Source organism: Triturus cristatus, chromosome 12 (assembly GCF_964204655.1).
Source record: "Triturus cristatus chromosome 12, aTriCri1.1, whole genome shotgun sequence".
Classification (NCBI taxonomy): Eukaryota; Metazoa; Chordata; class Amphibia; order Caudata; family Salamandridae; genus Triturus; species Triturus cristatus.
The window spans coordinates 789,282,065-789,426,243 of record NC_140595.1 but is presented as its reverse complement, the minus strand read 5'-3'; the positions used below and the strand labels follow the sequence as shown (position 1 = coordinate 789,426,243).

At 45.6% G+C, this 144,179-nt stretch overlaps 1 protein-coding gene and 1 long non-coding RNA gene across 3 annotated transcripts; both read left to right on the top strand.

The window, feature by feature from the left end:
* The first annotated feature begins 41,159 nt into the window (after positions 1 to 41,159).
* On the top strand, positions 41,160 to 111,150 carry LOC146782852 (uncharacterized). 2 transcript variants are annotated; one of them, XM_085639195.1, is made up of 10 exons: positions 41,176 to 41,298; positions 45,583 to 45,798; positions 46,438 to 46,613; positions 71,120 to 71,239; positions 71,516 to 72,841; positions 95,640 to 95,730; positions 96,469 to 96,638; positions 103,799 to 103,977; positions 108,617 to 108,737; positions 109,039 to 111,150. In XM_085639195.1, the coding sequence occupies exons 1-10, from the start codon at positions 41,199 to 41,201 to the stop codon at positions 109,168 to 109,170; spliced, it is 2,631 nt and encodes an 876-aa protein (XP_085495321.1). In that variant the 5' UTR covers positions 41,176 to 41,198; the 3' UTR covers positions 109,171 to 111,150. The 2 variants fall into 2 exon arrangements, with proteins under 2 accessions (XP_085495322.1, XP_085495321.1); XM_085639196.1 differs by lacking the exon at positions 45,583 to 45,798 and having other exon boundaries at positions 41,160 to 41,298.
* A 22,232-nt stretch (positions 111,151 to 133,382) lies between these two features.
* Positions 133,383 to 136,489, top strand: LOC146782851 (uncharacterized). The gene is made up of 3 exons (XR_014972323.1): positions 133,383 to 133,475; positions 134,925 to 135,041; positions 136,032 to 136,489. It is a non-coding gene; the product is annotated as an uncharacterized LOC146782851 (long non-coding RNA).
* Positions 136,490 to 144,179: the final 7,690 nt, after the last annotated feature.

The window sequence follows — 144,179 nt, the reverse complement described above, 5'->3', positions numbered from 1 at the left end:
CGCCCCCAATAAAATCAAAGGTGGTGGAGTCATCTGAACCCTCGCTTTCTTTAATTTTGGAGGAAATTCAGGCTCTTCGTGCTAGTACAGAAACTATTGCGACTGAAATAAAAAATGTACGAAAGGAAATGGCGAGTTTGTCGATGAAAATCTCAGACAACTCAATTAAAATACAAGACAATAAAGTTAAAGTCGATGCTTTTACTCCACTTGTGGCGAAAAAAATATCACCTCTGTGCTCACAACTTCTGGACTTGGAAAATCGCAATAGACAATACAATCTTCGCATGTTTAATTTACCAGAAGATCTTGAGGGATCTAACTGTCGACTATACTTAGAGAACTTACTTCCTGGTCTTTTAAATGTCAAATTTCCAGAAAAATTTGAAATCGATAAGGCTCATAGAATTCCTTCACGTCGCAATCCTCAACATAGCAAGCCTAGACAAATGATATTTAAAGTTCTCCGTCACCATCATTTGGTTCTGATCAGAAAAGCAGCTAGAGAAATTCCTTCATTGTTGGTCAATGGTCACAAAATCTTTATTCATCAAGATTTTGCCAAGGAAACTGTTGCAATACGTAAGGGTTTTACTGATCTTCGCCCAAGATTGAGAAGCCTTGGATACCAATATGGCCTTTTTGACCCTTCAACTATGCGCATTTGGAAAGATAATTTTTCAAAATCCTTTCAGCGTCCTGAAGATCTACGACAATTTCTGGATCAGCAAGTACAGCAAACTATGGACACTCAGGGTCCTATCACTTGATTCTTTCATGTATGATCTTCTTTGACAGATTTATATAACTCCTAATAGTTTGGGCTCCAGCGGTTTCTGGCCATGCTTGTAGAGCGTGTGTGCGTCCCAATCTTCATATTTATGTGTTTTGTTTGTCTTTTTTGCTATGTTTTATTTCTTCCATTCCCTTTTGTGTGTTTTGGAGCTACTTTCTTCTTAACATTTGTGTCTTTTTCTGACCTTCTTCTTTCTAACCCTTTTCTCTTTTTATTTTGTCATGGCTAATATTAAAGTAGTGTCACTGAATGTTAAAGGTTTACGCCATCCTGTGAAACGTACAAAAATTTTGGATTATTTAGGTAGTTGCAAAGCTGATTTTTGTTTTTTGCAAGAAACTCATATAGATGATAAAATTTTAAACTATATGAAGAAAAAATGGGTTGATAATATTGTTTCTTCTCCTGCTATTGGCAAGAAATATGGTGTAGCTATATTTTGTGCGAAAAAAGCTCATTGCCAAGTTTTGAGCAAAATTACAGATACGGATGGGAGATATTTAATTGTTAAGGTTAAAGTTCATGATTCTATCTTATTTTTATTAAATGTTTATGGCCCTACTGCAGATGACCCTGTTTTTTGGGCTACTCTTTCAACGGAGGTGGTTAAAATTGGTAATGTACCTTTAATTGTTGCAGGTGACTTTAATGTCATATCTGATCCGTTATTAGATAGAATATCTCGTACTAAATTCCACCCCCCTAGGGTTTATTTTGCTTTTAAATTATTTCTTCAAACCACTAAGTTAGTTGATATTTGGCGGTTACACTTTCCTACAGAAAAATGTTTTACTTTTTTTTCTAACCCACATAACTCTCATTCTAGGATCGATTATATATTAGTTTCGAAACAGCTGATCAACTGTGTTAGTAACCCCAAGATTGGCAACATTGATGTATCTGACCACGCAATGGTTTCTTGTATTCTAAATTTAAATCCAACCTTTACTAACCAGCCTAGATGGAGAATGAATTCTGGTATAGCTCTCAATGAACTTAATAAACCAAAGCTCCTCTCTGCCATTCATGATTTTTTTCAATTTAACCCTGAAGGTACTACTTCTTTGGTTAATAGATGGGATACTTTTAAAGCTTATATTAGAGGGGTGACTATTTCTATTATGGCTCACGAAAATAAGACCTTTAATGCAAATATTAAAAAACTAGAAAAGCAAATAGCGGAATATGAACGACTTTTTATTTCGTCTAATGACCCTCAATATAGAAGTAAGTTGCAAAAGCTTCGATATGAATTCAATACAATTCTTAGTAATAGAGCTGGTGTTCAGATTTCTAAGGCCAAAGCTAAATTTAGTTTTAATGCAAACAGATCTGGAAGATTGTTAGCGAATTACTTACGTATCAAAAAGGATAAAACTCAAATTACTTCTATTCATGGATCCAATGGTAAAATTGCTTTATCTCATAAAGATATTGTGAATGAATTTTTGGATTTTTACTCTAAGTTATATGATAAACCTGAATTTCATAATGAATCCTTAGTTGATTCTTTTTTATCCTCATGTGGTTTACCTAAAATTTCTCCATCAGATAAAATGGGGCTTGACTCTCCAATTACTAAGGAGGAAATTTTGACCGCTATAAAATCTCTTAAAAAGAATAAATCTCCGGGTCCTGATGGTATCCCAGCGGAGTTTTATAAAGAGTTTCAATCCCTTCTTTTACCCTTATTATTTCAACTATTCACAATGTTTGGCTCTACGGGAATTACTTCAGGATCCTTTACTGAAGCTTTAATTATCGTTCTTCCCAAACCTGATAAAGACCCCACCCTTGTATCTAATTATCGCCCTATTTCTTTAATTAATCAAGACTGTAAATTATATGCCAAAATATTAGCCACACGATTATCCCCTGTACTAGATTCTATTATACATTCGGATCAATCTGGTTTTATGAAGAATAGACACTCTGCAAATAATACAAGAACGTTATTACATGTCATTGAACAAGGTCTTACGTTAACTACTCCTTCAGGAATTATGGCTTTGGATGCTGAAAAAGCCTTTGATAAATTGCATTGGCAATTTTTATTCCATGCTTTATCATCTTTTAACTTTGGAGATAATTTTATTCGTATGATTTCAGCTCTATATTGTGCTCCTACTGCTCGTCTATTTATTAATGGCCAAATTTCAAATCAATTTTCCCTTTTTAGAGGTACTAGACAAGGATGTCCCCTTTCCCCGCTACTGTTTTTATTTGGCATTGAACCTTTTCTTACATCTATAAGAAAATGTGATAACATTAAAGGAATTATTATTAATGAGATTATTATTAAAACGTTAGCGTATGCTGATGATGTACTTTTATGTATTAGTGACCCCTTATCCTCATTTCCTTCGTTATTAGAGATTATAACTAAATATTCTATGGTGTCTGGCTATAAATTAAACACTAATAAAACTAAATTTTTCCCTTTAAACATTTATTGTACTCCTGACATGATACCTATGAATGAAATTGTTTGGCAAAAGACTAAATTAAAATATCTTGGTATTTTATTTTCCTCATCTATAAAATCTACAATGACTTTAAACTGTAAGTTTGTCTTAGATTATATTAAAGATAAAACGTCTAAATAGGCTTTGCTACATCTTTCATGGTGGGGTAGACTTGAATCTATTAAAATGAATATTGCTCCAAAAATATTTGATACTCTTTCCATGATTCCCTCTCAGTTCCCATTAAAATTTTATAAAGATATTGATAAACTTCTCTCCAAATTTCTTTGGAATAACAAATCACCTCGCATTAGTTATAAAAAATTAAAAATGTCTAAATGTAATGCTGGATTTGGTATCCCAGATTTTTTTCTGTATCATAAAGCTTTTATTTTAAAACAAAGTGCCATTTGGTTTAGTCATTTCCCTTTACATAATCCACCCTCTTGGCTCCTAATTGAAAAATCTATGGTGAGGCCGTTCCCATTACCAACGCTGTTAACTATGTCCAACACCTCCTCAGTTTTTCATAAATCTATCGTTCTCAAATCCACTAAATTGGTTTTTAATGATTTAGATTCTATTTTTCTATACCCCATGTATAACACTGTTGAATTGTCATTATGGTATAGCAATATCATTAAACTAAATAGGAACATTAGATTTTGGTCTTCATGGATCAAAGCGGGTATTTTTTATCTTAAAGACATTTATTCCAACAATACCTTTATACCGTTTGAGGATCTACAAACAAGGTTTGGTTTAACCCAATCTGATCGTATTAAATATGAATATTTAATTAATTCAATTTTAGATTCCTTTCCACAAGCTATTCCGACTAGTGTTACAGCTGATCTATCCGTGTATATCCAAACTATATCGCTGAAAGCTAATGGTGTTTCCATTTTATATAAAAAATTATCTAATACGTTAGGAAGTAACATAACGATGATTGCATCCTTCTGGAATAATGAACTTTCACTTACATTGTCTAATGATTCATGGGAAATTATATGGATTAGAAGTATTTCTGGTTGGTTACCTGTCTCACTTTATCAAACCAATTCCTATATATTATTTAATTCTTTATGGACTCCACAACGGTTATTCCAAGCTAAACTCCTTCAATCTGACACTTGTTGGCATTGTAATTTGCATCCTGGTTCGTTACGACATATGCTTTTTGATTGCCCTTTAATTGCAAAATTCTGGACAGAAGTTTGGGATTTTATTAAGAAATTGTTGCATATACATGAAGACTTATCATATAAAATGTTAATTTGCAAATCAGTTACATTATCCCAATCTCTAAGTTCTTTTGAATGTATGCTTTTTGATTTTTTGATTTCTGCTGCGTTAAAATCTATTACCTTTTGTTGGAAAGATGTTTCTAAGTTATCAGTTCATGCTTGGTGGTCTTGGGTTATCTTTACAAGACGAGGTGCTCAATTATCTTTGTCTGGGGTTAATCATAATCCTATTTCCTATCACTCTTTTTGGAGTCCTGTTGATCTCTATTTTGCATCTTAGGGGTATGTTTATGTATTGTAATGCTTTTTACGATTTTTATACTAATTAATATGTCATAGTAGCTCTATTTATTGCTTACTCAATAATTTGTTATTAGATGTTTCCCTCCCCCCCCCCTCTTTTTAAGTTTATAAGAATATGACCAATTTCTTTTCTATTGGAATGAATTTGATAATTTTTGTATGTCTATGTTGTTGATGTTCATTATAAAATTTCAATAAAATATTTTGAACACAAAAAAGACAACCTTTATTGAAAGCTATCCTAGTGGTAGCTATGGAGAGCAGCCTTCAGGCTAAGTCTTGAAGGAATGTAAAGCAGCTTGTTTTACCAGTCTATAATCTCTTGAGTGGCTAAATGAAAGGTGACCACACCAGGTATATATATAAAATATATGTATTTATTCCTAAACACACCCTACTAGTCTCTTTATGAGGCTAGAGGTAAAAGCACATATGTTACACTTCAAATATTACAGTAAATTAGCACAATACACGTTAGGCCCCAGGGGCGGACAAAACGATATACTAAGAAAGTAGTATAAGAACCACGACTTGACTAGACACAAGGCCTAGAGCCTGTAGAATCACTGGGACCCCAAGGAACCACCCAAGGTAGTGACACAGGGGACCCACAGGGGACGTGTGAAGTGCGAGAACACAGCCGCGAGCTCCCGTTAGCCTCTATGGGGAAAGTCGCGGTTAGAATTTTAAAGTTTAAGGACCCTTAGGAGTGGACTAGGAACAAACCCTTTTAGACTTAGATGGTTCTAGGGCCAACACCCACGGGAGCACTGGAGTACTCGTGTTACCTCACCCAGGGAAGCCGGGTGCATAGGTGTCAAATGGTGTTGGGTCGCGTCGTCGTTTTCAATGGCAGCTTGCTGAAAAGTGCTGCTGCCAGGAAGATGATAAGTGTCCAAAGAGATCCAAGCCTGGATCGAAGATATGAAGAACCTGAATGCAGAGGGGACAGAGTCTGGGTCACTTGCCAGTGACCAGGGGCACGATAGACGAATGCCCACCGATGTCGGGTGCTTCAGGTGCGAGAAGGGGAAGCTTGACTCTTCAGCCACGAGGACCAGGAGGCGTCGAGGATGACCAGGAACTGGATTCGTGCTGTCCCACAAAGGATGTTGAGTGCTGCAGCGTCGGTGCCCGGATTGGACAAAACAATCCTTGGCAACAGCAACCTACGCAGGAAGAGGAAAGATGCTTCAGTGCGGACCAGCAAGGTCCTGGGGACTTCCGAAGCGATGGAGAGTCACTGCACGTCTGGAGCAACCAGGGAAGCCCAATTAAAGTTAAAGTTGCCTTCACAGGGACCCACCAGTCAACAGACCAGGGATCGCGAAGGAGCCTCGAGCAAAAACACAGAGAGCGAGCACACGGAACACTCGTGGAGTGTAGGCCAGCAATATTCAGTGTAAAAGTTGATCGGGGTCTGGGCTACAAGTAACCCAATGCACAGCCTCAAAGGACGTCAAGAAGCTGATGCACTTGCAAATGTGCACGGTGTCCAGGGGTTCCGGTTCCATGGTACCCACGAGGGCTATGGGTCTCAGCTTTGCTGGGGTCTCGGGTCAGCCTCGGAGAAGTCGGGAAACCCACCTCCTATGTTGCAAATTCTTCTGCGTCCGGCGGGAGCTTCGGAGATGCAGACCGGACAGATGCGTCTTTGGTGCCTGCCGAGCAGGGGAGTAACTCCTTTACTCCAAAGGACATCCTTCAGTCATCTAGTCGTGTAGATCATCGAAGTTCTGGGATTTCTGTATGAGAGTTTCGTCCAGGTGTAATCTAAAATCCTGTAGTCAGGGGTTCCTTCTTTATACCCAAGGAAGTGGTTGGACTTACTCTGGGGACCCACCTATGGGAGGGTTTGGAAAGGGGGGTGGCTACACCCATTTCCTTTGTCCAGTTTCGCACCAGAGCAGGGGCTGGTAGCCCCTGCAACCGGTTTGAGCTGGACTATGCACAGGGACACCAAATGGGCCCCCAGTGCAGACTTCAAAACACTCCTGGAGTGCTCCCACCCAGCCCTAATCCACTTAGGCCTGTATGGGAGGTGGTAACACCTCCCTGTGACAGGAAACCTATTGTCCAGACCTCCCGTGCCGGAGTTTCGGTCAGCAGCAGGAGGCCTGACCCGTGTCTGTGGCTGGCAGCATCCATTTTGTGATGCCAGGGCTCTGTTAGCTGGTACCGGGTATACCGGTGCTGTCATGTCTCTCCCTCTAGAAGGGTGGGATCATACCCCCACACCAGTTACTGGTGTGGGGGTATGATTCCAAGGTGTTTGACACAAAACACGACATGTTTCCGTTCAGCCAGTCAAAAGTTAGCATTTACCATTTAGTTATAATGCACTTAAGAGTATATGGTCAGGCTGCATCACAGACAACCCCGGAGAAGAGATTCCGAAGGTTGCAGAGGGGCTCTGCTCATGCATGGGCACACTCTCACACAAAACCAAGCACCCTGCCTTCAGAATTGATAGGGCCTGCCATAAGGGTGACTGATAGGTTTATATGTGCAGTGATAGGGTGAGATATAGTGAACCTCTATCTCCGTAAGGGGTGCATGCACCACCTTACCCAGGCTGCAGTAGCAGACCTGTGGTGTCATTTTGGAGGGCTTTCCAGGGGTGGCATAATATATGCTGCAGCACCTGGTAGGCCTCTGGGGTACCTATGTCCTGGGTACATAGTATACCATATACAAGGGACTTATAAGGGCACCCCAGAATCCAATCTGTGGTGTACCTAAGGTACATGGAATAATTTTTACAAGAGAAAACAGATAGTCTGGGGACCTGAATAGCAGGTTCCCAGCCAAACTAAGTCAAAAACCATCGAAACACCAGGAAAAAAGTGGGGGCAACCATGCAGTCAGATTCCACCTTCCTACCCTGATGATTTTGAAGTGCATTTCCAAAGGCCAGGACCCTGAGTTTGCGCATTTTTTCACCATTGGAAACTACAGCCCTGTGGAGCAAACCTGCTTCAAAAGGACTAAAGAGTGGACTTCCTGCAAGCTACAGGTTAACAGAGCTCACCTGAACATCTCCACAAGGAATTCCCAGCCTGGAGTACCAGTGGATTTGTAAGGGTTTTGTTCAAGTGGATTGCGGAATTGAAGTTTCACACTTTCAAGGACCCTCTTGGAGATTCCAGAACCTTGGATTGTGTGTTGGATACTTTGGGCCCCGCAAGCAGAACTTCAGGAAGGAGTTCTAAATGGACCCCACCGGCTGGAGAAGGCGGCACAACACAGTGGTGAGAAATTCTCCAGAACATTTTCTAAAGGTGTGTCCCTGTCACAGAAAACAAAATGACTAAAAGGGGCACTGTTGGTTTCTAAGCACTAGAAAGTGACTAATCTTTAAAAATTCATATCTCTGGTTCCCTACTGTGGATTTTTTTTGTTTTGGTGTCATTTAAAAGATAAAAATATTACCTAGTTTTATAAATTGGCGTTGGATTTTTATTTTGTGTTGTGTCTTAAATATGTATTGAATTGGTGTTTTTAGATGCTTTACATACCTGTCTTTGAAGTTAAGCCTGCCTGCTCGCAGCCATGTTACCAAGTATCGAGCATGGGAATAATTTTCTAAGACCTATGCTGGATCCTACCATGTGTTAGTGTCTTATTGCCAGTGGCAGACCTACATTTGCCCCTACCAATAACCCACTTTCCAACAACGACATACATCCACTCCAGTCCAAAACACATAAGTAAAAACATTTATATTTAAAACCCCATTTGCTGTAAATCTCGCAAATGCGAGACCTAGTTCATTGAAAATTCTTGGTTATTTTGCACATTCAGGACCGGGGACTAAGTCCTGTAATGGCTGTCAGCATCATTTTTCTCATGTGGCTGGCAGCCAATAACACCGCTCACACTAGCAGGAGTCTGGCTCCCATGAGAGTGAGATGGCCTAAAGGGAAAAAAGCTCCCAAAGCCAATCAGAATACTCTATTTTTAAATTTACACTCTCGTGAGACTCTCGATGACCCAACTGTCCAGATATACAAATACTTTTGAATCTTACTGAATGGATTTACAAAAAGCAGAATTTGCAGACCAAGATCTGGCTTGTTGCCAAAGTTGGCATAATTCCTTTCAGTAGTGTTTGCGGTAGTGCTTCTTTATGACGTCTATGGAAAATCATGGGAATTTTGCGATTTGAGGCCCTCCCTTTATCTTGGTCCCTGCCTGATGGATCACCCCGAAACTTTCCATGCACAAGCTTTTGGAAAGTCTCGTCAAATGGGGAAAAAGTTATTAGCAAAGTAAAAAAGCCATTTTCTATGGAAATGCTGACCTAACTATAACTACCCAGTGGCGACTACCACTATGGAATATATATATATATATATATATCCTCAAAGAAAAGCCCCTTCCGGACAGCTGGCACCCATGGAAAGTGGCACACACGCCAGCGGAGCGTGCTGGCAATCCTCTATGCAAAAGTCCAAAATAAGTGCGCTCTCAGTCCAAAAACCACGCTCTCTCAATAGTGATATGACTAGAATTTATTACACGACGCGTTTCGACTGTATCCACAGCCTTGCTCACGTGAATGTATATATATATACTCTAAAAAAAATGTGTGGTAAAGGTCCATGTTGTAATGTTGTGCGTTGTAAAGATCAACGCGTGGTATTACAAGGGTGGTAAAGGCATGCATTGTAATGGCATGCGTGGTAACATCATACATCCGTCATGGAAGTGATGCATGTCGGGGCAAAGGTTGGTAGAGTGATGTGAGGAAGATTGAAACTAAAAATCATCTTGAGAACCAAGCATGAAGGACACTGCTGGCAAGAGAGCTGGAAGGATCCCCTAATGTAGGCGTGGTTCAGGTTTGGCAATCTGGGACACCTTTCTCCACAGAAGGCAAGGTGTGCTGTTTACAGGGTGTGTGTAAAATGGATGTCTGGTATTACATTCTCACTCTGCAGCGTACTTTACGCGCATGGAGAGACTTTGCAAGTGTAGAGCCATCAGAAAATGTTTATTTGGGGAAAGGAGACAAACAGGTGAGTACTGACAAAGACACCATCTTAAAAGGTAAGCTTGTATTGGGTGCTTAAAGCTGCAACCAACAGAGGTGTGGCTTCACAGGGGTGTTCGGGGTGTCAATGCATTGTCCAGTTACTAGTTGGGTCCAGGGAATCTGGGGTAGGTTTGGTTGCATCTATGTTGGGTTTCCCAAAAAGTCTCATAAACATAAACACTCATAACACAGGCATCTTTCCTTCGTACCTGTGAAGACTCTGTTTAGATCAGTCCCTCGTCCTCCCACATATCATATGGCAAGGATGAGGAAGAACTATTATTAGGCTGCATTGAAAACAAGCATTTGCAATGCAATAGGTCTCACATTAATTAACTTTGAGCCATTGGCATTGCTAAATATTGCAACACCAATTGCAACAAAAGTCTATAAATTGTAGGCCAAACAAATGTGTATTTATTTTTGTAGCAATGGTGGCATGCTGCGCTTTAGATGAATATGTTTAAAAGTAAAGTGCGCCATACTGCGATTGCTACAATAGTTAATTGTGGATGCGTTAACAATTGATGTATGCACTGATGGCTGGTGGTGTGTGTGCCTGTAGAAATTGTGCACTAATGGCTGGCGGTGTGTGTGCCTGGTGGAAGTATGCACTGCCGGCTGGTGGTGTGTGTGCCTGGTGGAAGCGTGCACTGACGGCTGGTGGTCTGTGTGCCTGGTGAAAGCATGCACTGACGGCTGGTGGTGTTTGTGCCTGGTGAAAGCATGCACTGACGGCTAGTGGTGTGTGTGTGCCTGATGAAAGCGTGCACTGACGGTGTGGTTGTGTGTGTGCTTGTATGTGTGGTTGTATGTGTGGTTGGGTGTGTGTGGTTGTGGTTATGTGTGTGGTTGTTGTGTGTGTGTGGTTGTTGTATGTGGTTGTGTGTGTGTGCGGTTGTGTGTGTGTGGTTGTGTGTGTGGTTGTGTGTGTTGTGGTTGTGTGTGTTGTGGTTGTGTGTGTGGTTGTGGTTGTTTTTGTGTGGTTGCGTGTGGGAGTGGGTGTGGTTGTGGTTGTGTGTGTGGTTGTGTGTTTGTGTGTGTGGCTGTTTCACGGGGCAGCGAAGGGGACAGAAGGAGAAAAAGGCACAGAATCACGGGGGCAGCGAATCGGACAGGAGAAATAAGGCACAGAATCACGGGGGCAGCGAGGGGGGAAGAAGGAGAAATAAGGCACAGAATCACGGGGGCAGCGAGGGGGACAGAAGGAGAAATAAGGCACAGAATCACGGGGGCAGCGAGGGGGGCAGAAGGAGAAATAAGGCACAGAATCACGGGGGCAGCGAGGGGGACAGAAGGAGAAATAAGGCACAGAATCACGGGGGCAGCGAGGGGGGCAGAAGGAGAAATAAGGCACAGAATCACGGGGGCAGCGAGGGGGACAGAAGGAGAAATAAGGCACAGAATCACGGGGGCAGCGAGGGGGGCAGAAGGAGAAATAAGGCACAGAATCACGGGGGCAGCGAGGGGGACAGAAGGAGAAATAAGGCACAGAATCACGGGGGCAGCGAGGGGGACAGAAGGAGAAATAAGGCACAGAATCACGGGGGCAGCGAGGGGGGCAGAAGGAGAAATAAGGCACAGAATCACGGGGGCAGCGAGGGGGACAGAAGGAGAAATAAGGCACAGAATCACGGGGGCAGCGAGGGGGACAGAAGGAGAAATAAGGCACAGAATCACGGGGGCAGCGAGGGGGACAGAAGGAGAAATAAGGCACAGAATCACGGGGGCAGCGAGGGGGGCAGAAGGAGAAATAAGGCACAGAATCACGGGGGCAGCGAGGGGGGCAGAAGGAGAAATAAGGCACAGAATCACGGGGGCAGCGAGGGGGACAGAAGGAGAAATAAGGCACAGAATCACGGGGGCAGCGAGGGGGACAGAAGGAGAAATAAGGCACAGAATCACGGGGGCAGCGAGGGGGACAGAAGGAGAAATAAGGCACAGAATCACGGGGGCAGCGAGGGGGACAGAAGGAGAAATAAGGCACAGAATCACGGGGGCAGCGAGGGGGGCAGAAGGAGAAATAAGGCACAGAATCACGGGGGCAGCGAGGGGGACAGAAGGAGAAATAAGGCACAGAATCACGGGGGCAGCGAGGGGGGCAGAAGGAGAAATAAGGCACAGAATCACGGGGGCAGCGAGGGGGGCAGAAGGAGAAATAAGGCACAGAATCACGGGGGCAGCGAGGGGGACAGAAGGAGAAATAAGGCACAGAATCACGGGGGCAGCGAGGGGGGCAGAAGGAGAAATAAGGCACAGAATCACGGGGGCAGCGAGGGGGACAGAAGGAGAAATAAGGCACAGAATCACGGGGGCAGCGAGGGGGGCAGAAGGAGAAATAAGGCACAGAATCACGGGGGCAGCGAGGGGGACAGAAGGAGAAATAAGGCACAGAATCACGGGGGCAGCGAGGGGGACAGAAGGAGAAACTAGACGTGTTGAGGCACTGACAAGTGCATATTAGAAAGATGTTTTTTTAGGACTTTTGGAAGCTCTGTCTGCGGCAGCTTTGGACGTCCATACCTGTGGTGCTATAACAGGGTTTGGGGTTCAGTGGAGGATGGGGAGGTGTTGTCAGCTCTTGGGGTGAGTCTGGGCCCTTAGAGCCAGGTGTGTCCGCGACGAGGCTCGGGTAGAGATTATTGGAACTGAGGGGGCGGGGTCTGTTTCAATATGTACAGGTCATGCATACAGAAGCCACTGTGCATCCTGCCCTCTCAGGATAGCGCCCAGTAAGATAACTTGGTGAGTCAGTGCACCTGCGAGTGGTAGTTCCAAACCCAGTTGGGCCGACCCAGACTTTCATCTCCCAAAGGTAATAAGAAGCTGTAACGCTGCGGTTGGAGTTCTTTTTATGAGTTACTAAAGTCGGAAAAGTCGAGCAAAAACGTCCTCCATTGCGAAGTGCCTAGAAACACATTCCTTGAAGATACTCCCTTCAGGGCTCATCAGGGCAGTGTGGGTTCCTACATCCGCCGAGCACGAAAATACCAAGGTCATCGCCAGCGAGGTTAATGCCCTTCAAAACAGCCCAAGTGCGTCCCACGGACAACGCCAGAAGTGGGCGAAACGTGTCAGTGATTGTTAAGCACCTTTGAAAGATACCCACCTTGGCAGTGAGTTTGTTCCTGCTGAAGGATGCTTGGACGGCGAAAAGGCCCCTGCCTTAAGAAGTTAGTCTGATCTCGGGGGAGCCAGTTACAGTGTCCCTTGTCCTCAGAGAGAGGGGGTGAACGGGTAGGTAGCTTGAACCTCCCCTTGCAGACTTCCGACCTTGAGACAGGCCTTCTTAAATGTCATTTGGCGTTGCCCAGAGGAGACCTTTTTGCCTGAGAGATGTAGTCTTGTGTGCGATGGCTGTGGAATTATAAACAATTACAGCTTAATATCAGTGCATACATAGTTGCATTTATGTATCGAAATATGTGTTTATTCGGGTTTAAAAACATACTGCTTTGCCTTATCTATTCAAAATATAATCAACTATTCATAAACGGATGTGAATTATACTTTCGTTTGAAGTATTTACGAGTGGAAATCACCTTTAAGGGGTTTTTATTCCCCCTCATATTGTGGCAGTTTTGAATGAACTGTACAGCAGGAAACGAAAATTGTTTTGCAGATGATGGCACATGGCACGGTCAGGGGTATTTTTAACAAAACAGCTATTTATTTTATTGATAGCGTTAGGCCCTGCAGCGAACGGGACAATCTCTTATTTTGGTACAACTGCCTCGCAAATGTGTGCCATAGTTACCGTCAGTTTTTAATTTATTGTCGAATGGCTTCGCTGCAGTCCAAAAAACCTTTGTTAAAAAAAACATATAAGAATATTAAATGTTAATACTTGAACTACAATTAGAGTCTAGATTGGTAATGTTGAATTTGTGTAAACTAACTCGTCTAAGAGTGTTTTGGGCGTGTGTCTCGGCGGAAACCGAAAGACCCTTCCTTATGCCTCCTCCTAGAGGAGAGGGGTCATTGGTGGGCTGCTGGCTCGTGGGGGTGGTGCAAGGGTGGGGTTTAGGGCAGGCGCACTTCAGGATTTCATCTTTCCTGAACAGGCCATACATTCTTAACAGAAAACACAGTTCACTTTTTCACCACTGCGCAGGCGCCGGTCTTTCATCCCCATGAGCGCCGGTCTTTCATCCCCATGAGCACCGGCCTTTCATCCCTATGGGTACCAGGCAGGCTTCCTGTGTCACGAGACTGTGAACATTGCACCCACTTCAATCTACGGTCAACAGAGGAGGTGGTTGTAATAAGCTCATTGAAACCGTAGCGCCTTCAACAGAAATTCAAGGCGGCAACACCGTGCGAGCATGAACCGTGATTTATGCTGGCACTCCAGGGCAGGTAAATCCGCAGAGAGCTAGATTGGGGTTCCCTCGGAAAAGTTTTTCCAGGCGCTACGTGATCTCGGGTATATCGCTTTAATTCGATGAGCGATTGTTGGGATTCTCGCATCCCCTGAAACATCATAGAAGTCAAAGAGAATGAGGCGTGTTGTCAGTTTAATGATTCGCTTCCTGTGCCTGGGAAGCCGTCTCAAGTCGGGTTGACAGGCTCTAGCGCCTACAAACGCCCCAGCAGTGTGGAGCTCTTTCGAAGAGTGTGTACTAACCTGCTTCATAAGGGGATGGGCTGGTGACAGACCACTATCGGGTCCGGCAGCATTAACCCCTGAAAGGTGCAGGTGTTAGGTGGTTCACACCTGGTGCGCCCCGTGCCCCACTAAAACCCCGCTCAGGGCGCACCTCGTCCATGAAACCTTAAGGGGAGCTTCACCTTCAGTCGGACTGAAAAGTCGGCAGAGACCCACTTGTACAGACGTAGATGTATCTTGCACACCATAGAGACGAAGGTCAGTAGGGCCTACTCAGACTTTCATCATTCCTGGTCCATGTGAGAAGAGTGGAGTCGCAGTCACACACTAATCTTAAGCTCTGAGAGGTTTGTGCTGTACATCACAGTATATATCTGGCGTCTGTATTCTGCATGTTCTGTCGCACCATAGCGCCCGTCAGAATGAATGATTGAATCCACACTGCCGACTTCTCTGCAGCGGGGGCAGAACTTACTGAGCTGCCCCCTCCCCTATGATTTTTTGCCCCGTATACGTGGCGTGCGCCAAAAGCGCCTCATAACTGGGGACATATTCATTGCCCATTACAAGAAGTGTTTCTTGGCGCTTGTGCAGTGAAAGCTCGGACTGCACAAGTGTATTATTTTAAGACAAGCCAAGGCCCTCAGCTGTGTAAACTGTGATGGCTCGGTGGGCTCAGTGCAGAGGGGGAAAGGAGCCACCCCACACCGGAAGTGGCACGTGCCAGGGACAGGCGCTGCCTAGAGGTCTGTCATGTGTGCACCGACCGATCTGTGCTGCTGGGGCACCTGGCCTGTCTGTGGGGAGGTGTGCCCGCTGTGAGGCTACCTGGCCTGTGGTTGTGCCACTTGCACTTAGTGGTGGGGAGCTTGCCATCCTATGGGGCAACCTGGCATCTATAGACTGCATCTCTCCCCTCATCACCGCTCCAGCGCTAGACGGACTCACTACAAATCGCGGAATCCCCCGAGGGGTGTATTTGGATAGAACCCCCACTTACCTTTCAGATCCGACGGCATGGTCGCCCGCGCTGCTGCATGCTCTGCAGTTCCTGCGATTGTCTCGGCAAGATCTCGACTTGTGCTTTCTGCCTCCCCCACCCCCTGTCTCCATCGCACACAGAGTGGAGTCTCAACCATGGGAGGGGAGAGACACAGGACACACAACTTAAACAAGCGCACACCAATGACGTATTCGCTGGGCTTTTTCTGCCGTTCCACTTGGACGGCCCCGCCTGCGAAAAGGTTTCTTGTCTTTATGGGGCCATGTGTTTTGACCAACGCAAGCAAGCGAGTCCGTCCAAATAGGACGGCTCGAAAAGCCAAGCAAATACGTCACCAACACCTCTTTTCCAATGGCTGGCCACCGTTTAGCATAAACGGTGACGACAGCCAATGGAAAAGAGGGGCGGGGCTTAATGCCCCTCACATAAAATACCTGTTAACACTAAATCTCGCCAGCGAGATGGCGCATGTCTGCGCAGTCTTACGCCAGGCGAGACCTAACCAGTGACTCTAAAAGGGCATGATCACTTCGACAGGTAAATCTGTTATTCTCACCCTCTTGGCCCTAATAAAAAAAGCTTTCAGGTGTTTATGGGAGGACCTGGCTTGGCAGTTCGGGCTGGACTGTTCCCATGAGGCACTGGGTCAAGACTGATTTGCATATGGCTGGGTTCAAACTGGAATGGCATGGTGAGCAAAAAGACGATGGATTTAGGCCCAGATCTCTGTACTGGGTGAAGGTAGGACATCGTTCTGCATTCTGTCCATCAATTGTTCCTTTTGCATTAATCAGACACCTGCTACTTATGGTCCTGCACAGTAGATGCCCATCCCCCATCTTCATAAAAACCTTTATGTGCCAAAGCTGGTGCTTTAATTCAGTATGTGGAATGCAGGGGATAAAACAAAAACAAACCCTTGACATCTGCTCTTCAGCCATATCCCAGCAAAAATATTCCTCGTGCTTTTACAGACAAGCTGTGAGGGGTGAGGAGCAACACAGTCCAGTGAAAGGCACTGGTGGTATTAGAGGGGTGAATCAACACACAAAGCAGTGCTTAATTTGTAAAATATTAAGTGCAAGGGCTCTGACCAGGAGGCCACTGCAGCTTGCACCACCCATCGCCCCTGTCATCTCTGCCAAAACACCTACTAACCATCTCTCTCGCATGTAAATGCGACAGTTCAGATTATTCCAGGTCCCCAAAGCTAAAAGGAATGTCTGGGGAGGAAGGTATTAGTAATTTTTTTATGTATTTTGTTTCCCTAAACAGCTCTTATACTTCTCCCCTCTAAATTACATCAGCAGCACCACCTTGTAGCAGACTGCCCTAAGTGTGGTGTTGACAATTAGGTGCCGGTGCCGAGCACCGGAAACCAATTAAGTGCCGGTGCCGAGCACAGGAAAGCTCCGGCTCAAATTAAGCACTGACACAGAGAGGTAGAAAACACACTCTTGTGGTATGCTAAATGAAAAAGAAAAAGTAGCTTCCTCAATAGGAGCGGTGTATGAATGAAAGAAAGCCAACTAAAAAAGTTTGTAAAGAGGTAATGAGAAAAGCAAGCCATCACAAAAGAAGCAAGCAAATGAGGGGTATATTCACAAGAACGTGTGATAACTACCGCAAGAGTAGCGTAACGCAGCTTTCAATATCGCAGCCTATCGCGTGAAAATAACCCCATGACAATGTGGGATTCACAACAAGGAGGTACCATGCGATAGTCACCAGATAACGCGCCAAATGTCCGCGTCAAAATCAACAACACACTGCAGAAATGTGATACGCGAATGCAAAAAAAATGCGATGATGCCAACCGCAGTACAAAAAGTTGTGAAAAACAGCCACAGGCCTGCAATTCCCACGCTTCTGGCGGAACAATGCACCATAAAAACCACAGAACAAATACACCGAAAACAATCCAAAATGCGTAGCAACATGGATGCACCCTGACACAGCGCAGAGGCCAACCCGAACCCCACAACCCCCACAGACTACCAGCTAGGAATAACGGGGTCGGGGAAGGCCAAGGAGAAGAGGGAGAGGAAGACGGGGTGCAGACAGCAGGAAAACGAGACCAGCGTCACCGAGGTGACAGAACACTACCAGCAACTGACCCACTAGCAGACCACCTGGATTGCAGTCTGAGTGGCCAGGAGTCCAATCCAGGAGGCAAATAGGCACCGGCATGACGTGACTACCTAAACCAGGCACAAACCCGCTGCGAACAGGAAGGCAGCAACGGCGAGAGGAGGTGGCAGTCCAGCGCCAGCGGAGGAGCTGAGGGAAACCCAGGCCACAGTCATCAGTGTGGAGACGGTGCAAGGAGTAGGGAGTACGGACACAGCTCGAGAGGACGTGATACAACATCAACAGGGAGTGCAACGAACAGGGACTGGGGGGACGGGGGTAGTGGGCACAATGGCATATGTGCACAACGAGGTGTAAATGTAAATGTAAATGTACAGGAATTTATATAGCGCAAATCACCAAGCGGTCTCTAAGCGCTTGCTTAGGGAACCCGTCCTGGTATTCCCCTGTGAGATAACCCGGCAGGGCATCCGCAAGGTGAAAGCCAGGCATCCCGCCGCGAGGGGCCCATGTGGAGATTAAGCAAGCTATTGCCCAGAGTCGCAGAGTGTGAACCCATGAGTCGAGTAGGCACTGGAGCGAGAATTATCGAGTCCATGGACATTTATGGACTCAAGACCCAGCCAAGCCGGGAATTGAACCCTGGTCCCGGGCTGACCTCTGCTTCCAGGTCTGCCTCCTCTAACCAGTGAGCCACACTGTGCTACACTGGGTGTAGCACACTGCACACCCACAATCACCCAGGTCCATGGCCCCGATCCCCTTGGCACACTGCAGCACACACGCATAGCACGAACAGCACACCCACATTGATGACAACGAGGAACAACGCGCATAGGCGACACTGCAGAACAGAGGACACAACTGGCTCCGCACATGCACAGAAACATGCCTACTATATCTGACAGAGCCGGAAACTATGAAATGGAAATGTAAGCGTACGACATCACATCCGTCATGTAGACCAAATGTACACTGGCCCGCAGAAGAATCCTGCACCCCCCAAACAGTCACAATGTACATTGCAATACAGTCTGCATTCAAACCTGCACAATGCGCCAACATATATGTCAACGCAAAGTCAATACGCACCTCTCCTTCACATCGCAGAGGGGCACACAACACCTTCAGCAGAGCACAGAATACAACCCATAAGTGATGCCGAAGAGGACCACCACACCGTCGACACCGACGCCCTACAACAGCACATGGCTATCACACGCAACCCCCCACCAGGACCCGGACAGCCAAGCTACTCAGAGGAGAACACCCAGCCTGAAACAGACCACACAGCAGGAAGCACCCGCAAGCACAGCTGGCTCACGACACGTCACCCACCCACACATCGCACCCCAATGCCATGTTCCAGCACGCCAAAAGGAGGTGGCCCAACAGGTGAGGTGGGGGCCGAACCCATGGAATGCGAACCAGGACACATACGTAGGTGTCCATCACCCTTCAGGGGCCACCAACACCCCACTAAGGAGACCCACACTGCCATAGAGACACATGCAGTTGCACATTCACAGTACAGAACCACGGACAGAGGCGCTCAAATTGTAGTCACACACTCATGTTGGCTCTGCGTACGATGGCCCTGGCCACTCCCCTTACGAATTGAGTGGGTGACGACAAAGCTACAAGTCCAAGCTCCAACCCGCTGCCTGCGGTGACATGTCTGCATCCGATGTACAGAGCACAATGTAATGGTGTAGGGCCCATGGCCCTCATGCATACAACAAGACCACAGGGACACATGCAGATATCATGTTGCACTGGCTACCGGAACGTGCGCCCGGCCCCTTTATTTGCAGGGCCACATGTACAGTGACGCCTGTGCTGGATGTGTGTGGGGTGAGTGTAAGCCATTTCACACGGAATGTCTGGTGCTGGTAACCACTTGAACATTAAACACCAGTGCAACGGAAACAGTAAACACATGCATAAAAGAGTCAACTGCTGAGCAACATGGAGGGATCCAACATGCAATCAGAAGTGTCCCTGAGTTACAGTGCACTGAGGATGGGACACTAGAGATGAGCGCGCCCATGTGAAGAAAAAGTCTCGGATTGTGTCCCTCCGACAGACACCAGATGCAGATGCAGTGGGGTGTGTCATACCTGCATCATTTTCACCATTAATGTCCCAGGGCCCCCACACTGTTTGAGGTGACATAGCAGTGCAACCTCTCCACACTTCGAAACTCAATCAGTAACGGACAATGGCTTGCGGTGCACTGAGTCACTGGCACCTGGAGTGCTGAGCAGGGTATCAAGCTGATGATGGCATCCACGACAGGTCTGAGCAACTCCGTAAGTCTGTCAGGACCACCGTGTCGACTGTGGCAGATGGCTGTTGGAGGTGGTCCTTGCGGTGGTGGCGTGTGCCTCCTGTTGTGATGCCACATCCGGGCTGGTTAGGACTCGATTTGGTGTGTGAGCCCTGCTGGAACACTCTTGGACCCAGAGGCTGCGTACAGTGCAGGGCCACAGAGAAATGGAGTTGATGACCCCAAGGCCAACGCTTCAGGGGCCATACAATATCTCAGAAGAAGGGGTCCCGGACCTGACCAGCACAGAGTTCGTGGCCCCGGATGCACAGTGGCCACGGGACGGATGAATTGCAGTGCAGTCAGATGGGCCATGCGACCTGAGCGGGTCACCATCAATGTCTGAGGTGTATGTTGGGGAGGGCATATGGGACAATGGAAGGTGTCCTCCAGGGCATGACGCCGAAAGGTTTGATTTTATCTGGAAGCAGCAAATGGAGGAGTGGAATTCAACAGCCTCGTTGCCACCACAAATTAGGTATAAGCTTCATGAGGAGGAAAACTGCCCCCTAGTCCATAGACACAGACACCACCAAAGTTCGACCAGAGAGTGTCCATGATTGTCGGGGAACAGATGATGCCGGTACGCTGATATGAACTTAGCCATTGCAAAATGAAGATTCTGTCACCTACTGGTGTAATCAAGACTCAGTTCCAAATGTGTGACCTACCTGACCATGGTGTCGGCCTGAGGCAGCGGTCAGCATGGCCCATTCACCTAGTGTCACCGGCATAGGTTGGATGGCCCCACCGGCCTGCGTAGTTCAGGTTCAGTGGCACCACGTGTTCAGACACCTCTGTGTATGTGACCCGGGTTTCGTACGGACTGAGCCGCATCTTCCTCTTACACCTCTCCGTGCGACCACTGGTGTGGACTCTGCCATTCGTGATTTGCGCCTAGGTGCTGGATGTGGGACCTACTGGCCCGCATCCATGTATCGCCGGCTGGTGTTGAACAGGGTCAGTGGCACCACGTGTCGCAGGCGGGAGTTGAACAGGGTTAGTTGCACCACGTGTCGCAGGCTGGCGCTGAACAGAGTTAGTGGCACCACGTGTCGCAGGCTGGTGTTGAACATGGTTAGTGGCACCACGTGTCACAAGAAGCCCATATGGAACTATGCCTCACTGATCGAAGGGAATCTGGTGCTGTTGCCGGTGGCCCGGATTTGGGGTCACTGCCATTCATGACTCAGGACACAGTTTCACACCTGGGACCTACTGGGCCGAGGAGTAGGCCTGAGGTGGCAGTAGAGTACGTCAACGAAAAAGGAATAAAGCGGGCCCGCGTCGTGGAGGCCGTGATGGACTGAGGAGGCTGTCAAGGTCGCGGCCCTCGGGCTTGGAGCTTGATCCGGAACGTGGTTGTCCCACCTTGACACACGCCGATGTCGGCAGATGATAAGTGTAGCGTGGCTGCGCAGGAGAGGGCCTGACGGGTTCGAGGTCCGGCAGGCACACGGCATCGCAGGCAACTCCGCTCACAAGGACGTTGTCAGCCTCGTGGCGGGGTGAGAGGCGTCGCCCTGGCAGAGACATTGTGCTTTCCGGAAGAGGACCTCACCCAGGGCTATGTGCTTTTTATTCACACCCCTACGCTGGCGTTGCATACGCCGGGCCATCTCACTCCGGTCACGCCTGGGGGGGGATGCATTACAGGCAACATTTCCGCAAGGTCTCCCACTGGCTGGGGTGAAATGGTTGCATCCACTGTTCACTAGACTACATACACCAGAGGTGCATGTCGCCATGGATGTGGGTGTGTTCTGCATACTGCGGTCTGTCCAGCACATCTATGCCACTCTTGGCATTGTGTACTTCTCCTGCATCCTTCACACATGCCTGGTTGCCACCTCTCCCCACATTCGGCTGTTGTGTGGCTGAGGTGCCATGTCATTGATGGCTCATGTTCACGGCTTGGCCAGGTAACCATTGTGAGTTGTTCTGTAGTGTCTGGTGGGTGGTCATGTTGTTGTGCATGTTGCTAGTGATTTTGTGATGTGTGCATTGCCAGAGTTGTGAGTTGCATGGTTGTTGAGTTGAGGTGAGTAGGGTGTCCATTTGAAACGTGCCATGTGACTGTGCATTTCCATTGTTGTCATCCTGGGTATGCTGGTTGATGATGGACTGTCGGAGGGTGAAGGAATCATGCACACTGGCTGTGTTATTGGAGGCGACATTGTTGGAGATTCCACGGTGTTCTGATGTTGCCTGCATATTGATGTGGGACGTGTGCTTCCTGTTACAGTGATTGTGTGCTGCGTCACCAGGGGGCACAGGTATGACATGTGTGCTGTGGATTGCCCCCAACACGTGCGTGTATCCTGCTATGGCGTATGGTCCTATCTTGGTCTCCAGCGGATCCTGCGCATTGTGTTGGATGTATGGGGACTGGGGTACCAGGGTGATGGTGATGTCCAGGACAGGTGTGGTGGACTTGGATGTGGCTAGCTGTGAGACTCCTCCGACTCTGGTGGGTGTTGTTTGGGGGGTGCCAGGGGCCAACAGGTGCAGCCAATCCAGCAGCTTGGTGTGGAGTGGGATGTTGGTTGTCCGCTATGTTGGTGCCGTAGGCCTGTTAGGCGATGATGGTCAGGATGCGTAGGATGGTTGTCCCTTTCTGCGTGGCCCACCAGATTGTGCTAGCATTGGAGGAGCGGGTGAACTTGCACCCACTCCTGCGCCACGTTCACAATTGTCAACAGTGAACAGATGTGGGTGGTAGCTAATTCAGTACTCTGTGCTGCACAGAAGCTGGTGGCACATCAACTGCCCTTTTTAGGTCGAGCCTGGTGCAGCGTGCCTGCGCTGCCCTAGGAGTGGGCCTCTTGGAATCACTCTGGACTTTTCACAAGCTTGTGCGTGTGGCTTTTTTTACAGCATTATTCAGCATTATTTCTATTGGGCTTTGCGTGCGTCTTTCTAAAAAGACAGCACGCAATTGGGTAAAGGCGGGTGCATGTCCCACCTTTCCCAGTAAATGTATCCGCCCACAGCCTACGGCTTGCGGGAGCGAGCAGCGGCGCCATCTGTTTCGGATTATGTTTCCAATTAGCGCGTTTGCAGTCGCACACGCTACCTCGCTTGTTTGGTATGTTTTACTCCCCCTTCCTCAGCATTTACCTCTCTCTTGGTTACACAGATGGTGATGTAAACCAGTAGATAAATGCCCCTGCAGGATATTTTGGTGTGCAGTTTGCAAGCCACCACTTCGAAATCTGCTCAAGGTGAGGGTAGCATGCCATTTAAGGTGCCCACAAATACCAAGGGGAGTACTAAAGCAACGGAGGTGCAGTTTTTATTATTTTCCACTCTTATTGTAGAGTGTCTGCAGCATGCTTTTTATCTCCCTTATCAATTCCTGTCCGTCTTACCCAGCCTAAAGATACTTCCGAAAGATCAGGAAAAGTGTCAAGAACTAAAAAAAACAGAAATTACATATAAAGAAAAAATTCTACCAAGCATTATCCTCAAAACCATCTATTTTTGACGAGACCCGCGCTGTGGCATGCGACATAAAGCTGAAATACCAATCCCATGAGCAGGCGCTGGCTCCCGACCAGCGAAGATTACACAACGCTGAGGGAAAATTTCTAGCCTCTGGGGAACTAATTATTGCGTGGGCAGTGATACAAAAAAAGGCAGAGCCTGCTCCTGGCTGATTTTTAAAGTTGTACTGTGGTGACAGGTTGAAGTCTGCTAATTACCCGTTTTAGAGGCTGAGGAAAGATGGCGTTCGAGGCCCAGCAGGAGCACTGACATGCAGCCCTGCCTGTGGAGAGTGTCTGAGGCCTTGTGCATAAACACCTACCGGCTGCCGAGGCCTTCCCGGACTCTACATACATACTCTACATACATTCTATTTCAGAAGATGATAGACGGGAAACATTTGCATTGAAAGGGACAGGCAGCAATGGCGATAAAAGAAAGAAGATGGGATTCGCGGACTTTGAGTGGGTGATCCTCGAAGGCTGCAAGATGTCTCAGGGAGTTCAGTCCCGAGCTTCAATACCTGAAAGGCTGATCCAGTTTACCTCCTTTTAGGTACCTTTAAGCTTGGCAATTCTAACACCTGTTATTCAACACACTTAAAAAAGCAACGCCTTTTATTTTCAGTGTTCAGAAGTGGCAGCATTCAAGTATAAAACACAATACCCACCGTGAGGCAAGGTAGATGCTCGGGGTCTGTGCACTTCATGCGGGGACAGCACCTTCTGATGCCCTTCCAAACCATGAAATTGATGTAGGTAGATACTGTGGGGGCCTGTGGTCTTCAGGCGGGGCAGGGGACAGCACCTTCTGAGGCCCTTCCAAACCAGGAAATTGATGTACGTAAATGCTTTGGGGGCCTGTGCTCTTCCGGTGGGGGCAAGAGACGGCACCTTCTGACGTCCTTCCAAGCCAGGAATTTACGTTGCTTGAAGATATGGCCCTGCAGTTCGGTCCAGAAGTGAACTGTGAACTGAATTTGCTAGACCCGGATTGGGATGGAGTTCTAATTCATCAGGTAGTAGCACAAGGCCTGTTGTCTTTTCTTTACTCATACATTATTCCCCCTTTATTTTTTCTTTGCTATGCCTCACTTCCTACTTAATTCATATAAGATATGAACATTAATGTTATTTAGGCATATTATCCCATGTTACAAAACACAGTAGGAATTCTGCTAGACCTAATGTGTAAATATCAATAAACTGAAAAGTCTATCCATTAGAAAAAAAGTACTGTATGCCAGGTAGACAATCACTAGGAATAAACTGACTGCAAGTTGTTGGCATATCCCGTTGTAGCAGAAAACAATACTAAACTATTGGAATCTACCCACAACTTACAATCATTTCTGAGCTGGCCTTAAAACATGTAAGGCCACCATTCGTCTTCTAAGCTTAGGCACACAATATGTGTTTTTTAGGTCGAGCCTGAGCCAGTGCGCATGCGCTGCTCTGCGAGGCTTCTTGTAAGCACTCTAAACTACTCTGTGTGGGTCTGACTCCCCCCACGAATTTGGGTTGGTTTTTGGTTGGTTTTTGCCTGTGTCATTTTGTCATCATAGCCTGCAGATGGTTTAAGGTGGGTGCATGTCCCACCTCTTTTGCAAAGGTTCACTCCCACAGCGTTTTGTTTGCGGGAGCGAGTAGTGGCACGCAGGGTGGCAGCTGCAGTGCCTCCTTGTTTCCCCTGCACCACTCCCCCTTGTCTCTTTGTGCCCACCCCCACTACCCCTATTGAGCTGCTTTTTTATTTATTTATCTTGTGCTCCGCAGCCCCGGAAGGACTCTGACGTGCAGGGCGGCAGCTGCAGTGCACGGCTGGTAGGGTCACCAAACAGGTGCGTGAGATTTTTAATTTTTTTATTAAATTTTATTGTAAACAACAGATATCTGCATGTACAATTTATCATCTGAACATCACTGCATTACAGTTACTCAATCAATCAATCAATTAATCTTTATTCGGATATAAGAATATCCATAAAAAAGCATGACATAAAAAAACAAATAACACATTGCATGTTTAAATCAGTATACACAAAATTAAAAGCAATAAAAACTTCGCGACTACTGAAATTAGGCAAAACAGTGTCACTGAACCGTCCTGGACGTGAGAGTTAGGTAGGACCACTAGGGAAGTGGGGCTCAACGGCATATTATGATAAAATGCAAGGATTTGACAAATTGATGCGGGATGATATATTCTGGCCCGGGCCAATGTAAACAACGTAAGACTCCCTAATAACCTTAGACCCGCCATTAAACAATATTAAACAGATCCTTGGCTGGTGCAATATTGAAAAGGAGGCAGAAAGTATGCATTAAAACTGCTACCTGGACTAATTAAAGAATAAAAAACATTCATCATAAAATTAGCTAATAAAAACAAGAAACCCAGGCTATATAGGCGCATCATACACATCTATACCCCATAAAAACAAGGGTGGCTACTCCTCACTTCTAGTATGCCTTAATTTTACAGCTGATCTTAAAATATTCACAGTGCTGAACAGCGTAAATGGATCTGAGGAAACTTTCAAAAACAAAAATGCCACCTTGACCTGGCTAAATTTGGTGCGTCTTAAAATAGTTTTTAAAAACAATGACCTTGGGTACGCATAAAAGGGACAAAGTAAAACAAAATGGAGAGTATCTTGCGGAGATCTCTGATCGCAGCCGCAAGGTCCCTTACTCAATACATTTATATACTTAAGAATTCACACATGCCTTCACCGCCACTAGACGGCATCGTCTGAATCACTCCCTTCTTCCGGGGGGTGCAGATGTCTCCCCTATATGTGTTCCATTTTCCCCATACTCTTCCCCATTAATTTTTAGGGCATTTCCTATTAATAAATGTGGCCTTCTCTGCTACCATGACTACATCTATATCATTACCCCATTGCATCACAGATGGTACATTCTCAATCCCCCACTTTTGCGCAATATTGCGCTTGGCTATCATCATGCCTGTCGTTGCCCATTGTCGTTCGGCGTGAGTAAGATCCGTAGGCCCCCACACATTGAGAAGACAGCATTTAGGCTCCAGCGGGACATGCTTCCCTGTTACCTCTGTAATGGTTCTTACCACTGTCTCCCAGTATGGTATAATTTTAATGCAACCCCACAAGGTGTGGTAAAAAGTACCTATGTCACCACACTGTCGAAAACAATCTGGGTCCGGGGACCTTCCCATCTTGTGTAAAACAACCCTGGTGTAGTAGGTCCTATGTAGTATTTTGAACTGCACCAGTCGTAGTCTAGAGGAGATTGGCACCTCCTTGGGCGACGCTATGGCGTCTCGCCAATCAGGGTCATCCATGTCTCCAACCTTTACCTGTCAGGCCTCCCTGAGTCGGGCAAGTGGATCTGCTCGGTTATTGATGATTTTTTTATTTGTCAGTGAAGTCGCTCATTTATATAAGTAATCCGTGAGCAGTCGGTCCTCTAGGGGTGACGGCTCTGGGAGAATCTCGGCAGGAGGGAGGGCCGCCTGTATGGCATGTTTAATTTGAATATACCTGAACTGTTCTCTCTGGGCCATTTTGTACTGTTCTTGCAGATAGGAGAAACTGACTACCTCTCCCTTACGCCAAAGGTCCCCCAGCCTAAAGATACCGATCAGGTCCCAGTTTCGAAACCCTTTACTGTTGCCTACTGTTCCTAGTCGATCTGTGTCCCATAAGGGCGTGTGTTGTGTAAATCTGCCCGTCCATCCCAGGTGTCTGTTAACCGTATGCGATATGCGAATAGTATGCACCGCTGGGCCCATGAAGTCACGGGCACTTCGTTGGCCGTAAAGTGCTCTATTAGCCCCTCCACTCCCCAGGGTCATTCTGTCTAGGTGGTATGTGGGGTCTGTGTCTGGTACATGCAGCCATTGGTTGACTACCGTGAGTTGCGAAGCCCAGTAGTACGCCTTTATATCCGGCAGGGCTATCCCTCCGTTGTACCAACTCCGCATCAGTTTATGTGCAGCCACTCTGGCCGGTTTGCTGTCCCAAAGAAGGGCTGCAACCTATGAGTTAACTACTTTAAAATATGAGTCGGGACTGGATACGGTGTATTATGCAGGGCATACAGGAATCTGGGCAGGGCCATCATTTTAAAGAGTGCCGCTCAACCTAGCAGTGTGAGCGGGAGTGCCTTCCAATGTTTAATGTCCCGTTTCAGTTTCTGCAAAGGAGGCTGTAGGTTAAGGGCAAAAAAACAGTCTTGATCCAAGGTGACATGTATGCCCAGGTACTTAAAGCTATTTGTGAATACCTTAACCTTGCAGTCTCTCGGCAACCGCGGGGGTGCTCCATGTAGGACGTATAGTACCGATTTGTCCCAGTTAATGGCATATCCTGATACTGAACCGAACACAGCACAGATATTAAGTATTGCATGAAGGGATCGCGTGGGTGAGGAGATATATAGTAATACATCATTGGCATAAAGGGAGATACAATCTCCTCCCTCCACTTTAGACCTTGTATCATGGGGTCCCATCGTATCCAGGTCGCCAATGGTTCTAGGACTAGCGCAAATAGTAGGGGCGATAATGGACAGCCCTGTCTTGTCCCCCTACCCAGGGAGATTTCCCTCGATATGTGACCGTTAGCAACTACATGCGCTATGGGGTTGGTGTAGAGTAAGTGTATCCAAGAGCAAAATTTCAGTTCGAATCCTAAATGTTGGAGTACCCCGAATAGGAAGGCCCATTCCACCGAATTGAAGGCCATCTTTGCGTCCAGTGAAAGGACTGCGGCATCTTCCCCTATAGTGTGTTGTCTGCCCAACACGCTGTGTAGGCGTCTTAGATTTAGTGCAGTGTTTCTACCGGGCATAAAACAGGACTGGTCCAGGTGAATCAGTTTGGCGAGATAGGGTGGAAGTCGGAGCGCCAATGTTTTGGCTAAAATTTTCCCCCCCACATTAATTAATGAGATCGGACGATACGATGTGCATTCCTCCACTGGTTTGCCCGATTTATGTATGGCTACAATGAGGCGCGCAACACCCATTGGACTCAAAGGGCTTCAGCCCCCCCCCCCCGTCGTGTGTGACAGCCCGGGAGGAGACAGCTTCCCGGGCACACACACAGCCGCACCTGAGCACTTCACAGGTCTTTAAAAGACCATTTGCGTGTTAATGAGGCCTTGCTGTTGTTTCACCCCTTCTAAGAGCCCCTGCAGCTCCACTCTGCCTATTGCTAAAAGATTCAGCACCCCCCCTGAAATCAGCTCCACTCTGCCTATTGCTTAAAGATTCAGCCCCCCCCCAAATTCTTTCATAGCCCCCCCCCCGAAATTTGGCTCTAGTTGCGCCTCTGGCTACAATAGTAGCCAGCCGTTGGTCTCTAGGGAGTGTCCCTATTTCCCGGCTTGTTTCATACATGCTTAACAGGTATGGGGCTATCTTGTCTGCTGTGTATTTATATAATTCTATTGGAATACCATTTGGACCGGTGGCCTTTCCAGATTGGATTTTAGTAATGGCTGTCTTGAGTTCGTCCACCATAATGTTAGCCTCTAGCCTGTCAGCTTCTTGGGGCGGCGGTGCGTGAGATTTGATCTGGTGACCTTAAGGGCGACTGGTAGTCCGTGTGTGTGCGTAATGCTCATGAGCCTTCGAAGTGAGTGATTATTTAGGAACATTACTATGTTTATGCAGTCCCCTGGAAACTGGGGCTATTAATCATACATTTATTGGCTACTGTGCACACAAGTTATCGAGCCTTTGCCACCGGATCAGCTCCTTTCTATGTGCCTTTTCTGATCCCTCACATTGTTGGGGTTGGGTGGGTAAGGGACTTGGTTGTGCCAGTTGTGCCTGATGTGCTGCCCGCCTGGCTTCATGTCCACCCATTGAGCGGTGTCTCATCCTTACACTTGATCTGCCAGCTCTATCCTCTATCGCAGGGCAAGTACGGGCATGTGCTATAGGGAGGTAAAGGGAGGGGCCAGCTGCTCGTGCTGCTACAGATATTAGGTTGGTTTCAAAATAGTTTGCAGACTAATCAATCTATTGCATAATGTTATGTGCATTTAAAGGTAATCTAATGAAACTTAGTTTAAGGACAGGTGTGTTGGCTCGGCGCGAGTCCTTCATTTTACGGCAGCCTGAACGGAGGCAATGAGTTTCACAGCCGAGCACTTCTGGGTCATGTTCGTGTTATATAAATTCATGAATTTAAATAAATATATGCTTGGGAACCCTCCATTACCCTCCCACTTCCCCCCTCCCACCCATGTTGCCCCTTCCTATTTCGCACCGAACATCTGACGCTCGCCCATCCTCTGTCCGTTCCTGCCTCTGTCTCACGCGCCAGTCTCTGCCTCTCCCTTTATCTTTCATATATGGCTTTGGCACAGCTCGCCAGAACCAAAAACAAACTGCAGAAATATATCCGAGCAGTTGAACAGCACTCCCATGCAACAACTTCACGTCGCACAAACGAAAACACGCTGGAGTTAGTACCACCAAACGAGAAGAATATCCTCTTCTCAAAATATGGGGCTATTTATATTTCTTGGTTCATAGATTTGGCACTTTATTTTGAAAAAAAAATAGGAAAGCAGAGACTCAGAGCAAATACAATAAAAGCATGGGGTGCAAGGTCAGATTTGCTTGTCTGAAAATGTTTAATGCCCTAAATGCCTGTGTTTAAACTTTTTCTGTTGAGCAAACGGAAAATGAAATGTGATGGATTTTTTTGTTTCTTTTTTTATTCTATTCTGTACAGCTTTGTCAAAGCCTATTTGTCCAAACAGCAAGACCTATTGGCTTTGCCAATGCTTGTTTGTTTAATACCGAACCTAACCTTGGGTCGAGGCAAGGTGGGTATGTGGCACACACTACCCCAACCCCAGGTAAGGAAGAGGAGGTTACACCCCCATCATTGGGCAAGGCAAAGAGGATTGAGGCCTCCAATTTCAATGGTAACATTGTTTTTAAAACACTTGCACACAGAAATAGCCTGTAGGAGGAAAGGGCAGGGGCAAAAGGGGAATTTGCAGGGGAGAGAGGTGCACACAGAAGGGCTGCTGGGGACACAAAGAGGTTTGCAAAGTGGTGGTGGGACACTAAGAAGGCTAGCAGGGACAGGGCAGAATGCCATAAAGAGGAGCTGTAGGGGAGATGGGAGTCACGCAGAAGGTCTTCAGGGTTGTGAGGGCCTGGGTATAAAGAGGGGCTGCAGTGGCAGGGCAAAGGGATACACAGGCTGTAACGGGGAAGGGGCACACAAAGGCAATGGTGATGACTGGGTGCACATAGAGGGGCGGCACGGGTCAAATACAGCAGCTTCAAGTGGGTGGCACAGAGGGGACTGCAGTTGGGAAGTAGTCTGGAACACAGAGTGGTTGTTGAAAAGAAAGAACACTCAGAAGGACTTCAGGGGGAAGAAGAGGACACAGAGCCCTAGTGGGTGGGGCACGGCAGCACACAGCAAGGAAGTAGGGGATACACGGATATGCCCCAGGGTAGACAGAGAGACACCCACTGGAGGCAAAGGTTGGCACAAGAAGGGTATGCAAGGAAAGTGGGAGGTACCCGGTGGAGCTGGCAGGTGGCAGGTTGCTATTTAACCATAATCAGAGGACAAGGGAGTAATTGTGTTTTAAGCGAGTCTGTGAGGCACTAAGCAGTGTTTTCACAATTCATCTGTACTGCTGTGACAACAGGGAATCTGACTCTTGCACTATACTAATAAATGAGTGAACCTTCAGTCCTCCTGCAGCCCCTCTGTCTGTCTCTGCCCCTTGCACCCCCACTGTGCCCCCTACCTGCCACTGCAGTTCTTTCTAGTGCCCCTCCACCCCACTGCAGTCCTTTTGCGTGAACCCCACCACACCTCTTAACGAAAGAAGTGGGAAAACGAATCAGGTTAAGCAGTATGCAAGTGACGTCATGGAATGTGACATCATAGCTCGTAACATCATGGTGCATGACAGCACACGTGGCATCATAGGAAGTGACATCACAACTCGTGATCTCACAGGAAGTGACATCACTAGAAGTGGCATCAGATCGTAAGACCTCACATATGTTTTGCAGGTCTTAATGGGCACGTTTATGCGTATTATGAGATTTAAAAAATGAGATTTTGCATCAGGGTTGTGCCAAGTAGGAGACGCAACCATGAGGCAAAATCTGGGCCTGAACATATACATTAACTTTTTTTAAACTCTGCCTTAAAGTAATTGGAAACGAGGAGAAACCTGACAGTAAATCTGTTCTGCTTAATTGGTTGCAAATTCTGCATTTGAAAATATCTTATGGGGTTAAGGCGCCTGTTGTAGATATCTTTATGTGCCCAGTAAATCTGGGGAAATAATAATAATGGGAAAATAACTCTAGAGGTTAGCACATTTGCTGGAGAGATCTTTGTTTTGTCTAGTTCCAGTTTTGAATCAAAGTAGCATAGAGGGTTAATGTGTCTCTTGCTAAGCACATCATGCAACATGCAGATGACGGATTTTTAATTTATATAGATAGCTTGGTGGCCTACTGCTTTTAAAACAGAGATCCTTTTGTTACTTGCAGTTCATAAATTGAATTGAATTTACATTTATTCAATGCTTACTACCCCTAACAAGGTGTTGAATTGCTTTACGATGAGTAGCATGCTACCCATGAGCCTGATGTTAGTAGTCAGTGCACTGGTGATTGCGGTTAGTCTTGCATACTAAAGGAAACCATTCTATGTATTTACTTAATTTTTTACGTCTCGCTGAGCCAACGCGCATGCGCTACACGGAGAGCATTTAGTATATGGGTTTTTAAAGTGCTACCCACATGATTTTGCAGGCCTGAAGCTTGAGTGCACGATGGCGTGCATGTGCACAGCTGCTGCTCGCACTCCCTCCTCCCTTCTCCCCCTCCCTTTTCGCCAGCTTTGATCAGGCTCCTCTGCTGCTCGCATTCCCCCCTCCCTTCCCGCCCAGCCCTTATTGTCACCTCGGCTTGCACTCACCCCTCCTTTCTCCCCTTTCGGCCGCTTTGATGTTCTCAGTGAGCCGCGCGGCCAATGCGTGTTAAATGCGTTTCTTTGTTAGCTTTCTCTGGTGTTCGTTGTCTTAGCGCTTGTGTGACCATGGCTTCCTGTTCCAGCCTGTGTGAATTGCCCATACACTCCCTGTGTTATATTGTGATGCTCAGATCTGTTCAGCGCACGTTCTGTTGCTCTGCAGCGTCCATCCATCGTCAAACCTTCGCATTTATACAACTGTAAACTGCGCAGCGTGTTCCACGCTGACAGGTCTCCTGGTCCTACCAAACAACTTAAATTATATTAATGATATTGCAGTGTGTATTGTGTATCATGTACAGTACTTCATTAAAACTCTCTTCATTGAGCAGTTAGTAATTCCGAAGACGTTAATTATTTTTGTTCAGTGCATCCCTTCATGTTGCATGTTATCACAAATAAGTCTATTTGTTATGTTCTGTTAGGGAGTGGCTGGTGGGCCTCTGACGGAAGTTAATTGCATTTACTTCTAATGATCGTGCAGTGCAGCAAAATAAGGTGGGGAGCAAGCCACAGTGAGGATGCAATCAGACATGATGCGCAATGTTCACAGTGCTTTATTCGCAGAATGTAAAGGCGCTACAGGGAACAGCGGGGGTTATGGTCTGTTAGCCTAGCTGGTCTTCAGACATGCAGTTTGACAAAGTGTGTTCTAAGAATTAGATCAAGAGTGTTTCTCTTGACTGTTGCCTCTCCCTCCCCGTCTCTTCCTACGTCTCTATATCTGACTCTGTCTGCCTCTCCCTCCCTGGTTCTACTCCATCCCATGCTCCTCCCCCATGCCAAGCTCTTCCCCGTGCCAAGCTCTTCCCCATGCCAAGCTCCTCAATCATCCCAAGCTCCTCCCCCATGCCGAGCTCCTCCCCATGCCATGCTTCTCCCCCATGCCGTGCTTCTCTCATGCCATGCTCCTTCCCATGCTTCTCCCCATCCCATGCCCCTCCCCCATACCATGCTTCTCTCCATGCCATGCTCCTCCTTGGTAACTCTCACTTTTTGCCTAAGGACTACATGCAATCTTAAATTATAGAACTCCCCTAATTACAATCTGCACTTTGCGTGAGGTGGCGCTGTCTCCGAATCCCTAGCTGTACAATTTCTATCCACAGTCTCTGGGGCATAATTTGTGTTCATTTGTGTGACTCCCCCATATTTTGTACGCCGGGTCATCAAACTTTAGTTGACATTTGCAAAAACGCATATTTTGACATAATTCAACTGTTGTGGCTGCTTTGTAAATTGCATGTGGACCGAAGCACATGTTATAAAATCCACCCAATTATTTCATCTTTAGACACGTCATTTAAAGGATAGCTTCAGGCAAAGCTAACGCCTGAGTTTTCTATGATTAATATTGCAGGCGTTGGTTGGCATCGGAGCCGTTAAATGCACTGCTTTAATGCAGTCCCATCCCTGGAAAAAGCGTGGGATCACTATTAAGAGTGGGCCTTAGAAGGGCCTGGCTCTTTCCGTGACTTTAGAACACACTCCAATATATGAAACTAGTGCCCGTTTATATAACCATCCAGCGACTTTTATGAGGGTTGTAGAAAAATCTGTGTTTACTTCTTGTTACCGTACTAGTCAATGTATGACTATAGCTATCATTAGAAGCAATGATAAATTAAGCGTTCCTTGCACTGACAGGCCTACGACTGACTATTTTTGTATCGAAACTTTATCATTCATTATTTAATAGTTTATCAGCAGTTTAGCGGGCCAAGGTATGGTCAACATAAATTACTTGCTAGGCTTTACCTAGCTGACATATGGTTGTGATTGCAAGATAGACATGCAGATCTTGCGTTATGTGGTTTGTGGCTCGTCCACATACATGGCCACTGGAATTATGCAATTGTGTGGCGATTTTTACATAACTAGAGATTTGCCACATAATCCATCATCTGCCGCATAATCTGCAGATTTTAACAAAACAAAAAATTTAATCCTAGCTCAAACGGTTCAAAAGTTAGGAAAAACGCAGCAAAACATGGTGCTGCGCAGCGGAAGGACCTCTGGAAAGGTTGACTAGTCAACTCTCTGTAGTTTATTGCTATATTTCGATGTAAAACTGGTGCTAGTGAGGTGCAACTAATGCCCAGATAGTGCTAACAAGTGCAACAATGACAAAATAGAGAAAAAATACAATCACAAAATATTCCACATAATGTCTTTTATTGTTGCATAATGTCCTCAACGCTGCTGTATAATTTGTCTGTCCCCTGCCTCATAATTTCAGTGGCCCTGCTCATATAGCCACTTAAGTGTGAAGAGTGCTCATGATACACATTACTCTGGCTAATAGAGGATTTAACAGAGGTCCAAGCTACATGCAATAAAAATATTCGTAGTTGCAATAAATCAACCATGTTCGATTAGATTAGACCAAAATTAAAGATAAATGCAATGTAGACATGTATACATTTGCAGCATTTTTATTGAGTGTTCAGTACAGTGGAGTTAGTGGGGCAAAAAGTCACAAGTGGAAATTATGTTGGAAAAGTGGGCGTTTCAGCTCTCGCCTTTAGGACTCTGTCCTGGTGGCTGCTGGAACAGAGTTCATACCTGTGAATGTGAAAAATAATTACAATTTTGAAGATTTTTTAGATTGGTAAACCTCCCCTTTGCAGGAATCTATAGGTGAAGCTCAGACTGGGCACTCCCGCATTAGCATCCTACTCTAGATCTGGATGGTGCCCTATCTGAAATATTTCTGATGAAACTGAAGAGCATGTGCTGTTTTTAGGTCGAGCCTGGGCAGCGCATGCGCAGCTCTGCGAGGCATGCTGTATTAGAGTATGAACTTGAAGCTCCGCCCAGTCTCTGGCCATATTTGTCATTGGTTTGTGTCATTGTCCTTCGTAAAAAGCAGGCTTCTGATTCGTTAATAGGCTTGTTAGTCCCTCCTTAGTGCTGCCTTTTTAGGTCTTGCCTGAGCCAGCGTGCATGTGCTGCCCTGCAAGGCATTTTGTAAGGGCTTTTAAACTCTAAACACACGCTCGTGCGTGTGCTTTTTTTTATCACACGCAATTGGTCTTTGCGTGCATCTTTCTAAGAAAGGCCTTCTCTGTACCCTGGCCTAGGGTGCCCGGTAGCGAGAAGCAGCACGGCCGGGTGCCAGCTGCATACCTCGTATTCCTGCAGTGCGCGCGCACCGCGCTTGTTTTTAAATTCCTTTTAGTATGCACGCGCGAGCACCACTCCCGGGCTTGTTCTCCGTTTCCTCTGACTCTGTTCTTCTCTGCCCCGCATTCCTCTCTCGCCAGTTGTCTGTGTTGTTCCTCCATCCCTCTAAAGCTGTCTTTGTTTTCTTCATCTCCCGGAAGCTGTCTCTTTATTATTCTGTCACCATGCGCATGAAACCTTAAACAATTGATCCAGTACAGTACAATACCCTCTCCGTGGTCCACCGTGTTTGCCTTTTATGTCTCACTCGGTCCCTCTCTTCAGCCCTGCGGCAGAGTGGAAGGAAATCTCCCGTTATATGCAGTGCCTCGTGGCTTAAAGCGTGCCTCACTACGCGCTACATTAGTAGTATTTGTTCACAATGGAAATGAGCGCCTGCCCACCGGAGTCACCTGGTGAAGTTAGGAGTGTTGTCATATGCTGATATTCATCGAAGCCTCAGCCTGAGAGGACCTCAGGCCAGTTTTAGCTCTCCACGTTGGTTGTGGCAGCTCACTCCGAGAGGGCCTTCTCATTTGTCGAGATATGCACACTTACTCCTACCTGTTTCGACAGCGATGAATTGTGAACATTATTACAGAGGGTGTGAATAGAGAGCAAAAAACATGAGGTAACTATACAAAACGGTAGAAGGGAAGAGAAAGGAAGGGGGTTTACTTATTTATTTATTTTTGGGTGTTTTGTAAAGTGCTGCAATGTGACCTCGTGCTCAGGCCGCTAAGTCGTTTCATGGATAGTGTTCTACTGAAGAGGTGACTAGTTTTCTTGTTAGTGGGCCAAACTAAGTATGAAGTGAGGCAGCCTTCTTCTACCCCAGTCCTCATTCCTTTATTACTCTGCAAAGGTCTGTTTGGGCTCACATCCCTTAGCACCTTGAGTTATTGACCAAGGTTTCTGACGAGCCTTTTTGGGTGATCTAACAGGTGAAAAAACAAATTTGCATGAAGGTCGAAGTAAGGGTGAACTAACAAGGTACCACTGATATCTGTGCCCATTTCCATAGTCTGGTACTTGTTAAACAGCTTTATGTGTTTACGTTTATATTTGGAACTCTTTGAAGCTAATTCTGTCACCTGTGCTTCTGGTGAGGTGGGACATGGAATATGTTTCCATCAACAATCGTTAGTGGCCCTTGCACTCATCTGCTGTTCTCCACCGCCGGGCTGCTGGTTTTGTACTGGCGGTCGCCAGGATAGGCTCCGGGGTGCATTATTTCTGCTTATCGTGCTGCCAAGGATGAAGGGCCACATGCGATTACCCTTAACCAGCAGGCCCTGTCGATGGCCCTGATTATCAAGCGTGCAAATGTGGAAGCGTCTGGACTGTACCACTGCGCTGTGGGGGACACAGTGACTGTCACCAACAGGAAGCCAGCACACCAATTATCAGGCAGCTTCTAGCCGCTTCCCTGCTGGGCTCAGAGCCGGTCTCTGGCGCCACCTCGTGGCTCACTTCATGTCACTGCCTGCGTGAGTGGATTTTAATAGGGTGACTTCATTTTCATGCCAGTGCAAGGCAGTTCCTTTCTGCGTGCCATTGTTTACTGTATTTATTTTTTGCAGCTTCAAGAGCGCACACTCAGCGTAGTGGCATTAAAGGAGCTTTACGTGGGCAGCAGATTAGGGTATACAAGGTCACATGGGGAGAGAATGTTGCTAGAGCCGCCGACTATGGAGCTGGAGGAGCAGGTTCGAGTCTCGGTGTCTGCTCTGCATCTTGTGATTCTGGGCAAATCACTTAATCTCGCGGTGCCTACAAAAAAAAAAGCATTGGCATAGCCAATAGGTCTTGCCTTTGGGACCTTATAAGTGTTTAGATATGCAACAGTTAATGTTGTTGCACCAAGGATATTGTACTGCATAACTAAATACTTATAAGATTCCAAAGGCAAGACCTATTGGCTATGCCAATGCTTGTTGTGTATAATTAGTGGCTTAGGTGTCATTACAGTGGGCTATGTGAAAAACTTTTGCTTGTTGGAATAGATGTTTTTATAGGTTCCGAAAAAGAAGCATAAGACAGGCATGACATCTAGAGTAGTTTATATACAGAAGAGGCATGCAGAAGGTAGAAGGGAAGCAGAGGTGCATTTACCATTAATATGGGGGAGGTAAGTAAATGTTTCATTCAAGGTCAACTTTTCATACTGGATTTTAAGGAATATAGCAGGTGGAGGTTTTTTTGCATGCAATCTGTGGATGTAAACCTGTTGAAAGGAACAGTTATAAACTCTGTTTTAAAGGAGTGTTGCTTTTAGCAGTCTTTCTAGATGTACTTATAAAAGAGGTGGTACAGATACTTACCACGCTGCAAAAAGGAAGTACAGTGCTTGGTGAGTCCTGTTTACAAACAACATTCAAGCAGTGCAACATTTAAGCACTTCCTGTTACTTGTAATCACAATTATTACTATTTTATAGCTACTACAGTAGTATATGCAGTACTATAAAGTGTTCTTACAGTTAATGCAAATTAATTTATACCATACATAAACTACACATATAATATAAAACATGTTATATAAACACCCACCAACTGCTTGATAAACACATTGCAGCATCATCATGTGTGACCCATTCACTACTTGGTTCGGAAGGTGCTGTCTCCTGCGTCCATGTGAAGAGCACTAGGCCTCACGGAACAGACACCATGTCCTGCAGAATGGATGTGTCTCAGGTCGCCCTGACCTGCCTCCATTTACCTTGCCTCATATACATGTACCAATCCACAGAGGGCACCCATATATATCTTTGTGCCCATGCCTAGGCCCCATCATTAGTCTATGACTAAATCCTGTCAAACCATAGAGGGCACATATCCTGTGTATGTAATCCTTCTGATATAGCACAGTGAGCTATGAAGGACACGTGACTCCTACACCATGTAAACCTCACTGTCTTATGTAATGCATCCTGTACATTGATCTACACAGTTATATAATTTGTCAATGTATAATGTGTATGTGTGATGTAAAGTGCTCTGGCACCCTGCATTGGGATGAGTAGAGCTATAATAGTGGTATAGAAATTGTTATTTATGTAAATATTGGGACAAACCATTACATCTGACATTCTTACAGTGCATGCATATGTTATATACAAGGACTCAACAATGTCAAAATGTTGTCTCTCTTAAGTACATGTGAAGAAATAGCAAGCTGTGTGCCTTTATTTCTCCTCCATTGCATTTGCATCTAGGTGTGAGGCTCCAGATAGCGCCAAGCCAGGATAATCAAACAAAGAGAGGCCTGGTGGCCCCTTAATTTCAGCCTTTGTTTTGGGGTCAAATTGAATTTAAAGTAACAAAGCCCACTCACCGCCTACGTGTTGCTGCTAGGAACAAAAGCAGACAATGTGCAGGTACTGCTGAATTTATCCAGACCCCTGCTTTAGTCACTATTCATTTGATCTGATCAAGTACACTGCTTTTTGAGGATGGAAGCATTTCTTTTTCTTTTGTCTTGGGTGCAATAGGCCACAGACCCATTATTTAAGCCTCTTTATCTTCTGCTTTCACAGTGACATGTTAGGCTCCTGTAATTCCAGTATCTACCAGGAAAAGCAGAGACAAAACGCACCATCTATGTAGGTGTGAGTTCAGCATATTTCAGTGGGGTCCAACTTCTTGGCAGGGTGGACAGCATCCACCCTTTGAAAATAGTGGGCGGACACCATCTACATGCGTGTACTCACAACTTGTGCCCTGTTCTTACCCCTTTGCACCTCCTCTTCTTTCACATCAATATTTGAGAACATTGTCAGTACAAGCCTTGTGAGTGTCCTGTGTGCATGCATGGAGGGTTGTTCATGCTCACTGTAGTCCTATGGACCATGCCTGCACAGTCTGGCACTAATTAACTTTTTGAAAAATGTACACTGACCGACGCACTGGACACGTATGTTGTGCCTTATGTATCCAAAGCGGTCCAATATATTTCGACTTACCCTAAAAAAAAAAGCATGAGTGACAGATTGAATCAGAGGTTTTGTAGTTAGAGTTCGAGCAAACTCTGCTTGGGGAAAACACATTGTATAGAATGTGAAAAATAATTGTTGGCACTCCTTATGCAGCTTTTTAACCACTTGATAAATGTGTACTAATTACATTTGTAACACTCATAGATATGCTACCACCAGACTTTAGTTTTCCAAAGTTTGGTGAACACTGGCAAACCTGTCAACTGTGAAAATAAATTTCACAACGTTGAGGTCCTGTGTTCTGGAGAGTGTTCAGGCTTACAGGGGTTTACAGCCTGAGCAGCCACAGATTAATATTACAGTGGCCACGCATTGGAAACAGATGGTGTTTATTTTTGATGAGATACCACTACCCTGGCCAAAAACCTTAACAAAAAACTTCAGAAGCTCCCTTCCCTGTCCAACAGGGGTGGCTCCTCCGTAATGGCGGAGGAGCATTGTCCCACAGCTCACGCCAGCAGATTAACACAGCTAATGTCATTTTATTTATGCTGTGTCTGTGCCCCGCAATAACTGTGGGGCGGGGCTGGGCATTTCAGGGAGGAGGAGTAGAGTGCACTCTTAAGTGCGCATGTGTGCTTGGCTGGCTGTCCTAGGCCGGCCAAACACAAATGCCCACTTATGTTTCTCCAACACAGCTGTGTTACATACCGTAATTGGAGAAACAGCACAGGCTCCAATGCACCGTCTGAGCCGCAAACGAGTCCGCTCACACCAATCCTGGCGCTGCTCTCATATGAGAGCAGCATCTGATTTGGTTGTGGAGCCTGTGCCCTGAGGGCCCATCCCCTTCCGGCCTATCCAGAGGAGCAGCGAGGTGGCGGTCAGCGGGAGTGCAGCGACAGGAACATTTGATTTTTTTTCTTATATATTATTACACTTTACCCTCCCCCCAAACTCTTGCCCTCCCCCTGCAGCCGCCCTACCTTGTAAGATAGGCGGCAGCTGCCACTGCTGCACAAGTAAGAATGGATAATCGATAATAGAAATGTACTGTGCTGAGTCCCAACATATGAACTGGAAATCTACTCTTTAGGGGTTTACCTCACCTTGAGGTCAATAAGTGAGGTCAGTTTTTCCCAGAGTGACTGTGTGAACAACGCTATAATCATGTGACACACCGTGGCAAGTGTGAGTTGATAAATCTGCACTGGTCAAGGTGTAGGAGTTATGAAAAATACAAAAAAGAAAATGCCTTAAGAGGGCGTGGCACAGGAGAACTGGGGTTTTGGAGAAACACAGTGCCTGCTGGCGAGCTGAGCATCCAGTTATATCCTATTTCAGGATTTTGTGATTGTCCTGTGTATTGTTTTCACTGGCAAGCGCAGACTCTCTTTTTCTGACGCGATTATTTGGAAGCTTTTGGCACGTAATCTTAGGCTGTTTTCTCTTTGATTCTTTAGTGGCTTCATCTTTGAAACTAATGGGAGTTGGGCACACCCTCAGTCGAAGACGCCCTCCAGCGATGACACACCAGTTCAAGTGTGGACTGCTGCTTCCCCGAACTCTGCTTCCGAAAAGAGCTCTCTTGCTACTTCCAAGATGGCCGCCTTAGAGCCACATCTGAAGTCGTTACTTCCGGTCTACCTGGCTCGCGGGACCGGAAGTGTAGGCGTGGTTTCAGGGTCACTTGACGCCCTGGGCCGGAATGCGGGACGTCACTGGGCGGGCCAAGGCCGGGGCAAGTTTTACCGCAGGAGAGAAAGTTCATAACGGAAGGAAAAGAGGAGAAAACCGGATACCCAAGGGTGAGTCCGAGTAGGGACAGAAGGGTTGGTGTAGCGAGGCTAACACAGGAGTTTAATAGCGGGGAGGTGGGGTTTTAAGGCGAGGAAATCAGGGATATTTTCAGTTTTCTTACCTGTTTAATGTCTTCTCAGCAGAAACGAAAAATAAGGTGTGGGTACATTACTCCGAGGGTTTTTATAGACTCGTTAGTCCACCCAGTGTTCGTCTCCACCACGCCCGTCTTTGGCTCAGTTCAAGGCACACTGTGTGGGGCCAGGTGCCTCTTGAACAGATGGTTGTGAAGTCTCAAATCCTAAAGCCTGTTATGCTAACAGAAGGCTGCTCATCGGCAAACCGTTTCCCGATGCAAACTGTTGTATATTTCTGATGTTATATTTGTCATGCTTTATCTCCTCTGTTCCCCCTCCTATTTGTGAGTCTTACACTATTGATACACTCCTTTAACACCCCCACCCCTTGTTCTCTTTCTTCTCCCCATGGAGTATTCATCAGGTGTGAGCTCCTGACATTAAAGCTCTGGCATTTTTTTTTGCTGACGGTGAAGAATAAACTTACCTGTTACGTGAGTCGAGTCTTCGTTTTCATTACAAACGTGGGACACGCCCTATAAAGACCTCAGTATCTGAAGTATTTCACTGTTGACCTAGATACAATTCCATCACTCTAAAGTTGAACTATTTACGTTTCTTAGAAGTCTGTAATCTAAGAGTCCGAAACGCTGCCACACGGATGCTCTTGAATATTCACCATTGTCTCTGCTCTTTTCAAGCTCCATTGGCTTCCAATCAAGGAAAATGTTTGTTTTAAGGCACTCTGCTTTTGCCATAAAATCTTGAATCAGAAAGGTCTCCATTTCCTCTTTTCCTTGATTCAATTCTACCATCCTAACCGATGTCTCAAGTCCTCAGGGACAGCATTGACTGTGGTCCCCAAGATAAATAGATCACGTCTGGGTGGTTGCTCTTTCAGCTACCTGACCGCTAAGCTTTGAAATTCCCTACCTCTCAATCTGACACTGGAATGCTCAGAAGTCACGTTTCTGGAAAAAAAATTAAAACCTGTCTCTTTAGACAATTATAAGTGAGTACTGAAGAGTGTTGGGTTGGACACTTGTGGTCTGTGTCATCCTAGCGCGGGGACACTCAGAATGGAGTAACAATGGGCTTTATAAAACTAATCTTCATGAAAGGAGGTGCCTACGTGACTTTTACTGCGCAGGTACCAATGATTCGCCACCAGAGTATTGAACGTTAGTGACCACTCAGAAAACCTTCTGGACATTGCATCAAGACTCCAGTGCTACTGCCACTTGTGAGCACAGGATCTCCGTTGTTTTATTTATTGGACAGGCAGCTTCTCAAGCCCTGACTTTCCCTTCTAGTCCTTTACGATCATGTCAGTGTTGGTCTAAGTGCTTTCAGATAGATGCAACATATACATAAAATCCATAAGCTCCTAACTTTATAGTTTCTCCCTGCTATGCCCAGTGCTTAATTTGAACCACTGGATGCCACCAGCACTTTTGTTTTCTCATTTGACTTTCACCAAGAGCAAGAGCACACAAAACACAGAAGGAAAAACGGTGAGATCGGGAGCAAGTGTGAGATATCGAGCAGGGAGTGTCTGGTGGTAAATTTATGAGGCTGAATCAAGACTACGCAGCTTTGGTATTCTGCACCCCCAGTATTTGTAGTTTGGAATTGGGCCCCAGGACGTTTTTGTTTTACAAATGAAGTATTCACTGTGCCCTTAAACTCGGAGATACACCCTCTGTTAATGTAAGGTTTTATGGAATTGCGTCCCGATAATTTTCCTCTTCGTGACTACGTCCCAAAATCCCGGGTTTCAGTGGATGTCGGGCTCTGAATTTAGAACCTTGTGGCAGAAAGTGCTTACATTTTTCAGAACCAGCCAGCACTTGAAGAACCCATACATTTTTTTTTATAGTGTCCAGGCAGTGGCAGGAATTTCAGTGAAGCTTTGCTATCCTGCCTGGGGGTCCCCGAGGTCCCTGCGTCTTGTGTGCAAGGCCAAGTTGTTAAACACATCCTTATACGTTTGAAGTTATGTTTATGTTTGACGCCATAGCCCATTTGAAATAGACTGCCAGAATACAAAATTATTTGTCTCCAAGTCATGTTCACTTCTCCAACGAGTAGCTTGTTGGCTGCTGGTAGCTCTACAGCTACCTGTAAGTAACTCGTCTCTCTGCAGGTCAGCCTGCTAAAGAAGAAACCTTTGCGTGACTGAATTAATATATGTAATCCAAAATTGAAAAGCATGTATTTGAGACAACAATGTGTGCATTTTCAGAACTCATACGCTTAGCTGGTTTAGAGACAAGTGTCTGGATTTCCAACATTTAAAGCTGATATTTGAGTGATGAATCATGAGGCGTCGGGGAGACGTTAGTAAATGTGTTGCTTTGGTGCCAGGGGAATTGCAGCTGTGGCTGCAGTGCATTATTACCTTTGTAGATTCATTCAAAATTCTTAAAGCCATTTTCATTTTACTTATCGCAGCCTTGCCTTATGCTCTGAGGTAATCACTGCAGGTAATCTTACATGGCATTGGCACTGATGTAATCGTGCATTAATAGTAGCTCAGTGTGACTTTTATTGAACATAAGTACCACTTATTACAAAAAAAGGTGGAGACCCCTGCTCTGGTTACTGTTCATTTGATCTGATCGACAACACTGCTTTTTGAGGATGAAGACATTTGGTTTACTTTTGTCTTTGACGCCATAGGCAACAGAACCAGTATTTAAACCTCTTTATCTTCTGCTGTCATAGTGACATGTTAGGCTCCTGTAATTCCAGTATCTAGCTGGAAAAGCAGAGACAGACCGCACCTTCTGTGTAGGTGTGTATTAGCACAAGTATTGTCACGGCATTGGGGCAGATTTCAGAAGCCTATAATAAATCTTCTTTTTTGCTCCGAATTGGCATACTTGAAAGAGGCTACAGTGGCGACAGAGCTTTCGGCAGTTTCTTACTTGTGATCCAAGGGACATTAAAAAAAGCTCTTTGGGATATCTGCCAATCTTCTTCCAAAAAAGGAAACAAAAAATGCTTTCAGGCCTTGAACACTGTGAACGGAACTGCTCCAGGCACTGTGAACAAAATGGAAATTGAGATGAAGAGAATGTCTTGTCAGTGTTTGATTTGATTCACATGTAAGGTAAGGTTTTGAGGCACTTCCAACTTTAACCGGTAGCTGCCCATCGAACATTCCTTTAAACGTGCCAGGAGCATTCTCCACCATTGTTGACATACCGCACGCTTCTTTACAGCGAGGAATGTTTTCATTATCAACAACTGCAATGAAGGAGTGTGACTGATATAGGTAATGTTTATTTTCTACAGTATAGTTTAGAATGGATGGCTGGTTACAGTGATTGCAAAAAAAAAAGGGTAACGTTTTCATTTGAGATTGGGAAACTGGCATGACTGTCGAGCCTCAGGAAGGGAAGTTGAGCAACAACTGTTATCTATTTCTTCAGCAGCTCCGTCAGCGTTGAGACATCTTGTAGGCAAGTCTGAAGCTGCTAAACCAAAGCCCCCAGGTGCTGGCAGAGGAGGGCGAGGTACCTGGCCTCATTCACCTTGGCAGAGTGAGAGCACGACGGCTGGACCCATTCCATCAGCACAACCACTTGTGGAATGGGCAGGTGGTTAAGCATATGTGCCAGTAGGGAAAAGGTTTTGTTTCCCTGGCCGCAAGAAGCCGTGGAGACATAGGACTGTCCACCACTGTCTGTTACAAACAGGGACACGCTTTGCTGCTCTTAGTTCCAGTTCTTCTTGTCAGTTCTGCTGGTAACTTAATCACAACGGGCTTTGTTTCTGGAATGCCCGGGTGTGGCATGTCACGTGACTTGGGTATCGTTCATTGAGGAGTTTTGCACTTTCATTGCATGTGCTCTTTATTCATTGGTTATCTAGAAATGTTAAAGAGGTGTATTCCCATTGGTCTTTGATTATAGTGCTTCTGGTTTTCCCTTTTCATTGTCATTACCTTGAAAAGAGAAGATAGGCAGCAGCTGTCTCATCCCCTGTATTTGTACGAATTGGTTTTTGCTGCAGTGTTTCCGCTCCTCCACACGCCTCTTTAACGGTGTGGTATGCCCCAAGGTACTGAAGTTGTTTGGAAGAACAACTTGTGCTTTCTCAGTTGACTTGCAGGTGCGTGAAGCAGGACGTGTCTCCCAGTCCTGTAAAGAGGACTGTAAAACTTTGCAGAACTCTGAACATTTTCTCTGGCTCTCTCCTGTGCCCCAGGTCCCCCAGAGATGTCGGGGCCGACCTGGCTGCCCCCTAAACATCTCAGCCAAGGAGAGCAGGCAGGTGCCTGTATCTCTGTCTCCACTCCGCCGGTCTTCAAACCCCAGAAGAAGTTTGCTACAATCCCAGTGCCCAAGTCGCATACTAGTTCCTGTGAGCAGAACGGGGACTCAGGCCTCGGACAGCCACCACCTTACCAGAGATCACCTGCGGGTAAGTACATTATACCACAGCAATTCATTCAATGCTATTGGTGCTGTATAGGAGTAATATGAAAGATTCCTACAGTGACAAATGGTGTGAGAGAGACACCTAATCGGCATTCAGAGCGAACAGCGAGAAAAGAAGGATGCAGACTTTAGATAGATAGTTCAAGAGGTAAATGTTGAGTGACATAAACAGGGATCCATAGTTGCGCCACTTCTACACGACAAATAATGCATGGTGGCGTTAATAAGATGGAGTGCAGATTATCGGGTGTTAGGTTGTGGGTTAATAAGCAGTTTGCAATGGTGTGGGTGAAGGTGGGTGGTTTGAAGCTTCGATACCTATTTCCTGGGCCCTTTCAGAGACTTTCTGAACTTTGGCTTCCATCATCTACTAATGCCTTCTTGTTGTTGTGATTTGCTCTTCCTTCAAACTCAAAACCTCAATGTTACGTTGGATGTCTACATCCTTCTTTCCCCAATTCCTAGACCACCATTACAACCCTTATTTCATGGTTTCTTGTCCTCACTGTTTCCCTCTTCCTGCTTTCTCCTTCTTATTTCATTCAGTGACCACTTTTTGTCTTCTTGCTGTTACTGAATCTTAAGTCCCAACACATGGCTAATAGTCTCTTCCCTCTTACAGGAGGATTTACTATACCCTCACATCCCGACAGTTCTGGGTGCCAGTCGACCAGCTCCGAGGCTTTCAGCCCACACTCCCACGAAACCACAGAACGCTATTATCCAGCAGTCGCAGCTGCATCTGAAGGGCAGGATATAGCTGTCAGGGGTCCAGGCCATCCTTCCTGGCAGATGCAGGTGAGTACCACGGTCCTTGTATTCTCCCTCCCGCGCCCACATGTTCTTTGGGACCTCGTATTAAGGTTTACTATGTTTTTAAAACAAACCTTTTAATTTGCCTGTACAATATAGATGTGCGATTGAAATAAGTTGCTACAAAAGAAAAGCAATTTAATGAGTGTATTTTCTCTTGTCGAAGCACACGCAAATTAACAATCAACGTCTCCTGTCACAGTAACAAAACTAGATACACATTAATGTGCGCTTCTCTTCTTCCTTTTATTTTCAATTGAATCTTCAAACTTCTTTATTCATAAACATTCTTCCAATCCCAACGCGTTTCGTCGATAAGGGAATTAACCCATGCGACTTCCTCAGGGCTGGAAGTAATAAATAATATACATTGGAGTATAGAAACTCTCTTGTTTCATACCCAATAGCCCACATTGCTTCAATGTGCAAAGGAAAAAACATGCTGTGTGACTACACACTATTATCATATTATCATAATTGCATATACTTGATTTATTAAACAAATTAGCCCATTGATTAGATATCCACTCCAAATAGTCCTCCACCATTGTAACAGTGAACACTTAGCACTTTCGTGATGGCACCATTCTCCCAACAGTGAACCATGCCATAGATTCATGCCTCTAAATAAATCTAGTCAGTTCCTTAATCTTGTGTAACTGTCTCCTATATTTCAAAAAATTACAAAAAGACACCTTGTAAAAACACTGCGGAGCACAAGAGGCAAGAGTGGCGAGGATACACAAAGCCTCCTAATAACACACACAAACCTTCATATACTTTCACAACGTCATCAGCCGCGAGTCCTTCTTAATATTTTCTTTCAATTATATGCGATTACCTGAAATGTAAATTATGCTCTAAATAAACTGCACTAAAAAATTCCTGTATAAACCAGGCAAAATACCCACAAAAAACGACTAATGTGTAGTCTCACCTGCTTAATATTGACCTCTGTTCGTAACCACTAACGGATTTAGTTTTCGAATTATCCAAGCAATAATCACTTTGTCCAAATCAAGTCTCTGAAGTACGGAGACCTAAAAAATGATAATGAATCTCTTAGTGATATTCCTAATTGTTAACATTACCAAATGCCACTTTCAGAAAACATATTAATGAGCTCTAATGTTACTTACTATCCGAAGTAACAAGGTCCCCGGATACAGGAACACACCTCGCGTCTGCTATCGTCGCGTTTACTACTCCCTGTTTAACCACGCCATCAAAACAAATGAGGTGACTCCTCTCCCCGTATTTTCACCAGCGCCATTTTGCATAGGTTTCAAACCAAAATACGTGAAACCAGACAAACGATGAGGAGTACTGATTTTCGAAACGAGATCAGGTTTGCGGATTTTGATTCAGGTATTATCGTCTGAGACCTAACCAAAATGGCGTTGTTGAAAATATGGTGATAGTAGTCAGTTCTTTATTTTTTTATTATATTTTTTTATTTATTTTTGTACGGCGGGGTTAAACAAAGAATAGCAATTGGGACGATTGCAAACGCGAGGTATGTTCGTGTATCCGGTGACCAAAAGGATACACTTAATGAGATACGGTTTGCCGTTTGTCTGGTTTCACGTATTTTGGTTTGAAACCTATGCAAAATGGCGCTGGTGAAAATACGGGGAGAGGAGTCACCTCATTTGTTTTGATGGCGTGGTTAAACAGGGAGTAGTAAACGCGGCGATAGCAGACGCGAGGTGTGTTCCTGTATCCGGGGACCTTGTTACTTCGGATAGTAAGTAACATTAGAGCTCATTAATATATTTTCTGAAAGTGGCATTTGGTAATGTTAACAATTAGGAATATCACTAAGAGATTCATTATCATTTTTTAGGTCTCCGTACTTCAGAGACTTGATTTGGACAAAGTGATTATTGCTTGGATAATTCGAAAACTAAATCCGTTAGTGGTTACGAACAGAGGTCAATATGAAGCAGGTGAGACTACACATTAGTCGTTTTTTGTGGGTATTTTGCCTGGTTTATACAGGAATTTTTTAGTGCAGTTTATTTAGAGCATAATTTACATTTCAGGTAATCGCATATAATTGAAAGAAAATATTAAGAAGGACTCGCGGCTGATGACGTTGTGAAAGTATATGAAGGTATGTGTGTGTTATTAGGAGGCTTTGTGTATCCTCGCCACTCTTGCCTCTTGTGCTCCGCAGTGTTTTTACAAGGTGTCTTTTTGTAATTTTTTGAAATATAGGAGACAGTTGCACAAGATTAAGGTACTGACTATATTTATTTAGAGGCATGAATCTATGGCATGGTTCACTGTTGGGGAGAATGGTGCCATCACGAAAGTGCTAAATGTTCACTGTTACAATGGTGGAGGACTATTTGGAGTGGATATCTAATCAATGGGCTAATTTGTTTAATAAATCAAGTATATGCAATTATGATAATAGTGTGTAGTCACACAGCATGTTTTTTCCTTTGCACATTGAAGCAATGTGGGCTATTGGGTATGAAACAAGAGAGTTTCTATACTCCAATGTATATTATTTATTACTTCCAGCCCTGAGGAAGTCGCATGGGTTAATTCCCTTATCGACGAAACGCGTTGGGATTGGAAGAATGTTTATGAATAAAGAAGTTTGAAGATTCAATTGAAAATAAAAGGAAGAAGAGAAGCCCACATTAATGTGTATCTAGTTTTGTTACTGTGACAGGAGACGTTGATTGTTAATTTGCGTGTGCTTCGACAAGAGAAAATACGTGAATCAATCTTTGATTGTTGTTTTGGGGATTAGGGTGCCTATCCTCAAGTTGAAAGCACCGTACTAAGAAAGTTTTGATTTTAAAGTTACAAATTGTGTGAATTTTGCAGGTTGCGCGTTCTTTCCCTTGACACCCGTTCTTTTGTTTTTGTACCAATTTAATGAGTGGACCCTCTCTGCGTAAGATGAGATGTGCAGTTGATGCTGACGTCATTGTCCTTTTTTGAGTGGTCCTTCCTATATGCAGTATCATGGTCTCATCTCAAGTGGCAGCATCTGTCTTTGGGTCTCAAACAATGCTTGATTATGCTACCTCTAACTTAAAATAATTAGGCCAACCCACCCAAATTTAATTACATTAGCCACGCCAGTGCACTCTACTCTTAACCAATGCACTGTACACAACTGCACTCTGTCAGTTCACTCTACGCAACTGCACACTACTCTTCATCACTGCACTCGTCACCACTTTTCTCTATGCCACTCTACTCCACACCACTGCACTCTGAGACTCGACAACACTGCACTCTCCATTTCCAAACTCTACGACCCTGTACTCTGCACTACACGCCACTGCACTCTACGGCATTATATAATCTACTCTTCACTACTCTGCTCCACTCACTCTGTGCCACTTTACACTGCACCACTCCAATCTAAGCCACTCCACTCTGCACTACTCTACGCCACTGCACTCTATGCTACTCTGCACCACTCCACTCTGCACCACTGTAATCTACGACTCTGCATTGTACACCGCTGAATCTCATGCCAAAGCACTCTATGCCACTATACTCTGCAACACTCTACGCCAAGTCACTCTACACCAGTCCACTATACTCTATGCCACTTCAGTGTATGCCGCTCTACCCAGCTCTGCACTATGCCACTCCAATACATGACCCTTTCTGCCACTCCACTCTATCACACTCTATTCCACTCTTCGCCATTCCACTCTACAACACTCCACATCACCCTCCTCTACAGTAAAGCTGGTGTACAATATGGCTAAAGCACATCGGCAAAGCCAATAGCTCTTGCATAGGCAAGACTTATTGGCTATGCCAATGCTTTTGGAATAGTCATTTCGGAATCCTTCAGGAAGATCGTGTCTAAAGTGGGTAGCTGTGACAAGGTACCCTGAGGGTTTGGTGGTGACTTGGAGGAGACATGATTGTGGCGGTGTTGTGGAAAAAACATAAGTTGTCGGTAAACTCTTAAGAAGAGGGAGTAGATTGTTTACCTTATTTGGGGTTCAGGAAGGGGTCAACTATTTTAAATATGGCTCTGGATGCATTGTCAATCTGTTTAGCAAACATGCAGAATTTAGCACTTATATTTTTTCTGAACTGTTTAAGAGCAGACTTGTAGGTGAGTTATCCTCTGCTGCAAAGTTGCATAGCCACTTCCTCTCTAGTTTTTTACATTTAAGTTTTTCCTCTTTCAGCTCTGCAGAATACCACAAAGCTGAGGAAGAGACCTTTTTGATACTATTTGCTTTTCAAAGGCACGATTGTTATAGAAATTCATTCTGACATTTACATCAAATGCTGTGTCGATATCTCCAGACTGATCGACCTTAATTTGAGAGCAGAGCAAATTCAGGTCCGCATCGGAAACAGCATGCCTTAGTTGTTTTAGGAGCTTGCTGCGTGGAGAATTTGAGATAAAAATTGATTAAATCATGATCCGACCTAGCTAGGGGTACTGTTTTCTCTACTTTAAGAGTTAGAAATTAGAATATTGTAAAAATAGGATCGTGGTGGCATTCGCTAAGATCTCGCAAAACTGTGAGCAGCCTTGGGGGACGATACAAGAATTCCAGAAAGGGAAAAATTATTCAAAAGCTTTATGGTAAAAGCAAGGGCCTCTGCTTTGCCCAGTAAATTCACTTGCTGACTGCATCAAAAGAACTTGGAGCGGTAGACGAAGGACACACCACCTCCAGCTGCACCAGTTCTATCTAAATGTGAGACCGAGTAGCCATTTGCAATGGCTGATTTAAGATCCGGACCTGAGCTATTATTCAGCCAGGTTTCGGTAAGAAAGATAAGATCCCAGTTGTTTCCATATGAAATATTCCAAAGCTCCATTTTACGTTTGGAGAGTGACCTCCTGTTAATTAGCAGGCTTTTAAAACCCCATCTGTATTAGTGGTTAATTTTAGAGTTGTGCAATTGTTTGGAATCACTGTCATCTTCCCAATTAAGATGGCCTCGTGTGTGTGGAGTTTTATATAGCGCGAACTAGACCCGAAGGTATCAGAGCGCTTTACCTGAGCGCCAGTTACGTTACAGACCAACACATTCATTTTTGTTAGGCACAGGGAGATTAAGTGAATTGCCCAGAATCACAGAATGTTGAGCGTCCCTGCTGAGACTCGAACCCGGTTCCCCAGCTCAGAGGTCGACCGCCCTAGCCGTTAGGTCACATTCTCTCCCCTGTGATCCATATGAGAGATTTTCCTGTGGTCCTCATAGGAAGATATCGAGGGTTGTAAACGGAGGACCTCGTGTTAAGGTGTAGTAGGAAGCCATAATTAAAGCATAAAAACATGCAGTTACTCTCTATATCGCAAGAGATTGTAGTTAAATTTAGATGGTTGAAGTTTCAGACGAGAGTCCTTATTAAGAACCTTTCTGTTTGCTGGTTCTGGGGAAAGAAGGGCATTTAGCTGGCACTAGGCACGGACAGGCGAAGGCGGGCTTCCCTCTGGCACGTCAGCGGTGCACCTGCGCTCATACCCTCATTAAGTAATCTTGAGAAAGGTTTGAAGGTAAAAAGCCTGCCCCGGCCCAGCAACTAGAGCAACCTCCTGCGTTATCGGCTGCCTAATAAGTGCACTATTCAACCACCATTTGCCCTGACACCGTTCAGATTTAAAGCTTTACTTCAAAAACATGTGCAACATTTCATTAAAAATCCCACCAAACATATGCAAAATTTATCTTAAAATCCCCCCCCCCCCCACTCAAAAGAAAGAAAAAAAAATCCAACAGAAATGCTGACATTTTTAAAAAGTTACACCGAAGTAGTCTGACTTACAAGTGTTCTGTGTTGACCCTCTTGTGTTTCTGGTTTATTAATGATCTTTTTTGTGGTTGAGGGATGAAACCTTGGCCATTCTGTTTTGGTCTCCTTTTATTTATTCTCTTATTCAGGTCCTCTAACAGGGCGCCCAGTGCAACTCTTGCCTTTGTAGTTGGAGCAACATATCATGGCCAGAATCTCCCTTCTGCATTTCATACCGTATGTATAGAAAACCCAGTTTAGAGTTGGACAGACAGTCCCACCTTCCATTTGTGAATCGAAAGTGTTATTTTTGCTCTTGGTACCTACTTGCGTATCCAAATGTGTATTTGTTTGCATCACTAATTCTTTGACGCCCTTGCTCTTGATCTGTCCAAGTGAAACTTGTAATTGTTCTGAAACTAATATAGAGGCAAAGTACCTCAGTTTTCTAAATTCTTTCTGTTTTGCTTGAACCACATGCATTTCACTTGGTTCCAAACCTCTACCATGTACTATTTTCTTCACCAGAACAAAGAAACAGTTTGTGCCCCTAATATCTAAAGTGTATTTATCCTAATATATATCCAACCTGAATTGCATTCTAAATTCTTTTTGTTTCTAGGTAATGCAGATCTTAAATTTCTCCCTATTTGGGGTGTCTTGGGGTAGCACAAAATACTACTCGTTAATGAAACTAATGTGTAAAATAATTTTTGGATTGGAAGAGTACGATTGTGTTCGATTCGGACGTGATTACAGATTAAATCCGTCCTTGTAGTATGTCGATTGTACCTCTGTTCTGGGTCTTCTAGTAGAGTCTTTTGACACCTGCCACATTTTGAAAGACCAGGCTTGATTTGCAATACTTCCAAAGATATACAGTTTCTCAGCTGTGTATTAAACTTTCATATGTGAGGTGGACGGTGGATGACTCTTGCGTCTCACAGGCGATTTCTGCAGTACTGCCTCGAACACATTAGAGTGCAAACCTTTCCGGTTCTTAGGGCCAGCAATGCACTGGATAATTGGTTGTTGCACACTCAGTTGTGTTTTATCCATCTCTGTGGTACTTTTGATGGATCCCTTTGGCTTCCTCTTCTTCCAAGAACATTCTGGTGAATTTGTAGTGCAATGACTTACTTTTGTTCAATTTGGGCTTGTAATCAGGCCAGAGCAGCAGACGCTCCTGCTACTTACCTTGTGTTTGCTGCACAATCGTTCTTTTTTTGTTCTGTCTATATCCCTAGTGTTTCTGTTACCATATTCGGCTTAGTCTCATAAAAATAACATTCTTTCTTTTCCATCTTGAGTCCCAGGAAGCTAAATCTTTAACCTATTTTCCCAGTAATGTTTTCTTTTGGACCAAGATCATGGCCATGTCCTCAAAGTGCTTCTTATATTGTTTCTATGATCTGTATTCTGATTTGGCTCGGATTGTATCCTTCCTTGATGCAGTGTTGTGCTGTCGGTGCATTCTAATTGTTATTTCTTGCCTACAGTTGGCCTTCAGCTCTCTGTTGTCCTATTGAGGACAATACCAATACTGATAATGGGCGTTGGATTAGCCCATTACTTACCATGAGTTGGTTTTCTTGTCATTTTCGATTTGCATACTTCTTATTTAATGACTTTCCTCCCACTTTGTGTGTTTGTTTCTTCCCCGGACCTTAGTTTCCTTACCATCCTTTTTGATTTGGATGACTTGTATACTTCCACCACTGCCTGCGTTCAAGACACTGCATTGTTCTTTTTATTACAACACCCAGTGGGAGTTATGTTTTCTTGATCCCTCTATTTTGTGTTTCTTCCCCCCCCCCCCCTAAAATGTTGTACCCCTCCAGCTTTTGTAAAAATCATTTAAAAAAAAAAGTTTATAGCCTGCCTCAAGCTCCTCTGTTCCGCTGTTTGATGCTCCTAGCTACTCCTCCCAGGCTTGACGACTTCACCCTGAACCCCTTCCAACTACATTGTCTGCTTACTGTTGTTTTCATTTTTGTAGGGCCTTGCTCTCGGATTTCAGGGGGGTAAGAGCCCCCGCTATGCGGGGGCCCTCGAGCTACAGGGCACTGTGCACGGATTGTGGCCCCTTGGCCGGAGAGCTCCTGACTGGGGCCGGAGCACGGGAGGGGGGCTCCATGTACTTTGCAGGGGGTGCCACCCTCAAGTTTTGTTATGCTACTCACTGCCTGATTTGCTACCAGAGGAATCCTTTTTTCCTTCGCATATATTTTTTAAATTTACTACTGCAAGAATGGCATCCACCATCTTAGAACATTAAATTCAAAGTTAGAAAGCAAAAACAAGGTCCTGATGCAAACGTGCATCTGTGATGGCGCAAGAGGCGTGCTTTTTCTTTGCGCCAATGTTTCAATTCTGCAAACAAGTATATTTGGGGGTTTTTGCCAACGATTTTATTTTAGTTCATCCCATAAAACAATAGAAGAGATGCAAGAGTTTCAAATTTCATGTATAAATGTATGCCTTTCTCTAATTTCTTCCACATGTTAAACATTTTCGAGCAGCCCAGTGCGGGAACATTGTCAATATGTCGTATCTTTTGCACATTCCATAGTGACCAGTACATTTCCTCCCCTCCTATTATGACGTCTTTGTTGTGTCATGATGGTGACTTAAAGTGTAGATGATCTAGGAGCATGTGGGCCTGGATCCCTGCATGTTGGGAAGCATATAGGTAGGATCAAAAGACGTGGGGGTGACTTGCAGCTGATTTGTGTAATAAACAGCACAATCCTCTTGAATGTTTCAGATGTGTCTTTCAATTGCAACTAAGGGAGGTGTCGCTCTGTTTCCAACATGTATACTGAAAGGGCTAATAGCTTTCTATATGTAGAAAGGGAAGACCATCCTTTTGTAGTTCTGTATTATTTGGGGCCTGTTGTCTCGGTTTGCCCTCCCCACATATAAACTTGGAAATAATTGCTTAATATCCCTGAAAAGAGGTTGGGATATTAGAAGTGGTATTCCAAAGATGTAGTTGTGTATCATATTCATTTTGATGATTTGGACTCTACCCTGTTAAGAGGCATTCAGTCGTGTCAATTTTTGAAAGTCTTGTTTCATTCTCTCTATCCTTGAGCAAATGTTGTCCTGTACCATGTTTCATGGTCGCTGGTTTGTGTAACTCTCAAAGTGCCTTCAGTTTGTTATGTGGACATTTGAAAAGCAAGTCCTCCAGGGATGCTGCGGGGTGGTCATTAGAATGGAAGCCGATTCAGATGGGTGTGATGGAATTAGCTGGATATCATCTGCATAATTGAAAGCCTAATTTCCCAAGTTGCCATCGCCACACCAATGATCTGTTTGGCTCAGATGGCAATCGTCATGGTTTCTAGTGCTAGTAGGGAAAGTAATAGTGACCGGTGGCAATCCTGTTGGGTTTCACAATGTATACGAAAGTAGGCTGAGCTGAATTCGCCACAGTTAACTGATGCTGGAGTGGTATAATACAGTCTCTTAGTTAATGTTTGTAAATTCTGTGGGATGCCCATCGTTTCCATTGCTGAAATAAGTAATTCCATTCTATCCATCGAGAACATTTATGGCATTCAGAGACAGAAGGACTTTTTCAACTGAGTCTTTCCTCACCTTCCAGAGAAGATTTGAGAGGTGGTTGGTGGAGGAGTGACCAGTACAAAACCCACCTACGAGGTGTGTATCAGTAAATTGCTAATCTTTTCTATTGGTTTTCTAGGACTTTAGCTAGAATATTTACATCTGCGTTCATAAGCTCTGTAGCTGGGGTGTTTTTGTGGCTCTTTTTCAGGTTTAGGAACTACCGAAATACGAGCACTAATGAAATTGTTATTCAGATGGCCCTCAAGTGCCTCCTTAAATACTGAGGCTGAGGTGGAAGTAGTCAGTGGCTTAGCAAATCTATCAAATTCCACTAGGAAGCAATACTCTTTGGGTGCCATACCAGTTGCCATATCGTCAATCACCTTCACAATTTCTTCTGTGCTTCTTTTGCTCTCTTACTTGTTGGACTGGTCCCTGTCTGAATTTAGGTACCTTTATCTGGTCAAACAAGTCAATCTCTTCTATTCCCAAGCAATTGTCAGATGTAGAGTCTCACAGTGCCTCTGTAATTCTGTTGTGATATCTGTTTTGTGTGTAAGAAGCACCCCACTAGTATTACAAAGACCGGGGCCGTCCTGGATTAATCGATCTGTCAAAGACATGAGTCCATTAACTGGCTCGCTTTCTCTCCTCATTCATAGTGGATTAGATGTATGTGGAAAAGACCCTTTTCTGCTTTTGTGGTGTGTAAGAGATTGAAGTTTGTTGTAGAGATCAGTAGTGCTCCCAAAGTGCATGTGAGGGCAGTGTTTTAATTTGTCAAAGAATTAATGCTGGTGCATAAAGCTCCGCTCAAAAGTTCGCAGCTGGTGCAATAAAAAATGTCGGTGTTCCAAATACCATGGCTGCATAGTCTTAAATCTAACTCGTGCCTTTTTAATTCAGTATCACACTCTGTCCCTTTATCTCACTCTTGCAGGTTCCTGCTTTCTCCTTTTGTGATGTTTTTATGTCTTTGTCTTTCTCAATAATTCAGGTTTGTGTGTTTTTCCTTTCTTACTCTCAGTAAATGCTTGATGCAAAAAAAGGAGTGCCTGTCCACAAAAACGAATCGAACACAGAATTAAATTGAGCACCCTATGTAGGAGAGTTTGAGTAAGTAGTAGTTTGAATTTCAGCCTCTGAGTTTGGTTGGCTTATGTTTTGGCCAGCGCTGCGTCCTTCATCAATATACCTCAGTTAGTGTCAGTAATATTTGTTGAATGTTAGTGTTGTTCAATCAATTGTATTGTGCTACCGGGATGGAATGGTAATATGGTACGCTGGATTGTGCGATAGTGGGTTAGAGCGGCCAGTGCCACCAATCACAAAGCGGAAAGTAGAAGTTTGATGCTAGTCATTATGTCTTAGAACAACAAAGTCCAGGTAGACGAACACAGTGGTAGTTGTGGAATGTGGCTGTCTGGCTCCTTGATCTAATGGCCAGGTGCAAAGGGTGCTTTATGGTTGGGGTCTAAATCCTTTTTCCTTGAAGGAACGAACGACTGTGATGCCCACAATAGTGGGGCATGATGCCTGTCTGCTGTCGAGTGGCTATAGGAGACCTTGGTTTAATTTAAGAGAAATGTGTATGGTTGGGCAGCTCTATATTTTGGATCAGGTGCTTTATGATGTAAACAGTGAGGGATTGAGTTGCACTAGGGGCGTTGGTTCAAACCTTTAGTAAGGCCTTCACAGTGTACAGTGGTACCTCCACATAATCTCAGCCGGGCCTACAAATCAAAATGTAAAATTAATAAGGATATAGTGCGGAAATGCATGGCCAGTTCCACAAACATGTCTTAATCTGGTCTTGAGGGATGATCTCGACTTGTCCCTCGTTGTTGTAGGATTCCCTGACTGTGATTTACTTTTCTGGGACCACTTCTTTGTTACTTTCCCCCTTGGCCTATGAGCTTCCTGGTCCTCCTCCTTCCTTGTCTCTACACTGTTAATAAGAAGAGTTAGTTCCCAATTGTGTTGTCCATTTTGGCGACCTCTAACTCTTCTAAAAAGGATTTCAGTACTCCATCGCTCGACCATGGAACTTAATACTCACTATTGCAGGCTCTAAAAGTACCTATTTAATGTCTCTCTTCCGCAATGTTGGCGGTAGGGCTAAGAATGGCTTCCGTTTTGATGTTTGAAGCTGCAAAAAAGTCTGCTGTAAGAGTCACTTGGCTGTTTGTGCGGACCATGTTTCTTTGCCATTAGGATGATTTGCCTTGTCTGTTGGTGATGCACACAGCAGCTCAGGATGTGTAGAGGATGGGTAGCGTGGAAGGTAGTGTGGGATTGGACTCTATGCGCCCTTTAGAACTCTAGTCGTAGATCAAAAATGGTATCCAGCATAATAAAAGAAGGGTGCCCAAGAAAGCTAGCCTATGGTGTGTTCTAGTATACCCATGATCCTTACATTGTCCTGATCCACCGGCTCCATAGTCTTTCGATGTAGCTGCCATATGTTTTAGCTCCATTCCGGCTGATTATCCATGTGTGTTTCCACCTCCGATATCAGCCCTTCCACTGTTACAAGTTGCTTCAGTAACGGGATAATGACTCCTCGTATGGATTGAACTTCAGCGCTTGTCATAGTTACCGCTGAGTTCACAGTAGAAATGTTGCTTTTAATATCCACCGTTTTCTTCATGAGCGTCGTGGGTGCCAAATTGGGTAGTTCAGGAGCAGTCACCATGTCCATCACTGTGGGGTTACCTGGTGGTCGGTTAACCACTGTTTCCAAAAAGGAGTTCTCTTTTATGCTTGGCCTTTGACATATGATGGTGCTGGAGAGCCCCAGTGGTAGGAGTTTTCGTCTGAGGCAGGTCTTGGGGTGCAGTGATCACATCATGCTGCGGTTGAGATTGGTGACCTCTAGGCTTAAAGTGTTGAGTGCTGTTTAAGTGTTTTCTCTGTTCAGTGCCTACAGAAAGAGGCCAAAGTTGCTTTGTTATAGTCTATGGACCTATGCGGTTGGTAATTCCCTGCAAGTAATGGCCGGTTCTAGAATGTTGCTCTACTTTATATACTGAATGAATGATGTTTTATAGAGCGCGTAGCTACTGCTAGGAGTGTCTAGGTGCTGAGGAGCAAAACAGTCTAAACCTTCACAGCAGTTACTGAAATAAGAACAGCCAGGTTTTCAGTTTCCTACGAAATAGTATTTCAGCTCCCAGGGTGCGAAGTTCATGAGTAAGCTGATTCCAAGTTGTAGCTGCCAGAAAGAATGAACAGCCCCCACCACCCCCTTCCAAACCCAGCTGATCCAAGGCACTACCACCTGGGCAGCCTTTGCCTTGTGTAGTTCTCTAGGTGGACAATAAGGTAAAAGTCTTTCCGAGAGATAACGGGGACCCGAAATAAAGAGCGCCTGATGAAGTAGGACTAAAGATTTGAAAACGACCCTCTTCTTCTTTGGCAACCAATGAAGGGATTTGAAATGGGTGGAAATCGAAGCACGCCACAAAGCCTCAGAACTAAGTAGATTGCCACATTCTGACCTACCTGAAGCTGTCGCATCAGGCCTTCTGACAACCCATGGTAAATAGTTTTAGCATGATCCAGTCTGGAAGCTATCCGCACATTAACTACCAAGTGGCAACAGAAAAAGGAATTTCTTAAAGGTGCGGAGAAGCTCAAAACCAGAACATACAACTACAGAAACCAGCAGATGGACAGAGTTCGTTATCAAATTTAACCCCAAGGTTTTTGATCGTTGGCGCCTGCGGCGGAGGTGGAAGCGATGTAGGCTAGCCTAACACTCAACAGTTTATTTGATGGGACCCAAACAAGAGAATTTCTGTCTTAAGAGGGTGCATTTCAGCTGACTCCCTTGCATCCAGTCAACACTGTTTACATAAGAGCTTTAAGGGGTGGTACTGAGCTATATATGTATGTGGGGAAAGTGGGTTTCTGTTGCAGTGCGTCCTCCTCCCCCGCCCCCCCCCCCCACACTTTTTGCCTGATATAATTTTGACTGTAGAGTACTGTGTACCTGCTGTCCAGGTTCCCAGTACCAGTAAATGAATGAATGCTTTATTTGTGTGGTTAATAAAAACCAATACAAAAACAACCAATGTATAAAAAGAAATAAAAGTGAATAAATATATATACACGACATATTCATAAAACCATCTTTGCTGTTTTTAGTTTAAAACAATGGAAATAGTAACAGTCTTTTAGGCGCAGCAAGTCAGCCTTTCAGTGGTGGCCAAACTGGGTAGGCCCCTCTCCCAGATGATTGCCACAAACAACCTGTAGAGACTTATCCATAAGTGCTGTGCGGGTATAATAAATAAATTTAGCAAAGTTGGCCTTATGCTTCACAATGACCAATGTATATAGCTGTTGGACTGCCTCGTTTGCTGTGCGCTTGCCCAGTCGAAGGAGAATGGGCTTGAGGTGGATTCGGCGAACTAGCCGCAAGGCGGGACAGTAAAGTAGGATATGAGTCCGCGACTCCCGTTTATAGTTGCAGAGGTGACACTCTGTGATGACCAGCCTTACTTTCACCGTTGGATACAGTTCTTTTAGGGGGGAGAAGATGTAGTTTAACTGCAAGAATCCTATGTAGGGCTAGTCTCCCCACTGGCTGCGTAAGATGTGGTTTAAGGCCGAGTGATATGTGGGGGGAGCTTTGGGTCTCGTGGAAGCCCCTGGCAACCAGAGCTTCAATGTCCAACATACGAGAGCATGATCGTACTTGCTTTTTTTTTTTACTGTTTTGGGGTAGTATACTTAATCATGTTGGAGTCCCAATTCTCTGTGGCTAGTTGCAAAAGTTATTTGGCAGAGTCGAGGCCTGTAGACCAGGGATTGCCAGGTTGGTGATTGCCAGGTTGGTGAAAGATATAGTTTATAACCGCTTTCATCGAGTGCTCCGGTGCTGTTGTTGTTAAATAAAAGTATTTTGCTAGAGCCGCTAGTTCGTCTAAAGTTTGTCGATTGAGATTGAATTCCAGACGAATTAAAGTATTACTGGTAAAAGCTGGTAGACAAAATAACTTTTTATAAGCTGCACAATGTATATTGTCCAGGTCCTGAGCGAATTTACCTGGAAATGCCTGTTGTGCATAGTTGAGGGAAGGTAGTAGTTTTGCCCCCAAGACTCTTTGAGTAGCCGTTGTTGTTGGGCTTTCTAAGACGATATAAAGTTTGCAGAGAGTGTAGGTGACCATTTTCCCTTTCTGCTGGAGTTTGACGGACGCGTGAGTGGCCAGTTTCACAGATCCAGACCCCCAGATAGTTGTACGATTGTGCACAATTCAAGATTAACGGGCCCAATTTCCTCTCTTTTTTACGGATAGTGGCCAAAGATCACTATCTTTGATTTAGTTGGGTTGGCGACCAGCTTATTTTCGGCATTATACTCTGCCAGTACCAGTGTTCTTTCCCTAAAACTGACCCACGATTGGCACTTCAGACCCCCCTGTAAGTCCCTAGTAAATGGCACCCTGGTACCTAGGGTATTAGGATTGAAGAGGGTCCCCTAGTGACCCCTCACCACGGCCGTGCAAACTGCCACTGCAGCCTGCATGCCTTGGTGCAGAGAAAAACGACAGTCAACATGGCACACTCCCTGTGTGCCATGCCAAGCAGCACTGCCTAAGGTATAGGTAAGTCACCCCCCAGCAGGCCTTACAAGCCCTTAAGCAGGGTGCACTATATCTCAGGTGTGGGCATATCTGCATGAGTAGATATGCTCCTACAATATTTAAGTCTATTCTTAATATTGTATGTGCCAGGGAAGCCATAGAGAGTTCATGGGCTGGAAACTCGACAACTCTAGTTCCCCAGCACCATGATGGCTTTACTGAACCCAGTGTTTTATACGAAACAACTCCTCTCAATAAACCCACACTGATGCCAGTGTGGAATTTATTGAAACGTGCACCCAGAGGGCACTTTAGAGGTGCCCCTTGTAAGCCCACCAATCCTGGTGTGGTCTCTGACTGGCTTTAGGCAGCCTGCCACCATTAGACGTGTTTCTGGACCCCAGGATTAACAGCCCCTGCAGTCTGAGGCCAGAAACTAAGCATATCCTGGACGGAGGTGTCGCCCCTCTTCCCACAGGATGAGCACAGTGTTTGAGACGGGAGCTTCAAAAACCTTGGCGCCTTTATAATGCAACCCTCGTTCAAAGCCCCACTTTTCGAGAGAGAACCGACAGGAAAATAAAGAAAGAATAGGAGATGTGGCCCCCCCCTGCCACCTCCACCCCTCAAGGGCTGGAGGCGAAGTCAAGCACATTTTTCAGTGTCCACCATCTTGAAGATGGTGGGATTTATTCAATCGGGGCTAGAGCTACCCACCCTCACCCAGGAGGGTGGCATAATAGTTGGTGTAGATACTCCAGGTAAGGAACCCTTTGGTCCCTACCTGTTACTCCCCTGTAACACCCCTATATCTAGTATGATGGCTCCCCCAGACCTTAAAATAAGAATCCTTATGGCCTAGGAAGTCCCAGACACTACAGCTTCTCCCCTGCAGAGACGACTGCGGACACCAACAGACTTGGCCCCAGCCCTACCGGCTTGTCTGAAGCCCTCACAAATCCTGCGCCACAAACGGCCTGTCCTGCAGCCCAGCGACCTCCAAAGCTTTGGGAGGACTGCTTGCCTTTGACAAAGATGAAGATCTCCTGCGGACAACGGACCTGTCCAGAAAAAAACGGCTTGAAAAAAAGGAACTGAGCCCTGAGGAACTGTGAACCCACCTTCGGACCGACCTCTGCACCCGACGCCCAAGTGGCTCACAGGTCCTGCAAAGGTTCCCCAGCAGTTCTGAATCAGAGTCCACCGTGGGGTGACCCTTGCCGGACACAACATCTGCACCTGCGGCCTGAATCCGAAGACTTCCTTTGATCGCGACCTGCCCGGTAAGGTGTTCACAACGCCAAAGGACACCCCTAGGCCTTGGGGAGCATGACCAATGGTGTCCCTATGTCCCCTAGCATCAGAATTTACCTAGGCAGCTGTGGGGTTTCTTTGTTCAGCCTCCTGGCCAGCACCTGCAGCCTGTTTACAAAACCAATCTCCCCTGTTGAATTACATTAGGCACTCGATGCTGTGTTGGCACTCTACGCTGTGTTGGCACTCTACACCCGGCCGCCCCAGAGCCACTGAATGTCTAAGTTTGATGCTGCCTTGTGGCCGCCCTGTTCTTACCTTAACTCCAAGAGATCGACCCCTGACTCCGCTTCACTCCCCTCCGGTCTCCATCGGTTAATATTGGGCGCTTGACCCCGAATCTGACTTCTGTGCCGCTGGTGGTGCATTCTTGGTACCAAATTGAACCTTTTTTACAACAAAAGGACCCAATCTACTTAGTACAGAAATACTTTCCACATTGTGTAAAGAAGGAATTGAGAAGTATCAAATTGACTTCTTCTAACCCACTCCCCACCCTATAGACTTGTGAGGTGGGTTCCTAATTCACCAGAGTCTGTACTGATATAAAATCTGCAAGAACCCTAAACCAATGTAGCAGTCACTCTGTTAAAAAAAATCAATATGTGAAAAACCAGTATAATCACAGGGATCCAAAACCCACACCGTGAATATCAGTGAAAATATGTGTGCAAAACAAGGTAGAACCTCACGTGCGCAACACCACAGCGGGCTGACACTGGTTAAATTATCACCAGTACTGCCACGTTTCTCATCATAGGTTACTACCTTGGACAAAAAAAAAACTGGGCAAATATACCAGAAAAAATAATAATCAACAAAGGTGAAAATATGTGAACATCACACACCATAGTCCCGAGTTAAAATTGATAAAGAGCCATGGCCACCATCATTTTATTCTTAGCTCATGTGTCAATTCAAAGATAAAAAAGTGCTGTATTTTAACAGACAAAAATACAGCACTTTTTATCTTTGAATTGACACATGAGCTAAGAATAAAATGATGGTGGCCATGGCTCTTTATCAATTTTAACTCGGGACTATGGTGTATGATGTTCACATATTTTCACCTTTGTTGATTATTATTTTTTCTGGTATATTTGCCTCGGTGCTTGGGGCCCAGTGTTCCACGGGGGAGGTGCAAGAGGAGACCGAGCATCCCCAAACCTCTGGTGGGCTGAAAATTGTAATGTTACCCCTCCTGTTGAGATCTTCCATGTCCATGATTTCCTGTTGCAGTTGTGAAACCTTCTTAACGTTGTTGTTTTTTTTTATATGGAGGTTAGCATCTCTGCTGTTCCTGGATTTTGCATTAGAGATTAGTACCGTGAAGGCCTTTCTGATCTCTGCCATCTCCCCTTGTAGCATTGATTGATGTGCTTTGTGTAGTGTCATGAACTGCATTTAGTTTTCTCAAGGTTATGTACAGGGTCGAATTTTACTCTACTTTTTCCTTTATTTGCAATCCTGGAACTATTTGTGTTATCTTTTTGGAATTCAGCTATCTTGGAGATAAGACAGTTTTTCACACACTCCTAAAAGTATAGAGCTGGCTTGCCTTATAGGTCTCACGTAGCTCTTGATAGTTTTAGGAGATGCTCTCTGGATGAAGGTTCAGCAGTCAGGTTTTCAGTGGTCAGCCTTTCTTTTGCTGTTGGCTTTGAAAATGACAGTATGGTGTGACACCATTTTGTGTTACTCAGACTGTCATGTGTGCAAAGATTGATGTATATAAGGAGCTGACATCCATGGCGCACCTGCTTTTGCGTATCCAGTGTAATTATTTTCAAGTTTATTAAGAAAGTCAGTAATATCTTGAAAATAAGTGATGGGTTCTTTGGCTGCATTTTGTAGTACGGTGTCCAGATACATGCCGAATGGGGTCTCCCCTCTTGTAGGCGTGGGGGGCATTTTCATTAATCCTAGTTATCCCATAGGTGCGTGTGTCGGCCAATGGCCGACGCATGTCCACCCTCCCCAGTGCGGGTGGCTGCCATTGGCCGACACTGGGAGGGTTACCTTTTATGCCCCCCAAACTCAGGCTGTGCCGGAAGAACTTCCCGAGAAGACTGAGCTTTATTTCTGTGTGAAATTGAGATCAGCGCGCACAGCTCATTTTCATTTTCACAGAATTAGTGATTGGGAGATATTTCTGCTCGCAGATCACTTATTCTTATGGGAGAGGTACCATTGGAAAGGGAATCATCTCTCCCTTCCTATGGTACCTCTGCCCAGTTGAACCTGCTTGAGGATCGCCACTGGAGGGCAATCCCCAGACAAGGATTCACCCACTAGGCACCAGGGGGAACGGCTCCCTTGGGCAAGGGCTTTTGCTCCACCTTTTTAAAAATAATGGTAGAAGTCTTTCAAGAATTGCCATGCCCCCACCCCTAATAGAAGGGTGAACAGTCTCTTCCTGTCCCCCAAATGGGCACACTTACCCCGATCTGCCACCCGGGGAGGGCCAAAAGCCTACTAAATGCCAGGGAATGTTTAAATAAAAATATGGGTGCGGCTACCGGCATGTGCATGGCCATAATCCAACTTAAGGGGGAACACAGCGTTTCTGCCCCCCTTATGGCATACATACACACTTAGAGGTTGGCATATAATATCAATCACACAAAAAATCAGAATAAGAACAGTATATTGATCAGAGTATGACGGTATCTGTATCATGAATAACTCGTATAACATGGTACAAGAGGTGGAGAGGAAAGAAGAGAAAGAACCAGAACCTCGGAATCCGGTAGTAATCAATGAATACACATGTATGTAAAACACCCTAGGGTGGATTAAACTTTTGCAAATATAAGTCGATTTTGGACCATAAGAAACAAAAGACATTTTATTAAACTGACAGTTGTGGATAAGATTATTAGCACTCCTAAAAAACATACTCGAGCCCACCATGTGTGGTATGATCTATTGTTCTAGTTTTTCCAATTTGCAAGCATTGTTTTGATACCCATTGCAAGCAGAATTTCAATGAAGAAACAGTCCCAAGATGACAGAGTTTAGTGTGTACAAGTCTGAAGTTGCATGTATATCCAAGTAGATTATGCTATGTGAAAGCGAAGTTTGTATATTGAAAATGTTTGTCGCTTGATTAGATTTCTAAAAAGGAGTAATGTGTTTGCAGTAAAATAAATGTTCTAAGTCACCTGGGGGGGGGCTGGCAATACCAGCAAGCAGCTGAGCGGAGGAGGTTGCGTTTGTGCAGCAGTTTTGGGGTCCAGAATGCCTAATATGTGTCCTATAGTCTGCATTGTAAGATGAGCGGCGAAACTTAATGCATTAGCATGGATTTCCATATATCTGGCCATTGCGACAGGGGTGTGGGATCTATATTCTATTTAATGCATCAAGCATCCCATGTTTTTTGGATTTCCTCTGTGAAAATAGGATATGTTTTCTTGAGTATTTTCTAGATTAGGTAAACTTTATGGCTTGTAGAAGTGAAGGAATGGTGGAAGTTGAGATCGTCTGCATTATGTGGTTTCATAAAACCCCCAAGGGCCACTTTGAGGGACAGGAAATTATAAAAGTCAATTGGTAGGAGAGAAAAATTAGACGTTAAGGCAGCAAAAGTTAGAGGGTCTCCTGGAGAAATAATGTCCTTGATATACAATAAGCCTATAGAAGCCCAGAAAGAGGGATTGGGAACCATTTTAATGGATGGATTGAACCATAAGGAGGCAAATTTAGAGTCTTTGTATGCGGGAAGCACTTACCTAACCTTTTGAGAGCAGTGACTGAATCTATAATGATTTGGTAGGAATGGGAGGTCACCTTAATGTGTCTTGGTGTGATTAGAGGGGCATTTCGATGCATCTCTGTCAACCCAATTATGACGAAGAGGAACCGATGTGTGTGTGTAGCCACCATATGGCTGGTCTAATTTAGAAGGTTGTTTGATAAAAGGAAAAATTGGAGCTATTAATACTGCCTTGCTGTATGTTTGCTTATAATTTACGTATTCTTGCCTTTTTCCCTTTTCAAATGAAAGTTGTAATTAAGGCATTGAGTGAAGAAGGAATTAGAAAGTTACAGAGGTAACATACTAAGGTGAACGTTGACGAGGTGCAATTAGGATCTTAACGGTTTCTGCCCTCCCCCACCAGGTTATGAATTTCGGAGACCATTCCTCAGTAAGCCTTTTAAATTTTGCAAGAAGGGATGTTTCTAAATGGGGCTTAGTATCCAAAGTGGATTTCGCAAATTCGATACCCAAGTATTTAAGTTTATTTGGTTGCCATTTAAGATTTGCGGAAGATGTCTTAAATGGGAGCATAAATTATTAAGGGGAAAGACTTATTTAAGGAGTAACCAGTGAACTTCGATTATTCTGTGATTCTGTTTAAAATTTCAGGAATGGCAATTTCCGCCTCATTGGAGTAAATTAGGACGTCATATGCAGCTAGCTTCTGGGAACCATTTTTGGAAGGAATACATTTGATATTTTCATCAATGCGAATAGAGTGTAGAAGAGGTTCAATTGATAAAAGAAATTGAATGGGGTATAAAGAGCAGTCTTGCCTCGTTCCTTGAGCTAAACTAAAAGTATCCGAAATGTGTCCATTCAATTTATATCCAATATTCAATATATATTTAATATATATTTTTAATAAAATAATGCGGTGGGTCTTTCTCATCCTATCATCAGGCCCCACCTCACCAGTCTTTCTGTTCCCCTGCAGACTAAAGTATCACGTCCCAGTGGCAAGCAAGAAGGCATTTGATTCTTTCGGGTGTTCTTTTTACATATGGGCCAAAAGAGTTAGGCTAACTCGCTGTATCATCCTACTTACAATAAAGAACAGCTGCACTTTTTGGGCTGGGGTAGGCTTCCACTGGTAAAAACCCACTAGACCTATGCAGTTCTGAAAACTAGACATCTGAGGGTGTCCAGGGTGGTGTGCGTCACATACAATCCCGCACAAGGGCTCCCATTGACCTTGGCTTGATCAATTCCTGTCTCGGGCACTAGTTCCAGCCACAGAAGTCGGGCAGCATTTTTATTGGCACAAGTAGGGTAAGGCTAGGTAGTAGGAACTTTGTGGATTCTTGCGTGTTCTGGAAGTTTCCATCACAGAAATGTAAGGAAAATGTGAGATTTCAGGTAAAGTTTGAGGTTTGCTGGGCATTGTGGGTAAATAAAACTCATGGGATACTCACAAGTCACCCCATCCTAGGTTCCCCTAGGTGTCTAGTTTGAAAAAATGTGCAGGTTTGCTAGATTTCCCTAGGTGACGGCTGAACTGGGGCCCAAAATCTACAGCTACCCACTTTTCAAAAGATGGTTCTGTTGTGAGTGGAAAATTTGATTTCCCCATGTTGCGCTATTGGCTGTTTCCATAAGTGGGCACTAGGCCTACCCACACAAATGAGATACATTTTTATCGGAAGACTTGGAGAAATGCTGGGTAGAAGGATGTTTGTGGCTCCCTGCAGATTCCAGAACCTTACATCACAGAAATGTGAGGAAAATGTTTTTTTTTGTTCAAAGTTTGAGGTTTGCAAGGAATTCTGGGTAAAACAGGCTGGTGAAAGTCATGCAAGTCACACCATCCTGGATTCCCCCAAGTGTCTAGTTTTAAAAAATGTACAGGTTTACTAGTGTTCCCTTGGTGTCAGATGAGCTAGGGCCTAAAATCCACAGCTACCTACTTTTAAAAAAACGATTCCGTTTTGAGTGGAAAAATGTCAGGTGCCTACTTTGCGTTTTGGGCCATTTCCTGTTGCGGGCACCAGGCCTATTCACACAATTGAGGTACCATATTTATCAGGAGACATGTGGGAGAATAGAATAGTAAGATATTTGTTGTGACCAATTGGCTGCATTTGTGCCTTTCAAATGACATTTAAAAAAATACCCTCTAAATCATATGCTTCTATGGGAATCAAAAAAATTCAGATATGTACAAATCCCTTCTGCTCCAAAATTCCATATCAGAAGTACATAGGTTATCTTGATATCTATATTTGACTCTACCATTTTGCGGTGCAGGTTGGTTGTTGGCTCTGGTTACCTTAGGTTCTTGGAGAACCTACAAACCATCACAACCTAAAGGGTGTGGCGAACCTATTGATGTATTGCTTTTGTAAATTGGCCATTGTGACAAAAAGTCACAGATGAAAAGAGTCACAAATAGCTGTTTTTCCTACTCATTTTTCCTACTCCTTTTCAAGATTTCTTTATTTCAATACTTAGTCTCTTTGGGAAAACCTTGGAGGATCTACACATATGACCCCTTGCTGAATTCGCAAATGTGCCCACTTTTCAAAAATATATATAGCTTTCCTGGATCACCCATGTATTTCACACTGGTGTTATGTTATGTTAACCTCCATTTATAACGCAACGCGCATGGCTACTCGGAAGTGTCCAACATAAACTGGTAGTATTAAATAGTAGTAAATTTGCTGTGGATACCTTATGTGGACAAAAAGTTATGGAGGCCTTAGCATGGGCATGGACTTACCCAAATAGCCAAAAAAGGATCAGCACTTGGGGAGGAGGGAAGGCCCAGCAGCTAAGAGGTTAAATGACTGATATACTTGGGGAATATTTTGTTAAGAATAGTTTACTTTAATCAGTTATTCAACCTACCTGTTCAGCTCTTTCTGGTGTGTATAATAATTCTTTTGTTAACTCATTTATTGCATAATGGCGAGTTTCAATCTAGGTAGTGGGGTCCATTGTTCATTCTTTGATATTTATATTCATAAAATGATGTGTCCTTAATAAGCAAGGCACCACCTTTACGTGCTTACTTTATTATTCATATTGACTTATTTTCTCACTGTATTTTCAAACAAGCGTACTCTTGCCTGGATAAATCATTCTCCGTTTTCTACTGTTTTTGAATGAAATGTTTTATATGTCCTTTTTCACCAAGGTTTCAAACCGATCCAGTACCTTATGAGACATAGGTGCTTCAGGTAGACTTGGGCTTAACTTCTTTGTAGGTACCTGGTTTCATGGTAGGTTCTCTCTCTGGCATAGTTAGAAAAAAATATTTCACTATTCATGTTCCTCGTAAAGCAGTAAAGTTCTGTCTCTTTTAATGTGGTCTGTGTAGTTGGTATGAATGAATATCTCTGAAGTTTTATTTCTAACCTTGATATGAGATAACTGGAGATATTTGTCACTAGTTTCTTTACTGGCTCTTCGGATTTCTTAGTATTTCTGCTTCTTGTGGTCTTTTTACCTCGCCAAGATGCAGAAGAAGTGGTGTTTGTGGACATCTTTCCATTTCTGTCCTTTGTGCTGTCTTTCCTTAAGTCTATTGTATTCTCAGTGTCTCTAGCATTGATGGATGTACTTGTCCTTGGGTGCTCTTTTAAATATACTGTACTAGTTCATTTTAATCCTCTATCATTTAAGGTTTGTCTGGACATTTTTCCCTTTGTTGTCAGAGCTTTGGGGATGTCTCTGTTCATGGAGACCAGAGCACAGATTAGTTCAGGAAATTAGTGCAATGTGAAAGGACTGTAGTTCCCTCAGTACTGATAAGGTAGAGCTGAGGTGCATTGCAAAACCTGTGTGAATATTTCTGTTGTGAGCCAGCGGTGTATGACAGGTCAGGCTAGAGGTATGTTTTCAGTTTGGGCTAGCAGTATGTACTGCAAGTCGAGCTCTTCACATAGGTCAAAGGATAGCAGTGTGTGTCAGGACTGGAATATTAATAATTCTTATTTGTAAAGCGCAAACATATCACCCTAAAACCATCTCTCCAGATTTTTTAATGAATTTGCTCCCTGTTGAAGGGTATATTGAGGCTTAGAGTAATTTGTGTTATGGTTGATTCCTATCTGTTTAATTAAAACTCAACATTTTATTTGTGTTATGCACCAAATAGAATTTACTAGGACACACCCACAGGCATTGTCTTTATACAGTTGTGGTTTGAAGTGTTCCCTTAGCAGAATAGTTTCTATTAAGATGTTCTGCAATTTAATTTGCAAAGCACTTTAAAGGATTGATTTTTTAAAAAAAATGTTTTATTTTTATTACGCAATTGTGGACATTATGTCAATGCATGGTTTTGGCATCTGTCATTACACAGATCATTGTACAAGCTTCACATTTCTAATCAAAATGTCCTTGTGCCTACTTAGGTTTTTGTTCATCAGGTTTAAGCATGCTCTTGTGGTCTGATAACCATTAGCATGATGACAAAGCGGGTGGGGCTCTTTGGAGTTGTTCTGTTATCTTTTCATCCCTTACTAGAATTGATCTGTCTGTTCCTTTGTAGGGCATCTCCCTCGAAAGGGGCAGCTACCGCCCCTCCAGCATTGATGCAGAAATTGACACCCTCACCAGTATGCTGGCTGATATGGAGAGCAGCGGGCCCCGGCGGCAGGCGGAGCCTCAGGTAAGCTGGGGCAGTTTGGCACAGAGAAAATGTTGCTGATGTTCTGCTGCAACCTTTGGGTGATCTGGTCGGCCTGCTATTGTGATCCATTCTAATGTACTCTTACTGTGGAAAAGGACAAGAAGTAGTAGTGTAAGTAGCTGTACCTTAAAAACATGAAGCTGTGGTTTACACAGCAAATGTAGTTTGCCAATGGGTGTGGTGGCAAAGTGGAGACAAGTTACTTAATAGCTTCCAAATGGAAAGCAAAGCTTGAAACATCTTTTCTCCTTGCAGGGTTATGACGCTGTGACACACTCATCGGGTGCACCTCAAGCGACACACTCCTCCAAATCTTCTACAGCTTACAAGCCGAAGCAAGTTGCTTATGGGGCAACAGCTCCTACTGGATCATATGGGATGGAACGGAAGACTCAAGGATATGGGGCATCTCCCCAGGCTGCCACATATTCAGTCTCTTCTACGACTAACTCTTCATACAACCATTCACCAGCAGAGTCACATGGGACATCCCTGTCGGGGGGCTATGGAGTGTCTCAGTTGCCGAAACCCTATCCACAGCCAATGCCAGCATCTTACACTACTGCCTCATCCTCAACTGGTCCAGCTTTTAACGTCCAGGTCAAGGTGGCCCAGCCAGTGATGAACTATTCAGAGCCACGCCGGAAAGCAGAGCAAGCCTATGGCCCGCCATCACCGCGGTACATGGGGCCTGGCTACACACCACAGCATACTACTGATCCACCCTTCAGACCCCAGCTCACTTCTGAACAGTCTTATAGAGGACCTCTGACCATGGAGTCCTCGTACAGAGGACCTTCAACCATGGAACCCTCTTACAGAGGACATCACACTGTAGAGCCATCCTACAGAGGGTCCCCTACCATGGAACCCCCCTACAGAGGACCTGTAGTCACAGAGCAGTCTTTTAGAGGACCTCCCTCCAATGAGCCCCCCTACAGAGGACCTCCAAACACAGAATTTTCCTACAGAATGCAGAGCACTGAGCCAGCCTATAGAGGACCTCAAGCAGCTGACCCACCATACAGAGGGCCTCAGGTAGCTGAGCTGATGTACAGAGGCCCTCAGGCAGCTGAGCCATCATACCGGGGACCTCAGGCAGCAGAGCCAATGTACCGAGGGCTTCAGATGGCTGAGCCATCATACAGAGAACCTCAGTCGACTGAGCAGGCCTTCAGAGGATCTCAACCAAGAGGAATGCAAGGGAATAATATGCCATATAGAACCTCACAGAATGTTGAATCTTCTTATAGAGGACCACAGACTACAGAATTGGCCCACAGAGCATCTTTGCACAATGCTGATGTGTCCAACAGGGCACAGCAGAGTCAATATCCAGAGATGGGGCCAGGTCAGAACTGGTACCAGACCTCCCCCTATCCTAGTGTGGCAGATTCAGGATACAGTGCTACAGAGGTGCCACAGGATATGAAATTTGAACACCCACCTTCTAAGAAGGCCGAGGCTGAACAATACAGCGCAGGAACAAAGGCATCTGTGCAACATCCAGGAGCAGTCAGCAGAATGAACCGAGAACAGACAACCCTGTCATCTGGGGGATCAGCAGGGTACCCTCAACAGGTAAGAGCTTGGAGAGGTGGTGGGTGGGAGCCAGGTGTTACAGGAGAAGTAGGAGTATAGGCTTGAGGCCTTCAGAGCAGGAATGAGCAAGAGGTCCAAAAGCAGGGTTTATGGCTGTACAGAGAGGGGCGAATGCAACTAGTTCAAGGAAGATGGGTGAGCAGTATATTTCCGAAAGGGGTCTAGGTCTCCTTTTATAGGCCTTCTCAGTCTTGGAAAAAGTTTTAAAACCTGAACACAACAGCTCTGGACTTGTGAGTTTCGTATAAATGCACACAATGTTTTGGCACAACAGAGACATTAGTGTTCCTCAATGAGATGGGATGTTATAATTACAAATCAAAACTGCAAGTGTGTTAAGTAACCATGAAATGTATATCTCAAACTAAACTAGGCACCTGTATAAATTATTCTACAGCACGGAATCTTGCTGCTCCAATTTTCCAAATCGAGAAGTGCAGGAGAACAGCACAGTACCTAGGAAAACGTTGTCGAAGACAAAACATGCAAGCATACTTGTTTGTGGTATGGCCTGAAACAAAGGATGCACTTTGCTCAGTCTCAAACCAGTCAGGCACAGGCTAGACAATTTTTAGGTCTAGCTTGCAACCGCGCATGCGTTCTCTCTTGTGAGATTTTGTGGGCAACAAGGGTCTTGGAGCCTGCCCATTGTTTACTATTTGTGGGGTTCATTATTGCTCCTAATTTCTGCCTCCTAATTAGGCTTTGTGTGTTTGTGCATCACTTCCTTTTCTTTCCTCAGGAGCTTGGACCAAGTACAGATAGTTTTGTCTTGATTAGGGTCCTTCGGCTGCTGGCGCTGTAATTAAGATAATATTTTTTCTTATTTTTCCTTCTTCCTGTTCTGTTGCTTCTTGTTGTTGCTTGCCCCACCATTGCTTCCCCGTCCTTCCTGCGTTCTTGCTTGCAAGCTCTCGTAAGGGTACTTCGTATATGGCTGAAAGGTATTTTTCTTCTATTCTCCAAGTATTCTATTTCCAGTGTACTTTAAGTGTTTAAAATAGTCACTTAACAGGGAAAAAATGATAACCCACAGCACACACACATTTTGTCCAATGTGAAGTTTGTCCCCAAAATGACAATGTTTATTGTTAAAAACAACTTGGCGATTATTCAACAGCAGGCATCTTTATGGTTATCCAAACAGTAGCTGTTTTACTGTGAGCAAAATTCAGAGACAAGGCAGGAAAACTCCAGTGGTCTTCCTCCCATTGTTTCCGGTGCTCCCCTAACCACTGCAGAGGACTGCCAAGACCCCCGAGTGTCTCTCCGAGCTATTGCTTTACAGGCTGAAAGGTGACCGCTTTGCAAGGGTTTAATGCGGTCTGACCTAATTGAAAGTGGTGTTGAGCAAAGCAGCTGCCTGCGTCCACTCTTGATTGTAGCTGTCCGAGGGTGCAGTCTGCTGCAGTGCAATACATCCCAGTACAGCACTACTGCACTTGGCACCCCCACAAGAGTAATCCCTTATTTTTCCTTCTGGTGCCTTTCGGATTTTGCCCAGAAAACAATTGTTAGCAGGGAGTGATTGCGACTGGCAAAATCATTCCAACATCACCCCTCTGTAGTAAAGAAACCCTCAGCACCTTATTACAAATATTTAATTAGTGTTGCTTCAAAGGGGCAATCTTTTTCTGTTTTCATACGCAAACCAGAGTTTGAGGCATTCATGGAGTGTATTATACGGCCAGAGAGTTAACATTTTAATGGTTATTCTCTTTGCGCAACATCCAAACAGTTTGCATTTCTCGGTTTATTTCTCGCCACAATAAAGTGTAACTTTTTTTCTGGAGCATCGTATATTCAGTAAGTTTAGCAATGAAAATTTGTCATTTATATAGCACTTGTTGATCCACAGCCCTGTTAGTGTTAGATGCTACCTTAGAAGGATGAAAGCCTTAGCTTTCCCCTCGTTTGCACTTGTGGCTCGTAAGTCTCAAAATTAAATCCTGATCTCAGAGCCATCTCACCAGCTTTTACATACCCTTATTCCTAATATTTCAGTAACTAGCATTGGCAAAGCCAATAAGTCTCACCTACGAGACCTATTGGCTTTGTCAATGTTTTGTAGCCATGCTGTATAGCAGCATAGCTGCTGTGCAGCATGGTTAAAAGTTTTTAAATAAAGCGTTGAAATAAAGCGTTGAAATATGGCTGAAGCCGGCCGTATCATTGGACTTTTTAGGTCAAAGCATTCCAGACAGCACAGCTGTCTGGTTTGCTAAAGACATCTTGCGGATATTCAGAAAGCTGACCTAGGAATGCATTTCACCCTTTTCTTACCATTGACTCTGTGGTTTGTAACTAACAGTTCGAGGCATATGAGCTGCAGATTGTACACATTTGCATAGATCGCCATCTGGTGTTGGGCCCGGATGTTTGCAGTTTGTTTTTGTTGTTGGACAGTCTTTGGAAGTCACGAGTTCGGTGACTCCTCCTTCGGTCCGTACTGCGCATGGGCTTCGGCTCCATCCTCAGATTGGTTTTTTCCGCCATCGGGCTCGGATGTGATACTTCGTGCTCCGGCTTAGAACTTTTCCAGTTCCAGCCTCGACGGAAAATCCTCGTCCATCGAGATTCTTCATCAATCATCTTCTTCATCTCTCTTCGAGGTACTTTCTCGATTCCACACATCGAGCACCGGCCTTCGGGCCCTCCTCGACTCCGGTCTCGGCCGATGGAAAGGACTCCATTCAAAAAGTGCCCAAAATGTGGGTCTAAATTTCCCCACACCGACCTCTATCAGGTGTGTAACCTTTGCCTCTCTCCCGAACATGAGGCCCGAGACTGCCCCACCTGCAAGTCTTTTCGATCGAAAAAGACTATCCGGGATCGACGAGCTCGACGCATCATGGCGCACTCATCGACCTCGGCTCCACCGGACATCTTCGGAGACGACACCGGAGCTTCGGGGCAACAACACACCGAGCAGGAGGAAGATGTCGTCCGCGCTTCCGAGGCCGACGACTCCGACCTGGTGGACATCACACCGGCGCAGAGGGTCGTGAGTACTCTACCCCCTCCCACCCCCGCGCCCATGTCGAAAGAGACTCCGGTTACACCTTCGCCTCCGGGCCTAGGGAAAACCAAACATACAGCTTCTATCACCCCACCTTCGGGCCCGGTGTCGAAGCATCCCAAGTCTCACGGCGGCTCAGGCTCGGGCTCGAGCCAGCCTACTCCTGGTGCCGACAAACACCGTTCGGCACCGAAGAAAGTGACACCCAGTTCGGCTCCGAAGCCACCGGTGCCGAAGCCTGGACTCTCGGTGCCGACAAAACACAAGCACAAATCCCTCGGCACCGACGCTCCCGTGCCGAAGCCTGCCTCGACACCGAAAAAAACGGAGGTTCCCAAAAAGCATGGCGCAGAGAAACCATCCAAGTCCTCGGCTCCGAAAACATCGGCGCCAGCAGACGATTCGGTGCCAGCGGAACTATTTACACCTGATCCTTCTAAAAAAACCTTAACAAAGGATCCAAAGACTGGGCTTTTGATTTTGTCTATCAAGAAAAGACGTCTTGACAAACCAGCTCCTCCTCCACCACCAAATCGTAAGGACTCTGCCACATCTCCTTTCAGAGTGCCCTCCCCACCACCCCCTCCATCTCCTCCACCACCTCCTCTACCTCCCAGGTCTCCACCACCCTTACCTCATCACTCCCCAACCCCGTCTCCAGAACCTGATTACGGGTATCCAGATTATGATCCAGCAGACGCCCCGCTGGACCCCACACCCCCAGGGACCCCAGACCCATGGGAGGATTACCAAAACCCTGACATACCAGATGTGCCTCAGGATGACATCTATCCATCCAGGCCATCTCCTCCGGAGGACTCACTAGGGTTTCACCACTTAGTGCAGCGGGCAGCACACTATCATGGGGTAGAACTACATAGCGAACCAGTTGAGGAAGATTTCTTACTGGATACGTTTGATATTCAGGATAAATCTACAGCCATCTTGCCCATGCTTAAGGGTGTTACCAAACATGCAGCAGAGGTGTTCAAGGACCCAGTCAGAACCAGGGTCTTAAACCCCAGAATAGAAAAAAAGTACAAGGCAGCCCCCACAGATCCTGCATACATTAAAGGACCTGCTCCTTTAGATTCACTAGTTGTGTCCACAGCTAGGAAGCGGTCCAACTCCCAGTCATCAGGTGAGGCTCCACCACCAGATAAGGAGTCAAAACTCTTAGATGCGTCTGGTAAACGCACTGCCTCGCAAGCCGCAAACGTGGCGTATTGCAAATACACAAGCGCTGCTTGCGCGTTATGACGGAGCACACTACGATGAGCTAGAGGCTCTCATGCAACACCTCCCAGAGAAACACAAACGTAGAGCTCATGAACTAATACAGGAGGGTAAGCTCATTACTAACACCTCCATTAAATGTGCCCTCGACGCAGCGGACACTGCTTCTAGAGCTATAAATACTAGTGTTCTGCTTCGCCGTCATGCCTGGCTCAGGATCTCAGGGTTTAAGCCAGAAGTCCAGGCATCCATACTAAATCACCCCTTTGACCAACAACACCTATTTGGGCCAAAGGTGGACGAAGCATTAGAAAAAATGAAAAAGGACACGGACACAGCAAAGTCTATGGGGGCATTACAATCCCAAACCCCTAGACGCTCATTTCGACGTTCGTCCTTTCGTAGCACAGGCAGAGGTTACTCCACCGATAGTGCCTCTACCTCCTACAAGTCCCCTCCTCAAACTACCTTTTCAAAGGGCTACCAAAGAGGTGGATACAGGGGCAACAACAATAAGGGCAGGGGCAAAACCAACACCACTCGTTCTGCCACACCGCCCACACAATGACTTCCCCCTCGCTCCCCCCAGACCATCCTACTCCAGTCGGGGGCAGTCTACAAAACTTTCTTCACACCTGGGAGACCATAACATCGGACAAATGGGTGACCCAAATTATTCGGTCAGGGTACTGTCTCGAACTAACATCTACCCCACCCAATATTCCACCAAGGCACCGTACAATGTCACAGGAACATACCACACTGCTCAAACAGGAGGTGATCTCCCTTCTCCAAAAACAAGCTATAGAGCAAGTCCCCGTCAATCAGCAAAATTTAGGGGTCTACTCTCTGTATTTTCTAATGCCAAAGAAAGACGGGACCCTGCGGCCCATTCTGGACCTCCGGCCTCTAAATGCATACATACATTCGGACCATTTCCACATGGTCACTCTCCAACAAGTTCTCCCACTCCTCTGTCAGGGAGACTTTCTCACTACATTGGACCTGAAAGACGCATACTTTCACATTCCAATACACCCTTCTCACAGGAAGTACCTCAGGTTTGTGGTGGACGGTCAGCATTACCAATTCAAGGTTCTCCCCTTCGGGGTCACAACCGCACCACGGGTGTTTTACCAAATGCCTAGCGGTAGTAGCAGCACACCTCAGACGCCAACACATTCACGTCTTCCCTTACTTAGACGACTGGCTGATTAAAAGCCGCGTCCTACAACCAATGTGTGCAACATACAAACAGCACCATCCAACTGCTCCACCAGCTAGGCTTCACGGTGAACTATCAAAAGTCCCACCTCATACCATCTCACACAAAGCAATATCTCGGGGCCACTATAGACACCTCCAAGGGTATAGCCTATCCCAACTCAGCCAGAATCGCAAGCATACAAGCCTTGCGCCAAACATTCATTCTTCAGCACTCTCTCTTAGCAAGAGTATTCATGAAGCTAATAGGGATGATGGCATCTTGCATCTTCATAGTGCCCCATGCAAGACTCTACATGCGTCCACTCCAAGAGTGCCTAGCACAGCAGTGGAACCAGGCCCAGGGACAGCTGACGGATCTGGTGTTGGTGGACGGCCGCACCCATCACTCTTTGCAGTGGTGGAACACCACAAACCTTTCCAAAGGGCGGCCGTTCCTGGACCCGGTTCCTCAGGTGATTCTAACAGCGGACGCATCGCTCTCCGGCTGGGGAGCGCACCTCCTACACCTCACAGTGCAAGGTCTATGGACGCCACAGCAAAAGCCGCTCCACATCAACCATCTGGAGCTATTGGCGATCTTTCTAGCCCTAAAATCCTTTCAGAAACCAATTTCAGCCAAAGCAGTCCTCATTCGCACAGACAATATGACTGCAATGTATTATATTCAAAAACAGGGGGGGGGGGCACACTCTCCCCAGCTCTCCCGCCTAGCACAGAGCATATGGAGATGGGCAATTCCACAAAAAATCTTTGTCCTGGCACAACACGTCCCAGGCATACAAAACACCATGGCAGATCTGCTCAGCAGACAAACGCAACAAATACACGAATGGGAACTGCATCCACAAGTTCTTCGCCCATTCTTCCGCAAGTGGGGGCATCCTCAGATAGACCTCTTCGCCACCCACGAAAACAAAAAATGCCCAAGCTTCGCCGCCAGATACCCACACCCATTGTCCAAAGCCAATGTGATATGGATGAACTGGTCAGGCAAATTTGCATACGCCTTTCCACCTCGCCCGCTAATTCCATTAGTGGTAAGGAAGCTACAACCGTACTCCCTCACACTCATTCTGGTAGCCCCAACATGGGCCAGGCAGCCGTGGTACACCACACTATTACAGCTATCGGTGGTACCACATCAAAAACTGCACCTGTCCCCATGCCTCCTAACTCAGAACCATGGAGAAATCAGGCACCCAGACCCAGCTCAACCTTGCGATCTGGCTCCTGAAATCTTAGAATTTGGATACCTTAACCTTCCCCCTGATTGCATGAACATTATCAAGGAAGCCAGACGTCCTACCACTTGAGCATGCTATGCCGCAAAGTGGAAGAGATTTGTTGTTTACTGCCGTAACAATACAATCGACCCTTTAGATGCATCCATACAACACATCCTATGCTATCTACTCCATCTTCAAAGGTGTAACCTGGCATATTCATCCATACGCCTACACCTAGCAGCAATTGCTGCTTACCTGCAAAACAGACAGCATTTATCACTGTTCAGCGTGCCCGCTATTAAAGCCTTTATGGAAGGCCTTAAACGAGTAATTCCACCCAGGGCACCACCTTCCCCTGTATGGAATCTAAATGTAGTTCTTACAAGGCTAATGGGTCCGCCTTTCGAACCAATGCATAAATGTGAGCTACAGTTCCTCACCTGGAAAACAGCTTTCCTCGTAGCTATCACTTCCCTTAGAAGGGTTAGTGAAATACAAGCGTTCACTACACAAGAACCCTTTTTACAGATACATCACAGCAAGGTGATACTTCGTACAAATCCAAAATTTCTGCCCAAGGTCATTTCCCCCTGCCATCTTAATCAATCGGTGGAATTACCGTTTTTTTTCTCGCAACCTCAATCTGTTGCGGAAAGGGCTCTACATACACTTGATGTTAAAAGGGCTTTACTGTACTACATACAAAGAACGCAACCTTTCAGGAAGACTAAACAATTGTTTGTCTCCTTCTCTCCACCGCATAAAGGCAACCCCATCTCTAAATCAGGGATAGCTAGGTGGATTGTAAAGTGCATACAAATTTGCTATCACAAGGCAAAAAGAACGTTATCTGTTCCACCTAAAGCCCACTCTACAAGAAAGTTAGGGGCTTCTATCGCTTTTCTAGGGAACATACCCTTAGATGACATCTGCAAAGCAGCCACATGGTCAACTCCGCACACCTTCACAAAACATTACTGTGTAGACGTGCACTCCAAACAACAAGCTAGTGTGGGCCAGGCTGTACTAAAGACACTATTTCAAACCACTGCAACGGATACCGGTGGTCGATGCTAGGGCTGGGTACTGCTATATAATCTATGCAAAAGTGTACAATCTGCAGCTCATATGCCTCGAACGGAATATGCTACTTACCAGTATGCATCTGTTCTTGGCATGTAGAGCTGCAGATCTGTACACGCCCACCCGCCTCCCCGGCTACCTGTATCCGTTCCAGTCTTATCTTATTTAGATACAACACACACGGGTTTCTTACTGTTATCACTACGCTCCATCTTTTCCCTGCTGGTGAAAAACAATCTGAGGATGGAGCCGAAGCCCATGCGCAGTACGGACCGAAGGAGGAGTCACCGAACTCGTGACTTCCAAAGACTGTCCAACAACAAAAACAAACTGCAAACATCCGGGCCCAACACCAGATGGCGATCTATGCAAAAGTGTACAGATCTGCAGCTCTACATGCCAAGAACAGATGCATACTGGTAAGTAGCATATTCCTTTTATAGCTTTCTATTTGCTTGCTTTATCTGCTTTAGGCTGTCCAACTTGAGTTTGTCCCTCCTGTTGCCCAAACCTTCCTTACTGTATTCTTTCACAAACTCATTTTCTGTAAACCAGCCTTTAAATCTTGTTCTTATCACGTCACATTTGCTGTGCATTCACATTTGCTGTGCATTCAAAGACCGAGGGCAAATGTCAAGCTCTCTCTTCCGAGGGAGCTTGGTGTTTGCTTTTCTTTCTCTGACTTCAAAGTGAGAGAATTTGTGACAATCCTGCTGAGTATCCATGTAAGAGTGTAGGATGTTTTTCCTACTGCACAACAAAAAAATATGAACAGTGCTGATTTTACAATGAAGCATATGTTTAAGTAACTCTAAAGTGTAGTGGAAAAATATATTTGAATATGATCAAAACACATCAATACACTGGGTGATGGCCTTTGCACACATTATCGTTTGTGTGCAGTAAAACTGTATTTTGGTGCCGATGTAATGATCATTTCAATTTAAAATGTGTTGTCTGTAATGGCAGTGTGCTACCACACCATTCATACTCCACACTACGCCACTCCACTCGATGCCCTTCTACTCTACGCAAAGCCCCTCCACTCGTAAGACACTCTACGACACCCCACGCCACTCCACCCCCACTGCTTTCTATGCAACTCATTCCACGACACAACACACCACTCCATGCCTTTTTCACTCCACACCACTTACCCCACTTCACTCTACCACACTGCACTCCAATCGATCTCACTTCAATGTACCCAATCTACCCCACCCCACTTTGCTACAATGTACCCCAGTCTACTCCACTCCAGCCTACCCCACAGTGGGAAAGTGCCTTTTTGACATGGTTAGCCCCCACTTATTGCCTGGTATTTGATGTGATTCGATTGTAGTGCACAGGGTACCTGCCAACCAGTGCTTCTTCCCTAAAACTATTCCACAATTTGCCCTTCAGGCCCCCTGTAAGTCCTGAGTAAATGGTACCTGGGTACCTAGGGCATTGGGACTTAAGAAGGTCCCCTGGGTACCCCTCACCTAGGCCCTGCAGACTTCCACTGCAGCTTGCATGGCCTAGTGCAGACAAAATGTCAGTCGACATGACACAATGCTTGTGTGCCATACCAACTTGCACGGTCTAAGGTATAGGTAAGTCACCGCTCTAGCAGGCCTTACAGCCCTAAGGCAGGGTGCACTATACCACAGGTATGGGCATATCTGTGTGAGCAGATATGCCCCATCAATATTTAAGTCCATTCTTCGATATTGCCACTACCAGGCAAGCCATAGAGAGTACATGGGCTGGAAACTCCCCAACTCTAGTTCCCCAGCAACATGCTGGTTTCTCTGAAACCAGGAGTACTTGGTACCAAAATACTTCTCTCAATAAGCCTACACTGATGCCAGTGTGGGATTTATTGGACCATATATTCAGCGGGCACCGCAGAGGTGCCCCCTGAAAACCTACCAACCCTGGTGTGGTCACAGACTGGCTGTAGGCAGCCTGCCACCACCAGACTCGTTTCAGGACCCCTGGGTCAAGAGCCTGTACTCTCTGGGACCAGAAACAATGCACATCCTAGGCAGACATGTCACACCTCCTCCAAGATGAGCACAGTGCTCTAGAGGGAAGCCTTTCTAATGCAACCCCCAGACTCTGCTGCTAGCAGCATTTGGCATCCCCCAGTTTACACCCCCACTTTGGGCAGGACAACGTAGAAGATTAGGTGGCGTGCCCACCTCTGCCAACTCCATCCCTAAGGTGAAGGAGGCTAGGTGAAATACACTTCTCAGTCCCAACCATCTTGAAGATAGGGAGACCCCTCTAATCAGAGCTAGGACTGTGCCCCCTACCACAGGAGGGTGGCATAATTGAGCCATTGGCCCTACCTAACACTTCCTTAAAACCCCCCTAAATTTAGTATTAAGGTGGCTCCCCCGACCCTGAAACCAGTTCCTGCCAACCTAACAAGAAGGACGAAGAAGACGCCTTGCAGCGAAGGAGAGTGGATCTGTCCCCAACCTACACAAAGGACTCTGGTGCCCTCTGGAACCAAGAGTCCTGCACCTGATGCCCCCGGCCCGTGTCCAGGTGGCCCACTGATCCAGTACAGGTTCCCCAGCAATCCTGACCTAAAGTCCAGCATTTGCTTTCCCCTCCTGTGCTTCACGACGACGCAAAATGAATCCAGAGGCTCCCCTCGACCACGACCTGCTCCCGTAAGAAGAATCTAACATCAAAGGACACCCCTGCACCCGAAACCCCTGGACCTTGGTGAGCTAAACTGATGGTGTTCCTCAACATCTCAACTTACCTCTGCTGTTGCTGGTTTCCCTCCTGCAGCCTCCGGTGCGATGGCTGCAGCCTGTTTGACCAATTGAGTTTCTAGAGTAAAAAGCATTGACCGCCCGATGCTGTATTTGCACCCTGCACCTGGCCGCCGCTGGTGGTGTATATTTGGTCCTGCCTTGTGGCCCTCTATGTGCTTGCTCTAACCCCCAAAGCTTGGCCCCTGAAACCAACCTACTTACCTGCAAGCTGCATGCTTCAAGCACCCCCTGTCGCCATTAAAACACATTGGGCCTATCTCCGAATTTGACCTTTGCACCCGGCCACCCATGTGCTGGTGGTATAGACTTTGTGCTTGCCTGATCCTTGCCCTCTGCTGATCTTAATCCCCGAAGACTGGAACTGTAATTTGAATACTTACCTGTAAAACTGCAATGTTGTTTTCCTCCCTAGTATAACAAATAACTGAAAATTGCAGTTGACTTTTGAAAGACTAAAGTATTTTTCCTGAAAAACGTACTTACCTTTTTGCGAAAATCTTGGCCTTAAAATAAAACTTAGCAATGCTTATTTTTGATTATTGGTGTGGATCTCCTTTCTGAGTCATGTGTTGGTTATTGGTCAATGTGTGTGCAATAAATGTTGTGCACTCCTCTGTTTTAGGCCTAAGGCTGCTCGCCCACACTACTACTAATAGAGCACTTTAAGTTTAAATTGAGCCCTGTACACTTGTGGGAAATCTCCTGACTCTGTGCACGGTATAACCGCCTAGTGATATACCATACACAGAGCCCGCTTCCTACACCCACTCCAATCTACCCCACCCCCATTTTACCCTCCTAACTCCACCCCACTTCTATCTACCCCACTTTATTCTACACCACTCCAACCCAATCTACCCCACGCCACTCCTGTCTACTCCGCTATGATCCAATCTACCCCACTCCATTACAATATACCTAACTACAATCTACCCCTCACTAGTCTACTCCAATCCATTCTTCCCCACTCCATCCCAATCTACCGAACATCACTCCAATCTCCCCCACTCTGCTTCAGTCTACCCCACTCTACTCCAATCCAACTCACTCCACTCTACCCAACTCCACCCCAATCTACCCCACTCCACTCTAACCCAGTCCAGTTTACCTTACTCCATTCCAATTTACCCCACTCCAAACGCCACTGCAATCTATCCAACTCCTCTTCACTCTAATCTACCCCACTCCACACCAATCTACCACACTCCAATCTACCACACTCCACTTCATCCTGTCTGCCACGCTCCACTCAAATCTACCCCACTCTACCTACTCCACCCCCTCCAATCTACCCATGCCCAGTCTACCCCAATCTACTCCAACCAGTCTGCTGCACTCCACCCCAAACGACCCCACTCCACAATCTACACGCCTCTGCCTCACCCCACTCTACCCCACTCTACCCCACTCTAATTCAACCTACTCTAGTCTATTCCACTCTAATCTACCCACTTCATTCCAATCTACCCTGCTCAAATCCACCCGTTCTACCCTAATATACCCCACTCCAACTACAATCTCACTCCCCTCCAATCTTGACTGCTCTCTATCCAACTCCACCCCACTCCAATCTGCCCAACTCCACTCTACCCCAATCTACTACACTCCATTCCACTCTATCCAATGTACCCCACTCCACTAAACTCCATACTATAACATGCCATATAAATCTAATCCAGTCCAATCTAACCCACTCCACCCCAATCTACCCCATTCCATCCCAATCTGCCATACCCCACTCTACCCAAAACTACCCTACTCCAATGTACCCCATCCAATCCACCCCACTCCAACCTGCCTGTCTCCAAACTGCTCCACTCAAATTTATTCCACTGCAGTCTACCCCACCCTAACCCAATCTACCCCACACTACTCTATCCAACTCCACTTGTCTTATTGACAAACTTGTTCAATCAATTTTTCTCTATTTCATTTTTGCTGTTTTTTTTCTCATTTGTTTCTCTATAAAGTGCAAGTGCTGTAAACATTTTGGGAACAAGTGCAAAACATCAATCTTTTAAATTGCAAGTGCTGTGGTCAAACATCATTCACACCTTCTTTTCTCACAAGTGCAACATGGCGCAAATTGAAGATAAGTTACATAAATTGATATTCATCCAAATATTACATTAGATGTCCATCAACATTGGCTTAAAGTCCATTTTAGCACTATATACCTCTTGAAGAGTGAAAACAGTAAATTGTAAAAACTAGGTTTATGTATGACTGTCATGACAGCAGCGAATTCATATACAGTCCTCAGTGGCGTTATAATATGTTACATGTCCCTACTTCCAACTCTGTTCTACTTTCCCTCTTACCAATTTAAAATGAACAAATTTAATGCCTTGTTTTTTATGTACTAGTACCTCTCTTCTCCATTCATATCCAACATGCCGGAAGGAATATCGTCCTGAGTAATCCACCACAGCTAAAATAAAACCTAACCGCTCTTGCTTCTTCTGTAAAGTGCTAATACCAGTGCCTATTTTGTACCTAAAAATAATCTGTGCTAATTAATTCATCTATCTAAAACTACTAGAAACCAGGACATAGAGTTATAATTATATCAGTTCATTCATAGATGTACATACAATTCCTCATCTGAGTTCAGCCCAAATGGTATTTTCGTATTGAGGATGACAATATACTTGGATTCGCGCTGCCTCGATTTTAGCTCTCTGTTGCCTCCCCTCCTATTTTTTGGAACTGAATCAATTACAAAGTGCTGAAGCTCCTCATAGTTACCATCATGGTATTCCTGCACATGACGAGCGACCACATAGCTTATGTCATCATTCTTTATTGCCCTTAGATTTTGCAGGATTCTCACATGCACCATATGAATGGTGCTCCCTACATTCATCTTTGGGCAGGGACATTGTAAAACATACACCACATGGTCACATCACACAGTTGTATGCCCTGTATATTTTAAGCGGAGATTTATGTAATGGTGACAAAACCTCTTTTGTATTCAAACCTTGTTTGCACGCCTTGCATTTATGGCACTTCTGGAACCCAGGGTTGCTCCTTACCCAGGTATCTGATTGCTGCACCTCTGGGCTGCTCACTACCAGTTCCTGGTGCATAGATTTTGCATGCCTGAACATTAATAGGGGCTTTTTAGAGATCATCTGACCTATCACAGGGTCACTCTTGATATATTTCTTACTTTCTGATAGTAGATGTGATACCCTGTGATCATCCTGAGTTAGTTGTCACCAGTTTTTTTTCTTCTTTCTTTACTTCAGCCTGCGCAAACAATTGGGACACTCTTGGTACCTTCTCTGCTTATTCTTAGGTTGACTCAAACCTGTGGACTGTAACCTCTTTCAATAAATCAGTTTTGGAGTTCCTTCTGTGCTTCCCTCAGAGTGGCATCTTTACTGCAGTTCCTCTTCATCCGAAGATGTTTTGCATACAGGATGCTTTGTTTTCATTTACGAGAAAACACCTATGGGTAATGGCTCTAATCAGTAAGGCTGAGCCTATGTAATCGAACAAACAAAAACAGTTGCCAGTACTGATTAAACTTTCAACAAGAGACTCGGCAAGGGGCATACATAAACAAATCAATAAGACCCATAATTGATTATTTCAACCATTTTGAATTGGGCATTTATTTTATCAATTTTTCAATACCAAATAACTCAATAATTACAAACAAATAGGAAAACAGAATGTCACCAAAATTTCTACCAAAAAAGGGATAACTGGACATCAGTGAAAAACTTTCATTGCCATACTACCACACATACTTCCACACACTGCAATACATGCGTTCAATGTGAGACAAAGACAAACATATACGAATAAGGGATACTAAAGCTTGCCCACGACAATGCCCCCAAAATAAATTTGGACTGGTCTCAACAAGAAATATTTGGGGCAAGACCAAACAGTGTAGAGCTATCAACAATAATGCTGCAACCCCTACCAATGGCTTAAGGGAAATATACAAATTAAGAGAATAGCCTTCAACAGAAATAAACTCTTTGATACACTTGTTTGTTGAAACCAAAAAGGTCGCCGCGTTTCAAACCCGTTCTTTAAGGGGTTCTCTTCAGGACCGAAAAGCTGTAAATGAAAAAAGAATAATTCTCTTACACATTTATGTTTGACATGGAAGTTTAATTAATGGTGCACCCTCCAGTGCATCTATCTCGATGGCGCCTGCTTACCTTTCATACAGAGATCTAGTCCTCTCTAGAAGGTAAAATCATGCATTCTCTTCAAGGTCATACTGTGGAAGGACAGAGAAAGACAACAGAAAAACTCAAGAGGCAAATCTATCCTGAATTGTACAGTTTGTCTCGACAGTTTAGTTAAGTGTCTGGGTTGTTGAATATCTGTGTACTTACAATGGTGCAGGTAGACGTGGACAAAAACACTTGTGATTTCCTTCTCCTAGTTTATGGAAACGATTGTAGGACTCTAAGGAAATAAAGTACGGAAGGAGATTTAAGTTCTTGACTGAGAAGGACTGTAGGATTCGGATGCGGGGGAATGTTTGGTTTCGCACCTAATAAATGGTCCGTAGTGGAGTTTCTTGGAAGCTGCTCAGGCGGTTAGTGGATGGCAGTCAATATTGTGCAGGCTGTATACGACCTGTAAAAGGACAGACCGGGACTTGTGAGGGTGGGGATTTCGTAAACCCGACTTATGAACTTTCAAGCTCAAGATTCCTCATTTTTACTGGGATCCTACTTTCACCTCGTGGCTGTTTTGTGCACAAGGAAATAAACTTTTCTCGCATGAACTGCAGCAAGATCGCCAAGATCACTAGACTGGAAAGAAGTTTGCTTTAATGTGGGCGCGCCCTAAACGTGAACCGGCCACAGCGGCCACGTGACTCTATGGTGTTGTTATCCTGGGTCCCAGTGGAACGAGTGTTTAAAGGTGGTAAAGCCCTACCTGCCATAGTTGCTGGTGACAGCTGTAAGCGTTCTTCTTACTTCGGACGCGTGCCTCACAGATCATGGAATCGGTGTCAGCATTTTACTTCCGGTGGCATGTATTTAAACTTCCGGGTTAGGTGCCCACTACGGGAATTTGCTCTATGCACTATGGAAGTTGAAAGCGTGTATGATTTGTCCAAGAAGCAAACTGTGCACTGATATTTTGATGGATTAAAGTTTATAAATCTCTGAGATTTCATTCAGACCGTCTACTTACGTATTAAATTTGACCATCAGCAAAGCTTCTCGCTGAATCAACTTACGATCTAGATCACCTACACGGGGGTCTTGCTCTAGTTTAGAAATAACTGTCCATCTAAGATATTTCTTTAGGTGGTTGTTCGTTTTCCAATGGTTTACCAATGGTGCTGTTTGTATATTCTTCCCAATCCTAGATTTATGCTGTGTAATCCTCTGGCAGACTTCTTGGTTGGTTTTGCCAATATATAATTTGGAGCAAGGGCACATATTGGCATAAACAACATTTTTGGTTTTGCCATTCGAGAAGGTTTCATGTTTCCAATTACCATTATTATGTGTGAACAATGATCCTTCGATAGTCTGGTCGCAGTTAACACAAGTGCTGCATTTATGATGTCCTACAATGGGCGGCATACCTAGTTGGTTGCGTAAGGTCCTTTTTGGGGTAGTTTGTAATGCTGCTCGCACAACCTGATTTGCAATACTGCTTTCTTTTTTGAAGGCGAGTAAAGGTGGTGATGTGAATGAAGGATTGAGATTTTGGATTAAGTGCCAGTTATGATGTATGATTTTTTTTTAAAAATTGGAGTTGGAACAGAAAGTCGTGACACACACTGCTCGGTCTGTAACTCATTTTTCTTTCTTTTGTAATAGTCTCGTGGTGTCCACCACGCTCTCTTCATAGCATTTTTCAGTAGTTTTCTTGGGTAACCACAGTCGAGTAGTCTGTCTAGTAGATTGTTGGCATGCAACATGTATTCATCTTTTTAAAAGAAAAGTTTCTTTTAAATCTCAAAAATTGCCCATGGAGTAAATTTTCCCGTAAGCTTCTTGGATGATTGCTGGTGAAAAGGAGAGACTTATTCCTATCTGTTGGTTTTTTTTTTTTAAAGAGTAGTTGCTAGCCTTCCTTCCGAGGCGTACACTTCTACATCTAGGAATGGCATTTTTCGCTCAGAATGGTTTACGCTGAATTTTATATCTGCTGTCCTGTCGTTCAGCCATCCATGGAGGTGAATCAATTGTTCCTCATCACCTGTCCACACCATAAAAATATCGTCAATGTAGCGGACCCACTCCGAGATGAATTGGACAAAGGGATTGTTTGTGTAAATGAATTTCTCCTCAAATTTGGCCATAAGAACTGCCAGCTCTGGGGCAAAGGGGCAGGGGCTGAAAATAAGTCGCCACCAAATACAAAATAGTTTTTCCGCAATGCCACTCTAGCTAGTTTCAAAATGAAATCCGTGGGTACTCTAACCGGTTTGGTTCTTCCATCCAAAAATATTTCGATCACAGCGAGTGCGTCGTCTTGCGGTATCTGAGTGTATAATGACACTACGTCCAGTGTGACAAGTATACTTTTGCCTTCCTCAAGTCCATAGACTCAATCCTATTAAAGAAATCTGTTGTGTCAGCACGGTAAGATCGCACCTCTATTACGAATGGTTTCAAGAAGTGATCTACATATTTTGGAATCGGCTCTAGCAGAGAATTGCAACCAGACACTATCGGTCTTCCTGGAGGGTGAATTTAGTCTTTGTGCACCTTAGGAAGGGCATAGAATACTGGGATTCTTGGATGATTAAGAATTCAAATTCCTTTTGGCCGAGAAAGCCTTGGTCGAATCCTTCTTTTAAGGATCACGGTTAATTCTCCTTGAATTTCAATAGTGGGATCTTTCATTATTTTCAGGTAGCAATCCTGGTCTCCCAGTTGTCTCATAACCTCAGTTACATAATCAGAGGTGCTCCTTACCACGATAGCACCCCCCCTTGTCAGCCTGTTTTATGACTATTTCTGTGTTGTTTTTTAGATTACTGATAGCCTCTCGCTGGGACTTTTTTTTTCTTTTCCATATTAGAAATCACAGAGAGGACCGCTCTGACAAATGTTAGAATTTCCTTAGGTATTTTACTTGGTGGTGAACAAAAGGTTTATCTATTCCTAACTCCTGTCACTTCTGTAGTGTTAGGACTGATACTCTCCGCAATCAGTCTTAACAAAATCAGTACTTTTCGTAGGCACAAAAGACAATCCTTTTTTTGAGCAAACTTTCTTCTGCCTCAGTCAGAATGCGTGACGATAAATTGAAAATGCAAAATAGCTTTTGTAATATTGTCTCCTCGTTGTCATTTCCCACGGTTGGTTGGTATACCTGTTTCTTCCTCTCGGTTTCTGTTGGCCTCTTCCTAAAAAACAGGAACCACCTGTTTTTGTTGGTTGTTTCCACGGCGGTTTGTATTGAAACGGGCCTCGTTATTATCTGTCTCCCCGCCAGAGGATGACGAAGTATCCGAAAAAGAAATACATTTATTCCTTGACCTTCCCTGGAGTTCTGGAAGGAATCTCCGTGATTCTGTGCGAGAATAAAAATCTGCCTGTAAATACAGATATGTATTTTCCAAAGAGAGATTCTTTTTGTCCTTTTCAAACTTAATCCCTTTCTGATTTATGGTGTAATCCTTGAATTCCAAAATTTCTTTGTCCACTGTAGCTAATGAATTTGCATCAGTTATTAGTTGGTTATTTTTTATTTCCAGCTCCAATTTCTTTCAGTTGTTGCTGAGAGATTATCTGTGCGGTCTCCCCCGTCTCTACTGCATTTAGTCTCTATGCAGCTTCAACCTTTTTTGTAAAGAGGGTCGTCTAATAATTACTGGAATATTGCGTATCTGCAGACCTCCAGGGATTGTGCCTGCTTTCAAATGCTCCAATAAAAAGTGGCCATGTAGGTCTGTTCTGATCTGTTTTTTTTTCTTTGGTCTAGTAAGTTTTATCTGTTTCATTTTGTGTTTTGGCAGATGCACTGAAAGCGACTGAGGCGAACAATGGGGGTGCATTAATCAATCTTTGGATGTGGTCTGTTCTTTTAAAGATGAATACATGTTGCATGCCAACAATCTACTAGACAGACTACTTGACCCTGGTTACCCAAGAAAACTACTAACAAATGCTATGAAGAGAGCGTGGTGGACACCACGAGACTCTATTACAAAAGAAAGAAAAATCAGTTACAGACCGAGCAGTGTGTGTCGCAACTTTCTGTCCCAACTAAAATCTTTTGAAAAAATCATACATCATAACTGGCACTTAATACAAAATCTCAATCCTTCATTCACGTCACCAACTTTACTCGCCTTCAAAAAAGAAAGCAGTATTGCAAATCAGGTTGTGCGAGCAACATTACAAACTACCCCAAAAAGGACCTTACATGGCCAACTAGGGATGCCGCCCATTGTAGGACATCATAAATGCGGCACTTGTGTTAACTGCGACCAGACTATCGAAGGATCATTGTTCACACATAATAATGTTAATTGGAAACCTGAAACCTTCTCTAACGGCAAAACCAAAAATGTTGTTTATGCCATAATGTGTCCTTGCTCAAAATTATATATTGGCAAAACCAACCAAGAAGCCCGCCAGAGGATTACACAGCATAAATCTAGGATTAGAAAGAATGTACAAACAGCACCATTGGAAAACGAACAACCACCTAGAGAAAGATCTTAGATGGACAGTTATTTCTAAACTTGAGCCCGACCCCCCCATGGAGGTGATCTAGATCGTAAGTTGATTCAGCGAGCAGCTATGCTGATAGTCCCATTTAATACGGCAGTAGACGGTCTGAATGAAATCTGAGATTTATAAACTTTAATCCATCAAAATATCAGTGCACAGTTTGCTTCTTGGACAAATCATACACACTTTCAACTTCAACTCCCATAATGCTTAGCGCAGATTCTCTTAGTACGCACCTAGCACGGAAGTTTGAATACACGCAACTGGAAGTAAAATGCCGACACCAATTCCGTGACCTGTGAGGCACGCGTCCGAAGTAGGAAGAACGCTTCGAGCTGTCACCAGAAACTATGACCGGTGGGCTTTACCACCTTTAAACACTCGTTCCACTGGGACCGTGGATAACACCACCATAGTCACGCGGCCGCTGTGGCCGGTTCTCGTAAAGGGCGCGCCCACATTAAAGCAGACTTCTTTCCAGTCTAGTGATCTCAGCGATCTTGCTGCAGTTCATGCGAGAAAAGTTTATTTCCTTGTGCACAAAACAGCCACGAGGTGAAAGTAGGATTCCAGTAAAAACGAGGAATCTTGAGCTTGAAAGTTCATAAGTCGGGTTTACGAAATCCCCACCCTCACAAGTCCCGGTCTGTCCTTTTACAGGTCGTATACAGCCTGCACAATATTGACTGCCATCCACTAACCGCCTGAGCAGCTTCCAAGAAACTCTACTACGGACCATTTATTAGGTGAGAAACCAAACATTACTTTGCATCCGAATCCTACAGTCCTTCTCAGTCAAGAACTCAAATCTCCTTCCATACTTTATTTCCTTAGAGTCCTACAATCGTTTCCATAAACTAGGAGAAGGAAATCGCAAGTGTTTTTGTGCACGTCTACCCGCACCATTGTAAGTACACATATATTCAACAACCCAGACACTGTTAACTAAACTGACGAGACGATCTGTACAATTTAGGATAGATTTGCCTCTCGAGTTTTTCTGTTTTCTTTCTCTGTCCTTCCACAGTATGACCTTGAAGAGAATGCGTGGTTTACCTTATAGAGAGGACTAGATCTCTGTATGAAAGGTAAGCAGGTGCCATCGAGATAGACGCACTGGATGGTGCACCATTAATTAAACTTCCATGTCAAACATAAATGTGTAAGAGAATTATTCTCTTTTCTTATACAGCTTTTCGGTCCTGAAGAGAACCCCTTAGGAACGGGTTTGAAATGCGTCAACCTTTTTTTGTTTCACCAAACAAGTGTATCAAAGAGTTTGTTCCTGCTCCCCCGTTGAAAACTTTTCTCTTAATTTGTATATTTCCATTAAGCCAGTGGTAGGGGTTGCAGCATAATGATTTCAGGACAGCAGGGCTATAATGGAATGGCAGCCCGATTGCAGCACGAAGGAGAAATTGATTTAAAACTGCACATCCTTTCTCCAGGCCCACTGGAGATCTGTAAACCTTGTGAGAACATTGGGAATGTTGTAACTTTGGACAAATACATGGACTCTACTGAGGGAAATATCGGCACTGAAACACCCAGCATGCTATTCACTGGAGAGTGCATGCTAATGGAACAGTATGTTTGCAGTGTGTTCTCCATGGTTTGTTTTTGCCCCGCCCTATGATTAAGGTGAAGTGTCACCAAAACTCGTCAGGGACTGTTAAATGAATTGAGAAAGGGTGCGCTGTTTTTTTAATAAAAAGTTCTGTTGATCTCTCTTCCGCAGAAGTGATGTCCTTGAGCTCTGGGGCAACTTTGGAGGATATATATATATATATATATCTATATCTATCAATATCAAAGTTTTTTGCTGAATGCGCGATGCACCTGAACGTGAGGGCTTGCCGGTAGCCAGTGTCAGCAATACTGGCTTCACATAACCTCCAATGCTCACTCGTCACTACAAATGAGCCCGACAAATGCTGGAGTTTACAACAGGATTTATTCCACACTTTACAGCACGGATTATGCCTTCAAACTGGAAACATTTTGGCAGACGCGTTTCAGCGGTAGTGCTTTCCTCAGTGCCGGTTCCCAAGTCGAATCTCTCACCTGGCGGTCCTTAATAGATCTTGTGACGCTCTCATGGCCACACCCAATGAAATGCTGGTGCCCCGCCTCGACTTATAATCTGCAGTTCCCTCGTGTTCACCGGGCCCAATTGCATGCTGGTCGTTGGAGTTCGCTGCGAAGACCCGTAAAGTGAAGGGCCTCCAAACACCAGGTGGTGTCCCACAATTGTGGCTTGTCGAGTTCCGCAAACTTGCAGCTTCTGGTCCCAATGTTAAATTGATGGTGTTGCTGGAACCTAGTGTAACTCCTGTAGCTGATGCTACTCCTCACTCCCAATGTGGTCACAGTAAGTACTGATGATCCCCAAGGGGGGGCACCGCGCTGTGAAATATACAAAGTCCAAAGTTTTTCGCTGAATGCGCGATGCACCTGAACGTGAGGGCTTGCCGGTAGCCAGTGTCAGCAATATATATATATATATACTTGCTCTTTCACATGACGTACAGCCACTCGATGTATCGAACTACCTGTGACTATATAGCAATGTGTGTTTTTTATTTTTATTTTTAAAAAAAAAAAAATTTTTTACACCCCAAAAACATTTTGCTTTTTATTAACTGTCTCCTTTTATATATAGTGGTTAGGGCCCTGCAGTTTCAGAACATTAAAGTTGTAAAAAACCGACCACAATGCAGAGCCAGTATTGACCAAGCCAAGCGGCTGTCGGCCAACTCTAAACCTACTACCTTTGCCAATGCTTTCTCTTTTCATGCAGCCAAAATATGGTCTTCAAATTTTCTATAGCAAAATAGTGTATCAAAGTAAGGCAAAGTAGGATTTCTGCTTACCTTGTTTTGGAGTGATTGCTCCTTAGAGCTACAACAGAATTGGAGATTAAATATAGTACTTGTGTTAGAAAGTACTTGGTTTGGGGTTTAAAGGAGTCACAATGAGAAATTTTAGTCAACGTCTTGCACAGAGAACGTCTGGTAGCGCAATTCCCAATAGAATCAGAGCAGAGGTTTAGCCAACCTAAAAATAATTCCCACAATAAGATTTGTTTGCTAAAGATGGTGGAAAAATAGTTATTAAACAAAAATACATCTAACATATCTGTCCTTTTTCCGGGATTATTTGACCAGTTAAGGTCAATGCGCAATACATTTGTGTATTAGTGTAGACTTGGGAGAGGGGGAAATGCAGCTTCTTCTGTTCAAGCCTGCCTGTCCTGACATGGGCATAGATGGTCATATCTAACAAAGGAGAAACGTTTTGTTACTCGCAATTATGTATAAGAGACTTATGCAGATTGAAGTGGGCTCTGGAGCTCGTGTTGCTAAAGGTGCTTCTAGGTAGAACCCAAGAGCTACAAAGGGCATCTGTGTTTTTTCTCTGCAGTCATTGAACTACATGAGAAAAGAAATATGCAGTTAGTGGCAAGGAAGCTTGATGGAAAGACTTGAACCATAAGATTTATGTATTTCTTTCTTTCATTAGGGTTCTTCAAGTTGGTCTGAAGAGGAACTTGACAGACTGACGAAAAAGCTTGTCCATGATATGAACCACCCTCCAGCAGGAGAGTACTTTGGTGAGTTTAATGTTTCTAAATTAGACAGTATCTGGCGATTAACATGTTAAGGAAATTGATACTCTCTTTGGCCAAGCTGGAGAGCTACTGGTATGGTGTCTGCTCAAGGCTGTCACCAGACTGGGGGAAGCTGAGGTGTGGACTGCTCTCAAGGAATAGACAGCAGAGAGATGAATATGGGACCAACCTTTAAAGCAGTGACCATGATGAGAAGGTCGGGCCAGCTGATCTGGGCGAGACGGAACTGCTGAGAATTTGAGGAATTTCCTCCTTTGTCAGCTGGCTGGAGAGATGTGAATAGCTGACCTTTCTTCAGAGCAGTAGCCCTCAAGAGAAAGTGAAAAGTCCCCTTCTTTCAGAGAACTGGCTATAGAGATGGAAATATGTGACCTACCTTCAGAGCAGTTACCCCTCAATAAAAAGCTGTAGGGGGCCTGCTTTTAGAGCAATGACCAGCCTGGGTGGAAGATAGGAGCTTTCTGTTCTCTGGGAACTTGCTTATCAGAAATGAATGCATGGCTTCTAATCGGGGCAGCAACCTTGGGGAAAATTGTGTGGTTGAACCTGAATTGATGTGTGATATTGTAATTTTGTAGTTATCTTGACTCGGGCTTTGTGTTGAAGTTCTGCACCAATCTCTGGTTTTCTATGTAGGTCAGGCTTCCAAGCCAACCCTGTGAGCCGCATGTGTTACTGCAGCTTTCATTTTGACTGGCCCATTTAACTTGTTTCTTACAGGCCGCTGTGCTCGCTGTGGAGACAACGTGGTGGGCGATGGCACCGGCTGTATTGCAATGGACCAAGTGTTCCATGAGGATTGTTTTACCTGCATTAGCTGCAACTGCCGCCTACGTGGGCAACCCTTCTATGCCATTGAAAAGAAATCCTACTGTGAGGCCTGTTACATTGTAAGTGCAGCCCCTAATCACTGTTGAAAATATCTCCTGCTCGTCACACTAAGCATGAAGCTGTGTTCTGCCTACCTGATCATGGCCACTCCTAAGTCCTGCTCCCCCTGCAGTAACCAAGGGCACCTCTGTGTCCAGCCCCACACAGAGGAAAGTTACTAGTGTGGCCTGCCATCACTGACTATAGGCATCGCTTTTTCCTTCCATTACAAACAGCAGGTGCGGTGCCACTGTGTCTTGTCACTGGACTGTGTCCTGCTGTGGTTGGCTCTTCTGTGTCTGGCTTTCATTAAATACTGGCTCTGTGAAGTCAGGCCTTGTTTGACTGCTAGCACTGCAGTGAATGGCTCCCACTCGCCACATGTGCCACTGTATCCTGCCCGCTGACCATGGTCACAATCCCTAAGATCCACTACCCTCCCCCCTGAGCGCTGCTGTGTCTGGCACTTACTGACCATATGCACTGCTGTGTTTGATCCCACTTATCAAAGGCACCACCAAGTCCAGCCCCTTTTGCCCATGGCTACTGCTATCTCCAGCCCCTACTACCCACTTAGGACCTCACTGACCATGGACAGTGCTATGCACGGTCCCTGTACAGTGATGTTGTACTGTCCTGCCCCATGACTGTGGGACCACTGCATCCTGTCCCTTAACCAGAAAGTGGAGCTACTTCTGACATGACCAAGGCAGGACCCCATTTTTTGGTCCCCACTTTCAGCCATTGGGAGGGAAGGGAACTTGATCTGCCTTCTGAGCAGGATAGGTTTTTGTCCTACTTGAGCACAGAGCATCATATCCTGCCTCCTATGTTTGTAAAGCATTGGATGATAAAAAGAAAACTAAACTAGATCTGCGTGAACTTTTTCTCCTGCTTCCACTCTATACCTTCTCTTTTTACACAGGCCCCCTAAACTACGCTTTATTCTGCTTAAGCGACTCTAGCTTTCCCATGTGGCATGCTGGCACTGACATTATTGGTGTCCACTCCTCGTGTGACTAAGAGGTTGTGTATATGAGTTTTTGCAGCGTGAATCTTTCTGGATTCACTATGCTGTGCATTATTCCGCGATCTGGTGGTTGGGTCCGGATTCGTGGTCTTTCTTCTTTTTTTTTTTTTTTTTTTTTTTTTTTTTTTTTTTGTAGCCCAGGTGGGCGTCGACGTCCCACCATTTGGTGCACCTCTCGTGACGTCGTCGTGCTTCCTGCGGAAGTCCCACCTTTGGGGCGCCATCTTCAGATTCTTTTTTCTGCCGTTGGGTCTGGATCGTCATCGAGAAGCTCCAGGATTTCAATCGAAGGAAGAAGGAGAAAACGCGAGTTTCGTCGAGAAAGAACAACTGAGATCACAGAGAGGAATAACTTGCATCCGGAACGCGAAGAAGGAAGAATTCCCAGGAATTTTCTTCGACGCCCTTCGAAGATGCGCACTCAGAGGCTCTGAGCGCAATGGACAAGACACCTTTCAAATTCTGCCCTAACTGCCACCACACGTTCGCGCAGAAGGACCAGCATCCGGTCTGCAACCTTTGCCTACCGATCGACCACCCGAGCAAGGACTGCAACGCCTGTTCAGCTTTCGCGCCGAAGACGCTCCGGGTGAGAGAACGCCAGAGAAGAGCTAACTTCAGCATGGAAGGCAAGGGTAAGGCCCCGTCGCTTTACGATCTGGGCCTCTCCACCGACGATGAGGACAACATCGCCGAAGGACCCGACGTCTTCACGGTCGCAGAGACCGATACGAAAACGCCTGATGAGGTAAGAGAATCGTCGAGTTCAAAACCCCCGAAAGGGCCTCGAAAACCCGAGACAGACTCTCGAAAATCTGAGTCAAAGTCCTCAAAAGGAGCACCGGCGCCGAAAATTTCGACGACCAAGGGTGGATCCATGGACAAAAGGCCGAGCGGATCCTGCGAGAAGGACTCCCTGGTGCCGAAGGACGCCGAAACGCTGAGTTCGTCGAGAACAGCCCACGAAGCGGGGCGTTCGACGCAGAAAGACAAGCCAGCGTCGACGCAAGCTCCGTCAAAGAGCCGCGGTCGACGTCGAAAGCATCTCCGAAATGGAGAAAAAGAAGAGAAGGCTCGAGGCGGAGATGGAGAGCATCCTTCAGAGGAAGAAGCAGTTCGACGCCAAATTGAAACAATTCAGAATTCCAACGACTCCGTCGACGGACGTCGTCGAGATCGAGGAACAGGACGAATTCTACGCCGAAGGGCTGCCGAGAGATCCTGAGGAGGAGGAAGAAGGCACCTACTATGAAGGCGAAGACGCCGACCAGCAGTCGTTCTACGGCTCGGCGCCATCAACCACTCACGAGCTGGATTGGCAAGATATCGACGCCGAAAATCCCGAAGAGCCCGTGGACACGTATCCTTCGAGGCCTTCGCCGCCAGACGACATCGGGGTGTACAATATGGTCGTCAGGAGTGCTGCAGCAGCCTTTGGGGTAAAACTGGACGAGGAGAAGCCGAAAGCTGATTTCCTTCTCGAGACCCTGCTCCCCATTTAGACGAGGAGCCAGTTCCTTCCCATGCTCCAAAGCGTAACGAACCAGGGGAAGGAGGCCTTTAAGGAGCCAGCAACATGCCGGTCCATCACGCCCAGGACGGAGAAGAAATACAAGCACTCCTCCCTGGACCCGCCTTACATCAAGGGAGCGGTCACTGCCGACTCCATCATCGCTTCCACGGCCAGGAGAAGGGCCAACGTGCCAGCGACCTCGGGGCCACCCCCCGATAAGGAAAGCAGGAGAATGGACCTCACTGGAAGGAAGGTCGAAAGGAACGCTGCAATGCACTGGCGCATGGCGAACTCCAATGCGCTTCTCAATCGACACCGGTACCAGCACTGGGACGAGATGGGGGAATTAGTCAAACACCTCCCTGAAGAGTACCGCCAAAGAGCATCCCACCTTGTGGAAGAAGGTAAAAACATAGCCAACTCATGCATTAAAACTGCATTGGACGGGGCGGAAACTTCAAGCAGACTAATGGCCATAGGGATCACCGAACGAAGACAGGCCTGGCTGAGAATCCCTGGATTCAAACAGGAGGTGCAGAGCAACATATTAAACACCCCTTTCAACGGGGAAACACTGTTCAGGGCGACAGTGGACGAAAAACTCACCCAGCTGAAGAAAGAGAACGAGACGGCAAGGTCCATGGGGGCCCTACAGTTCAGGGGGATGAGAAGAGGCACTCCAACTAGAAGACCCTACGGTAGAGGGGGTAACCAGCAGGGAGCCTCGCACCAGACGTTCCAGCAAGGACAGCAGGGTGAAAGTCACGGCCAGCAAGGTCAGCAAAAACAAAACTGGCAGTACCAGCCAAGGGGCCAGTCCTTTCGCGGGAGGGGAAACGGACGTGGCCAAAGGAGACGAGGGAGTGACCAACCCTCATCGAAGTGACTCTGCACGCATGGGGACGCTCACCCCCAACATACCCCCCAGGGGTGAGGCGCAATGCAAAAACAACGAGGGGGGGAAGAGACCCAATCGCCTACGAACATCCAACACCCGTAGGAGGAAGGCTGGGCCTCTACCTTGAGGAATGGCAACGTATAACCACGGACAAGTGGATACTGAACGTCATACAACACGGTTACTGCGTGGACTTGGAGGGGACGCCTCCAAACAGAAAACCAAAACTAAGGCAACGCTCAGGTCAGGAGCTTGCTCAACTCAGAGAGGAAACACTGAAGCTGCTCGAAGAGAGCCATCGAGCCAGTGCCTTACAAGGAAAGGAACAAAGGGGTCTACTCGAACTACTTCATGGTACCAAAAGTAGACGGAAATCTCAGACCCATCCTGGATCTGCGATACCTAAACAAATACATCAGAACACAAAAGTTCAAAATGACATCACTACAGGAGGTGCTGCCCCAAATAAGGGACGGAGACTTCATGTTCACCGTGGACCTCAAGGATGCCTACCTGCACATCCCAATAAACAGAAGGCACAAAAGACTTTTAAGATTCAGCATCAACCAGGACCATTACCAATTCACGACCCTGGCCTTCGGGCTAAAATCAGCACCAAGGGTATTCACGAAATGCCTGTCGGCAGTCGCAGCATACCTACGAAGGAAGGGGATTCATGTGTACCCTTACCTAGACGACTGGCTGATCAAAGCAAACACCCACAAAGTGCGAGAAACACGCAGCACAGGTGACAAAGACACTGACGAACCTGGGGTTCTCCATACACTGGGGGAAGTCATCAATGAAGCCAGAACAGGTGAAGATTTTCCTGGGCGCAAAAATCAAAACCATAAACAGGACGGTCGTGCCCAGCGACAGGAGAGCAGAAGCCCTACTGAGGGAGACGAGCCTCTACCAGAAGGGGCGAGTTCTGACAGTGAGAACAGTGAGCAAGATCATGGGGATGATGGCGTCATGTATCCACCTGGTCTCAAATGTCCGACTTCACATGAGACCATTCCAAGAATGGCTACAACAGTAATGGTCACAGGCAAGCGGAAGTTGAGAAGATCTAGTGGGTGTTACGCACGCAGTGCAGGAAGAGATAACTTGGTGGAACAGGGACAACATAACTACGGGGAAAAGCCTGGCACCACCAAGCCCAACTGTGACCATCACCACGGACGCATCTCAAAGGGGATGGGGAGCACACATGGACCAACTCAGAGTGAGGGATCTGTGGGCTCCGGCAGATGCGGTCAGACATATCAATTACCTGGAATTGAAGACTGTCCTGCTAGCCCTGAAGGCATTCCAGAAGCACCTGTACAACCAGAGAGTGTTCATTCAAACGGACAACACCACAACCATGTTTTATATCAACAAACAGGGTGGGACACAGTCGTTCCCCCTTTCTACTCTGGCACAGGAGATTTGGAGATGGGCCATACCTCTCAAGATAGACCTGCTGGCAATTCACCTACCGGGAAAGGACAATGTGGAGGCAGACTGGCTAAGCAGGCAGACCTCGGCTTCACACGAGTGGGAGCTCAATGGGCACGAAACGCAGAAGCTTTTCCAGAAATGGGGAACTCCCACAATAGACCTGTTTGCAACACGCCAGAATGCAAAATGCCGAAGCTTCGCGTCCAGGCAACCAGATCAGCAATCCCAAGGGAATGCCCTATGGATAAGCTGGTCAAGGACATTTGCCTACGCTTTTCCGCCGATACCACTGTTACACAGGGTGCTCGAGAAATGCAGAACCAGCAACATGACACTGATCCTGGTGGCACCACAGTGGGCAAGGCAGACTTGGTTCTCCCAAATTCTAGAAATGGCTCAAGGGAATCCCCACAGATTCACAAGAAGAAAGGACCTGCTCTCCATGCAGAACGGAGAGGTTCTACATCCAGAGCCAGAAAGCCTCAGCCTGGCGGCATGGCTCCTGAAGAGTTAGAGTTTGCGGACCTTAGATTGCCTCCAAGCACTATACGAGTGCTGCGAGAGGCAAGGAGACCAACTACACGCAAATGCTATAGTGCAAAATGGAAAAGATTTACAATATGATGTGGCAAAAAAGGCCTGCAGAATAAAATGACAAAGGACTCAACAGTGCTGAGATACCTCACGCACCTTCTGAAAAGTAACCTATGCTCCACCTCCCTTAGGGTACACCTAGCGGCGATAGTAGCCTACACAAGAGGGGAGAAGGGTGGAAGTTTCTTTACGTCGCAGGTAGTAAAGAGATTCATGGAAGGAGTGAAACGAATCGCGCCACCTAAAAGGTTGCCGCCGCCGGCATGGAACCTCAACGTGGTCCTGACGGAGCTTATGAAAGCACCATTTGAACCCATGCACAATGCATCAATGCAAATGTTGACTATGAAAACGGCATTTCTGGTAGCCATAACCTCGCTACGCAGGGTGAGCGAACTGCAAGCACTAACGCTACAAGAGCCCTACATACAGATACACAAGGACAGGGTTGTCCTGAGAACGGACCCACACTTCATGCCTAAAGTCATGTCGGCATTCCATTTGAACCAGAGTATTCAGATACCGAGTTTCTTTCAAAACCCAACTTCGAACGCAGAAAAGGCTCTACACACTCTAGACGCTAGGAGAGCGGTGATGCACTACATTGAGAGGACCAAGGAGCACAGAAAAACTCAGCAGCTCTTTGTGTCCTTTGCATCAAGCTTCATGGGGAGACCAGTGACAAAGGGCACCATTGCTAGATGGATTGCACTAACTATACAGTTTTGCCACAAACAGGCAGGACAGGAGCTAACGGAGGGGCCTCAAGCTCACTCCACAAGGAAGAAAGGGGCAACCATTGCCTTTCTGGCAAACACGCCCATTCAGGACATATGCCTGGCGGCAACATGGGCTTCGGTGCACATGTTCACCAAGCACTACTGCGTAGACATACAGATGAACAAGGAAGCACAAGTAGGACAGAAGGGGCTTCAACACATATTCAACGACCAACGCTCATCTGCCACCCAGCCGCCACAAAGATAACAAACCGCTACAAAGTCTATGCACAGCATAGTGAATCCAGAAAGATTCACGCTGCAAAACGAATAGTTTCTTACCTGTCGGTGTAGTTTTGCAGCTTGAAGATCTTTCTGGATTCACTAGCGAACCCACCCACCTCCGCCAGGAAGATGAGGCTGGAGGAAGAGGGGGAAAAACAGAGAAGTACAGAAGGAATGAAATACTACAGAAAAGTGGACATATAATTTAATCATTCGCCTAGGGTTAAAAAAAAAAAGAGGAAAAAAGAACCCGAAGATGGCGCCCCAAATGTGGGACTTCCGCAGGAAGCACGACGACGTCACGAGAGGTGCACCAAATGGTGGGACGTCGACTCCCACCTGGGCTACAAAAACAAAAAAAACAAAAAAAAGACTACGAATCCGGACCCAACCACCAGATCGCGGAATAATGCACAGCATAGTGAATCCAGAAAGATCTTCAAGCTGCAAAACTACACCGACAGGTAAGAAACTATTCGATTCCTGATAGGTTTCATTGGTCATTCCACTTATTTCTGAGTGAGCTGTGGGCCATGTGTATCCACCTTCCCTTTGTCCTTGTGGCATCGCCTTGATTTCACCTTGTTATAAGAACATTAGCAGTGCCCGCTTTACAGAAATGACATGTCTTCATTTGACCTGTTTACAGGAATGTCTGCTATCCACAGATTAGTTGTTGATTTATGGTTTCACAGGTGACGCTGGAGAAATGCTCTATGTGTGGCAAGCCCATCCTAGACCGGATCCTACGTGCCATGGGCCAAGCTTATCACCCGCAATGCTTCATCTGTGTGGTTTGCAGGCGTTGCCTAGACGGTGTACCTTTCACTGTGGATGCCACCAGCCAGATCCACTGCATTGATGATTTTCATCGGTGAGTCATTATCGCCTTCTGTTTAGTTGGGAATCTGCAGATAAATGGAGGACTGTAATTGAGCATAAGTGATAACTGGTGAGATGCCTCTAGAAGTGGCTGCAGACATTCACCAGTAGCGATCTGGTTTTAAATGTGTTTGGTAGAGCTCTGCCAGTCTATGAACTTCTGAGGTCTTGATTTTGACTGGAGCAGTTGCTATTTTACAATATAAGCTGTTGTACACTTCCCTCATGACTTTAGAGACTCCATACTTCTGTGGTACTAATGTATACCAAATGAAACCACCTTACTGCTACTCCATTAATCATCTTTCACCCATAACCTTATTTGTAAGAGTACTTACATTAAGTTGAAGCAACACATAGAAAAGCAGTTAGGTAAAGTGAATAAAATGTACAATACAAATGAAAGAAAACCTAGAAATGTTTTTTAATTTAAAGGCAATTTCCCAGTAGCATTGTTGCCCAGATTTGCCCGGTGTCTCAGGGTTAAGAGCAGTGGAGTTTATTTTGACTCTGCACAAACTTTTTGCCCCACAGATCTATACGTTTCTGTTGCATCGTCTTCTCTGTAGGAACTCAATTTTTTCTCCTTTGATTGTGTGAAGACCTATCCAGGCATTTGTTCTATCTCACCTCGAATATGGGAACTCTGTGTTCGAGGCATTTGTGCTGTCAATACACATGCTTTGCATACTCCTGCCATATAGTGTTGGGTCAGGATGTTTTTTTTCGAAGAAGTCTTTCCCAGTCGCGAGGTAAGGTGACTCCTCCTGTCTGTAATAGTGCGCATGGGCATAGACTCCATTATTAGATTGTTTTCTTTCCACCATCGGGTTCGGACGTGTATTTCTGCGCTCTGGTTCGACACTGACCTTCAGGTTCCTCTCTATGCGCAATCCACTGCACCCTCGACGGTATTATTTTACGCATTTCCCTCTCTGCATATCCATTCGATCGGAAAGTCCCATCTTCGGTCGAAAACATCGTAGGCGGCCTTCAGACCTAGCCACGTTGGTCCAGCCTTCTACCGATGTAACTGACTCCGTTTCAGTTATGTCCCTGGTGCCACTCCAAGTACCCTCGCAGCGATCTACACCAAATCTGCAACTTGTGCCTCTCACCTGAGCACATGGAAGAAGATGCATACTTTAACATTCCGGTTCACCCAGCACATCGCAAATATCTCAGATTTGTGATAGCAGGAAAACACTATCAATTCAAAGTACTCCCGTTCGGAGTAACCACTGCTCCCAGAGTAATTACAAAATGTCTAGCAGCAGTAGTAGAAGCACATCTCGGAAGACAACCGATTCTTGTCTTCCCTTGCCTGGACGACTGGCTCACCAAAGCCAACACACACCAAAAGTGTTTACAGTACACTCGGACTACATTAGACCTACTCCACAAATTGGGTTTCACGGTTAATGCCCAGAAGTCTCCTCTTTAGTCTTCACAAATGCAGTCCTATCTGTGAGCGACTCTAAACACCTGCACAGCTCTAGCCTCATCCGATGCAGCCAGAATTCAAAATATTCAAACTCTGCTATTACAGTTTCAGACCAATCAATACTTAGCAGTCAGGACTTTCACGCAACTGTTAAGGATGATAGCTTCATGCATTGGAATAGAGACTCATGCAAGGTTACACATGCAAGGTACACATGGGTCCTCTACAAGAGTGTTTAGCACATCAGTGGATTCAGTCTCGGGGTCAATTAACAGATCTAGTGTTGGTAGACAGTCGCACCCATCGCTCTCTTCAGTGGTGGAACACACACAACTTATCAAAAGGGCGGCCCTTAATCTACCCTGTTCCACAGATCGTGCTGACAGCAGATGCATCTCTCACAGGTTGGGGTGTCCATCTTCACAATTTGACAATTCAAGGTCTATGGAACAATTACAAAACTTCACATCAATTATCTAGAGCTTCTAGCTGTGTACCTAGCACTGAAAGCTTTTCAGCCTCACCTCATAGGGAAAGTTATCCTAGTCTGCACGGACAATATGACAGCTGTGTACAAAAACAGGGGGGTACACATTCTCTGCAACTGTCACACCTCTCTTACCATTTGGCAATTCATCACAGAGTTCATCTTCTGGTAGAGCACCTCCCAAGAGTGAACAAACAGATTGCTGACCTCCTCAGCAGAAGGGGCAATAAATACACGAGTGGGAACTTCATCCCCTAGTTCTCCTTCCATACTTTCAAGAATCGGTTCGCCACAGTAGACCACTCAAAATGCCCAAACTTCACCTCCAGGTTCCCACACCCTCTATCCACAGGCAATGCCCTATGGATGAATTGGTCAGGGACATTTGCCTACGCTTTTCCGCCTCTCCCTCTCCTTCCATTTCTGGTTGGGGGGCAAACATCCCTCACATTGATTCTAGTGGCTCCCACTTGGGCCCGTCAGCCGTGATTCACTTTTGTAACTATCAGTATTTCATAATCAATAGCTGCATCTCAATTCCAGCCTTCTTATGCAGAACCATGGAGAAGTGAGACCCCCAAACCCCAAGGAGCTCAATCTAGCTATTTGGCTCCTGAAATCATCTCAACTTGCTACCAGAGTGTATGACTATTCTTAAGGAAGCAAGAAAGCCTACTACCAGAGCATGTCAATCCGCAAAATGGAAAAGATCTTTTATATATTGCACCAACAACAATATTGATCCACTAGATGCCTCTATTCAAAATATCATTTGTTATCTTCTGCATTTACAGAGTGCTGGTCTAGCCTTCACTTCCATTCGATTGAAAATATGCAGCTACTGCTGCAAGATGCAAAACAGGCAACTTGTATCTTTGTTCAAAGTTCCAGTAATTAAAGCCTTTATGGAGGGCCTTAAAAGAGTAATACCACCCAGGGTACCTCCTTCACCAGTTTGGATTCTGAACATTGTGCTTACACGGCTCATGGGACTACCCTTTGAGCCATTACACAACTGTCTGATACAGTTTCTTTCATGGAAAGTTGCCTTCCTCATTGTGATCACTTCATTGAGGAGAGTTGGTGAGCTACAAGCATTAACCTTAGAAGAACCCTTCTTTCACCTTCATAAAGACGAATAGTTCTTCGCACCAACCCAAAATTCCTTCCATAAGTGGTTTCTGCTTTTCATATCAACCTATCTGTTGAGCTATCTGTGTTCTTTCTTCAACTTGATTCCGTAGCAGAAAGAGCCCTTCATACTCTTGATGTCAGAAGAGCGTTATTGTATTATATTGAAAGAAAAAAGGATTTTCGTAAAACAAAACAACTGTTTTTTTCCATTTGCTACACCTCACAAAGGCAATCCGATCTCTTAATCTGGTATTGAAAGATGGATTTTTAAATGCTTTCAAACTTGCTATGCTAAAGCTAAAATAACTTTATACTTCCTAGAGCACATTCCACTCATAAAATCGGAGAGTCTATGGCATTTTTAGCTAACATCCCTATAGCTGACATTTGTAAGGCAGAAACATGGTCCACACCACACACATTTACCAAACACTACTGTGTGTATTTGTTAGCACGTCAACAAGCCATTGTAGGACAAGCAGTACTAAAGACAGCTGCAACATCTACTGGTTAGCCACTGCTTTGGGAGAATACTGTATTATAGTCTATGCAAAGCATGTGTATCTACAGTACACATGACTCGAATGGATTATGTTACTTACCCAGTAAGCATCTGTTCTTGGCATGTAGAGCTGTAGATTCACCTGCGCCCTCCCGGGCACCTTTTAGTTGTTGCAGTTCATTATTTACATTCCATTTGCATGGAATTCTCCGTACCACACTCACTCACTCCATTTTCACCCTCTTGCGGGAAAACAATCTAACAACGGAGTCGATGTCAATGTGCACTATCCCTGAAAGGAGTCATCATCTTACCTCGTGACTGGAAAGACTTCAACGAAAAACAACTTGCAAACATCCGGACCCAACACTAGATGGCAGGAGTATGCAAAGCATGTGAATCTACAGCTCTACATTCCAAGAACAGATGCTTACTGGATAAGTAGCATAATGCTTATTTTGAGCTGTCTGATTAGACCGTTACAGATGGTGAAGAATGCAGCATCACAGCTGCATTTCCTTGCCTTTTGCCATCTGCCTAATTCTCCTCTACTGATTGAGCTCCACTGGTTTCCAGTAGAAAGATATGTCGTCTTTACGGCCCTCCGCTTTTGAGAGAAGGAATTTTATGGCAATGGTCCAGTGTATGTGTTATAAGTTAAAAGTTATACACCTCTGCCTGTTGCTTACGATCCTCTTCCGAGGACATTTTCGTTCTCTAGATTCGTAGGTCCAGAATTGGCGGTTTCTTCTTCTCATATTTGAGACCTAAACTTCGTAATGACCCACCTTCGTTTCTCCAGAATGAAATAATCTCCTGGAGTTTAGAAGGAAACTAAAATCTCATCTGTTCCCCTATAGCTTTGTCATAGTCTTCTCCTGGTTTTGTTTTTCTTCCATGATATCCTTTTAAGCACCAGGGCAATGTTTGGGTATTTGTGCGCTTTATGAAAACCTATTCAAAACCTTCACTTGCACACTCATTCTTATGCCATGATGGTGAAGTAGGATTACAAGTAAATATTTTTTCTTTTAACATGATTAACTCCTGTGTGTTCTCCACAGCAAATTTGCACCACGTTGTTCTGTTTGTGGAAATGCCATCATGCCTGAGCCGGGGCAGGAGGAGACAGTGCGAATTGTTGCTCTGGATCGCAGTTTTCACATTAACTGCTACAAGTGTGAGGTAAGAAGTTCAAAAATGGATTTCTAACCTCTCTTCCCAAAAATGTCATCGGCGCCTCATTACTTGTTTGATCTAACTTCTTCCAGTCACCGTGCTCTCCATCATCTGACTCTGGTAGTTTTTTTTTTTTTCTCCATAGTGTGGTCTCTTGCTGTCCTCCCTGATCTTCCACTTAATCCTTCCCCTGACCTGCTTTCTGTCTGAGGAGCATGGCTTCTTGTTCTTCCCCATTGCCTTCCTCTCTTCCCCATCGCCTTCCTTTCTTCCCCACCATCTGACTTGTTGCATTCTGTTCTTTTAGGAGTGTGGTCTTTTGCTCTCCTCTGAAGGAGAGGGCAGGGGCTGCTACCCGCTTGATGGCCACATTCTGTGCAAGAGCTGCAGTGCCCGGCGGATCCAGGAGCTATCTTCCAAGATCACTACGGATTGCTAAAATATGGATGCCAACATTTGTCCAAGTTGCCTTCTGTCAGGATGGTGCACTGCTCAGCGTGAACGCACCCGCAGGTCTTATCCGAAGCTGTGCACTAAGGACCACTGAGCCTTACGGCCAAAGTTTGTGAAAACGGCAAGTCTGTCTCTGGCAGGGACCTCTCGAACTCCATGGTTTGTCGCGACTGCCAGAATGCTGAGCTGGAGCTTCATGACCTGTGGTGCCTCCCGCATTACCAGTGTGAATGCTGCAGGTGATGCCAACCTCTTTCACTTAACAATACACCGTTGTGCGTGACTCTTGCTGCAGGTGGAAATACTGTGTTGCTGCACAAAATATGGAGCCTGGACTAGACCTGGACCTTCCTAGTGTGTAGTGTCCGAAACTGACCCGATATCCGACTATGCTAAGCACTAGCTGCTTCTTGAACTGCTGAGTTTTTGGTTTTATGTCAGTCACCCCGAACTCCTGTCTTCCCTCCAGCTAGTTCCGTGAAGCATAAGCCATCTACAGCAAGACCAACAACTCAGTCCCTTCAACACACATAACCGCCATGTACCGAGACATTCTTTCCTTCCTAAGGCAGTTGAGCTGGTGGTTCACTGGTGCTGCAGTATGCACTCTGGAGTGCTGGACAGAATCTTTGTGATGTGCACTCTGGAATGCTGGACTGAATCTTGGAACACTCTGCAGTACTGAGTCAGAGCTTCTCACTACTGATGATTTGCATAATTTGCACTCTGGGGTTCTTAGCTTCAGCTTCTTTCTACTGTTGTGAAGTGTGCATTGGGGTGTTTTTATCCAGTGCTTCTCCCTACTTCTGTGAAGTGCATTCTGGGTGCTGTGGGGGAGCTCAGCTCAGCACCTTCAGTGCTAAGGGAAAACATTGAGTTCTCAATATTGGTGTCATCCAAAGGTTGCAGAGATGACATCACGTACCGAAGCCTTGCATGCTGAATGCTTGTCCCGGCAGGCGTTCGCTAGCTTTCTGCACTCTGTATTGATGTGCCTGCAGTTTACTGTTGGGTCTGCTTTCGAGGGCCCTCTTCCTTCCGTGGACTGTACGGCCACTGACTAGGACGTTCCATTGTCTCATGAGCAATATAACATCAGGGCAAAGAAATTATTCCATATCAAGCTGTCCAGGGGTCTATGCTCTCCCAGTACATATCCGTGTGTGTTCAGGAAGAGCCATATCCCTGCTAGATTTTCAAGACAAGTACTGACTCTGATTACGAGTTCCAGTGAGACTCGTATTGAATTTTCTTTACTGGATATTCTGAAAATCAGGCAAATCTTCGACCCTCTTGGTGCTATCTTCGCACTCATGTTTGACATTCCTGCATGAAATCAAGTGGGCCTACATCTTCCCTAGAGTTGCAGGATTCTCGTCTTTGGGTGGGAGATAGGTGGCTATCCGCATATGCTGAGAGGCTCTGTCAAATGTGGTGCCCCACCCTAGTTAAGAGTGTAATTGCAGCTTTTGAGAGCTGCCCCTCAGAGTAAGCAAAGAATCATTGTTGCAGTGTTGGCTTTCAAGTTCCGGTTTCAAGCCTTTTGCCAGAGCTACAAGTTTAATGCCATACAAATTCTGTTCTTGAGCCACTGGAGTCACTCGTTCCTAGAAGACTGTTGCATGTGCATTTCATTTCATGTGCATTGCATGATTGTGGGCCTCCTGTTTTAAGGCTTCTTAAAAGTTATGCAGGCAAGTGCTGTTACTAATAATGGTTCAGTAAATCATTTAGGGAAAAGGAAAATAGAGTTCTTGTCCTGATTTTAGTAATTTTTTTTTATTACTCTCATGTGGACTCCGTCCCAAATCTGAGTTTTCAGATTATGAAGCACAATTTCGTTAGCTTTTTATGCCCATCACTGTGCCGTTTACCATCCATAACTGACCATACCATTTTGTCAGCGGAACTGAAAAAAAAACCATTCGCTGTGATAATTTGAGTGAATTAAATTGTAAAGACAGAAGTCTGTTTTTGGTGAGATTTTTATGTCATGTGTTTGAAACAATGCATTTGGTACTGGCTGCATGCAGCCCCCTCCCAATATTTGCTATTAAATTAACCGTTGTAACTACGATTAAAGGTTACTCCCTGGAGGTGCAAGGAGAACTCTCTACCTTCTAAGAGATGGCCACCCCTTGGGGTGATGTAATCATTTGAATCATGAGGAATGATTGCCCCATGTGATGTAACCATTTTTTATTTATTTCATTTTTCAGTTTTCTATTGTGTGAGCCAAGTCTGTTGACTAGATCCTGACTCTTTACGAATAAGCACAGTGAATACAAACCAGAGAGAAGGCAGTCCTCTACAGCCTACACATAGCATGAAGAAAAGCTCTGAATGTATACAAAAGATGTCGCAGAGTGTGTACGGTCTTTGTCTTTTAAGAGCAATTCACTAATCTGTATGACAAATACTGACATTGTATAACAAAAAGGTACATGTGAGCAACTGTTGCAAGAGGAGAGGACTGTGCATGGGATGCTTCGGTATGTAAACCAGGTGTGCCAGAGAGGTCTAAAGCTCCATGTAGATCTGCCTAGATTCCAAGTCTTGAAGATTGACCAGTATTAGAGCAGCAATGTAGGCCGTAGGTGTCTGCTAGTTGGTTGCATTTCATCCCTTTTTTTTTTTAAAGAAGTTTAGGTGGTTGCTTTCCTAATCCTGGGGGAATCTGGTGTCCAAGTGAACTTCAGTTGTTACAACCAGACCCTTTTACCACAAATGTCCTGGCGCTTTACTTTACTACTGAGCCCAAAACTGAGTACCAATGCTCCCTGTAGCACTTTAACCCCAGGGTAGCAGTGATGAATAGTCCAAAGCTTACTCATAGTGGTGGTGCGGGGTCAAGACTCGGAACTCAATCAAATATCTATTAGCAATCAATAAACTAATCTCCAGCCAGTCCTTTTGCTCAAATAAAAAAAAAACTGCTTAAGTCGTAGAACACAGGATTGTACATAACATTTTTAAGGGAAAGATAAAAATGTGGTACACAGTCCTTAAAAGAAATATTACTGTGAGGGAACTGTGGTTATTAACAAATGCTATTCCCCGTCCCAAGGCAGTGTATTCTGTCAAGTCTAAACTCTGGCCCCGTTGCCCTGTCTGTAAACTTATGAGTACAGGTTATCTGCTCTCCTCCTGCTCCCTTTTCTGGGTTCTCCCCTACCACCTCCACCAGAAATATTGTTAGATTTATGAGAACTTGTATCAGTGTTTTCTAGTCACAGTTCCCTAAAGACTGTTGTCTTGTACCCTCACTTAGTCTTCATAGTCCTGGGCAAATAAGTCCTCTTTTGCTGGCTGTGGCTGGGTACTGAACTGTTCCCAGTGGCATGCAGTCCTGCTTTGCCCGTCAAGAGCAGGTTCGCTGACTATGCCCCAGTTGATTTCAGAGTGCAGGTGCATGCTCAGACCAAGAAGGCAGGCTGCCACATGCCCAGCGATATGAAGACTGTGTTCTAAAGGTGCTGCTAGGATCAATTAACTTCTCATTGGTGGTCCTCCCTCGGAACAAACACAAGTCCTCCTCTGAAATAAAGTCCACCTGGTAGCGATGCTCCACCATAGGACGGTGATAAGGTTCTGGAACACGATTTTGAGGTTGCGCATACTATCTCAAGACTCGCAAATGTATGATTTCAGTATGAGGAAGCAAAACGATGCAGAGTTGATGGCCAGTTGCAGTCACTACAGTTTCTAGACATGCAGAAGGGGACACAGGGTCTCAGGCCCTCACTGCAAGGCATGGGTGTTCAGATACTTCTCTGATTTACAGTGTACTGTCTTCCGCTCCTTCTGTCTCTTCCTGTCAGTCTTCCTTGGCAAGGCAGGGTCTTGTATGTATATGGTATATTTATTGCACAAAACTTAGCCAAGTAGTATCAGAACGCTGTACTTGGTCAATGACAATCATACGTTTAGCGAGTAAGAGGAGAGGACGCTGGGCTGTGGACACTTAATGCATAGTGATGTAGTGTTCTTTACAGAGGTGAGTTGTCAACTCTTTCCTAAATTAGAGCAGTGTTGGAGCGTTCCTAAAGGATACAGATATGTACCAGGTCCAAGGTGTATGGAAAGGGCCTGCTGTATTGTTTATTTTCTTTCCACTTTGTAGTGTGCAGTCAAATGGTGTCCTGGCTTCAGGTGTGCCAAGATTCAACAGAGATGGTGAGCTTGTCTGCAGGATAAGCGGGGTGCTCGTTGCAGATGTAAATGATGCAGCTGGATTTGAAGATGGTATGGGCTGACAAGGCGAGCCAGTGAAGTTCCATCAGAATCTGGGTGATGTGATCATATGTCTTCAGGCCCTGAATATGATGTGTTACGGCACGTATTATTCATGGGAGATCATATAGGGTATCATCACCAGCCAGGTGAGAAAGTAAGAGGGCGTGAACAGCAGTTCTGAAGGTGCTCTCTGAAAGAAGTGGTTTGACCTTCTTTAGAAGAAAGAGCTGATACCAGGTTGTCTTTGTGTTTTTTTTTTTTTTATCAATGTGTTCCTTGAGGGTGAGGTCTCATACGCCGACGATACGCAGCTCCTGTTTACCTGGGACAGGGGAGAGGACTTTCAGGGTGAGAAGATCAGAATCTGCCTCTGTTTGCGTGGTTGAGGACCAACCAACTGAAATATAACCCGAAGAAGTCCAAAATTATTTTTTTGGGGCACGCCTCTGGATGAATGGAGACACTGGTGGCCAGAAGACATGTCACCTCCGCTCTCCGCCCAACAAACGGTAAAAAACCTGGGCATTATGAAAGACGATGCTCTATCTATGAGAGCCCAAGTCCAATCGGTAATGGGAACCTGCTTTGGCCTCTTGCGGATGCTGAGGAAATTTCTCCCACTCTTGCCCATGGACTGTAGGAAGACCGTGGTCCAGGCACTGGTTACTTCCAGACTAGACTATGTCAATGTCCTGTATTTGGGCCTTCCTGAATACCTGCTTTGGCGCCTGCAGGTGGCCCAAAACGCACCTGCCAGAACAGTTCTTATGCTGAAGCCAAGGACCATATTTCCCCACATCTCAAAGTTCTTCACTGGCTCCCAGTAAAAAAGAGGATCAGGTTCAAGGCTTTGGTGTTATACTTGAAGGCCTTTAATGGGAGTGGCACGGGCTACCTCAGCAGGAGAGTATCCCAATACACCCCACCCAGTACCCTGAGATCCTCCTCCTTGAACCTGGCTTCTGTTCCCAGAATATTCCGTGCCCGGTCGGGTGGCATCTCTTTCAGGTTCTTAGGAGCACAGGCCGGGAACTCGCTACTATGTCATTGAGATCTGTGATAGTTAGCCACATTTAGTAAATGGCTTAAAACCTGGTTATTCCGTCAATGATCGCCCATTCTTTAGCAGCATTTCACAGCATTAGCGACACGGGGTGTCAGTTGGGTTGTCGGGAAGGCTTGTCTTAGCGCTTGGACACTCTTATATAAATGTCTTCATTCATACAACTAACTAGCATACCATCCATGGAAAGTAATCATCAAACAATCAAGGGATGCTGGAATAAGGCTGTCGGCAGTGATCAAAATCCGGTATGTAGAGGAATCCAAACTGAAATAGGGTCACAGGGGACCCACTGGAGGGTTGCCAATTAATAGATAGGCGCAATATTGGGTCTGGAAAAGTAACAGTAAATATAGAATCTTGGGGCCATGGGGTCCTGTGATAGTGAAAGAAGGTCGTGCTATACCTAGGGGGACAGAAACGGCAGGTCCATCATAGAAAGAGGAAGTTAGCCACACCTGCGAAAAATTGCAAGTAACAGGTTAAGCTGATAAAGGGCCCCGCAGGCGGAGTGGTATACACAAGTAAATGGGCTGCTTACTGGGAAGAATCAATCCTTCAGTTATGGAGACTGCGAGTATCGGGTGTGCCTCCAAGCCATGCCTGTGCATAAATGCATGCGTCTTCCGATGAAAGAGACGAGAGGGGAGTGCGTGTGTCTGAGGGATGGGTGTACAAAGTAAGTATTGGTGGTGCTGTGGCCATATTTGAGTGGCCGTCCATCCCGTAAGAGTGCTTAAAGAAATACTGTAGAGGTACCTGGGGCCACTACTCCATAGAAAGATGATAGTAATTATCAAGCAATTTCACATTGTAACATCAATCTTACAAATTGTGAAAAAGTAGACATTAAATATTCATTGCATCTTACTGTAAAACACTCCATATTTTGGCAAAGGGATTATACCTTCCAAGTTAAACTAGATTGAGACCATAGTAAATACTCTAGCATTTTGAATCCACAAGTTCCGGGGGAACCAAGGTCAAGTAGGTACAAACAGACAAACAACTTCATGAGTAGTTTATAGAGTGAGTGGAGCATTGCATTGCAAATGAGTCCTCCTGTAATTGTCATGTCAGTTATACCAAGGCTGTCAGTCCTCCATCCTGTTCAGGCCAGTGTGCAGACTGTCGGTATGAAGTATCCACTTGAGCTCTTCTTTATTCAATATTGAAGTGATGTCATCGCCCCTAGGTGGGAGTTTAACCACTGTAATTACTTGCCATCGATTATCCTGCTCCTGTGTTGACCGATACGGATATCCACCTCCTGTGTAGTCTGACCGATGTAGATCCGGTTACTCTGGCAGGTAATTGCATGAACAACATTTGCATCGTTACAGTTTGAGAATTGGTTCAAAGTAATGTTAATTTCACTATGTGTAAACTCTTTGGTTTCAATAGTAAACTGACATACACTGCAATTTCCACATTTTGAGTGTCCCACTAGGAGGTTCTAACCCCATAAGTCTTTAGTATTCTTACTCTTCCGAAATGTGAAGAGGGGGTGTTTGAGTTTACCTGCAGTAAGTATGGGCCAATGTTTCAGAAATTATTTAAGCGAATTAAAAACGCAGGGAAAAAGTAGTGACACATACTAATCTGTCATTGTTTCTTTTTACCTTGGGAGTCAAGAGTGTGTCCTTTGGACAGTACCAAGCCCTTTTCATTGATTGTCTCACCAATTTACGTGGGTATCATCTTGCATGCAATTTCCTCAATATGGTGCCTGCTTCTAAAAAGAAGTCCTGTTTGAAAGAGCAACTTCTGCGAATGCACAGAAATTGGGAGTATGGTAGGGAGTCTCTCAGGGCCCTTGGATGATGGCTGTTATAAGAGAGGAGAGTGTTCCTCTCAGTAGGTTTCCGAATACAGTGATGTAAAAAGTTTCTCATCGTTGTTTTTTATTAGAAGGTCCAAAAAGGAAATCTCTGTTCTTCTGTGTGATAAAGTAAATTTTAGGCCACTACATTGTGTGTTAAGCCAATTGTTGAAGTCTGTGAGAGTATCCTCGGGGCCATGCCAAATCATAAAAATATCATCAGTGTACCTTTTCCAAATGGAAATGTTATCATAGAAAGCGTTTTTGAATGAGAGAATTTGGTTTATTTCATAGTGGACCATGAAAAGTATCGCAAAATTTGGGTCAAAAACTGCTCCCATTGATGTCCATTGAAATTGTTGGAAACATTGGCCATCACATTGGAAGAAATTATGGGTGAGACACAGTTCAAAAAGTTGTAAAATGAACGATGTTGGGACAGGGTGTGGGCGTGTATGTGATCCAAGAATTATTTCAATGGTTTTCAAACCGTTGACTTGTGGAAGATTAGCGTAAACGGATTCAACATCTAATGTGCAAAGGATGTCACTGGTAACATCAAAAGTATGGTGTTCGACTTGGTTAATCATATCCGTGCTATCTTTTACATATCAACGTGTGTCAGGTACAAGCCCTTAATAAAAAAAAAAGTGTACATAGCGACCCAAAGGTTCTAAAATTGAGCCACATCCAGAGGCAATTGGACGGTCCGGCTGCACGTCCGTATTTTAGGCAATGTATAAATCACTGGTGTTCTGGGAGATTTTTGGTTCAAAACAGGAATTTATTTTGGGTAAGAAAGCCGTCTGTCCTCCCCTTTTCCGTAATGTCAAGGTTAAGTCTTTGGATCTCATTGGTCGCTCCCTAATCTAAAGTAATGTTCAGTGTTGGACAGCTGTCTAGCGATTTCGTCTTAGTATGGATCTATATGGTACTACAATCCCCCCCCACCCTTGTCCGCTGGTTTAATGAACAGGGAATGGTTGAGTTTTCAATTGTCAATGCATTTTTTTTCTTGCATAGGGAGATTATAGGGAACAAAAAACGTGTTTCTGTTCAAGGTTGGAAATTTCCTTGAGAATAATTCTCTCAAAGGTTTATATCGCTGGTGGAGGAGAGAAGGTATAAATTGGTCGAAAATGTGTATTTGCAGTGTCAGAAGTATTGGGTTTATCGAGGACAAAGGCATGTAAGCGTTCCTTCCTAAAGAATCGTAAAATCTCTGTCTGAAGTTCGAAGAAATTACAGCGTATAGTGGGGACAAAGAAGAGGCCCCTACATAGGAGTGAAATGTCCTCTGAAGAGAGACACTGGGTGAACAGATAAAAAATTGGTCCAGTTTGGGTAGCATCCATAGTGGATGATGCACTGTACCGGGCCCACCCTTCTGCTACCATTGGTAAAATTTGTCTCGTATGGCGCTCGCCAGGGGTACTGTACCATCGCTGTGTGCGTCTTCTCCCTTGTCTGGGTGGTCGTCCCTGGCCTCTCCCTAAAATATTTTTATTGGAATTGTTGGACGAGGCACTAGTACCTAACCCTCTACAGTTGTTTACAACCCCTTTGTCTTTTCCGAAGCCTTTACACAACCCTCATATCAGGTTCTTCTCTAGCCCTTATTCCTTCTGAGCATGAGAGGCTGCTTGTGGATTTCTATTATGCCCCCTTGTCCAATGTTCCTTTCCCAATACACTAACCCTTGCACACTTTCTGAACCCTGTCAAGTATTCATGGACAAATACAAACAATTGAGAACACTCATTACCACAACCTAGACAGAAACAGTAATGTACAGCTGATGCCCAAGGAGGAAATGTCAGTAAAGGAGGAATGATGGAGACAGTGTCTGCAGCGGGCCTCCGGAGGTCTGAAGCGGTCTGTCCTTTTCAGTGAACCTACTGCCAACTCAGCAGCTGCCTTCGCTCCTTTCTTCCCCTCCCACCTCCTCTCTCGTTATGGAAGAATTTGTTTCTCGACTAATATGTAATTGATATACCACTAAGAATAAAAACCCTCTCATTTCTTGTAACTAATCAAGCGAAGATTACTTAAAATGTGTCCCTGTGTTTTCTCGCCTAGATTCCGTGAACGAAAACGGGCACTTGTGAAGGCTCATAGAAGTCTAACACGTTTAATGCCAGAAACTAAAAATATACTACATGACGTTTGCAATGTCAAAGGACCAGTGCTTCAACAGCTGAACTGTTGGAGCACATAATGCTAAATTACATCCATGTCAGCGCTACTTTAATACATTTTCTTCAATGCAGTAAGTGAAGGAAAGAACGTGATCCAACAGAAACTCAAGATGCACACTAGTGAGCTGTGCTTTTCTCTTCTCATTGGATAAATGTGAGGATGCCTTGAGAAATGGATCCAGTGGGGTGAGGTAAGAAAGCTGACCACTAAATCTGCAGTTCTGCTTGCCTTTGTCAACTTCAAGATGTGGTTACGCGTACTTGAACAGTCAGACTAAATATGCAATGTACAACTTTGAAATACAAGATGACTGGGCCTATAAAATGTGTTTAGGGTCCAATAATACAAAGACTTTGGTAGTACATGAGTCAGTACAAGCATATGTGTGTGTGTACAATATATATATAATATAGTCCTCCGCCTGCCCCCCCCCACCCCCCCCCCCCCACACACACACACACACTTTTTAAAATTGTTTTTTACTGTGAGGTGAAAACTCACTATAACTCCACAGTGGACAGTCTGTAATGTTTGCAATTCTTCATCGGTACATTTCTCTTTTTCTTCATTATAGACATCATCATAGTCTGCACTGTCAAGTGGATAAGCAAAGGCAACACCTTTATTTCTGCAAGTACAATGGATGAGTCATAGATTCAGTTTGTTTAAATTGTAGATGATGATCAGCACAGGGATCACTGCTGTTAGCCTTTCAAAAAGCTTAATCTCCCATACAATCCAGATATTCAAGACCACATGGCACCCCTGTTCCTCGTTGCTCCACTTTTAATTTTGTGTATTTCCTTCACACTCTTCTTAATGTGCTCCCTCTGCTCATGGATGCTCAGAGGTGTAAGGAATGTGAGAGCAACATTCTGACCCCACGACGGCAATCCCTCCACCCCCGCCACCATTCCACTTGTGCTGCAAAGACATTGCCTAAAGAAACAGAGATAACTGTGGCATTTGCGATTTCTTCTGAGATTTTGGCATTGCGTCTAGTTACTCGCATAGCTTGCCCTACACTATAGTTGGGAAATAAAATGGAGTAGAGTCTGTTTGCTTCAGACATCTCATGGCATCTTTGCAGTTGAAGGCAGAGTTCTGCAGACTGTCTTGAGCAAAGGCACCACATATCTAGTATAACCGATCCCAGCCCAGTCTTGAAGTAGCCAGAGGTAAGCTTTCATGGCGCAGATGAAAAGAACCTTATTGTTTGCGATAATGATGTTTGCGAAAAAACATGTCTGTACGGAATCTGTGTTCAGTGGGTGGTGACATAGCTGTAGTCTCTTCTACAGTATCGTACCCACTTTGGCCCCCCAAGATGCTCTGGTTAGTTGGCTCTTGAAGTTCACCAAACTGCATGCTCTGAATAAGCAAGATCGTGTCAGCCAAGTCGTAACGGGTGGGATTGTAAACTGTTCATATCATCTGTAAATTCGTGGGATGTGCCTGCATGTTCTGGCAGACAGTGTCCAATGTAGAGCATGTCAAGGCAGGTTTAATTTTTGGTCATCGGCCCCCGATCCAAGGCACAACCCCCAAGATATCAGTGGGCACATGAGTGCAAATCCACCAGGAAGAAAGAATTATCACTTAAGGATATTTTTCTAGCAGCTGGAAGTAGGAGTTGTTATGGTACATTGAACAGCGGCTTTCTTCAAGGACAGGTACAGTACTGTTTGACTTTCTGACAATTCGCTACTCCCCAACCATGAGATCCCACCAGTCCAGGAGCCGGAGGCTGAGGGCGGCGGCAAAGAGAGCAGGTCAGCCCATTGGGGGATCCAGTATTTAGTAGACCGCTGTTGACCTCAAATGGATGTGGTAATGATAGGCGATGGGTACATGATGGAGCAGAACTGACGTTCTGGCTTCCTCCAGAAACAGGTGGGGATGGGCATTCAGTCGCAGGAGAAGAGTCAGAAGCATTAGGAATTCAGGCAGGGGGCCATAGCCTAGAGCTCGGGCAGGCCTGCAGATGGGCACTGGTGCACAGGTGTCTCATGTGGGTCTGGCATGCTTGCACTGGGTGGAGTAGACCCACAAGGGCAATCCATAGCACTAAACAGCTGTGTTGGTGGTTTGCAGCCCAAAGGCTGGTGCTCTCCAGCAAGGCTGCAGGGCAGACTTCCTCTGGTGCACCTTCGCATATACCCATTACCTACTGTAGGATGTGGCAAACTTCGGATGGGCAGCCGTGTAAAGAAGCTTGAACATGAGATCGGAAATGGTAGAGACCGTGTATACTTTTTTTTACAGTACCGGAGAACCGCTTAATCATTAGCAGCTGGGACAGGGGAGCATGAAGGCAATATTATAGTGTCCATAACAATTTCTTAGGGGTTCAGTGTAGTTCATAGGGTTGGATTGACCCTAACTGACTGCTAAGCTAAAAGCAAGGCGTTCGGAGATTTCAATTGGGTTTGCAGAATTTTTGTTGTCATCTTATGCTAAAATATGTTATCTCTTTCTACCTTTCCTGCTGACTCTGGATGATCGACACCGTGTAAGTGTTGACTGGTCCCAGAGCTTTGCAAATCTCCCACTACTGACATGAAGTGTGTTCTTCAGTTGCACAAGAGGGGACTTGTAATTCCGAAACGTGGGATAAAATCCATAAGTAAGCATTTGGCAACAGTTATGGCATCCTCACTTGCTTGTGGATATACTTCCACCCACTGCTAAACTTGCAAAAAATCACAAGCACTTAGTAAAAGGATACATGTTTTAAAATCAGCTTAAAGTCCATTTTGAGATCAACAAAAGAGCCCAAAGTAGGTTACCAATGTGATGTTACTGGCAGATGACACAGGAGTGGCAATAGTTCTGGGCAATAGAAGGAAAGAAGGCGCAAACCAGTTGGTAGTTGTGGCATGAATCCTACCATCTGACGAGGGCAGCTCCGTGATACAACTGCGTAAGGTTGGGGAGCAGAATATTTGGTGCAGCCACACACCTGAGCGATCTCTCCACCGTCCCTCCGGGTTCCATGTGCAGTTCCGATTTGTCCAGTATTGTTTTTCATTTTCAGACGCTTGCTCTTGTAACGAAGACAAATCCTTTAGAGAAGAAACGGGGAACACATCCGTCTGTACCACATACTTATCAGCTTCATTGGCTCCAGATACAGTATGTTTTTGTGCGGTGGAATCGGCAAAATCATGAAAACTCCAGTGGGCAGCACGCTTCAGGACTGCATCTCAAAGTCACAAAAGCAATGCATTCAGCAAATTCTGAACATACAAACCCTTTTTAATCGGTGTACTAGCAGAAGTTAGAAAACCCTCTTTGCTTCCAGAAACCTCAAAGTTGTGCGTAACTCCAAACACATACTTTGATTCTTTGAATCAGATTACAATCTTTTTCTCAGCAACGATACAAGCTCAGTTAAGGGCAACAAGTTCAACAACTTGAGTAGATCTCACATTGAGTTTGAGGCGACACAACAACTTGTTATATAACACATAAGCAGCAACAAGCTTGCCTTCATCATTTCTAAGACATTCATCTACAAAATAGACTGATTCGCAATTTGGTATTGATGCATCGATAAGATCAAAGCAGGGCTCTGTCACCTGTTCATTAACCACAAGATTTGCATGCATTTTTCTCTCTTTGATGGTAGGCATCAAAGATGTAGTGGTCAGAGAGTGACAATGTTGATATGGGATGCATGTCTGGACAATTTCGTATCAGGACAACCTGGCAGTGGTTGTAGTGAGGAGGCCAACAACAGAGTGAGGAAAACAACCACAATCTAGGTAGAGCTCAGTACAATGGGGCATATTTACAAGCCCTCTGCGTCGCCAGAACATCACTTTTTGTGATGTTATGGTGGCACACGAGACTTAGCCATATCTACAAGACTACATAAAGCCACCCTGTGTGGCTTTTCATGGCCTCGTAGATATGGAGTAAGGCAAGGCAGCACAAGTCGCTGCCTTGCCAGACTGTGTGAAAGAGGCGTTCCATGGGTGTTGCTGTGGGTGTTCCCACTAAACACCCATGGAATTTGGCACTACCCCAGATTTACAACATCTCGTTAGCCTGGGGCAGCGCTACAACCTTGCACCTCCCTAGAGCAGGCGTAACTAGAAATGTTTACATTTCCCCTCTTTTTATTAGGTCTCGCCTGAGCCAGCACGCATGTGTTGCTCTGCAAGGCTTTTTGTAAGGGCTTCAAACACACAAAGCCATCTGATTCCAATTATCTGCATTCCAAGAATCGGGTTACTAATTAACTCGGCGCTGTCGCTTTCACTTTCGCGACCGCGCTGGTTTAGGAATGTAGTTTTCGGTTTGGTTCTCATTGCTTCTTCACACTTCCCCACTGTTACTCCACCCCTCTCCACTCCCCCTCCCGCTCCGAAACGCATGTCTTTGCTGGCAAATTAAATATATTTAACATGAAAAACATCCTAAACCAAAGGCTCATTTAGGGATTTTAATCTGTGATTTTGGTGCATGAGCAGAAAGGTTCTCGACGGTTTGTATACCCAATTGTTTGTTTTCTTTGTATTGAAAACGCGCCTTGCTTGGGGGTGCTGTAAATAAATTGGCGCTCTCATTACATGACCTTTTGGCGATTTCTCCACCCCGTGCAGACAAGATAAAGCCCCCAGATTTACAGCCCGCTCCCCCTCCCCCCCCCACCCCCCAGTCTGCCTTAAAGGGTTGCAACTTGTATTTACCACATAACAAAAGCAGTGGGGTGCTGCTGCAAACAATGCTGGCGTGCTCGCACGGACAAACAGATTGGCGAGCAAAGAAACCGTCAAACCTCACAAATACACATTCATAGACACACAAACAAAAAGACAGAGACCTCTAGGTGTAAACACAACCAAAGACACTCCTAGACACGAGAAGGAGACTTAGAAATGTCTACAGTCCAAGGGAGGCCACGCACAAAGAAGCGCAACTATTACCACAAATATATATAGTAGGACACAAATGTACAGGTGCGCAAGTATAAACACTACCACGCTTGTACACAAAAACTAACAAGCAAACAAATTCAACTAAAATCAGAAACAAATATGAACAAAGGAACTTCCAAGAATGCATAAACACAAATCCAACTGCAGTGCCTAGCTTTTTCAAAGTAGGTTATAAAAAGTGAATTATGAGAGCGACTTTCTATGGCTTGAAAAAAATAGATGTCTAGTTACAGGCTTCTTTTTCTGACATTCTGTGTAGTTAGCTCTCACTGTTCACGAGCTGCTAATAGCACAGCAGCAGATAGTCTTCCACCTCGTGCATAAATCTGTCAGGTTATTTCAGAATTCATGGTATTCAGCGCACGAGGGTTCAGAAAAGGGTTGAGGGGCCATTTGGCTGTGGGTCGCTGATTCGTAACTAACTCTGGGTTTGCCATCCTTGGAAGACTGAGCGTGTCTTGCCAAGACCGGAACTTGTGATATGCCGATGTCAGCAGTGAGCGTTTAACTCCTTAGATTAACTGTCTGTCAGGTGCAGAACACTTTGTGTAACAAGTCAAGAAAGGTGCATCTCACTCCCAGAATGCATTGCTTTATCTGGTAAAGACCCCTGACATGGAATAATCTGGTGACGCTGCCTTTTTAATCATTTGTGACGATTTGATGCACACACTAGTGACTATTGTGAGAGAACTTGTATTCACTTTGCACGCTTGTGCAGTGTTCTAATTGTAAACGTTCTACGTCCGTAATTAGTCAAATATATTTCACATTTGTATTCCCTTTTCTCTTCATAGAGTACTCGTATTTAAATGTTTTCCCTTCCCGCTGCCACCCTGTGACAGTATTGAATATTATTACTCTTTTCTGGATTGTAAAGGTATACCCCTAGATGTGCTGGAAAAGCAGGCCGGATGTTTGTGAATAGCCACAAATGTGGCACACTCACCCTTTTTCCACTTCATTGCCTTTAACTCGGTGTTGGTATTATTCTGAGAAGGCTAGTCTACTCATCTTAGTGTCACGTACAAATGTAAAGGTTGCACGTACATGGTGTGATTTATTTTTGGCTGAGTCATCCGATCACAAACTTTTTAAATGTAGACATTCCACCATTGGGACAGGCAGATAGACGTTGCCAGCATTGACAGGAAAAAAAAAACTCAAGACATTATTTATTGTTAATACTTTTTTAATATGGTCATTCAGTTGTACATAATGCTTTCTTGGTCATATATAAGGTAACAAAAATGCTTTTGACACTTCTTTATTATAACTTTTCAGCATGATGCAGACTTCTGTACAGCACAGCTTAAAGACATAGGCAAAGTCTGGCTAAACACTTATAAGGTCCCAGAGGCGAGACCTATTGGCTATGCCAATGCTTGTTTTTTTCTGTTTCCACATGTGCTGCTTTCTGCAGCATCCATAGAACGAGGAAAACGCCTCTTGTGATTGTTTTAGTGCAGGATGGTGCCCCTTCCTGCACATAAACCACTCTCACCAACAACACAGACACCCCAGCACCGTGGTGCGTCGGCGCATGGCTGCTAATTGTGCGCCGGTGATGGCTGAAAGGACAGTAATGCACGGTCTTGTAAATACTGTGCATTCCTGTCCTTTCTTATTGGCGTAGGGCAGAGCAGCAAGAAGCCTTGGGATGCTGCCCTATGCCAATTCTTTGTAAATTTGACCCATTGTTTTAGGGGCTTCGACAAGGTGGGCAGCGACGGCTACAGGGCAGAGACATGGAGGGAGCACTGCAGTCACGAGGTCTAAAGCAGAGGAACAGTGTCCTATTCCCATTATTGATCACTATGATCCCGTACCGGGACTCCAAGGGCCAATACCTCTTGTTCATGACCAGGACGTCGCCCGGGGCCCAGCATCCCCTGTGGCGCGTGCGGGCCCCTCAAGCCCCCATGCACCGCCTGTACGATCTGGCGAAATAAGGAAGAGTCACTCCGGCTGCCTGCGGGAAGCCTGCTCCGTTAGATGTGCTTGTCCGTTTGCTGCAAGAAACACAATTGCAGCAGTTGTTGATTTTTTGTTGCAGTGTAGAATATCCCAGGGAAAAAGCACTCCTGGCTTTGTGTCACTTCACGCATGAGGGAGAATAAGAGCAGGATGAGGGAGCAAAGGAAATTGGGCTCATTGCAAAGTGCGCCACTGTTTCTGCAGTTGGAAAGCGTTCACTCTTATTAAACATTCCAATTTAACAACTTTCGTAATTATGAGAGTAGAGAGCTTCAGGAGGGACAGCACTGACCTCATGAGAACCGTCCGAAGGAAGATCATCTCAAAGGCTGTAGGAGGAGGTGTGTATTTAGAATGAATGAAGTGACATTTGTAAAGCGCTTTAATACCTGAAGGTGTCTCGGCACTGTACTCTGAAGAGGGAAGAAAGGGAAGAAGTAAAGAAATGGTAGAGTTAATGCTGCAAGTTAATGCTGGTAAAAGGCTCTGTCTCCCTGTGTACACCCACCGTTCGTGCAGACAGGCTTGGTCTCCCTACGTACATCCATCCCTGGAGCTGACAGGCTCCGTCTCCCTGTGTACATCCATCCCTGGAGCTGACAGGCTCCGTCTCCCTGTGTAAATCCATCCCTGGAGCTGACAGGCTGTCTCCCTGTGTACATCCATCCCTGGAGCTGACAGGCTCCGTCTCCCTGTGTAAATCCATCCCTGGAGCTGACAGGCTGTCTCCCTGTGTACATCCATCCCTGGAGCTGACAGGCTCCGTCTCCCTGTGTACATCCATCCCTGGAGCTGACCGGCTCCGTCTCCCTGTGTACATCCATCCCTGGAGCTGACCGGCTCCGTCTCCCTGTGTACATCCATCCCTGGAGCTGACAGGCTCAGTCTCCCTGTGTACATCCATCCCTGGAGCTGACAGGCTATCTCCCTGTGTACATCCATCCCTGGAGCTGACAGGCTGTCTCCCTGTGTACATCCATCCCTGGAGCTGACAGGCTCCGTCTCCCTGTGTACATCCATCCCTGGAGCTGACAGGCTCCGTCTCCCTGTGTTCACCCATCCCTGGAGCTGACAGGCTCTGTCTCCCTGTGTACATCCATCCTCGGAGCGGACAGGCTCCGTCTCCCTGTGTACATCCATCCCTGGAGCAGACAGGCTCCGTCTCCCTGTGTTCACCCATCCTTGGAGCAGACAGGCTCCGTCTCCCTGTGTACATCCATCTCTGGAGCTGACAGGCTCTGTCTCCCTGTGTACATCCATCCCTGGAGCAGACAGGCCCGTCTCCCTGTGTTCACCCATCCCTGGAGCAGACCGGCTCCGTCTCCCTGTGTACATCCATCCCTGGAGCTGACCTGCTCCGTCTCCCCATGTACATCCATCCCTGGAGCTGACAGGCTCTGTCTCCCTGTGTACATCCACCGTTAGAGCTGACAGACTCTGTCTCCCTCTGTACATGCACTGTTAGAGCTGACGGGCTCTGTCTCCCTGTGTACACCCACCGTTCGTGCTGACGGGCTCCGTCTCCCTGTGTTCACCCATCCCTGGAGCAGACAGGCTCCGTCTCCCTGTGTACATCCATCCCTGGAGCAGACAGGCTCCGTCTCCCTGTGTACATCCATCCCTGGAGCTGACAGGCTCTGTCTCCCTCTGTACATCCACCGTTGGAGCTGACCGGCTCTGTCTCCCTCTGTACATCCACTGTTGGAGCTGACGGGCTCCGTCTCCCAGTGTACATCCACTGTTGGAGCTGACGGGCTCCGTCTCCCTGTGTTCATCCATCCCTGGAGCAGACAGGCTCCGTCTCCCTGTGTACAGCCACAGTTAGAGCAGACAGGCTCCGTCTCCCTGTTTTCATCCATCCCTGGAGCTGACAGGCTCCGTCGCCCTGTGTACATCCATCCCTGGAGCAGACAGGCTCCGTCTCCCTGTGTTCACCCATCCCTGGAGCAGACAGGCTCCGTCTCCCCGTGTACATCCATCCCTGGAGCTGACAGGCTCTGTCTCCCTGTGTACATCCACCGTTAGAGCTGACAGGCTCTGTCTCCCTCTGTACATCCACTGTTAGAGCTGACGGGCTCTGTCTCCGTGTGTACACCCACCGTTCGTGCTGACAGGCTCGGTCTCCCTATGTACATCCATCCCTGCAGACAGGCTCAGTCTCCCTGTGTACATCCATCCCTGGAGCTGACAGGCTCCGTCTCCCTGTGTACATCCATCCCTGGAGCTGACAGGCTCTGTCTCCCTGTGTACATCCATCCCTGGAGCTAACAGGCTCTGTCTCCCTGTGTACATCCACAGTTAGAGCTGACGGGCTCTGTCTCCCTGTATACATCCACCATTAGAATTAACAGGCTGTGTCTCCCTGTGTACATTGGCAAACAGAAGGAGATGATGGAAGGAGCGCTGAAACTTTTCAAACACTCACCCTCAGTCACAGATCTGGGCTGAATCCATCATCGTTCTTTAGCTCACTTTGCCACCTCAGTTCAGACCCAGCTATATGCAAATCAGTCTTGACCCTGTGCCTCATGGGAACAGTCCAGCTCGAACTGCCAAGCCGGGTCTTCCCTGGACCGGAAACAAGTATCCTGGGATCAGCTTCGGGCTAATAGTCCTCATCAGCCATGCTTACTTGAATCCAGTGGCAAAGTGAGCTAGGGACCCATGTCTGAGCATACCCTGCCAACTTAGGGCGAACAAAGCAAACACAAGGAGATTACGGACCGAGCACTGAAACCTTTCCCTGTGGACATTCACCATTAGAGCTGACAGGCTCGGTTTCCCTGTGTACATCCACCGCTGAGCCTGTGCACACCTAGAGGTGGCAGGCTCTGTATTCTGAGCCTGTGTACCCCTAGACATGGCAGGCTATGTATCCTGAGCCCGTGCACCCCTAGAGGTGGCAGGCTATGCATCCTGAGCCCGCGCACCCCTAGAGGTGGCAGGCTATGCATCCTGAGCCCGCGCACACCTAGAGGTGGCAGGCTCTGTATCCTGAGCCCGTGCACCCCTAGAGATGGCAGGCTCTGTATCCTGAGCCTGTGCACCCCTAGAGATGGCAGGCTCTGTATCCTGAGCCCGTGCACCCCTAGAGAGGCAGGCTATGTATCCTGAACCCGTGCACACGTAGAGGTGGCAGGCTCTGTATTCTGAGCCTGTGTACCCCTAGACATGGCAGGCTATGTATCCTGAGCCCGTGCACCCCTAGAGGTGGCAGGCTATGCATCCTGAGCCCGCGCACCCCTAGAGGTGGCAGGCTATGCATCCTGAGCCCGCGCACACCTAGAGGTGGCCGGCTCTGTATCCTGAGCCCGTGCACCCCTAGAGATGGCAGGCTCTGTATCCTGAGCCTGTGCACACCTAGAGGTGGCAGACTGTAACCTGAGCCCGTGCACCCCTAGAGATGGCAGACTGTATCCCGAGCCTGTGCACGCCTAGAGGTGGCAGGCTTTGTATCCTGAGCCCATGCACACCTAGAGATGGCAGGCTCTGTATCCTGAGCCCGTGCACCCCTAGAGGTGGCAGGCTTTGTATCCTGAGACCGTGCAACCCCAGAGATGGCAGGCTCTGTATCCTGAGCCCGTTCACCCCTAGAGATGGCAGGATCTGTATGCTGAGCCCGTGAACTCCTAGAAGTCGCAGGCTCTGTATCCTGAGCTTGTGCACACCTAGAGATGGCAGACTGTATTCTGTACCTGTGCACACCTAGAGGTGGCAGGCTCTGTATTCTGTACCTGTGCACACCTAGAGGTGGCAGGCTCTGTATCCTGAGCCTGTGCACCCCTAGAGATGGCAGACTGTATCCTGAGCCTGTGCACGCCTAGAGGTGGCAGGCTTTGTATCCTGAGCCTGTGCACCCCCAGAGATAGCAGGCTCTGTATCCTGAGCCTGTGCACCCCTAGAGATGGCAGGATCTGTATGCTGAGCCCGTGAACACCTAGAAGTCGCAGGCTCTGTATCCTGAGCTTGTGCACACCTAGAGATGGCAGACTGTATTCTGTACCTGTGCACACCTAGAGGTGGCAGGCTCTGTATCCTGAGCCCGAGCACCCCTAGAGGTGGCAGACTGTATCCTGAGCCTGTGCACGCCTAGAGGTGGCAGGCTTTGTATCCTGAGCCCGTGCACCCCCAGAGATGGCAGGCTCTGTATCCTGAGCACCCCTAGAGATGGCAGGCTCTGTATGCTGAGCCCGTTCACCCCTAGAGATGGCAGGCTCTGTATCCTGAGCCCGTGCACCCCCAGAGATGGCAGGCTCTGTATCCTGAGCCCGTTCACCCCTAGAGATGGCAGGATCTGTATGCTGAGCCCGTGAACACCTAGAAGTCGCAGGCTCTGTATCCTGAGCTTGTGCACACCTAGAGATGGCAGACTGTATTCTGTACCTGTGCACACCTAGAGGTGGCAGGCTCTGTATCCTGAGCCCGTGCACCCCTAGAGATGGCAGGCTCTGTATCCTGAGCCTGTGCACCCCTAGAGATGGCAGGATCTGTATGCTGAGCCCGTGCACCCCTAGAGATGGCAGACTGTATCCTGAGCCTGTGCACGCCTAGAGGTGGCAGGCTTTGTATCCTGAGCCCGTGCACCCCCAGAGATGGCAGGCTCTGTATCCTGAGCCTGTGCACACCTAGAGGTGGCAGACTGTAACCTGAGCCCGTGCACCCCTAGAGATGGCAGACTGTATCCTGAGCCTGCGCACCCCTAGAGGTGGCAGGCTTTGTATCCTGAGCCCGTGCAGCCCCAGAGATGGCAGGCTCTGTATCCTGAGCCTGTGCACCCCTAGAGGTGGCAGTCTCTGTGTCCTGAGCCCGTTCACCCCTAGAGATGGCAGACTGTATCCTGAGCCTGTGCACGCCTAGAGGTGGCAGACTGTATCCTGAGCCTGTGCACGCCTAGAGGTGGCAGACTCTGTATCCTGAGCCTGTGCACCCCTAGAGATGGCAGACTGTATCCTGAGCCCGTTCACCCCTAGAGATGGCAGACTGTATCCTGAGCCTGTGCACGCCTAGAGGTGGCAGACTGTATCCTGAGCCTGTGCACGCCTAGAGGTGGCAGACTCTGTATCCTGAGCCTGTGCACCCCTAGAGATGGCAGACTGTATCCTGAGCCTGTGCACCCCTAGAGGTGGCAGGCTCTGTGTCCTGAGCCCGTTCACCCCTAGAGATGGCAGACTGTATCCTGAGCCTGTGCACGCCTAGAGGTGGCAGACTGTATCCTGAGCACGCCTAGAGGTGGCAGGCTTTGTATCCTGAGCCCGTGCACCCCCAGAGATGGCAGGCTCTGTATCCTGAGCACCCCTAGAGATGGCAGGCTCTGTATGCTGAGCCTGTGCACCCCCAGAGATGGCAGGCTTTGTATCCTGAGCCCATGCACCCCTAGAGATGGCAGGCTCTGTATCCTGAGCCCGTGCACCCCTAGAGATGGCAGGCTCTGTATCCTGAGCCCGTGCACCCCTAGAGATGGCAGGCTCTGTATCCTGAGCCTGTGCACCCCTAGAGGTGGCAGGCTTTGTATCCTGAGCCCGTGCACCCCCAGAGATGGCAGGCTCTGTATCCTGAGCCTGTGCACCTCTAGAGATGGCAGGATCTGTATCCTGAGCCCGTGCACACCTAGAGGTGGAAGCAGGGCAGAGTCGGGGGTACACGCGGGTGGATGGTGTCTCCCCACTATTTTTACAGGGTGGGCACCGTCCACCCTGCTAATCGAAATACCGTCCACCCTGTTCATCAAAAGCATAAGAGCGCACCAACTAAGCAGTTCCAGGGGATTGCGGCTGAATCCAGAAATTTCTCGGACTGCCGGTCACCGTCCATCTCCACTCCCATCTGGATGTCTCTTCATAGCCATGCTTTTCACTCACCAGCCCCACCTCCCTCACCTTCGCCTCTCGATTCCCTTCTGAACTCACTCTCACCACTGTACTTCCGCTCTCCCAATGCGCCGCAGGACATGTTTTGGCCAGATTCTTGGTGAGTGGAATGAAGAGGATGGAGGGAAAGGGGGAGAGATGTGTACAGTGACTAAGAGCGGCAGTAGTGGAGGGGGTGAGTGACTCAAAGCAGAAAATATTATGTGAGTAGGAGAGTAAGGGGGAGGGACTGAGTAATCATGTGAATGAAAAGGTGATGGAGTTTCAGTGTGTGTCTGACGGAGAGAATCACCGAGCTGGACCAAGCAAGAGATTTAGTTGGTGGGAGAGCCAGTCACTCAAAGGGTGTTTTGCAGGTGCTCTGCCCCTGCAATCATTGGCCTCTCTGCTGAGTCTGCAGGCCTGCAGCCGATGCTTGCTTCCTGTTCCGGGTCGCGCAATGCATGTTCGCGCCTGTTCGCGGTCGATATTTCCTGTTCGCGACCGCATTTACTTGATCGCGTTGCTTTTTGCTTGCTCGGGGAGAAAATATCGCGCGAACTTGCGCACGTGGTCGCAATGGGCGCGGCCGTTTTGTTTTTCACTCTTTTGCATGGTTCTGGGGCCTGATTTTCAATCCTCCCTAAATCTTTTCAATCCTTTGTTTATAGCCACTTTTTTTGGATCTTTATTACTTATTATTTCTCTAACTATTTTCCTGCTTCTATATTTTTGGTTTTTGTCTTTTTTTTGTTTTTTAGCTACTTTTTCACTCTATTGCCTATTTATTTCCTTTACTTACTTTTTTAATTTTATTACCTTTTCTTTCCCACCCCGTCTCTCATCCCCAGAACCATGTCAAAGGGTAGGGCTCGCCGCAACCAGAGCCGCGACCGCCTTCCATGTGGAAGGCGGCACCCACAAGGGGTGCAGGCACGGGCCTTATTTGGGGAGGTGGAGTTGGCTGCACTCATTTTCTTTGTGCAGCGCCACCTCCCCTCAACCCTGGCAGCAGGTGGCAGGCCTGGGTCCGGGTACGGCCTCCGGGAGCGTCGGCAGCGGTGGGGGAAGGTGCGCCGGGCAGTGTCGCGCATCTCTGGGGTCCGGCGCACCCAGGCACAGCTGACGCACCGGTGGTCCGACATCCTGGACCGTGAGCAGGACCTGCTGGACCTGCTAGGAGTGGAGGTCCCGGGGCTTGGTGAGTACCTATTTAATTTATTACAACTTTGTGTCTGTTCTTCTGCTCTGTTATATATTGCGAATATCTTTTTTTCCTTCCAACCAGCTAGAATGTTGCTGCTTACAATACATTCCAGGTTAAAAACGTTTAAAAGTCTTCTGTGATTATGACACAGGTGCTCTTCTGCGCTACTACTAATCTTACTTGTTTGCAGCTTTGCGTTTGCGCTTGCTTAGCGTGATTCTTTACGAGTTTATTTTAGAGAAATTAAGTTACGTAATGCTACAGTGACTCACGTCCACTCCTTACTTTGTCCTGTCACTAATAGATAGGGGCGGATTGATACTTAGGTTTAGGTACTTTGTAAGGACCTTCTAATTGGTTAGTGGTATGCGTGATGCCCCCCCTCACTCAGTTACGTGACGTGCTGCTAGTACGGCAGTCTTTAGAACCTTTTCTAGTTTGTTCAATGAGTGGAGGTAGGCTTAGCAGTTACTTAGCAGTAGCAGATCAGCATCAATCAAACCAAAATTTGGTGTATACAAAAAATGTAGTCTTGTTCATGTGTCCTCCATGATTGGACCATACGCATTGTTGAGGAATACAGTGGAAATGCATACTTAATGTACAATTGGCATGCCTGGAATAGGTGGGCTAGGTTGGGTGGTACGTTGTACTACTACTTAGGCTTAGTTGTAACTTAGTTTTCTTTAATCAGAATGGAAGACTGGATTACTGTTGATAAATAGTAACTTAAGTAGTCGAACTGCGAATCCCCCGATATTACATGTTGACCAGATGAGATCGGTCAATGTAGTTATTGCAATTGTTGTTTACATAAGTGTTTTTTGACCGTTATTGAAAAATATTGTATTTGTTTGACACCATCCATCAATGTTTGTCTTTCTTATATCTTTCCTGTCCATCAGCACCCAGGGGCAGACCGACAGGGACTGGGCAGTCGGCGGGACAGGAACACCACCAGGAGGACACCGCTGAGGGCTCCTCTGCTGGCCCCAGTAAGTCTTCTTGTTTTTAATAATATTTCTTATTCCATAACTTTTACTGCCCCATTTCTCCCGAACTATAGTGTGTTTCCAAATGCTATTTTTTTACCACCAATTATCCTTCGATCTGTACGGTTTCAAAAATCTTATCCCTGCCTCCGCAATGATGACTCTGAGTACTACTACATCCTATCAATCTGTCTGTACTGTAGTAGCTAGTCTTGCCCAGTTGGCCAGTGCCACTCTTTGTGAAAGGTTGTAATATAAAACTCATATTCACCAGTAGCTCGTACAATCCGTTGGGTCGTTGTCTTGTACTACTTTTACTCTTATTGATGTTGAGGCTTTGAAAATTCACAGCAACAGCCCTACCAGATTTCTTAATATTTTGATATGATACCCTATAGGACATACCACTGTTGTAGGGATCTTGCACATACATTTGCACCAGAAAATAGGATGTTGGTGATGGTAGGTTGGACCTTCCTTGCACACCTCAATCAGAAATTCCGCACCCACCACAATTCCACTGCTTGACTATAGTACTGTCTTGTCATACCTATTAGGTCTCGGAACCCTCCCCCCAAGATACCCAACAAGTAGACAACCCAGAACATAACACACCCAACCTCTGTCGTGGAAGCAATTCACATGCACACCCTTACTTTAATTTGCTCACTCGTGTAACTTAGTCCACTCCACACCAAATACCACGAAGTCTATGTAAGTTTAAAATGTTTATTTCAATTTGAGAAGGTCTGTACACTGTTTTCTTAGCAGCACCAACCGGCAAATCAATAACATTAAAACAATATACATTGTTACACTTATACAGTTGGGAATTAAATCATGATAACTGAACAGTGGTGGAAGGCAGCACCACCATCCCATAGCAATTTAGTTTATATACATTTATAAATGAAGATGTGAGTGAATGGACCCCTCACCTCAGAAGAACCTAGTACTGGTAGTTGGTGCATCGTTCAGAAGCTCTGGTTCGTAGAAGGGAATCTTGTGTCTGTAATGCGAAAAAAGAAATGGTGTGAGTTAGTATATTGCAACTTGCAAGCATTTCTCAGCCGTGCCAAAAAGTGTAGCATCTATGGATAAGCAATATGGATTAACAGTAACAGTAGTACACCAGTTCTTCATAAAAAAGTGGCTTGTTAATGTTTGTTGACCGCTTGTACGCAGCGCGTAGACTAGACAGTAGCAGTGTGAGGCAGGTCATGTGGGCTCAACGGTGTCTTAAGAAGCTGCAAGGTAAAGGTAACGTCACATGTGCATGGCTAGGGCTAATCAAGCAAAGGCTACAATGATCATATAACTATTAGTGTCTACTCTACTACTACCTGATTTGTACTAGTGATGTATGTTAGTATTAACTCATTTTTCAACCTTGCTACTGATCAATAGGGGGGAGGTGTATATGACGCCTAATAAATGTGTAATGTTTTCTAGGCGCACTACCGACCACCATTGCTGGGGCCAGCGAAGGCGACGCCGAGGGCGAGGATGCGGCAGTTGCAGATAGCAACGGAGCGGTAGGGGGAGTGGCAGCACCAGTGGCAGGCGGTGGTAAGTTAGATTCATAATCTTTAACTATTGTTGAACTTGACAGCACACTCACTGCAAGGGTGTACTGTATGTATATGTATACTGTACAGTTGTGACTTAGGGCCCCCATTAGGATGGTGGGCGTATTGCCCCCGCCGGGCCAGCTGGAATTCACTGCCGTCACCGCAGGGGCAAACCTCCCGCCATCCCTGTAGAAAATATTCAGACATGTCCAGGCGGAAAAGGGTTCAATATGGCGGTGGTGTCTCTCTCACCACACCGCCAGCCATATAATCTGCATTTTGGAATGCCTTTGCGTGGCGGCATTGCCGTCCGCCACGGAAAGGCATGCACACATTGTAGAGTATGCTTGGGGGCCCCCATGGAGGGTACCTACCGATGCTATGGTACCCCCCCGACTTTCAAAGCAAAACGTGACAGGCTCCGTGCGGGGCCCGTCATGTTGTGCTTGGAAAAGCAGCACAACATTTTAGCATTGCTTTCAGCAAAGCCAACCAGAATTTAAATTTAAAAAAACAGGGTGCGCCCGCCACTGTGCCGGGCGCATCATCCTAATTAATTGTCCCCACGGGACCCCCACCCTTTTTAGCAGTCGGATGGCGGGCGGACAAAGTCCGCCCGCTATCCGATGTCGTAAGTAAGTATGAGTTCTTGGGGACGTTTGAAGAGTGAACTAGAAGACTAGAATTCCCTTTAATTGGTATAGGACTAGGAGCCGGAGTATTGAGTAACCAATGGCCTCATCTATCTGATTTGAACTCCGCTTTGAAAGTTTTATGGAGAAGAGCACCTGGTGCACTGTTCAACTAAAAAGTGTAAGACAGGTGGAAGGAAGAAGGACGGGCGCCATTTAAAATGTTATGTACTACTGTGCTTTATTTTATAGTGCTACTCTACCATGCCACTATGTGTATAAATAATTACCTTGTCCTACTGTTTTATTAAGACTATATTTTACAATTGTCTTGTTTTTTTCTTTTTGATACACAGCAACTCCGAAACTCAACCGGAAGGAGTTGGCCGCCAAGGCACGGCGCCGGAAGCTGGAGGCAATCCAGCATGAATACCGGCGGCTGGTGGTCCTAGCCGAGGAGGAGGAGGAGACTGCAGCAGCTATTGAAGCCTCCTCCAGTGCCCCGGGCCCTAGCCACCGCCCTCCAGCGTTACGGCGCCCCCGCCTGAGGCTGCCCGCCGCCACAGTGTCATCTCCGGTGCCCCCGCCCCCACCGTGGCTGCAACTGCCGCGGCCTTAGACGCCGCATCGCCCATTTAGAGGACGAGATGCGCCAGATGCGTGTCCTCCTCCAGTCCCGCCCCACCAGTTAGTCCCTGTCACTGCCCCTTTTTTAATTCCTGTTCTTTACTCGTTTGGCGTTTGACTTTTTTCTACTGTGGACAGTGGTTGGGGTTAGGGAGGTGGGTGGGTCAGCTTTTGTGGGTTTAGTTTATTTGTTAGGGTAAATTAAATATATTTTTCTATGTTACATGCAATGTTGTTAATGTTTTGTAGGTGGGGTAACTGTTTTACATCACACTGTTTCCTTGCTGGTGCATGGCCGCCCATAGCCTGTGTTTGATTTCAATAATTTGCTGACTGTATAAGACACAAACAGATAGATGCCACACACCTCACTCATTGACTGGTCCTTCTAGTACTTTCAGTCTGTCCTCTAGTCTATGCATTCTTTGGAGTGGTGTTTGAAAATGAAATCATTGACAACATGTCCATTATTAATTCTGCCTCCCCCAAACTTCTCTCTTACCGGTGCTTGATGTTTATGTCCAACTGTGGCACAGCACTGGCTGCATGGTGAAGATGGTTTCCTTTTTCATACATGCCATGATTGGGGTGGTGGTAGTATAGTAGTAGTAGTATACACTGGCAGGGTGGCAGCATTTCCAAAAAAAGAAAAGGAGATAGTCAATCGCCTTTGAGAGACTGTTAGAGGAGTAGTTGAATGAAGTACATCACAGAATTTACCGAGCAACAATTATATGCTCAAATAATTGACAAAAAAACTGAATGGTGGTCATTATGAGGATAGCCTACTAGACAGAGTTACAAACTATAGTTTTGTCGACTCGAGTCACTTGACTATGCCTACAGTCTAACAGTTAGTGCTGTATATGAGGAATGACAACAAACAAATCCAATCAATGCCGGCAATTCATGCTGAGGTATATGTTCCTTTGTTAAATAAAATAACCTCTGAAATATCCTACTCATGGGTGGGCAAGCAGAAGAAGATCATCGCTTTGCATTGAAATTGAAGTAGTGTTGCTTTCACCACATCCGCCCCAGCAAGTGTGTGATTAAGTATTGGTTTACATTTAATTTAGTTACACTTCGACAATAAGTCACACAGCCCGGGGGAAGAGGGTTAGGGTTTGTTGAATGGATGGGAAGGGGGATTTTGGGAAAGGTTTGACATAGAAAAACAGTATGCATACATAGACAAACAAACGACAATCATTGAAGACTACCATACCATATCCATTCCATATGTTAAGGGAGAAAAAGGCAATGCATGCATGATGATGAGACCCGGATTACATACACTTCTATTTCTTGTTCTGTTCCGGCCTTAATACTTTAACAGATAGCAAATAGAAATTTTAAATATTGGTAGTGAAGAATCGTAAACACAGAGCAAACTTAATGATGATTGATAATAACAACTCCAAGAACACACTGTTGTAAAGATTGTATACAAGATATTAATCAAATTATTTAAAAGAAGTTAAAAGTGGATACTGTTACTGTCTTATCCTGGTCAAAAATGTGGACTGGTTTTTTGCATCTCGGCATTCCTCTTGCTCCTCTCGTCCATCAATCTTGGGTGTGTCGCCTCGCCACTGCCCGGCTGGAAAAAAAAGGTGATTGATTGGTAAGGTAATTAATATGCATTGTAATGTTTTACAAAGTTTTGGCCAAGGCCCGGCCTGTAATTTTAGATTGAAAACCAAAGGGGATATTGAGAAAGAAAGTGAAAACAAATGCACAAGTGATGGTGTAGTGCAACAAGAACACTTTCCGAGGTGGCATGTATGCATATGCATCATCTCTACTCTAGTCTGTTTCCAGCATTGACCTTCAACAGTAACAGGAGAGATCAGGCCTACAGTGCTTACCATTAGCACATCCTACGTTAACACTTTAGAGTCCTTTTTTTTTCTCTCAAAGAGTTGGACAAACGCAAAGCACATTATCCATTCCAAACATAGCATTTTACAGTTAAAGTTAGTAAAATCAATGCACTGCAGTCATCCCACCGCTACACTCTATTCAACTTCTACACAGACATTTGGGTCTGCTGTGGTTGTTGTTGACGTGTTTACCTTTAGGCTTTTCCGTTTTATGCCACTCCTGAAACATCCTCCTCCTGACTTCATCATCATCTCTGATACTTTTACTGACTGAAGATCGGCCTGCAGTATAAGTATAATTTTTATGAATCACCCAGAGTAGAAATATAAATATTACTGACTTGAGTCATTCTTTATTGTGTACAGAAAGATAGATTACTACTAGTACACTTTGACATCACTTTGTGCACAACAAACAACGCAAACACAAAGACCAATAGCTCAGAGTCAGGTGTCCAATGCATGCCATTAATTGTCATCATTCATTACCTGTTTCTTCTCATCTTAAGTTAACGGGCCGTCTTTCGCCATCATCATGATGGACGGTGCTGTTAAGTCACAGTCATTTGCATTGCGCAGATTGAGTGAGTCCCCTTCCTGTATTGAATTAAAAGCAATGTATCACCAAGATGCAGGAGAAGTACACATTTCTTGTTTGCAAGAAGGGGAAAATTAGTGTGTTCTGTAGAAAGTTGATTAGTGGCACTGCACAATTACATCAATTCATGCGCAACACACACAACAAAATCTACATCATTCAGTCTGCCATTCTGCGGCCAATGCATGGCATCAATCATTACCTGTTGCATCTCATCTCGTTAACGCTGCAGGCCGTCTCTTTCGCCATCATCATGATGGACGGTGCTGTTAAGTCACAGTCATTTGCATTGCGCAGATTGAGTGAGTCCCCTTCCTGTATTGAATTAAAAGCAATGTATCACCAAGATGCAGGAGAAGTACACATTTCTTGTTTGCAAGAAGGGGAAAATTAGTGTGTTCTGTAGAAAGTTGATTAGTGGCAGTGCACAATTACATAAATTCATGCGCAACACACACAACAAAATCTACATCATTCAGTCTGCCATTCTGCGGCCAATGCATGGCATCAATCATTACCTGTTGCATCTTATTTTCAGTTAATGGCCAGTCTCTCTCGGCTCTGAAGGAGGATAGCTATAGAAGTCATCAGATTCATGGTCCACTTGTTTTGGAAGGACGAGGAAAGTTTGAATTTGTTGTTACCATCATCCAATCATCATTCATGAGGGAAATGGAATTGACCAGGAGATGCAGTATGATCGAGCGGAGGAGCTGGATTCTGAGGACTGTAGTGTCAAATGGCAGACACCTGAAACTTGTATCCTAAATTAGAAGAGTAGAAGACGGTGATAATGCATTTGTTGCGATTCACAAGTTTATAACCGGAACGACAGACACAAACAAAGGGGGAAAAAAGGGAGGAAGACAGTAAGTGCGAGCCTAATTGTCAGGGAAGTATAGCTCGTCCTCAAACTCTGGGGGATCTTCCAGTAGTAGGTAATCATCTGACACAATACTTCCGTCACCTGAGCCGCTGTCCTCATCTTCCTCTGTTGATTCATGCATTGTGTAATTCGGTGGTATGAAGTGCTGATTCCTTTTGATCATTGTTAACCTCTCCACGTTTTTGGGAGATAGACTGGTCCTTCTCAAGGTTACAATGGAACCAGCAGCACTGAAAACACGTTCGGAAGAGACACTTGCGACAGGGCAAGCCAGATAGCTTATCGCCAGCCTGCTGAGCTGTGGCCAATCAGACCTTTTCCTATACCAATACTGCACTGGGTTTTGATAAACTTACACCTCTGTTGGGTCGTCCAGATAGGCCTGGACCAACCGCTCAATGTTCAGGGTTGCTGCTGGTAAGCTTTTGTGCTGTTTTTTCTGTGCATCAGCACTGTGCTTAAGGCCCATCTTTACATACCAATCTGATAATGATTGTACTCGGCCGAATGATCCAGTTATTGTTTTTGTAGTCGATGGTGATGGTGAGTGTTGCGATTGTGAGCCAACCGCACTGCCCTCAGCCGACGAAGTTGAACTTGATTCTGCATGGCCTGCTTCAGTATCAGTACTTGTTGTGAGTTGATGTGGCGGGCTTTTAATTAGCAGCCCTTCGTTTTCAAACTTGATGGCTGCTTCAGCTATACAACTTTTGTAGCGGGCAACATCATTGTCGGAAAAAGAAAGGAATAGTCCTAATTTTGCACGTGGATCCAGAATTGTGGCACTAATGTAATGTTCTTGTGACAAAATGTTATTTTGTACCCTTACATTTTCTGATAAGCGCCTGGATAAGCTCTCCACCAAGTCATGGGCTTGCCTTCTGTCCTCTACACCTTTGTAGGATTCAGACACATTATTCAGCTCATGCTCTAGCATTTGCAACAATGGGATAGCTTGGCCCATTGTACAGTCCTCCTTGCTGACTTCACGTGTGAAGACCTCAAAAGGAGACAGCATCTCAGTCAGGCATTGAATTAGGGTCCATTGCTCCCTCTGAAGGGTCATGCCTTTAACACTAGCATCACTGCTTCTGTACCAGACATATTCATTGAGTGACCTGTGCTGTTCGTACAGATGATCAAGCATGTAATACGTTGAGTTCCAACGTGTTGCCACCTCCTGGATGAGTGCCTTGATTGGCATCCTAAGTTCACGTTGGATGATCCTCAGCTGCTTCCGAGCTTTAAAAGAATGGCTGAAATGAGTGCATATTCTTCGGCAGATGGCCAGTAAATTGCTTACTATGGGTTCTTTTTTCAGAAAGTCTTGCACTATAATGTTTATGCAGTGTGCCAAACACGGAACCCTGAAATAGGAACCAAGTTCCATGGCCTTAAGTACATTACTGCCATTGTCTGTGGCAACAAAGCCAATACCAAGCCCTCTGGGCCGCAGCCATTCCAAAACCTTGGTGCGAAACTCTTCTAAAATGTTTTCAGCCGTATGAGATTTCTCCATGGCGAACGTGGCTACAGTTGCATGTTTCCGAGTACCTTCAAAAATCGCAGCTGTGTCAACAACACCTCGTGCAGATAGTTGATCTGTAACCCCCACAAAAGAGATCCAGTGTGCAGTGATGCACATGTAATCTGTGGCTTGGCAACTGCTCCACATGTCTGTTGTCAGGTGGATATTGTGCACAGCACTCTGCCGCAAACCATGACCAACCAATTCCAGCACATCATGATGTAGTGCCGGAACAGCAATTATTGCGAAATAGGACCGGCTGGGAACTTTCCATTTCGGGCAGATGGCAGACACAAATTCAAGAAAACCCACCCCTTCCACAAATGAAAAAGGAAGAAGGTCCAGCGCTAACATTTTAGCCAGCTTCGCATTGTACAATCGTGCCGTTGGGTGGTTGCGTTAGAACTGCCCCTCCAACCTAAACATGCTGTCAATGGTAGGCTGGCTTACTTTCCTTAGTGGTGCTGTTTTCATTAACCCACTAAGGCTCAACGACACAGATTGTCTCATTGAGGTACTCGCCGGTCGCCTTGGTGTCTCACCCACACTCTGAGTATGGCTCTTACTGCGGTGCCACTCTGATGTTACTGAGGAGGATGTGGTCGTTACCACTGCAGTGACTGCACTACTGGAGACAGGGCTAGAAATGCCTCCCTGTTCTTCACCTGCCACCACAATAATATCGCTCCCTGATTCCTGACCAACTTCAAAGGGTTTAGTTTTTCTACTTTCTTTTAACTTACGTAGGTGATCCTCCCACACGATATTGTGGTGTATTTTTAGATGACTTGCTTGTCCTCCGGTACCATAGTTTGTACCAAGCTTACCACGCCGAACACCTTGCCGACAAATTGCTCATATAGCAACGTTCTCCTCCTTGGCGCTAACAGAAAAGAAGTCTCAAACTGGGGAGGAGAACTTTCTGGCACTGCTGGATGTGCCACTTTCAACACCAGATGAACTTGAGGGGGTGCTTGAAAATATGTGACCCTGTCCACCTACACTGTGACTTTTACTACCACTTCCTACTGAGATGGTTGAGCTGGATGTAGGTCCCTGCCGGGCCTTGGAAAATATGGCAGCTGGAGGTAGTGATGGTGTAACCTGTGTTGGTGAGATCCGTGCTACATCCCGCTCAGTAGCAGCCTTTCTGGATAGGGTGAGAATGTCGGTCTCCAATCCCTTTGGGGCGGGAGTAATGTGCGTGATGACTGGCTCGTCTTCATCAACATCATCACCCCCCTCTTCTACATCTACCTCCATAACTCTAAGTTTTTCTGGGACCTTCCTTTTCAGAAGCAATGTCTTGTGGCGTACTTCACTCTCAGACCGAGCTGGTGGGACCCAAGTGTCATCACGATCATCAGAAGCGGGGCTTGAAGAAGAAGATGGACTAAGCCTCCTTTTCCTTGCTGGTGGTCTGGAAGACAATTGATCTTCTGAAACAGTGGTTTGACTTCGCTCCACTTTGTCTGCAGGAAGCTCGATTTCCTGAAATGCCCCTACGTCAGCAGCAACAACTACTATGGTGGGCTGTTGCGGCAGCTGCTGCTGTTCTGGTTGCGGCGGCTGCTGCTGTTCTGGTTGCGGCGGCTTGACACTGATCTGCTGAGTTTGCGCCTGCGTTGAACTTGATTGTGTACTACTTTGCGGTAATGACATTTCTTCAACATCGCTGCTCGTTAGTAGACTGGCTACCTCTGCGACACTAAAGCCCTTGGGCCTAGGTTGGTGGGGTTGGACCGCTGTGCTGCTCCCACCTTGGTTCCCGGACAACGCTTTGGTGCCAAAAAAAACATTGGCCGGCACACCACCAGTCGTGGTTAATGGCACTTCCTTTTTCTGTTCCTTCTTCTCACCGGCAACTTTCTTGGTACTGGACCTGGTACCTTTCTTTGGGGCCATCTTCTTCAGATGTCAGGCAGGAGGCAGATGCACAACAAGTTCTGGTCACACGTGGGCGTGATGCGCAGCAGGACTTCTGTCTGGCTGGCAGTACAACTGGTAGCCAGGTGATGCCGATGACACCTCCTACTCTGTCTTTTGTGCACCTAAAAGCAAAGAAGACAGGAGAAGAACATCAGTGAAATGTTGCATTTGTTTTTGTGGTTCAGTTACTTAGTACTGTACTAGTGCAAACAAAAGATAGTCTAGCCATTTATGACTATTTTTTTTAACTAGAGCTATGTTATACTACTAGTACTGTGTACAGCCACACACTACACTCTCAGGAAGGATAGGAAAGTTAATAATAAACAACAAAATAAAAAACTAATGGAAGTGGGGTGGACCATTGCATTATTTGAGCATCTCAGCATCCATGGAGCTGCTGCTGGCAAAGGGGGTGGATGGATAGAAGCAGTAAGCCAATAGGAAAACCATGCAGGCCTATATGGCAAAAGCAGGACACTAATAACTCCCAACACAAAAAAAGGCCACCAGCCACATGGACACTCACAAATCACTAACAAGCAGGGGGCCTGGGAAACACCAGGAGCTGACAAAAGGCCTATGAAAGTCAGGTAAAGGATGCATGCTGAAGCACACTGCTCTGCCTTTTTAATGCAACAAAATGCAAATACGAACATTCACAGGCCCCAAAAAGGTCTGCAGGGAGCATGCATCGCACACCAACACTCACCAGACACACACAACAAAAGCATGTCTTTAAGACAACCAACATCAGAAAGCCCACCCCAAAAAAACACATGTCCCCAACTCAATCCAATGCCATCCATGCCCTAAATGATGTCTAAATTCAACAGAGCACACAGAAAACAGTAGATTACTAAAGCTGTGGCTACCTGCTCTGGTCCTAGTGGATGAAAGCAGGCCTGTTGGCAGACAAGGTCAGGCAAGCTTGCAGGCCTAGGCCTCAAAATGGCCACCAGCCACATGGCCAGGCCCAACAACATCAGCAAGGCCACCCCAAAAAACACACTTCCCCAACTCAATACAATGCCATCCATGCCCTAAATG

Coding starts and splice junctions, on each gene's coding strand:
- LOC146782852 (XM_085639195.1), top strand. CDS start 41,199: ATGCGGGACGTCACTGGGCGGGCCAAGGCCGGGGCAAGTTTTACCGCA. Junction 72,842..95,639: donor CAGCAGGGTACCCTCAACAG/GTAAGAGCTTGG, acceptor TTCTTTCATTAG/GGTTCTTCAAGTTGGTCTGA. Junction 108,738..109,038: donor TTAACTGCTACAAGTGTGAG/GTAAGAAGTTCA, acceptor CTGTTCTTTTAG/GAGTGTGGTCTTTTGCTCTC.